The 144,179-nt window shown below is 36.9% G+C and overlaps 1 protein-coding gene and 1 non-coding gene across 7 annotated transcripts; one reads left to right on the plus strand and one right to left on the minus strand.

Annotated features, from left to right (window-relative positions):
- The first annotated feature begins 15,656 nt into the window (after positions 1-15,656).
- LOC131166097 (homogentisate phytyltransferase 1, chloroplastic) lies at positions 15,657-102,178 on the plus strand. Of its 6 annotated transcripts, none has more exons than XM_058124372.1 (14): positions 15,657-15,968; positions 16,044-16,156; positions 16,464-16,511; positions 21,394-21,668; positions 21,865-21,948; positions 22,055-22,129; positions 22,513-22,596; positions 34,925-35,014; positions 39,634-39,735; positions 60,540-60,635; positions 61,014-61,085; positions 61,183-61,278; positions 100,774-100,878; positions 101,820-102,178. In XM_058124372.1, exons 1-14 carry the CDS (start codon positions 15,916-15,918, stop codon positions 101,859-101,861), a joined length of 1,335 nt encoding a protein of 444 aa, XP_057980355.1. In that variant the 5' UTR covers positions 15,657-15,915; the 3' UTR covers positions 101,862-102,178. The 6 variants fall into 6 exon arrangements, with proteins under 6 accessions (XP_057980355.1, XP_057980358.1, XP_057980356.1 ...); XM_058124375.1 differs by having other exon boundaries at positions 16,064-16,156; XM_058124376.1 differs by having other exon boundaries at positions 15,929-15,968; positions 16,060-16,156.
- On the minus strand, positions 81,766-81,871 carry LOC131167230 (small nucleolar RNA R71). Its single transcript, XR_009140082.1, has one exon. It is a non-coding gene; the product is annotated as a small nucleolar RNA R71 (small nucleolar RNA).
- Positions 102,179-144,179: the final 42,001 nt, after the last annotated feature.

The raw sequence follows: 144,179 nt of genomic DNA on the forward strand, positions 1-144,179 counted from the left end.
TTGTTACCTGCAAAAAAGTTAACCTCAAATAAATCAATACGTTCTAAAGTACCAAACGAAACATGTACATACCGTCTTCCTTGTTTTAACAAGAAAGGATCTTTATTTATTATATTTTCCAGGAAAGTTACTTCTTTAAGAACCGGTCTTTGAGGCAAAGTTGTCAGAGTAGTTACCTTTGGTTCTTCAGAAGCATCAACATTAAAAATTTTACCTAGTTATTTGAAAATTAAACTCTCACCAGTCTGCTCACCCACTTTATCGGGTGTACCCATCACCTTACCACTGTGGGGATTTGCTTTAGCATTACGTTCCTTGACATTTAGTCCAGTACGGAATAATGATTCTACGACTGTCAATCTCTGAGGGTAAGGTACCATAGGTTGGTACTCCTTACTGGTCTCGCTCTCCACGTTAACTGACTTCTTCAATTCTGGGCTTGTTTCCTCTGATTTTTCTTTGACCTTATCTATCTCAGTTGTAACTTCAGGTGTCGAGACAACTGTTGGTCTGTCAATGAGTATCTTAGGTTAAGGAACTTCTTTTTCAATTTTCGAAGTAATAAAGGCCTCTACTGTCTTAAGAGAAACATTATGTATTTTTTGTTATTGGTGCTAGTTTTCTTGAAGATTAGGCTGAGATTCTACCGAAAATTCCCCTTTTTCTAAGATATTCAATTGCGTGCTCATCTCATTAATGGTGTCCCACAATTCATTTATGGCCCGAATGTACTGATTGTTAGTTGTGACTTGAATTTGCATTAACTGCTGAAAGGCATCCTCAAGAGACTTCTCCGGTAGAGTAGGTGCTGCATTAGATTGAAATCTTGAAGGTGCATAGTTTTGACAGATTTGTTGTGGCTAATACTAATGCTGAAGGCCAGCCTGACGATATGACGACTGATAAGGGGATGCATAGGACTGGGAATGTTGGTTCCAAAGTTGCTCTGTACTATTTTCCTTTTCCATCTCCATAGCCTCCACTCTTCTGGTGAGTTCAGCCAGACGTGTTTCAACACAAAAATCATCTTTCAGTTCATTCCACTCTCCACCATGTGTTGCTCTCAATGGTTGAGTTGCAATAGGTCTTTTGTCAATCCTAGTGTTCCACTGCTGAGCATAGTTAGCTAAATGATCCAGAAAATCCAATGCCTCATCAGGCTCCTCATCGAAGAAATATCCTGAACACATAGTATGAACGAACTGCTTCGATTTAGGAGTTAACACAATATAAAAATAATTGACCAAGCACCATGATTCAAATCCATGGTGAGGACACATGTTAACCAAACCTTTTAATCTCCCCCAACTTTCATGAAATGTCTCATCAATTCCTTGCATGAATCAACTAATTAAACCACATCTTAGCCTTGTCTTTTAATGAAAAAAAAAATAAATGCAATCTAATTGCCTGATTAGTAGCAGTCATATCTATGAATGTAACACATGCAAGCTCAAAATCAGTTAAATGCTGATACGGATTTTCACACTCCATCCCATAAAATTGAGGTATCATAGATATCATTCCAGAGTTAATGTTAAAGTTCTGTGCATTCTTTGGCAATATGATGCAAGATGGTTGTGTGGTTCATGTGGGCTGCAAAAAATCTATAAGCACGCGTGGTGCAGGTGTAGCCATATTTTCTTCAAAACTCAATTTTTTTTCCTTTTTTTTTCCTTTTTTTCTTTTTATTTTTTCATGAGAAAAATTAAAATAACAAGAAAAACACTAGTTTGAAATTAAAACAGACATTCCTCGGCAATGGCGCCAAAAACTTGACTCACTCGAAAAATAAGCAACTCGGAAGCTATCCCAAGTATAGGAGTTCTATCGTGTAATATTTAGACCAATGGCCAGATCGTCTCCTCAAGGAATGCATTTTAATTCCAAACTCGTATAATTCCAAAAGAAATTAAGAAAAGAAAAATTTACTGAACATATTTCAGATTCAGTTTCCAAGAATTTTTAAGGTGTTTGCAATAGAATTCAAATTCTAACTAAAAATTAAATATGCATGAAATAATTTAAATAAATACCTGATTTAATGTCAGAATAATGAAAGAACTAAACCTTGCAATCATTCAATTAAATAAAAATATTAACTTTAAATGTAAACCCAAACAAGAATACACTATAAATAAAAACATCAACTTTAATAGTAAAAATATCCAAAGAAAATAATTAAATCCCTATAAAAACTTTAAATAATAAGACAAATTGAAATTAACAATAATAATGTTAAAACAAGAATTTAAATGCAAGAGAGGGAGAGAGAGAGAGAGAGAGAGAGAGAGAGAGAGAGAGAGAGAGAGAGAGAGATTTAAACAGAAATTTATCTAGTAAAAAGAAAATTTTTGAATTAAACAAACTATTTTTAAACAAAAATTAATCCAAATTTTGAATAAATTAAAAATTTAACAATAAAATTAATTTTAAAAAAATTAAGTTCAAAGAAAGATAGAGATGAGAGAGTAAGGGAGAAGAGAGAAGAGAGAAGAGAGAGAGAGATAGCGGAAAATCTAGGAGAGGCCGAGAGTCTTTTGCTGTCCTACGCGCCACCGCCTTCCGCTACTCCCTTTTCCCCCATAAGCCCTCCTCCTCCATAAAATATCCTATTCCCCCTCTAATATTTTTCCCTAACCGTGTCTCCTCTTGAGATAGGTGCATAGGCCTTTTTTTTCGTGGCCCAAGACTTTTTTGCCTTAAGCACTACACACGGCCCAACGCAGCAATTTCACTTTCAAACCCAATTTTGACCTAGTAAACGTTTGAATTAGTAAAAGGCTATTTCACAATGAATTGTAGATATCTTATTACGCTTTCCAATGCCACTTGAATCATACCAATTTGAAGTCAGATGAAAGAGTTATGATTAAAATACCGAAATATGTTTAGGCTGTCTCCTAGCGAATTTCGGACTTCAATTGTTGCCCACTTTTCATTGCATGACACGGATTCATGTGCATGAAGCCCACGTAGTCTTCTAACATGGCACTCGGTTCTCTTTTATCTCTCCTTTAATTTCAAAAATTATCACATTGCATAGCACGAATTCTTCAATTTTTACACACGCACACGACTTCAAACAACTGCGTGCATGGCTCGTCATTTGCAGGCATGTGGCTCACGATCCGGTCTTCGATATTTGTCTTTATGCACATGACCTTGATTTGAACTCTAGCTCACGTACACGCACGTACATTTTTTATCTTGGGTTTAATGTCTAAAAATTATCTTGCAATAAAAAGTTACCAAAAATTCGTAAATTATCGAGTAATGATCCAAATATTGTATTTCGAGCTTAATGTTAAATTATTGAACATAATTAATCATTTAGTTAAAAATATTATCGTCAATGCATGATTTAAAACACCTAATTACGCAATTTAGATGCTATTTGTTGTTTTGCTTCTGGACTTGGCCCTTTGAACTTTTGTAACATCCTATTAAACTAATATATTCTTCTTGCATTCTTCCAAAAAAAAAAAGAAAAACATTATTACCAGTGTTAAAGCTTGATATACATTGTTGATCCACAACCTAACAACTTAAACTTTTAGGTAAAGTGGTAATCTAACATGGTATTAGAGCTCTGGTTACTAGGAGGTCCTGGGTTCTAATCTGAAAACTAAGGTGTAGTCCTAAGAGGGGGGGGGGTGAATTGGATTTAAAAATTTCTTTTACTTCTTTTTAATGTATTCTTGACTTCTTATTGGTTTACCAAATACACAACCAATACTTAATAATATCCAATCCACAACCATATACCAAAAAAGTATTTAAACAATTAAGTAATCAATCAATCAACCAAACCAATCAATTTTTCAATCAACCACAATATCCAATCAAGATAGTTATTTTCTTTGCAGCCCTACGTATACGAATTTGTAAGTCACCAATCAATTTTTCAATCAACCACAATATCCAATCAAGATAGTTATTTTCTTTGCAGCCCTACGTATACGAATTTGTAAGTCTTGTAAAGAATGTAATTTGTTTCTCAATTTAGCTTTTAACAAAACATTCACACTCTTCTCAAAATTCAGAATTCAAATAAACTCTTAGTAAATTTATCTTTGGGTGTTTAACAGAGTAACGTACTCCCTTATGATTTCCGTAAAGTATGTTTTAACCAACGTACTCCCTTTCGGTTTCCACAATTCCAAATTAAAATTAGACTTTAAGTTTACTTGATTTCCAAATATACGTACTATATATGATTTAGGAATTTAAATTATCCACGCAATTTATATGTGCTGAAAATAAAGAGTAAGGGAAAGAGAGAGTGAAACCGGGATTTTTACGAGGTTCGACTTATACTTAGCCTATGTCCACGCCTTTGGCAGACCACCAAAGGATTCACTAAAATCAGTTCCTTTGCCGGGTGAAAGAACGTTGTTTACACACTCCTTCAGTATGCTAGAGTTCGCCTCTCCAAACGATGTACCCTCGTTTGGTCACTCCTTCAATTAGGTTAGAGCCCGCCTCTCTAAGCAATGTTCCCTTGCTTAGCCAATGATCCAAATAACCTTGAACCATCAATATCTACAAGATATAAATCAAATAGATGTGTACAAAGAATGCTCACACAAAGAATTGATTAGTACAAGTTAAATCTATATACTTCAATCAATTAAATTCACAATATGGAAATATGAAGCTCAAGAAGATATCACCGTAAGCCTTCTTTCTATGTTGAAAGAGTTAAGAGTAGGCTCATAATTTTCTTGATAAATTTACAGCAAATCTCAGTAATGAAACTTGGAAATTGATTACACAAGAGAGCTTTGAGAGAATTGGGAGATTTGAGAGCAAGAAAGCTTGTTTGATGTATTTTCTTTGTGTGATTAATCCTTAGCCCTTAAGGGGTTATTTATAGATGATAAATCAACTCTATTTCGTGTTCCCCAAGTGGCTTGGAGTGTGTCCTAAGTTTATAGAAATTTTGGAGCACAAGAAATATAAGTTTGAATTTAAAAATTTTAAAAAATATGTCTGTTAACAGTGTTCAAACGTCTGAACTTTCGAGTTCAGTCGTTTGAGGTGGTTTGCCTTTTTAGAAAACCTTCAGCAAAATCTTCAGAAGACTGAACTTAATCTTCAGTCAACTGAAGATATTCTTTAGACATCTGAAGTTACAGTTCAGTCGTCTGAACTGGCTCTGTCTACTATTCAGTCATTTGAAGTTCCGCCGTGAATAATGTTCAGTTTGTTGACAACTTTGACCCTACTTTAGTATTTTGGTCATAACATTTTATGTACAACTCCAAGTTAGGCGTTCTTAGTGTCAAAAGAAATTTAAAAGAAAATACTACAACTTTCATGTTGAACACATTTTAAAATAAGGAGTTTTTGATAGAGAAAAATGCACCTCAATGTGAATATATAAAAAATGACAGCATTTGGAAAAACCTCTTTTTGGTGCTTTTCATTCCAAAAATAATTTTAACATTTTTGAAATATATTTTGACCCTTTAAAAATATTTTCCAAGTATTTTAAAAGGTATCTAGGTCCAAGAAGTTAACTTAAGAGTTTCATGTATCCATATTAAAATTATTTGAAATACTTACATAAAACTTCCTTAAGATTTCTTCAACTCTTGAAGTCTTCATGTATGTCCTTGCTTTGAGTCCATCTTTTCTTCAAGCTTTCAATGTACTTTAGGCTTTTATCAAGTTCACTTTAATATGCATGCTCTCATAATCTTCAAGTTTTATTTAAACCATTTTTAAATCCATGCTTTGACTCTTGTAAGTTTCATTTGATCCTTGTGAGCACTTTGACCTTGCTTTCACATTTGTGGTCCTTGTCAGTTCTTAAATATCACCACTCAACCAAAAATGATAAGTTCCACTTATTTGTTAGCATCGAAACAAGACTTTAAGTCTTGTAAGACCAATAATTTCTTCCTTTTTTTATGATGACAAATAAGGAGCAAAAATTTCATAGCCCTAAAAATGTTCGCCCTTTCAATAAGCATCACTTAACAATTTTTTCAATCTCAAGGTCATTTTCAAAAATATTTTCATGTATCATGCTCATATATCAAAATCACATTATTCAATATCAATATCAATCAACATCAAGTACTTCTATTCCTTTTTATATATATATCATGCTCATAAATTTTTAATATCATGCTCAATTTTTGCCTAAAATGTCTCCCCCTTTTGACATCAATAAAAAAGAGTAAGACTTTAAGTACTAAGGTTATGTGCAACCATAAAAAGTATAGTACTTTAAACTTTAGCATGCATAATAATTCATGATACCAATTATTTATTCCATGATTCCAATTTACTAATTAGGGAAAAAACATAACACAAACAACAAGTCATAATACTCTCCCTGAATTTAATACATTCAGATTTGATACCAATTATGCTTTTAAGTTTATTATCCATGCTTCATATATTGATTCATATCTTGTATGTTCTCATGAACACAATCATCAAATACCAATATCATGTTAACATCAATATCATAACATGCTCATGAGTTCAAGTATGCTTATCATTCTTAAATATCAATTTGTGATATCAATTGAACCTTTTAAATTTTGATACCAATTAAAATTTTTAAAATGTGATACCAAAAATACTTTATAGATACCAAAGCTAATATCACATCATGCATAGTTCATGGATATCAAAAATATCATTTATAGCTCATGGATATCAATACAAAGAGCAGCACAAGACAAATTTATCCACTCGATTCATTATTAGCATGCATGGTCAAAAGTTAATTTTATATCAACATTCATGCTCATACTTAATAATCTCATGCTCAAACTCCTTACTTCTTTTATCAAGATTTAGCTTCATAATCATGCTCAAGTTTGCAATATTTAAGTGTCATACATTATTAATGTGAGTCAAGTCATGATCATACATGTAGTATATATAGCAAATTAGCACAACATGTAATTCATTTTCATTTGCTTTGTAATATTGCTCAAGTTGTCTTCAAGTATCTCTCATTCTTAAAATGTTTCTTATGAAAATATTCATGTAATATGCTTGATTTTTGCTTTCATATGAATTTTCTTTCCAAATTTTAAAACTCTCTATTTTAAGCTTGTATGAATCATCCTATGATTTTGGCCAACAATGTTATTTGTGTTTTTATTTGTTCTAATAAATTCTTTGAGATTTTTAAGGCCTTTTATCTACATACCCATACTTTCTTGGGTCCATAAGGTTTCATAAGACTTGATTTTTCTTTTATTCTTCATACTTGTTTAATTATTACATCATTTCTCTTTAATGGACATTCAAACTTTATATGACCTTTTTTCTTGCATGGATAGCATATGGTGTTAGTGTAGGCATTAGAAGATGTGCTAGCATAATCTTTGGATGCTTTTGAAAAACCCATGTAAAGATTATTTTTCTTTTTATTCTCAATTCCATTAAAACCAATGCCTTCTTTTGTTTAAGGTCATCCTTTGTGAGCCTATCATTTTGTCAAAGTTTTTCTTTCCTTTTGTGAAGTTGTAAATGATTTTTTCTTTTATCTTCAATTTGATTTTTGAGATTATTTATCTTAATAACCTTCTTGTTATCAATCTTCTTTAGTGATTTCTCTAATTCTTGAGATAATTTTCTTATTTTATCCTCTAATTCAGAAATATATATGTCTTTCTTATATTTCATAGAGGATAGGGATCGAAGGTCTTTTATCATCTTTTCATTCTTGCTTTCTAATTTCTTAATTTTTAATTCTTTTTCTTTTTCAGCAAGATTTTAAGCTTCTAATTCTTTTATTGCAACTTCATACTTATTTTCTATTTTCTTAAGTTTCGAATCTTTTTCATTTTCAGCAATCTTTCTTGATTCTAGCTCTTTCATCATTCAATCGATCTTGTTTTTCAATGATGTGTTTTGTTTACTTACTTTGATTAGCATCTTATGTACTTTGAATAAATCATTTTGTAATTCATCATAAAATGGCATACACTCTTCATTGGATTCATTTGAACAATCACTACAAGAATTATTTAGGGATTTGGATGAGGAACTTTCCTCATTGTCCCAAGCCATAAAGCAAGAATAAGCAACCTCTTGGTTACTTGATTCATATTCCGAACTACTTGTACTCATATTGTCCCAAGTAGTGGTTTTCATGGCCTTTCTATTTTTCTTTTTAGACTCTTTCTTTAGTAGTGGACATTCAAATTTTATATGTCCAACTTTGTTACAATTATAACATGTGGGGGTTTTATTTTTAGATTTCTTTTTGCTGATTTCTTCTTCTTCTTCTGATTCGGAGTCTTGGTTTCTTCTTTTGAATTTGTTTTTCCTTCTAATGATTTTTGTAAGTTTCTTAGATATGAAGGTTAGTTCATCTTCATCCATTTCTTCTTCGCTATTAGAGTTTTTCTTTTAAGGCTTCAAAGGCTATTGATTCTTGGGCTTTGGTTTTTCCACTCCTTTCATTTATTGTCATTTCGTATGTGAGTAGAGAACCTATTAGCTCATTTAAGGAGGTGTTTTTCAAGTTTCTTCCTTCCATTATGGCAGTGGCTTTTGGTTCCCATATAGGTGGCAGCCTCTAAGAATTTTACTTATCATCTCATAGGTAGTGTAGGTTTTTCCTAAGGCATTTAGGGAATTTATTATGTGAGTGAATCTAGTATACATGTTAGCTATAGATTCATCTGAGTTCATCTTAAAAGCTTCATATTTGCTTGTAAGCATATCAATCCTATTATCCCTAACATCTACAGTGCTTTCATAAGTGACTTCTAACTTGTCCCATATTTCCTTAGCCGATTTGCAAGTCATTACTCTATTAAATTCATTAGCATCTAAAGTACAATACAAAGCATTCATAGCACTAGAATTATCTTGCAGCATCTTATGATCTAAGTCTGTCATATCATTTTTCTCTTTAGGAACTTGTTTTCCATCTACTAGTTTAAGGGAAATTAGGTTGTCATCTGTGACAACCTCCTAAGCTTTCCAATTCATAGTTTGAAGATAGATTTGCATTTATTTTTTCCAAAAAAGTGTAGTTATGTCCACAAAAGATAGGAGGCCTAGTTGAAGATTGTCCCTCTCCAAAGGGAGCTATGCCTATGTGAGCCATTAAGATCCTTTTATAACTACTAATTAAGATTTGCTATAACCTAACTCTGATACCAATTGAAAACTAAGGTGTAGTCTAGGAGGGGGTACATTGGATTTAAAAATTTCTTTTACTTCTTTTTAATGTATTCTTGACTTCTTGTTGGCTTACCAAATACACAACCAATACTTAAAATAATATCCAATCCACAATCATATACCAATAAAGTATTTAAACAATTAAGTAATCAATCAATTAACCAAACCAATCAATTTTTCAATCAACCACAATATCCAATCAAGATGTTTATTTTGTTTGCAGCCCTACGTATACGAATTTGTAAGTCTTGTAGAGAATGTAATTTGTTTCTCAATTTAACATTCAACAAAACATTCACACTCTTCTCAAAATTCAGAATTCAAATAAACTCTTAGTAAATTTGTTTTTGGGTGTTTAACCAAGTAACGTACTCTCTTATGATTTTCGCAAAGTATGGTTTAATCAACGTACTCCCTTTGGTTTCCACAATCCCAAATCAAAATTAGACTTTAAGTTTACTTGATTTCCAAATATACGTAGTAAATATGATTTTGGAATTTAAATCATCCACGCAATTCATATGTGCTGAAAATAAAAAGTAAGGGAAAGAGAGAGTGAGACCAGGATTTTTACGAGGTTCGGCTTATACCCAGCCTACGTCATCGCCTTTGGCAAACCACTAAAGGATTCACTAAAATCAGTTCCTTTGCCGGGTGAAAGAACGTTGTTTACACACTCCTTCAGTATGCTAGAGTTCGCCTCTCCAAACGATGTACCCTCGTTTGGTCACTCCTTCAATTAGGTTAGAGCCCGCCTCTCTAAGCAATGTTCCCTTGCTTAGCCAATGATCCAAATAACCTTGAACCATCAATATCTACAAGATATAAATCAAATAGATGTGTACAAAGAATGCTCACACAAAGAATTGATTAGTACAAGTTAAATCTATATACTTCAATCAATTAAATTCACAATATGGAAATATGAAGCTCAAGAAGATATCACCGTAAGCCTTCTTTCTATGTTGAAAGAGTTAAAAGTAGGCTCATAATTTTCTTGATAAATTTACAGCAAATCTCAGTAATGAAACTTGGAAATTGATTGCACAAGAGAGCTTTGAGAGAATTGGGAGATTTGAGAGTAAGAAAGCTTGTTTGCTGTATTTTCTTAGTGTGATTAATCCTTAGCCTTGGGGGGTTATTTATAGATGATAAATCAACTCTATTTCATGTTCCTCAAGTGGCTTGGAGTGTGTCCCAAGTTTATAGAAAGTTTGGAGCACAAGATATATAAGTTTGATTTTAAAATTTTTTTTAAAAATATGTCCGTTAACAGTGTTCAGATGTCTGAACTTTCGGGTTCAATCGTTTGAGGTGGTTCTGCCTTTTTAGAAAACCTTCAGCAAAATCTTCAGAAGACTGAACTTAATCTTCAGCCGACTGAAGATATTCTTCATACGTCTGAAGTTACACTTCAGTTGTTTGAGCTGGCTCTGTCTGCTGTTCAGTCATCTGAAGTTTCGCCGTGAATAGTGTTCAGTTTGCTGACAACTTTGACCCTGCTTCAGTATTTTGGTCATAACTTTTTCTGTACAACTCTAAATTAGGTGTTCTTGGTGTCAAAATAAAGGTAAGAGAAAATCTTACGATTTCATGTTAAACACATTTTAAAATAAGGAGTTTTTGATATATAAAAATGCACCTCAATGCGGATATATAAAAAATGATAGCATTTGGAAAAACCTCTTTTTGGTGTTTTTCATTCCAAAAATAATTTTAACTTTTTTGACATATAGTTTGACCTTTAAAAATATTTTTCAAGTATTTTAAAAGGTATCTAGGTCCAAGAAGTTAATCTAAGAGTTTCATGTATCCATATTGAAATTATTTAAAGTACTTACATAAAACTTCCTTAAGATTTCTTCAATTCTTGAAGTCTTCATGTATGTCCTTGCTTTGAGTCCATCTTTTCTTCAAGCTTTCAATGTACTTTAGGCTTTTATCAAGTTCACTTTAATATGCATGCTCTCATAATCTTCAAGCTTTGTTTAAATCATCTTTAAATCCATGCTTTGACTCTTGTAAGCTTCATTTGATCCTTGTGAACGCTTTGACGTTACTTTCACATATGTAATCCTTGTGAGTTCTGAAATATCACCACTCAACCAAAAATGTTAAGTTTCACTTGTTCGTTAGCATCAAAATAAGATTTTAAGCCTTGTAAGGCCAATAATCTTGTCGCCTAGCTTTATTACGTGACATTATTTATCATTTGTTTATCTCTCCGCGTGCTATTGAGCTGCACGTGCGGGGTAGTGTTAAAGCTTGATATACATTATTGACCCGCAACCTAACAACTTAAGTTTTTCGGTAAAGTGATAATCTAACAACCAATAATAAACTCAATTTAAAAATATCGACATAATTCAAATAAAACACCAATTAAATTGATGCGACTTTATATTTCAACAAATCTAGAAGAAATTCGTTAAGCTTTAAAGATTTATGACTCAATGAATATCACATTGAAACTACAAATGAAGGTAGTAAAGAATTCCTTTATATTATTCTTATTGTTTCTGGAAAGAAACAAATTTTAGAACAACTGTCAGCTTTATCTTCTAAATTGTATTATATAAGGATTAAAACAGTCAAATCATATAATGTTTTTGCACCAGAAATGCAATGACCCAAAGTTATTTATACTTTGGCATGATCGTCTTGGACATCTTGGAGATGTAATGATGTGAAGAATCATTGAAAATTCACATGGTCATCCACTAAAGAATTAGAAGATTCTTTTATCAAATGATTTCATGTGTACTGCTTGTTCTCAAGGGAAATTAATTGCCAAACAAATCTATTTCAAAGATAAATCTTGAATCTCCCTATTTCTTATAAAGAATTCATGATGATATATGCAGACCGATACATCCACCATCTAGATATTTCATAGTTTTAATTGATGCATCTACTGGATGGTCGCATATTTCTCTACTTTCAACTCGTAATATTGCATTTTCTAGACTTCTTTCTTAATTGATTAGATTACGAGCTCATTTTCCAGCTTATCCTATTAAATCAATTTGTTTGAATAATGCTGGTAAATTTACATCTCAAACTTTTGATGACTATTGCATGTCATTTGGAATAAATGTTGAACATTCCGTTACTCATACCTATACACAAAATGGTTTAGTTGAATCTTTTATTAAAAGATTTCCACTCATTGTTAGACTTATGATTATGAGAACCAAATTACCTTTATCTGTTTGGGGACATGCTATTCTTCATGATGCATGTTTAGTTCGTATAAGACTAACTTCTTACAATAATTTTTCACTCATGCAATTAGTTTCTAGACAACAACCTGATATTTCTTATTTAAGAACTTTTGGTTGTGCAGCATATGTTCCTATTAACCCTCCTCAAAGATTTAAAATGGGTCTTCAATGTAAACTTAGTACCTATGTTGGTTTTGATTCCCTTTTTATTTTATATAAATTGAACCTTTAACAGGTGATTTGTTTAAAGCATGATTTCAAGATTGTTATTTTAATGAAACAGTGTTCCTTCCATTAGGGAAAGCAAAATTAGTGTCAAAAGCATAACATGAAATCACACGGAATGCCATGATTTTATCTCATTTATATTCTTGTACAAATCAAAGTGAACTTGAAGTTCAAAAGATTATACATGTGCAAGGGATGACAAATAAATTACCAAATTCTTTTGCGAATACCAAGGTCATATTAAAATCTCATATACTTGCTACAAATATTCCAGCACGTATTGATATCCTTGAAGGATAACAATCGACTAATGAACCTAAACCGAAAGTTAAGCATGGAAGGTCTATTGGTGCAAAATATAAAACTCCCAAAATGAGAAAATTGTATTATGTAAACACTCCTCAAGAGGTTACAAAGGTTGATAATCCATTCGACATTCACAAACCTGTTTTTCCTGAAAATGAAATCCATATTATGGAACCTCCTAAAAAGGAACCTCTTGAAGATAAATTTCCTTAAGATGAATCTCCTGAAGAGAAAACACCTGAAGAGACATCCCTTGAAAAGGGACAGGTACCTAGAAATAATAATGAGATCTCAATTCATTATACATGAGAAATGTGGGCTAGAAATAAAGTTGTTGTTAACAACAAATTTGCATATGCAATAGCTGCTAACATTACCAAAAGTAATGAAGATCCTGAACCTAAATTTGTTAATGAATGTTGATATAGAAGTGATTGACCAGAATGGAAAGACACTATCACATCATTAAACTCTCTATCAAATAGAGAAGTTTTTGAACCTGTAGTCCAAACAACAGAAGAACCCGTTGGATACGAATGGGTATTTGTGTGCAGGTGAAATGAAAATAATGAAATTACTCAATATAAAGCAAGGTTTGTGGCACAAGGTTTCTTGTAGAAACTTGGAATAATTATAAGGAGACATGTTCTTCCGTAATGGATGGAATCACTTTCATATACTTAATTGGGTTAGCAATCGCTGAACAACTAAGCATGTCTCATATGGACGTAGTAACAATATACCTATATGGATCGTTGGATAGTGAAATTTATATGAAAATCTCTGAAGGATTTAAATTCTTGAAGCAAAACCCAAAAAATTTATATTCAAATAAACTTCAACGTTCTTTATATGGATTAAAGCAATTTGTATGCATGTGGTACAATCAATTAAGTGAGTACCTTATGAAAGAAGGATTCATAAATGATCTAATTTGTCCATGCATTTTTATTAAAAGATCAAAATCTGAATTTTCTATAATTACTGTTTATGTTGATGATTTGAATTTAGTTGAAATTCCTAAAGAGTTCACTAAAGCTGCTAATTATTTAATGGCAGAATTTGAGATGAAATATTTAGAAAAGACAAAATATTATCTTGGCCTATAGATTGAACATGTAAATGACGAAATTCTTGTTCACCAATCTAAATATACCGAAAAGGTATTAAGATAATTCTATATGGACAAAGTTCATCCTTTGGGATCTCCAAAGATGGTGTAATCACTTGGTGTTAAGAAGGATCCATTTCGACCTCATGTTGAGAGAGAGGAATTACTTGGTCCTGAAATACCATATTTTAGTGCTATGACTCTCTAATGTATCTGGCTAATTGTATAAGACTCGACATTGTATTTGCTATAAATCTACTAGTAAGATATAGTTCTGCTCCTACTCGACGACATTAAAATAGAATTAAGCACATTCCACGCTTTTTAAGATACATATGATTTGGGTCTATTTTACTCATTTGATTCCAAATCTCAACTAGTAGGATATGTAGATGCTGAATATCAATCAGATCCTCACAATGCTAAATCTCAAACTAGATATGTATTTCTTTACGGAAAAATTGTTATATCTTGGAAATTAATATAGCAGACGATTACAATAACATCCTCAAATCATTATGAAATACTAGCTATCCATGAAACTAGTAGATAAATGATTTCTCATATTCAAGCAAATTGTGGTCTTTAATCAATCGAGGATATTCCAATAGTTTTATATGAAGATAATGTTGCATGTATAGCTCAACTAAGAGGAGGATACAAAAAGGGTGACAGAACAACGCATATCTCTTCAAAGTTCTTCTATATACATGAACTCCAGAAGAATGGTGATATAGATGTTCAGCAGATTCGATCAAGTGATAATCTAACAGATTTGTTCACCAAAACTTTTCTTACTACAATATTCAAGAAATTTGTTTATCTCATCGGAATGAGACATCTTAAAATCTTAACAGAAGAAGTTAATATAAGGGTGACATCCAAAGGGAAGTGTTACAAAAAATATGAATGTCACCCCATCTTCCACCCTTTTGTTTTTCATCTCAATAAATGCTTACCTATCCTTATTGCCCTATATAAGGGCACCCTCCCATTCTCATTTGGAACACACATATTTGTATGCTTGTATACACACAGTGCATGCTTGTATACACACTTGCATGCTTGAAGTAAATAAGATATATAGAAAGAGGAAGAGAGATAAGGAAAAGAGAGATATCTTATTCAAGGTCGGAGATATTTTGTACAAGGCCGGTTCCAAATCATCTTATAATTCCTCTCAAAATAGTGAAATTTTTGATCCCATCTGCCAATGGAATAGGTATAGTTAAATCACGTAAATTTTTGTTTCATCTCTATTTATTGTCTTGCATCTTTTATTACAAATAAAACCAATTACAAAATATTTTTACTACTTTTTAATTGTCATGTCCAATAAATTTTTATTGTAAAATAAATTATGAAAGTATAACAATTAAGTAATATAATTGTAATAATTCTTATTTTTATTATATAATTTTTTTTAATATGTATTATTTTGCAATTTTATTGTTTTAATCGTACTTTTATAAGGTTGTCCGATTTAAAAAAAAAATAAAAAATTTTTATTAAAATTTTATAATTATTTTAAATTTATAAATATTAATCAAACATGTTGTTGATTTGATTTTTAAATGATTCCTTATTTATTTATTTATTTTGCGAAGGAACCAACACAGGGGTGTATTAACGAGGGGCGGACGTGAGTTCCCGGCGGAGGAAATTTCTATCTCCCCATCCAAACACCATCCCACAGATATTCCCCAACTCGTCCCGTGGCTTCGTACGGCCGACGGGCGAGCTGGTGAGGCCAAGCTTGAAAGAAAATTTTGGAAAATTGTTGGGTGGGTCCTCAAACCCCACGTCAACGGCTTCACCAAACCCGCATGGTGGCGTCCCACCAGTGAGGTGACTGTAAATGGCGGACAATGACAAATGCTCTCTCTGTACGTAGAGAGAGAGACGGAGAGAAAAAGTAGAGTTTCTGGGTGAGTTCAGAGTGAGCAAGAAGTTTTATTTATTTATTTGTATTTTAGATATCTTTAGCTTATGAATTGAGATAGCGTTGTGTTGCTGAAGAAAGACATGGGTTCTGCGTGTGCGTGGCTTGGGTGGTTTCCCAGAACCTCTTCGCTCTCGTTTCCTGTTGCTGCCGAGTTGCCTACATTCGCAAGTGGTATGAGCTTCGACTCGTTTGAATTATATGCTTTATTCCCGTGACAGAAATTTTGAGTTTTGGTAGTTTTAAATCCACACATTACTCTTTCACACTACTTTTGTGCTTAGTTGTTTAATTGGTTGTTTCACTTGAGTATTTTTTCTAGAAGAATTTTTCTTGTGCTGGAAATTTTGGATTTTTTTGGGCATTTGACTGAATCAACTTAGCTGAACTGAAATGTGTCATCCATATACTCAGATTTGTACATTTGCATTTATTCTTGGCGCATGCGGTGTGATGCTTTCAATTTTTGTTTGTTTGATAGGTGGGAATGCTAGGAAAAGTGACAGTTTCAAAAAGGGTCGTTTTTTAAGTGAGAACGAACTCTTTCACATCCTCATACGAGTATCTCATTTATTAACTTTTTTTTTTTTTTTTTATATTTACTTTTGCTAAAAACTCAATCCAATATGGCCTAAATTTTAGTTTAATTGCAGGATAATATTATGCTTTACTGTTTGTTTAATTATTTGTTTATTTTTGAAGAAGTATTTATTTGTTTAATATTTGTAGATAGTATACTGCAAAAGTGCTGCATTGTTTTATTTTATGTTTTCTATTTTTATTTTTATTTTATTTTTTTTGAGACATTTGAGCTATAGATTAGTTGTGCATTACATGGACCTGATTAAGAATTTTCGTATGCTGCCGGAACAATATCCTCTTCTGATTTCTTTTTCAAATGTTGTACAACAGTGTTTTTGATGTCAATATATTGAAAGTTAAATAAAATTTAAGTAATCACATTCTTGACATGGATATATTCAAGGTAGAATTTGTTGTTAGCTTTATGGATGCATTGGAAAAGTTTTTGAGGTTGATTTGTCAAATTTTTTCTTTTTTAACTAAGAAAAGAATAAAATTAATGATATAAGAAGGGAATATTCAAGTCAGAGGATAAGAAGTCCTCCTGAAAAGAAAAACAGAAGCACAAAGCGAAGGAACAAAATCATGACAAAAAAGCCTGTCAGTCCTGATGGAAGTTCAACAAACATGTTTTAAAAAACTGCAAGCTTTGTGCATTCAAAGGGAAGCCATAAATCTAATCCTATCCCAAAGGACCTTGTTTCTAGTGAAGCTATGGGCATTTCTTTCCAACCATAATCCCCACAGCACATCCAAGAGTAGCTGGAATTGCTGAGCAGATTAAAGGGCTTCCTGGTATTATTGTTGAAGATATTTTTCAAAGGACGGATCTTCCTCAGAATTTTATTCTTTCTCCTCAGATTGGAATCAAATCAGGGTATCCTATCCTGAGGACCCTTGGTGGTCTGCAGTCAAATATTCCAAGGCATGGGTTCATTTTTTGGCCAGACATGAATAACAGACTTGCTACTTTGGATAGAATTTCTGGCCGTGGGAAACGACAAGTTGAACATGCTGACTCTGCAATCATGAAGATGATAGTAGAGACCATCAACTTTTTGAATGCTTATTTTCTAAAGAAGTATATTCTGAAATTTTTAGTTCCTTTTGCTTCATTAAAAACTCCTCCAGCTGGGAAGGGGAGTTGCAGTGGCTTACTAACCTAGGGAATGGAAGTAAAGCTGACAAAGCAAAACTTATCTGAGCTGCTGTAGTATACCATATATAAAAAGCCAGAAATAGCTGCTTATTCAAGAATGAACTGGTTACAATTAAGGCTACTATTCAGAGAGTGATGGTATGGAATTAGTATTGGTGGTTAGCACAGGTTGTACTAGTTGTGAAGTTTGTTTTGCTGTTTGCTGTTTTGCTTCTGGGCTTGGCCCTTTGAACTTTTGTAACATCCTATTAAGCTAATATATTCTTCTTGCATTATTCCAAAAAAAAAAAAAAAAACATTATTACCAATAATAAACTCAATTTAAAAAATTCAACATAATTCAAATAAAACACCAATTAAATTGATTATTTTCCATAATTCCACTTCTTGAACAATATTACTGCAACAAATATTATGTATTTAGATTTAATATTTCAAAACATAATTTTCTCTGAAACCACCAAGCCTCAATTGTGAAAACCTACCACACTATGAAGTGCACAACCCCAAGAAGACAATGGTATACGTTTCTTGTGATTTGGGCAACCTTGGGCATTCTCGAATTGAGTTTGAAATTGGAGTGTGGAGCGTATGAACTTTCTCTATTTGTTCTCCCTGCAAAGGTCTCAGAACCCTTTTTGTTTCCTCGTTTTCTTTCTTTCTCTAGTTAAGGTTAACTTTAGCTTAAACTTTTACAATAGATCTAAGGTCCATCGAGAACCTTCTCCAAGGCATGAATCCATACATCATTTTTGCTTAATTTAAAAACTTAATACATTTACAAGTTAAAACATAATAATATACCCTTAATACCATTTTATCCTATCATTTGTCAAATTAACTTTTTGTCATGTGATTACACAGTTTCCTTTTTCACAGTATAAAACATTGGCCTCCTAAATGGGCCCCACCAAATATTAAAATTTTATGATCTTAAATTTTAGAGTTTTAAAGGTTAAAATTTTTTAAATCAAAAGAATTTCTCCTTTTATTTCAGGGTCAAGATGTTAACTTTCCAACTATAATAATAGACAAAATAGAAATATTCATGCAAATTTAAATTATTTAAGCATTTTATTTCTTAAAAAAATTGTTTAACTTTACTCATTTTTATTGAACACTAAAAATTTCACAGATAAACGGGCAAGCATTTATCAACAAATTAGTGATTATCCTATCTAAATAATTAATTATGCTATTCAATATAATATGACAGTATTATCCTGTAAAATAAATAAACGATATATAACACAATTTAAAGCTTATGAATAATGAACTTGGGCCTAGCATCACAAGCCCATGTGTCATGGAGAAAGAAATTGAAACCATTAAAATGGATAACTTTTTCTGAATTGACCCAGTTTGCTTACCACTTTATTTAGGTTCCATGACCATTCTATTCTAGTCTACACTCCAATTCCTCTGCCCACTTTTACTTTCCCACCATACATGTTGCAATCAAAGAATGTTGCTTGGGTTCCTACTCCTTTCAGGTTTGAAAACATGTGGTTGGATAATGATTCCTTTCAGCCCTTAGTAACTCTTGGAATGAGGATGTGGAGCAGGGGTGGGTGGAGCAGGGGTGGGAAGGTTTTAGATTCATGAAAAAATCGAAGAGGTTAAAAGAGAAGTTGAAAGATTGGAATAGGGAGGTGTTAAGAGATTTAAGGTTTATAAAGGCTAGTATTTTAGCCTTTTAGGAGAGTTAGCTAAGTTAGATAGGAAGGAAGAAGATAGTATTCTCTTAGGGGTGGAAGAGATGAGAAGAGTACCTTTGAAGAATGAATTTGAGGAGGTGCTTATCAAAGAAATGAGGAGTTTGAGGCAGAAGATGAATTTTAAATGGATCAGAGATGGTGATTGTAATTCTAGATCTTTTCACAAGATAGCTAATGGAAAATGAGGAAGAATTTGATTTGGGAGTTGGAAGTGGATAAGGGGGTCATTATCTCCGATTAGAGTCAAATTGCTTATGAAATCATTAAGTTTTATTCTGATTTGTACTATGAGGAGGATGATGGTTGACTAATTAGATTGGGACCCTTTGCTTGGTGTGGTGGTGGTTTGGTTGGAGAGACCTTTTGAGGAAGAGGAAGTGAGGGCCTCAGTTTTTGGGATGGAGAGGGATAAAGCTCCAATACTTGATGATTTATGGCTTTCTTTCAAGATTGTTGGGAGGTTGTTAAGGTTGATTTGCTTAAGGTTTTTAATAAGGGTTTTGGGAATGGTGTTTTAAGCAAGAGTATCAATTCCATCAAAATATTGATAGACCTATTAGTTTAGTTTCTAGCAATGTTTTAAAAGATGAATGCATAAGGTGAGGTGTAAGCCTTAAGCGTTGGAGCGTAAGGCTTCTGAGAATTTGTTTTTATGATAAAAAATATGTAAATAAATTCTATATATTTTTAAAATAAGAAAAATATAAGAAAATCACAAATATAATGTAAAAAAGAAAAATTATATATACTTTGCAAATTACTTGTTAGGCATCCAATAATCCCTAACTTAAATACATGACATAAATCACAACAAGAGATAGCTATGCTATTACAAAGTTCAAACTATTTTCATGATCTAAGATACAACTCTCAATTATTTTGGGAAGGTTGAGGTTCAAGAGTTTTAGAAATCAACTCATACTATGACATTCCTGATATACAAACATGTAGTTAAAATATTCTAACCAGTTCTAACTTGAGAATCACGTGCCTAAAATGCGTAAGCCTAAACAAAGAAGGGGAAAAAGGCGTGCCTTTTAAAAAAATGCGTAAGCCTCATCATGTAACGCGTTAGCCTTTTTGGACTTGCACAATTTCCCAACCCTCTTGGATGTATCTTGGATGTAGCAACTTCAATGAAGCTTTGGGTAGTGTGCTCGCAAGTTGTTAATTTATTGTTAGAGGGTCTCTGTGTTAATTAGAAGCTCGTGCCTTTTAAACTGACTTTTCAATTAATTTATTGTAAAAGTATGCAGTCTCATATTTGTATCACGTTATTCATGTCAAATCAGCTAATTTCTTTGTCTTCATAATCAGCTTTTTTGTACTCAACCATGAGGTGATTCTGCTTTCCAAATTTGCAATCCAATTTGAAGAGTTTTGCTATTTTGTGTGTAAACACGCAGAGAAAGTACACAAATCAAATTGCCATATTTTTTTCCAAACTAAATCATGATAATTATGTAAAACAGTTTAACAAACCTAACTCTTTACCATGTGTGAGACTTCAAGAGTAACTTTCACTTGATGAAGTTGTTTCACAGCTTGTGTGTTGTAAACATCCATGCTTGTGTTGACTTTATCCTGTAGTTTTATTTTTACTTTTATTATCATTATTTTTTATAAATTATGTATCTTTAACCATTGAATACTGTTTAAGTTAACCAGTAACGAATACATTTATCATCAACTTCAGTAAGTTTGATTTATCTTTTCTATTATGAGCAACATGTGATTTCTTGATCGGATAGTCTGCTCGTGTGTTTTCTGATGCTTGGACGTGCATTTATCAACATGAGATGTATGGATTGCTCTTTATCTTCCACTGTATTGTGTTTAAGCTTGTACTGCAAATAATTTTTTTCTTCACTGTAAAATATATATATTTTCTTAGTCTTCCATGGCAATAATTATTGTCATTGCAACCTCTGGACTGGTTGGTTCTCATGCAGCAATCCAGGTTTCAAGTGGAGAAGAGTGGAACAGCATAGAAAGATGCCGTGTTGTTGGGTTTCAGCAGCATCTTATAAAGCATCATACTGGAAGTATTCGGAAACAATCTGCAATCTACAAGAGACAATATAGAAAGTATCTGGTGAATGCAGCTTCTGGACATCCTGTTGAATCGGACCCTGAAGCTTTTAATCAGAATAAAACTTGGGTATCTGTGAAAAATGCCTTGGATGCTTTCTACAGGTTTTCGCGACCTCACACAGTTATAGGAACAGTTAAGTCAGAATTTTATAACATAAATCCTACTAAAGTTTTGCATTCATTGTGCATATTTACCACCTTGCAGAAGTGGATTTTTTGAATGAATGGGATGTACTTGATTTAAAAAAAAAAAAAAAAAAAAAAATACTCTATAGGTTTTCAATATCTAGAGAAATTTAATAAGGGTTCTGTTAATTTTTTCTAAACAGGCACTGAGCGTAATCTCGGTTTCTCTTCTTGCTGTCGAGAAGTTGTCAGATTTTTCTTTATTATTTTTCACTGGTGTCTGGGAGGTAAGGCCGAGTATTTTAATTAAATTGAACATTATTTTTGGGCACATGTAATAAATATGGTTCTTGCAAAATTTAATATTTTTTACTATTTTATTTCTTTCTTCAGGCCCTGGTAGCTGCCCTTTTCATGAATATTTATATTGTTGGACTAAATCAGTTGTCTGACATAGAGATAGACAAGGTAGTTCATGTAAAAATCCTTTTTTATTTATAGATCTCTACAGATGCATTGCATTAGTTTGGATTCAGTAGGAAACTTAAACAGCTGGCTTTTAGAATTTAAGAGCTGTTCACTATTAGTACAAGGTACAAAGGGCACGAAACACAACCCAGGCGTGCATGCACAGGCCTTAATCACTATCTGAATTTATGTTAACATACATGATTCATGCCCTAGATTTGTTTCCAAATATGAAGTCAGATGGTTTGATCCAAATCCTTCCAGAATTATGTTCATCTCTTTTTGTGCACTTGCCTCAAACACTTTGTATATGTTACAGACTTTGATTCTCTGATTGTTATTGTAATGTCTGATTGCATATATTCATGTGTGTTTTATTTCAGGTTAACAAGCCTTACCTTCCGTTGGCATCAGGGGAATATTCTGTTGGCACTGGCATAATGATTGTTACATCCTTTTCCATTATGGTATTAGAATTTAGTAGTTATCTGTTATAGTTGAAATTAGTTTTTCACCAACGTCATTGTCTAACCCAGGTTTGGCATTGCATGAGGACAATGTGTATATTTTGTACTCTTCATTTTTGTTATTGTTTTGTTCACCATCAAGGAATGGATGCCTCTAGCAATTTTGCTAAGAATCCATTAAATCCTAGGCACGACTACTTTCTTATTGTGTGCAGTCATTTTCAATGCTTATGAATTCTTCATTGCTGCTGATTTTATTTTCTTAACATAAAGGTATGAAGCTAAAGAAACACATGCACCACTTTACCTTTGTGAGTTTTATTTTTTCAGGGGGAAGGTGGGGCGGCTTGTGAAAGGGGAGTACAGTCTGCATTGTGCGCAAGTAATGGGTGTTCTAGAGAGGGCCTAGAGAGAAGAACCAGGCAATCCCCAAGAAGCTTGAGTGTGAATGGTGGTAGGTGAAAGTTCTGTTGGTTGGAGGGATTCCCTGAGCAGGTAGGAGCCCAAAAATTATGGAGATTTCTTTGTGTGTGTGTGTGTGTGAGAGAGAGAGAGAGAGAGGCCTAGGGAGTAGAACCAGGCAATCCCCAAGAAGCTTGACCGTGAACGGTGGTTGGTGGGATTCCCTGAGCAGGTAGAAGTCCAAAAGTTATGGGATTTCTTTGTGTATGTGTGTGTGTGTGAGAGAGAGAGAGAGAGAGAGAGAGAGAGAGAGAGAGAGAGAGAGAGAGAGAGAGAGAGAGAGAGAGAATGCCACGTTATGTCTCAACCAATGAGTAGTTGATAAAATGTTGGCCCAATGGAGCAGCGACTGGGACACATTTTAGGGATGAGAGAGAAGAAAAAAGCAACACGTGAGAATGACATCTGGCAGACACTTTGGTAGACTGGGAAAAGTCTGAGGGGGTTGGTGATGTAGGACAAGAATTAAGACCTAGGGAAGATCCTTGCTAGAGGATAATCAAGAAGTATTGGGTCAAGGAATTGTGGGGTTTAGTAGGATTATGTGTATTTGGGGGTTGTTTGTAATATTTGTGTAATGTAAGGCTTTGTTTATAATGCATATAGTTTAGGGGCATGTGTGTAATTTGATGTCTTTAGGCTTTCTTATAAATAGTGTGTGAAAGCCATTTTGTAGACCGTTACTATTGAATTTGAATTGAGTTGTGAACATGGGAGTTCCCCCTGGTATCTCCTCTCTCCTCCTCTCTTCCATTTCTTTCTAATCCCCAATGGCTGCAGAACCTTGATGCTGCCCCTGCATCATTTGGTTTCAGAGCCCAATATCGGTCTCAATTTTGCCATTTCAGTCCCCTATTTTCCCCTCACTCTTCTTCTTCCTCTTTTCTTCTCCTTCCTTCTTATTTCCTTCTTCCTCCATCTCTGTGCTGCCTTCTCCATTCCTTCTCTTTCTCTGTTCTCTCTGCCGTCCGGCAGGTCCTTGCCTCTATTTTCTGCTGTCTTCAACGCACTGCTCTGCCTGCAGCAGTTTTATCCTCCTCTCTTCCCTTCTCCCTTCTTCGTTCTTCTTCTTCAGCTTCTTGTCTTCTCTTCTCTCTGATACTCTGCATTCTGAATTCTTTTAGTTTTTTCATCTTCCATTCTCTCTATTATTCACTCTCTCTCTCTGTTAGCCTCTCATCTCAGTCATCTTTGTTTTTAAATTTCATTATTAAAAAAAACCCCCAAAAGTTAGTTTCTGAACTTTTTTCTGAAATTCCAGTTGTGTCCCAATTTGTTCTAACACAACCTTCCAGCACCATCCTGCAACACCATCCATTCCATTGAAAACAGAAACCTCCGAAACTATTCCACTCAAAATTGCATCACCATTCCAGTCCTGTGGCCCCACGTGCCGGCCAAACATGCTCCAGACGCAGGCAGTTCGAAAACCCTAGCCTCCTTGCTTTTCATATCATTCCACCAACACCATTATACTCCCCATTCCTTGATCTCCCTTTGCTCCGAAAATCATTGCCATAAAGTTGCCGCAAGCAACTCACTCACTTCACGTGCTGGTGACGTGAATGAGAAAAGTTGCTAGAGTCCCTGCAACTGCCAGTTTTGCAAGAAATTGCCTGCAGCCACAATTTTTTGGGTTTCTCCACTATATTTTGATCTGCAGCATGGTATTTTGATCATGGACACAACATAATGCAATAAAGTGCAATAATTTGACATGAAACACTAGAAATTGAAGAATTATTGTACCATCAGCACTTTGGAGTGTGAATTTGTCACTGGCAGCAATAACAAATCAATTTGCATTGCTGTGTTTGTGAGTTTTCTTTGTGAATTTGTTTCATTTCAGCACAATGATCAATATAAAAAATAGAAGATAGTTTTTGAGAAATTGGGAGCAAAGCTAGTGAGCAAATTGTGTTTAAGGATTTTGGTGATATATTTTTGTAGTATATTTGATCAAATCCAGCAATATGGTGACAGCTTAGTGGAGAAATGAATGGCTTTTGTCATGCTCCGCCTGGTGATATATTTTTGTAGTATATTTGATTAAATCCAGCAATATGGTGACAGCTTAGTGGAGAAATGAATGGCTTTTGTCATGCTCCGCCTTTGAGCATAATATCAAGCCATTCCATGCCTTTCTTGAGTATGGGAAAAAAGTATGCAAATTCATTTTTGATGGAAGACGTCCTATGGATGCGATTTCTAGAAACAGAGTCATTTGTATGCAACTTCATCCAGAACCCCATTCAAAGTCTTATGACATATCTTCGATTGATAACAGTACCATTTATGTTTGTGAAAGAAGTTTGGTTCCTATCCAAATGGGTGATTATTTTGATCACGTTTGGTGTGATATCATACCCAAGAACATTGGCCATGTACTCTTTGGTTCTCCTTGGCTGGATGATTTGGGTGTGACTCAAGGACTTGAGAACACATATGCCTTCCACTATAATGGAAACAAAATCATTTTCAAGCCTGCTCTACTAACCAACTAGGACAAAGAATCTACGATTATTGATTATGTCAAAGTTACTCAACTTGAAGAGACCACCAGCAACACAATGAATATGTTTGAAGACGTCCACAGTCCTTCAAACATTCCTATTGTAGAGTTTTTCGTCCCGATGAGTTCATTGATGCTAATTATCAAGTCAAGTCTATGGTGCTGCCAATGGAACATGGTTTCTTGTCACATTCAAGCCCTGGATTTCAAAGAGTACAAGTTTGCTTCTTACTTTTGATCCTCCAACATTTCAAAATTTGAGGTCAAATTTTTTCTAATTGGGGGAGAGTTGATGCAACACAAGAAGCAAGACCTTGGGAAGATCCTTGCTAGAGAGTAATTAAGAAGAGTTGGGTCAAGGGATTGTTGAGTTTAGTTAATAGTTTATTACGTGTGGTTAGTATTAATTATAGGATTATGTGTAATTGGGAGTTGTTTGTAATATTTGTGCAAAGTGGGGGTGTGTTTGTAATTTATATAGTGTTTGGGGTATGTGTGTAATTTTATGTGTTTAGGCTTGTTGTAGAATGGAGAGGAGAGAAGAAGAGAAGGAGAGAAGAGAAGAGAAGAAGAGAAAAAGAGAGGAAAGAACTGAGCCATAGTTTTCATGGTTTATGTACATCTCCAGGTCTTCCCTAATATATATTATTAATAATAATAAAGTCTAAAGAACAAAAACACCCCCATTAACACAATCTAATTATTAAAATAGCATATTCTCTTCTTAAACTCCCCCCAAGATGGAGGTGTATAAATATCATCTAACTCGAGTTTGTAACAAATATTGGACAAGATGGGCTTAAATAAAGGCTTCATAAAATGTCGTCTAGAAAAATACATTTGATAGCACAAGGATTCAACTTATTAGTTCTTGGATTTAACTGATGGACAAATAACCAACTAAGCCTTATGTCATTTGATAAAGCCATCAGGAAGATTACGGTGTACACCCAACGACACCTAACCAACTCTTTAACCAGGAGGAATATCCGCCAAGTCCCATGTTGGAAATTTAAAATTCTCCCTAGGTTAAATCCTAATCACAAGTAGTATTTCACAACCTAGGGTCCGTCTATGCAAATACCAATCACCCAACAATTTAACACTGAGTAGGTGATATAACAGTTATAGCAAACTCAGTAGTTCCCAAGAAGATATGTATGCAGAAATTCAAACCAAATAAAACATTCACAATGATTTAAGTGCAAGCATACATATACCGAAAGTAAAGAGATAAGGGAAAGAGAAAGCGACATACGATATTTTATTGAGGTTCGGCTAATACTGCCTACGTCCTCGCCTCAAGCTCACAAGTGAGAGGATTCCACTAAATGCCCCCTAACGGGAGGAGCGGCACCAATTACAACCTCCCTCTCCTTACTGGGCAAGGGATCACAGGGCTGACCCCAACTTTTACAACAACATTTTAGAAATGTACAACTAATTTTCCTAATCAGGTCTAAACCATCCGGTGCTTTCTTAATCGGGTCTAAGCAATCTGGGACTCTTCATAGGGCGAGTCTCCCTATTCTGACCACACGTCGAGAATACAATAATCAATACAAATTTTTTGTACAATTTATGTGTTTCTCCAATAAGCAAATATGTACCAATACGCACAACAGAACCAATGCACTCATAGATGATAAGTATTTATGCTCAAGTGAGATTGGTCAAGTTATATATTAGCTCTCAATACTGCGTGTATATATGTATGTGCGAGAGAGTGATTTGATTCAATATAATATTATAATATATGAACAATGAAAGGAACGTTGAAACCCTAATAAGATATATCAACAAATATATTTTCAGTATTAAGCACAATAGAGATTAGGATCTAAGCTTGCTAAAACGTTTTATATTAAAAGCACAAGCAAGCTTTTGAATCTGGCAATGAGGATGCCAAGACTCAAAAGTAAATAAGAATTCTTCCCAAATGATATTTATCAATCCAATACAATGGGAATAACTTAGCTTACTCTCAAAAATCGATGTCAATCAATGCAAGTGAGAGTAGTAAGCTTTAAAAATGATGTATATATAAATGCACACAAGATATGACTGTTTATTCAACCTTCAAGTTGCAATGACTTTGCAAATGAAGATGAATAAAACAAATGCACTCTTTCTAAAAAATATGCAATCAAAAGAGTATAAGAAATAGTTTTAACAAAGAGCTTATGAAAATGTGGGAGTATGAGAGATTTTAGCACAAAAGGATTTTCAGAGAAAATTTGCTAATAAAAAATGCTAATCCCCTCTTTAATCAAGACAAATGAAGGGGTATTTATAGTATTTCTAAGAATTATAGCCATTGGGGACACAAAGGGAATTTTAGAAAAAGTTTAACCATGTTTAATAAAAAATTAACCCTTGTTAACCACGGTAAAAACCTGTCAACCCGAGAGGTTCGGTCGACCAAGGTCAGGGGCCGGTCGACCAACCAAGCAAAAGAACTGAAATTTTAGGCAAAGCTCGGTTGACCAATGAATGGGTCGGTTGACCAATCATGAGGCGATTTGAACCCTTCGTGGGTTCGGTCGACTAGGCAAAAAGGACGGTCGGGTACTTAATTGGTTCGGTCGACCATGGCGAATTATAACTAATACTTTGGTCGACTGGGGTAGGTGAACAATGTCCAACACAAGGTTCGGTCGACCAAGGAAGGTTAGTTCAAAACTGTGTCGGTCGACAAACACAAGTCAAACTTTTGACTTTTGGCTAGTTTGGTCGACCAAGGCTCTTATAACACAATAGGATGGTTGACTGAGGCACTTGAAAAGTCAAGGTAATGCCTCTTTCACCTAATAAGTTTTAATCCCTATCATTATAACACTTAGGCTTAAGGGATTCTTATGGTCATTCTATGGTCTTTTGAGCATTAATGCATGAGATGCAATTCTTACAGACTATAATTATTACAGACCCAAAATATAAAAACCAAATATGTCTTCTTCTCTTGCTCTTTAGTTTGTTGTGGAACACACCAAGTTGTATGCACTTTAAGTCCAGTCTTGGCTTCCATTTTCCCTTTTCATGTGTGTGATAGAAGATATAAACCTGTTTAAGAACTCGGCACACACATGGGATGCTTGTGCTTTTTTCAGCATCAAAATAGGGATCGGACTCAAAAAGCCAACATCCCACTTCCCTCAAGTGGTCAAGGCATCCATTTTTACATCCATTGCATGCTTCCACCTAGGGTTAGCAATTGTTTCAACATGCGAGGAGGGGATAGAAACTAAGGAAATAGGCAAGGCAAAGAACACATAGGATTAGAAAGGTGAAGAACTAAAACATAATGAGTGATAGGATAAGCAACAAAGGATTGTTGTGCACATGTTTGAGTACCTTTTCAGTGAGCAGTGGGAAAATCCAAGTCAAATTGGGATGGATCTCCAGGACCAAAAGTTGAAATTGCGATGGGTAGAGGAGGTGTCTGCATAGTGCATGGTAGCAGTGATGTCTGTGTCTGCTTGCCATTGTTCATAAACCTTCAATTTTTTCTCTAGATCAACAACGAATGGATTTGGAGGAGGGGTAGAAGATTTCTTGAGAGGGATAATGGTAGGAATAGGAGGATCAACACAAGGACTCGGGGGGGTGAGGGGCGCATAACTCATTGATGATATCAAAATAGATTCATCCAAGGAGGTCCAAACATTGGAAAAATAGTGTCCCCTAAAAAATGGTGACATCAGTCCTAACATATTTCCTACGGGCTACAAGTATGGGAATCATAACATATATATCTTTTCTGAGTTCTTGAGTACCCAATAATGACACATTTAACAACATGAGGAGGGAACTTCTTTTGACTAGTATGTGGAACATGAACAAAACATATGCACACAAAGACATAGGGCACGACGAAGAACATGGATGTTTTAGGGTACATGATGAAGAAAGGAATTTGTCCCCCTAGAACACTTGAGGGTATCCTATTGAGCAAAAATAGGCTGTAAGAAGAGTGTCGGTCCAAAAGTTTTTAGGAATATGCATATATAGGAGTGGAGACCTAGGATTGGCGTTATCCCGAGAGAGAGAGGGGGGGGGGGGGGAAGGTGAATTGGGTATTTAAAAACTTTATTGACTTTTTAACCGATTTCCAATCAATATCAATAGAAAACTTAAAGCATATATCACAATCACCACAAAATAGATATGAACATACACTTGTGGAAATTTAAAGAGAGTAGGAATAGAGAGAAAGACACCATGATTTACAAGGTTTGGCTATACCTGCTTACGTCCTTGCCTCAAGCAAACCACCTGAAGATTTCCACTATCTTGCTCCTTTAAATCAGGGCAGAGCTACCACTACAATCCCTTTTTATAGGCGGAGAAGCCTCTCCAAGCGATATACCCTCGCCTGGTACGGTTCAAACCTGTAATCCCTCCTTATAGGCGGAGATACCTCTCCAAGTGATATACCCTCACTTGGCACGGTTCAAAACCCGAACCGCAAAGAAATGAATGGAAATAAGTTTTTGTGTACAATGAATGCTCCGTCAAGAGCTGATTAGTACAATGAAAAACCTTTTCTAATGCATTCTCAAATGATTTGAAGATGAAGCTCAATAGAGTATGGAAATGATTTTCTCAAAATGACTTTTGAAATATCAAACGTAAGAGGGCTTTGATGTAATGAAAGTGAGTGTAAAATATGCTCAAAACTTTCAAGAGAACTTCAAAATATTTTCTCCAAAAGTATTTTCAAAAACAAGAGTAGGAGAAGTTTGAAAATGATCTGCAAAGTGAGTTTCAAAAATGCTCAAGAGTCAAAGAATGTTCAAATATGCTCTTAGGATGATCAACAACCTTTGTCCAAGTGTTTAAGCTTGATATTTATAGGCAAAGGCAAGATATGATTGTTGGGGCCTTAAAATATATTTAATTTTTTGAAAATATAGCCGTTTTCGGACCTTTATTGGCGAAACCCGAGAGGTTCAGTCGACTGAACAAAAGGCAATTTTCCATTTTAGCATGATTCGGTCGACTGACTCAATGATCCGATCGGCTGGATCATAAAATGATGAACTTCAGTCGACTGGACTAACATCTGGTCGACTGAATCTGGGGTTTCTGCTGCGGACACCCTTCAGTATTTCGGGTATAACTTTTTCTAGAAAACACGTTCTTGGTATCAAAAGAAAGCTAAGAGAAAATCCCACAACTTTCATGTTGAACATATTTGAAGATGAAAACTGATTGATTAAGAAAATTGCTCATCAATGCAATGGCAAGAACATGAAGGGAATTTTCTACTATGGACACCTTTCAGTATTTTGGGCATGACTTTTTCTAGAAAACTCCAAATGGGACATTCTTGGTATCACGAGAAAGCTAAGAGAAAATCGCTCAACTTTCATGTTGAACATATTTTTAGATGAAAACTAATTGATCAAGAAAATCGCTCATTAATGGGACGGTAGAAACATGAAGGGGATTTTGAAAATCTTGTTTTGGAGTTTTTCATTCCAAAAATGATTTTTATACTTGAAATAATTTTTGCACATTTGTAAAATGATTTTCAACACTTTGAAACAATTTTTGCACATCTCAAAATGATTTTCCATGAAATATAGAGTGCTTAAGGTCAGTCTAAGGTCATATGCGAGTCTCACATCAAATCAAAAATGATTATGCATGCACAATTGAAACCTAAATACATTACAACTGAAAAATACAAGTCTTCAAGCTTTGCTCTTTAGTATTCCATGGAATGTGCCAAGATATGTCTTTATTTGAGTGCTTCATGGCTTCCATTTTGCATTGGTCATTTGTGCTTTTTGAAACTTAAACCTGTTCATTTACTTAACGCACAAATGAGATGCTGTGATTTGTCATTATCAAAACGGGATAGGACTCAAAAAGTCAACAAGACTGTGCTATGTCAATTGGATGTCTATTTTTTCGTTTAGCTACTCCTTTTTGTTGAGGGGTATATAAATGATGTTTGATGAATAATCCCTTTGGTGAAGCAAAAAAACTGAAGCTCATTTTGAACAAAGTCAAGCACATTATCAGATTGTAAAATTTGAATACCGATGTCAAATTGAGTTTCTATTTCCTAGTAGAATTGAGTAAATACATTAAAAAATTCAGACCTATCTTTTAACAAATAGATCCACGCCATATACAAGAAAAATCATCCACAAAGGACACAAAATATTGATGACCAGTCAAATTCTTCACTTTGCATAGACCCCCAATATCTGAATGAATAAGGGGAAACAATGATTTACTATGAGATTTGACTCTAAATGGAAAAGGTGTCCTTATAAGCTTTCCCAAACTTGACACACAGAATACTCAAAACAAGAAACACACTTGAACATAGGAAAAGCTTGTTTTGTGTTTTTTTGAATGGATGCATTACCCAAACGAGACTGCCATTGATCAAGAGAAACATTATGAGGAGAAATTGAGGAAGTTGTATGACAGGAATTGGATCCATTGTGACTGCAATTGAAATACTATAGGTCATCCTTCTCAAACCCTCCACCAATTCTCTTCTTCATTTGGAGATCCTGTATAGCACAATGAGAAGGAAAGAAGGTCACAAAACAGTTATGAAACTTAGTTAATTAACTAACTGATAACAGGTTCGAGGGAAATTTAGGCACATATAACACTGATGAAAGAGGAATAGAAGGAATTATGAGAATATTGCCAAAACCAGAAACCAGTGTAATTGAACCATCAACAATAGTAACCCTAAGAGTGTAAAGTAGTGGGGTTCAAGGACTCAAACAAATTAGAACTACCTGTCATATGAGAGGAGGGACTAGAATCTATAACCCAAGGTGAGGAGTATGAGAGGCAAAAAGCCCAATTGTACCTGAATGGGCCACAGTAGCACTAGATGTAAAAGTCCTCTCGAGACATATTGGATGATATACTCAACTCCTCAGTGGAGTAGCTAGGTCGGTTTGAGGTGTCAACAATAGAATCGCCTATTGCTAGTGACTTACTGGCCCAAGCTGGTTTCCCAAGGTGATCCCAATGTCAATTAATGGCATGGTTTTTGTTGTCAGAATGTGTGTAAATGTGAGAATTGCAATGACGAACTCCTCGTTGTATTACACAACCATTGCCACAATCACAATCCAAACCTCATCCTTGCCCTCCAAAACTTTCCTTACTACAGTAAGAAGTTGACTTATCACAGGAAAGAGTTTGAGTCAGGCAGTACAAACTAACACAAACTGCGCTTTAAGAACTCCAAAAAAAAAAAAGAAAAAAGCAGAGCTTACACAGTTCAATCTCTCCAAAATCCAGAAAATCCAGAACTTCAATAGGCAGCTATGACTACAGAACTGAGCTTACAATATCCTAGAAGGAATTACTTAATCACCAAGAACAGTGCAGACCAGAGCAAAGCACTGCAGGCATTTAATAAACAACCAGGCAGCAGCTCCAGGGATGATGGCTGGCAGCAACTGGAAATGAATGCAGAGAAGAACAAGAAATAAATATTCAAACACCAATCAAAACCATCCAGCAATTGGTACAAGATTGCAAGCAATCAATCATGAACAGTCGTTGGTCAAACAGCATCATCAGCGACCCACAAACAAAGTGACAGAGGACTAGAGGCGGCGGTAGCATACGAGAAACAGAGTATAACTGAGTTCATCAGCAATCACCATGAAAATACACAGTTTGCTGCCAAGGATTGTGCACAACCTAACCCATAGGGAGGGTGTCCTTAAGCAACTCTCAAACCAACCGGAAATTCAGATTTCAGGACTGATTATGGGAGGATAATGATAAGAAACGAAAAACCGAGTTTCAAAACCATTTCAGATAAATCAGATTTGAAGGAGATCAATGCTCTGATACCATGTTGTAAATTTAGAGATGGAGGAGAGAAGAGAAGAGAAGAGGAGAGGAGAAGAAGAGAAAAAGAGAGGAAAGAACTGTGCGGCAGTTTCCTGGAGTCTTCGTGCAGCTCCAGGTCTGCCCTCTTATATATTATTGAAAATAATGAAGTCTCATGAACAAAAAATAACCCCGGTAACACAAATTATTAAAATGACATATTCCCTTCTAAAAGTGAGGTCTGAAGGTTCTTTTGTTGTTGGTTTTTTGAAAAATACACTGGATATTGTCGAACAAAAACTGGTTGTGACGTCAGACTTCTTTCCGGCGAGGCTGTGTTATTTTGGCAATTACTGGAGTTTTTCCAGGCCTATTGCAATGTGCACGACCCTCCTATGGTGGCAGACATGCATAGGATTATGTGGTTTTGGACTTGGTTTGGCGGTTGCTGGGGTACTTAGGGTTTAGGTTTTATGAGCCTGTTCTGGTACCATGTTGAGAATGTCTGGTAAATTGGAAAATCTAAAAAACAAGGAATAGGTGTCCCTCTATTTAAAATGTGTGCTATGTGCACCGCAATTACCATCATAACTTTACTAGTTCGCGCTTACCCACAAGTAATGCAGCAATAATGCTAAATAATTGAAGTAACCAGTAACAGTTTTCATTGTTCAAACTCAAAGAACATTACTAAAATAATTAAAAATAGAAAGTAAAAGTATGAAGAATGAACACAGATAAGTTGATCCCCTTATTAAATACATAATAAAATTAAAATACTGCAAAACAGTGATTTAAAAGAAAGAATAATAGTAGCAATTAAATGCTTTTTACTTGTAAATAAGTTCCTCATCATGTTAAAAGTAAACTATATAATTTAGTGATTCAAAATTGGGGTTCTTGTGAGGCATACTCATCAAGAAGCTTACAAGGGGCCTGCTTTTGGGATGAGCTGTATTGTGTATGTCTTAGTTACAAAAGCGCTCACCTTCTGAGAATTAGGTATTTCTAGCCAAGGCTTGATGTGTTTTGGGTATGACTTTCCTGGAGGTGAGGCTCAAGGTGAGCCTGGGTGGTGCATTTGGAAACATTGTAGATGTAAGAGGGCTTGGTTGTTTCTTATCCTTGATCTACCCCTCCATTGAATATTATTCTAGGTTTTAGGAAACTATTGCAGTCCTAATCTGATGGGTACATCTTTCTATTCACATTCGATTCATCATTTTTCTAATCTTGAAGAAAAAAAAAGAAAGAAATGTTGCCATCTTGATCTGTCTAAGGAATATCCTGTCTTGTTTATATGCATGTCCCCTTAAAATGCCATCCTAAGAAAATTTTGATCCACCCAAATTTGATTGTTTATGTCTTGTTATTTGTTCAATTGATACTTGTCAAGTCCATTATTTGTGAGAATACTAAACTCTTTTTCCAATTCAGTCTGTTAGGATTTCCCTAACGATTTAGAAACTTTATAAATTCTTGTTGATTAATATATTTCTTATTATCTTTTTTCTTTCTTTACAGAGCTTTTGGCTAAGCTCGGTTGTTGGTTCATGGCCATTATTCTGGGCACTTTTCATCAGTTTTGTACTTGGAACGGCATATTCAATCAACGTAAGTTGCTTCAACTAGCAGATTCCCGCACCCCCCCCCTCCCCATATAAAAAAAAAAAAAAAACTAGATGAGAGAAGGCTATATTGTCTACATATATTTGAGTAATTAATATATAACAATGATTGACTTCCTGCCTGGCATTTTACCAATTTTCTATCTTTTACCTATCCAATGACAAGGACAACAAAGGACAAAGCTGAAGTCTTATCATTTTGTCTGTTTTAGTAACTATTTTCTCTACTACATGGAAATTGTTTTAGATTATTATTTGTTAGTGAGGGTACTGTTGAAGTATTGGGTAAAACGGAAGGCCTAGTCATAATCATAGGTTTGCCCCTCTGTTTATAATACATGTCAAGTACATTTCGGTGACCATAATACCCTTACTAACTCACATTGTCGAACATAACACTAGCACATACTAATACTGCTAAATGACTTAAATAACCATCAACACTTCACCTCAAGTTGGAGCATAGATATCATATGCTCCTAGCTTGTTACAAATGCATTTAACATGATCACCTGCCAGGTCTTTAGGGAATAAATCCGCAAGTCGCAAATTAGACTTCACACAAGTGGTTGTAATGAGCTTCTACCCAAGTTTTTCTTGAACAAAGTGGCAATGAACTTCAATATATTTTGTCTACTCATGGAAAATCGAGTTAGATGCAATATGAATAGCTGCTTGGTCACATCAACTCCATGGACCAAGAATGTGGAAAACCCAGTTCTTCCAACATGTTCTCCAACCAAACAAGTTCTCATATAGTGTGAGCCATGGCCATATGCCTTGACTCAACTCTTGACTTGGCCACTGCAATTTGTTTCTTACTCTTCTAGGAAACCAAATTACCACTAACAAATATATATTACATGGTTGTAGATCTTTGTTGGAAGGTGACCCAACCCAGTCTGCATATGTATAGACCTTATCTTCATATAAGAGACCCCCCCCTGGTGCACCTTTGAGAGATCTCAAGATGCAAATTAATGCATCCCACTGACTTGTACTCAGAGAATCAAGAAACTGAATTACAACACTTGCTGTGAAAGATATGTCTAGTTGAGTGACTCTGAAAATTCAGCTTTCCAACAAGTCTTTGGCACCATCCTTGGGTCTTTGGTTGTGCATTTGGTGTACTTGTTAGTACAAGTTTTTTCCTTGTGTGGTACTCAAGAACTCAGAAAGGATATAGATGTTATGATCCCAACACTTGCAGAAAATATGTTAATGCAAAATGTTAGGGCCTGTTTAGTTGTGGAAAACATTTTTCATTTTCCATTTTAATTTTCCAAAAAATTATAAAAAATTAGCTAATTTTTCATTTTTACAATATTTGTATGAAATAAATGAATCAGAATACAAATTTTCGGCACTATTTTCTTGTGGAAATAGTTTTATTTTCCGTTTCTAATTTTTCAAATAATTACCAAAATGCCACCTTGTTTCCCAATTTTCCAAATTTATATAGAAAAGTTGAAAAATATCTTTTTTTATTATTTTCTAGATTTATAACTCTTGCTTTGCGTGTGGAAGCATCAAACATGAAATTCAAATCTTGAACTTAATTTGTGTTGATTATGCATGGAGTTTCTTCTAAATCCTCATGCCCCAAAATCCATGATGCAAATATTACCTTTTGCAATATTTGGAAAATTAAAAAAACAAGTTGTCTTTTTTTGTAATCATTTTAAAATCTAGAAATAAAAAAGTGAAGATTGTTTTGCTCATTTAAATGAACTCTTTATCTTCTTCCTTTTTAATACGAATCTTAAAAAACAAAAAAAAATAAGTTAAAATTTTTATTAGTTTTTGGAAAACTAGCAAATGGAAAATGGAAAATGGAAAATGTTTTCCACAACTAGATGGGCCATTAACCTTTTTTAAAGGGACAACTTATTTCATTTGTGCTGGATCCTCCTTGGATGAAAATATTTTGAGTCCATTAACGTTATGGTCCTTTTTTGAGTGTTGATCATCCATTCCTACCCTAATGACTTTTCGCTCCCTGACCAAGAGAAACAATTGAGGGTTCTTTGAACCACAAAAAGTAGGTAGAGACATAACTACCACTATGCAACTACCTTTCTTGCCCTTTATTGTTTCGAACATCCGTCCCAATGTGAGTTGGATTTGCCAATTGCTCACAGGAAAGTCCTTAATTGTTTATCCTATTGCTCATTATCTTTCAATTCATTACCTTCTTAGTCTTATCATTATTTTGCCTTTGACTATTTCTTCTGTTTCTATCCTTTCCTCACATGTTGAGGCACTTCTAACCTTTGGTAGAAGCATGTAATGTATATTGGATATGGAAATGATGTATTGACCACTCAAGAGACATTAGATTTGGCGAGTATATTGAATGACTTTACGCTCGATTGATTGGCAAGGTTGTATACAAAGATATGGTATATTATTTTGAGACATTCTTTCTGCTACTTGACTAAATCTTGTTCATGCATAGATTTCGTTGGAGTTAATTTTGATTGGCCTATATATGAGTTCAATGTGAAGAATGCCTTCTTGTATGGAGATTTGTTGGAAGAGGTATACATGGGGCAGTGGAGGGTGGGACCATAAAACTACAGTTGAGGCGACTGGTCCTTCTCTTCACAAGGCTTGACATCTTAAGAGTTGCAGTTCATATACGACATGAAGTGAGTTCTCACTTGGTGAGACTTGGTCTAGATGTGGAATTAGAGGTCTTGTCAGGAGAGGGAGCTTTTAGAAAGAAGAAGATACACGACTTGGAAGCCAAGCCCCAACAGTCTCTATTCCCTTCAAAATCGTCGACTTGATGGAATAACCTGGCCGAAGTCAGTGTTGTGTTCAACTCCGTGGATTGGCTGGTTGGAAGGATTGCTTTCTACCGCCCCTTCTCTCTCTTCTCTTAGCAAAGTAGGCTCAAGTCAAACTTTTCTCTTGCGATTGAAGGAGAATAAGTAGAGGCTGTTTCGGCCCTTGGATGGAGTAAAGGGAGAAGGAAGAAATACTCGAGAAAGATGACATGCGGCTAGTTCCAACTCTTAGTCCCATAGTCTTTCAACTTAGCCGGACTTCCTTTTCTTATATTCATAAGATTTTTGGCTTTGACCAATTCAAGGGTCATATGAGATGGAGTTGGTTAAAAAAGGGGGAGAGAGGAGAGCCTTGGGGTACACTCACTTCTGCATTTTTTTTAGGTTCTTGAGATACTCAATCGCTTTGGGAGGAAATAGAATGTGAATGGCGGTTTTCAGATGAGGGAATCACTCTTCTTTAAATAAAAATAGGCTAGAATGCTTCTTCGCTTACGTCCCTTCACCGAGATCAGAGACCTCATAGGGTACGGCTTACGGGCTTAGACTCTCTAAGATATCAATCACTTTTCTAAAGAAAGTAGGAAAAATCATAAGAGAAGCAAGGTCCACCGAAGGTTGGGAAGGAGTACGCCCGGTTCACCATGTTCTACCACTGCAGAGCACAATCATAGTCCATCTGTTTTCAGGTTGTCTGACATAAAACATCTTCCAGAACAAGTCATGTTCCCAATCTTGTCACAATCTTCCCTTTCTCTCTTCTCCATATCTTCATAGAAGTTCATTGATATCTTCTTTTTATAAAGCAAATCGACTTTGATTCTTGAATAATCCACATCACTTCTGCTTCCATTGTAACAAAATATTCCCTTTTTTTTGTGGAAAAGGCCCATATCAATAATTATGATTTTGCATATGCACAATTCCTCAATATCTTGCTCATTCACAAGAAAATATTTTCTTAGTGTGCCGGTAAAAAGAAAAAAAAATTCTTTTTTGGAGAGTGACACTATTTTACCTCAATAATTTTGATTGGCCACTATATGAGTTCAATGTGAAGAATGCCTTCTTGTATGGAGATTTGTTGGAAGAGGTATACATGGGGCAGGAAGCCTCTTGGCATGTTGCTCAGGAGGAGGATAGTAAGGTATGTAGGTCGCATGAAGCCATTTGTGGCCTTAGGGAGTCTTCTTGAGCCTGGTTTCTCAAATTTAGTATGATGTCTTTGCATTTGTTTTTAGCCAGTGCTACCCTAATCATTTGATTGATGTCTGCAAAAGCTACGTGATACTTCTAGTAGTTTATGTTATCATTCTGATTGCATTGAATAGAGCGACATTGTAAACGTCACATGTACTACATTTTTTTTAGCGATGAAGAGGGGGGGGGGGGGGCAGTGTCATTTCAGAAAACTTGAGGGGTTTTGAGTGAATTTTATCCTATTATTTATTATGGAGGCTTTCTTACAAACACACAGACACAGACACAGACACACACACAAGAAGGGTTCAAATGACATGTTGCAAAATAAGTAGTTTTCACTTTTTGTAGGTGTGCATGAGACCGTAAGGAGGGGATCTCCACTATTGTTTTGAATGATCATATCACATATTGCTTACCTGTCATTTCAATCAAAGTTGAAATCTTGTGAATGGCCTAAAAAATCTTGAAAAAAAGATCTGATTTTGACCACTTTGATTGGGTCTCATTGGTCTTGATGTATTGGAAAATTAATATGATTGTTCAATGTCATTATAGATTTTTTGGGTTGCTTTTATAATGTTATAATCTTTGTATCTTTATATTATTTCAGCTGCCATTGTTGAGATGGAAGAGATTTGCTTTAGTTGCAGCAATGTGCATCCTAGCTGTGCGGGCAGTGATTGTCCAAGTTGCATTTTATTTGCATGTTCAGGTTTGGATTTTGTTTTTATCTCTTTATCTCTCTGTTTATGTCTCTCTCTCTCTCTCTGTTTACATTCAAGATGAACTTTGCAATTCCTTTTTTTTCTCATGTGATAAACCATTCACAGATTTAATTAAATGCTTTTATTTCCCTTTAGATCACAGTTCCTTCGTTACGAGTGATGGGCATTTATTTTCCATCAGATCTTAGTGCTTTTGTTATGAGTTATGTGCATACTCATTTTGACAAATAACTTGAAATAAATGAATTGTTATTTGGGTTTCACTACAGGAACAGTACCCTATATTTGTTCATCTAATGTGTACACTCTCATGTGCTCACACACATGCAGATGCATGTATGTTTAAATGTTAGAAATGAGCTTGTTATTTTAGAAATTAGGTGTTGTATAGAGGAATTTATGTCCTTTATATCTTTTTATTCCCATGGATATCCTATTTTTTGGATCAAATTGTCCTCACTATATTGGCCAGTTGGACATTGATGCCCCTGTAATATACTATTATTTTTATAGCTATGAACTAGTATAATAACAAGAAGAGGGATCGATAAAAAATGAAAGTTTTATTATCACTTTTCCCCCTCTTGATAAGCAAAGAGAGATTTCATTGAAAGGGTACCAAGGGGGTGCCACTCATGTACGGACAAGAAAAAAGATAAAAAAAAAAAAATGGATCAACAGTGTGACTGTATTTAAGATACCAAAATTAAATGTCTGTCCAGAAGTTCTGCCCACTGAACCAGCTTGAAAGAGTTGTTAGCCATCTATCCTCGAGTATTGTGGGAGCAGTAGATGTTCCTTCAAAAGCTCAAGTATTTCTCTCTCCACGCAATTCAGAAAATGATAAAGAGGAATAAAAACAAGCTTTTTTCCTTTCTATATTTTTAGAAATACTCTTTGAAGCCTAGAACTCCTTTCCCACAGATTCAGCAGTGACCCAGCACTGTCCCAAAAGAGCAGTGGCCAGATTCCAACAAATTCTGATCTAGGGGTAGTGGAGCAGTAAGTGTTCCACAGTTTCAGTATCTTCTTTGCTAAGAAAGCATCTATTGAGTATTGACCAAGGTGAAACCCCTTATCTGAAGGTTTATGAGTGAGAAACTTCCTCAAAAAGTTTCCTCCTAAGAAAAGGAAGCTATTTTAGTGGGTGCAAAAGTTTTCCAACATGGATGAGAGTGAAGAAATATTCCCACCCTTTTTTGATTGACTTCCAACAACTTACCCATAGGACTGCCTGGGCTCATTGGATGTCCACCCATTGTGTTCGATGCCCAACTTTAAAAGCAATAATCTTTCTCCAAAGTAACTCCTTGGTCATGAATCTCCTCATACATTTGCCAAGGAGGGCGCTGTCAACGGACACAGAGATTTGAGACCCAGTCCCTTCTTGGAATTGGTTGCTGAACAACATCCCATGTAACCAAATGGTACATAAAGTCCTCCTCTGTATTACCCCAAAGAAATCTGGTCCGCATGTCTTCCATTCTTTCGGCCATAGAAAAAAGGAATAGGGAAGAGGGAATTAAACTGGGATGGAGAGAGTGCTTTTAATGAGGGTGAATCTACCATCTTTAGAGAGGTAATTATGCTTCCAACCAGCCAAATATTTTTCAAAATATTCAACAATAAGTTCCCAAATCCTTTTCCTTTTTAACTTTGCTCCAAGTAGGATCAAGGTAGTTCAGAGGAAAAGTCTTGGGTGTTGAGAATTCCACTTGTGAGCTTGTCCCACATTGGAAAATTAGAGTGGATGATGGGTGCTTATAGACATGGTTGGGCCCAAGACCCAATAGGCTTAAGCTTTTGGGTCAAGTTTGTGTTCACCCATGTGTATCAAGCCCGCTCATGGGCTCCTTTGGTCCTAACAAGTGATATCAGAGTCGATGGTTCGTAACTTTGGGTGAGCAACATAGTAAAAGTCTCGACACATGAAGTTAATTCTCCTGACATGCTAACAGTTGGAGGATCAAGTGTGTGATCGAGGCCAATAAGGATCATCTAGCTTGAGGATGGATCCGAATAGGATCAAGACGTGGGAGGTAGGATTGGTTCGGAGGCACGTGGAATGCAATCCGAGGCATGTAAGGCGCCAGTGGTAAGGCCCACTTGAACAGCTGTTGGGGAATTGGACTTACTCCCATAAGGGAGATGGTTTCCGTTCAAGGGGGAGCGGTTGGAACTCACAAGTGAGGGGGAGATTGTTGAGAATTCCACTTGTGAGCTTGTCCCACATTGAAAAATTAGAGTGGATGATGGGTGTTTATAGACCTGGTTGGGCCCAAGACCTAATAGGCTTAAGCTTTTGGGTCAAGTTGGTGTTCACCCATGTGTACCAAGCCCGCCCATGGGCTCCTCCAGTCCTAACATTGGGTGCAACCCATGATACCAACCAAGAAATTGCCTTCATTCATATTAAAGAAATTCATCACAGAAAGAAAGAAAGTACAATCAGGAGAGGAGAAATCTCCTTAGAAAAATCTGGTAATCCTCAGGAAAACTAGAAAAGAAAGAAACACAAAAATAAAAAATGGCAAAAAAAAACTCAAGACGCCCTAAGAAGGGACTGCCAATCACGCTGGACATCTGAAAAACACATTCCCTTGAAATTTCCATTGCTCAAAGAAGCCATAAAAAGAATCTTTTCCCACACTGACCAATATGGTAACTTCTTCCCTGAAAATATACGCAGATTACGTTCCTTTCACAAGCCCCAAAATAGTGCAATTAAAGCACAATTTCATAATGCAATTCCTTCCTTCTTCCTCCCAAACCCCAGAAAAGAAATAGCCAAGATCCACTGTTCTAGGACAAACCTAGCTTTCTTCAAAGTGATTTAATAACTTGTTCCAAGCCTTCCATGCAAAATTGCAGTGAAAGAAAAGATGTGAAACAGGAAGGAGAGCCTTTAAAGGTCCCCTCATCTGCAACAAGTCATTAGTATTTATCCTATTAAGCACAACCAACCAAAGAAACACTTTAATTTAGGGGGAATTTTGACCTTCCATATAACCTTGTAGAGTGTAAAGGAGAAATTTGTCCCAATCAAGAATTCAAAGAAAGATTTACCAGAATAATAACTCCTGAAGAATCCAAAAACCAATATCGACTATCATTTTGGAAGACCCCCTATAATTATTCAACATAACCAACAACGAAGATAATAGTTTCCCTATCATTCAAGGCTCTCTTGAAGTGAAAATCCCATGAAGGTAAATGATTGCCAAGTCTAAACTAAATGAAGAAATGGGATTTTGCCCTAAGCTCAAGCGAAAAAGACGAGGAAAAGAGGTGGATAGAACAACATTCCTCATCCATAGGTCTTTTCAAAAACGGATATTACAGCCCTTACCCAAACCCAAAACAAATTTCGTATGGGGAATAAAGAGAGGGAAAATCTGAGATATAGCTTTACACGGACTTTCTGAAGGGCATTTAAAACCCAAATTAGTATCCCATCCATTCCCATCTAGTCCAAATTTACTATTGATTACTTTATGCCACAATGAAGAAACCTCTAGCGGAAACAGCCAGAGCCATTTATTAGCCAAAAGAGTCGTGTTCCTAGACACCAAATTTCCAAGACCCAAACCACCCTCCCTCTTAGTCCTACAAACCACCTCCCAACTCACCAAATGATCCCTAGAACCCGCCTCTCTTGACTAAAGAAAATCTGTCATAATTCTTTCAATCCTACTAGCTACTCCCTTTGGAATTTTAAAAATAGAAAGAAATTACGATGAAATATTTGATCCTTATTCAAATGAATAGCACTTTTACCATCACAATGAACTATAGTCTTCTCACAACAAGATGTGAGCTCGCCAATCAAACCTCTTAACCATATAGCTTCCTTGACTGCCTTTGTTAATTTGATGTATTTTTCCTCGATAGTGGATAACATAACAACATGTTGTAGGCTTGCCTCCAATGTTCTTTATTTGGATTAGCCATGTACTTGCTTACAACATTAACCACATGTGATATGTCTGGACGGGCACAAATCATAGCGGATGTTAGACTTGCAATTGCATTAGAATAAGGAACATGTGACATGTAATCACTTTCTTTGTCTAATTATGAAAACAAAACAAATAAAAAGTTCAAAACGAGAAGGAAGTTGAGTGCTAACTGGTTTGACATTTGTCATGCTAGAATGCTCCAGAACTTTCTCAACATATTTGTTTTGTGTCAAATACAACAATCCTTTCTTTTGATTCCTATGAATTTCCATGCCAAGAATCTTCTTGGCTGCTCCAAAAATTTTCATTTCAAATTCCTTGGCAAGTTGGGGTTTTAACTTGTTGATCTCAGGTTTGTCTTTAGAAGCAATAATCATATAATCAACATTAACAACATTTAAATAAAATAAGATTTCATATGAGGAAAACCTGTCATTGTTGGGACACATATGAAACAAGCATGCTGAATCCATCACCCAATGATTTTTATAGCATGCATCATTGGTTGTGGAAAGCACAAATTCAGAACCTTCGAATTTGTTATCGAAAACATTAGCTTTGGCTTCTTTCTTAGGCTTTCTTTAATTTTTGGCCTTGTTTATTCTCTTTAATCTTGTTTTTCAACTTGTAATAGTCATTCTTAATTTTCCCTTTCTATCGATTGAGTCTCTTGTCAAGGGTGATTCTGTCATTGACCCTTCTAGTGTGCCTTGCCACTTGACTAGGGAGTTGAGTACATCATCCACCTGTTCAGAGAGGAGTATGACAATCTTGTTTTCATGGTTCAACAACTCCAAACTTAGTCTTCTGCATTTGCTAAGTACAGGTGTACAACAGGGTTTCTTGTCTCGTCATCCTCTCCCACAATCATGGATCCTATTGCCTCTTTCTGTATGTTATAAGTAGTTATAATTTATTTTAGTCCTTCAAACCTTATAATTTACACAAGCATACACTAATTGATAATTGGATTACCCTGGTTTCTCGCTATTGCTATATTCTTTTTCTTGTATTCCTCTTTCATCTATATTGCATGTGCCTGAAGTTTCCTTGAACTTCTTATTATTAGTCAATTTAACTAGACCTCATAAGTCGTAATTGTTCCGTAACCTTCTTCTTTCTCATTGTCTTATTTAGGACCTATAGATGTGGTAGACGATTGGCCGAGGGTTGGAGAAGGATTTGTACTATATGAGGGACAGGAGATTCCATCATCTTGTTTGGTAGTATATTCCATGGGCCTTTTACCTAAGGCTACAACTTTGGTTGTTAGCCTATTTGAAGCACCAGTAATAGTCTCCAAAGCGTTTTCTATGTATTGTACCCCTACCGGATAACAACTCCACCTTTGCAGACAATTCAACATTGGTCACCATGATGCAAAATTATATGATGCAAATTGCAAAGCTCATTTTCAATTATTTAAGAACAATCTTCAAGTCACCTTTAATCTTGAGTATCACGCAGAAATGAAACAAATTCACTAGAAAAACTCACAAATGCAGCAATAAAACCTGATTTTTGACGCTGGCAGTGACAATTTCAGGGTTTTGTGGCAAATTATTGTGCTTGCTTGCAAAGTATCCACAACAAAATATCTCCTTGCAGGTCAAAATATTGTGGAGAAAATCCAAAATCTCATGGCTGAAGCAATTTTTTTGTGAGACTGGAAATTGCAGAAAAGGAAGTTTACCAGTTGCAGGTTGCTGGCGCGTGTGCCGCCAGCAAGGGACCTTCAGCGATGAAACTCCAGGCGAGGGTAGATTAGGGAGTGAGGATTGCAGTGATGGCTGTCGTGTGATGAGAAAGATCAGGAAGTTAGAGTTTTGAAGGGCCGTCGGCTGGGAAGTATTTTTCCAGCGTGTGGGAGTCCTCCAATGGTCGGATGGAGAAGAAACTTCAGGGTCCTAGGGTTTCGAGGGGTTCTGTTTTTGTTGTTGTGGGTGATGTTGTAAAATCTAGGATAGAAATTAGGATTTTGAAAAATGGGACCACTGGAATTTTCGAATTTGTTTGGAAACTACAAAACTGCATTTTCGTTTTTTTTTTTTTTAAAACTGAAAAGAAGAATCAGGGAGAGAATGATGGAAGGGAAACAGAGAGAAGAAGACAAGAAGGAAGAATGAAGAAGAAAAGAACAAGAAGATGGAAGATTGGAGGAATTGCTGGACAGAGACTTCTGCGAGTAGAGGAAACAGCAACTGAATTCAGAAATCAGAGAGTTGAGAGAACTATGGGAGAGAATTAAGAGAAGAAGAAGAAGAGAAGAAGAATAGGGCAGAATGCTGCTGGGCAGCAGGGGATTGTGGAGATCAGAACAGAGAAGAAAGAGGAAGAAGAGAAGGAAGGAGAAGAGAAGAGACCAGTGAGGGAGAATGGGTGGACTGAAATGGAAGAATGGACATTGTAGTTGGGCTCTGATACCAAAGGATGCAGGAGCAGCATCAAGGTTCTGCAGCAGTGGAGAAATTAGAAGAGAAGAGGAAGGGAGGAGAGAGGAGAAACAAGGTGGGAAACCCACATTCACTTCAATTCAAATTCATCAACAACTAACTGCATCATTGCTTTCACACACTATTTATAAGAAAGCCTCTAAATGCATGAAATTACACACATGCCCCTAAAACAACATTGCATTACAACATACCCCTAAAATACACAATTACTACAAACAAGCCCCCAACATACATAATCCTAAGACAAGCAAACTACACATACTTAAACAACTAACTAACTAAGAACATTGGGTTTTGTACCCAATAAACCATTCACCCTTTTCTTTGACATAGGCCTCTTAATTGGGTCGAAATGATCCATCCAAACACCTGCTTCTTGTTCTCCATTTGTTGGTAGATCAAGTTCCTGTCATGCATCTTCAATTTCTACTTGTTATTGGTTACTGGTTATGTGGTATTATTTTCTACTTTAATAAATAAGAGTTGGTGACGTTATTATGGTCAATGTCTACTTGTCATATATTATAAGTAAAGGGTAGAGAGGGAGATTTATCATTGTGATTAGGTCTTCCAAATTATGCAACACTTTAACATGGTATCGGAGCATGGCCTTGAGACCAAAACCCTAATTATCGCAACCACCACCAACTTGAGCCCTAAACCCTAAATCCTATGCATTTTTTTACCAGAGTAGGAGAATTTCTAGTAGCACCGCACAGGCCTGAAATGGCCCATCATAAGCTAGAAGACACAATAGTCACCGGAAAGTTCCTAGGCAACACTTCAGGTTCATGAACACCAAGATCCCTTGAGATCTTAAAAAGCCAGCACCATAGCCACCTACAAACACTGTAAAACTTCCCAGAGCCCCTAAAAAATTCACTGATTCCAACCAGTCTTGAACAATCTTAATTCTGTTTCTGTTTTGCATTTGATTTAAGGCATTTGGATAAAAGCAATCTTGAACCTGTCGTTTCTGGCATCAATGTGATAGACAGAGATGAGTGTCGTTGTTTCCAGAAATAAGGGCAGAGGTGGTGGCATGGAGGTGATCCCTTCTGCCATTGACTCCGGTGAACCAAGGCACCCTAGAACTCGTTTCCTGCAAATCTACAACCTGTAGTTTTCGACATCAGTAAGGCAGATAGAGGGACGAACTCCATTTTGGCAGCAGTGAGGGTAGAGTCGATGGTATGGAGGCAGTCTTTCATCGCTCCTGCCATTGGATAAATTGGTTTGGTCGTTCAAGATCACCAGCGGCGAAGGACCAAGTGTGGGGGTATGGGTCTGCACAAGGAAATCAATTTTGTGGTCTTCAATGATTGGAGTGTGCAGGAAAAGTGCATGTAGATGCACATAGCTGACACCTTGTGTGTATATAGATATACTGTTAACATGGTTCGAAATCGCGGTAGCGGGTAACATCGTGTAACGGTCGCGGGTGTCGCGGGACGCGGGTGTTACGTAACGGGAAGTGGGCGTAACGGCTGTGAATATTTTTCACGCATGTACAACCATGCCAAAATCGAAAAATAAGCTTGAAATCCATTAATGCATGATTTTTAATGAATTTTGACAACCTTCATTCAACCTACAAATGCTTTTTAATAGGCATTATGATTTTTATATTAATTTGAGTGCGCTGCTTACAAAAAAAGGCATATTTTTTAAAAGTTTGCATTAGTTTAATGGGTAAAAAAGATGTAGAAATGTAATTAAAATGAAGAATCAATTGATTAAAGACATAAAGTTACTTAAAATGAGTCAATAGACCCAATAATTTATATTACAATACAATAATTTATATTACAATTTACAATTTAAAAAAATAAATATGAAATTGTAAATCTTATAATTTAATTATTTAAATGGTAGTGTACTTGAGTCACTTGAGACTTGACTAATTGTGTAGAAATTAGGATTTATTATAAATTTTAGATCTAATATTAAATTATTAATAGTCAAGGTATTTAAAAAAATAATTATGTAGAATATTAATTAATAATTTTTTACTAAATCTGTACTCTAACTCTCTATCTTTATAAATTTTATGTTTTAATAATTTTATACTAATTTTTTTATTTTAATTAATAAATTCTACTTATATAATCATTTATAAATTTGCATACTAATTAAATAATAAATATAAACTGAAATTATAAAATAAACTAAATTATTAATTTAGAATAAATTGGTAATTTACAATTACATTAACCAATGAAGTAGAAGAACTGAACAAACATGCCCACTCCCGAGTCCTGAGTCCCCACTGAAGTTGCGAGAGAGCTGCAACCTGCAAGCCCCCAAAATTTGGGGGAATCGAAGGCTTCAAAACTTATTTTTGGAGCTGCGACTGCTAGCCTGCGAATGGAGGCGACCTGCAGAGCACAGCTCCTTCAAGCGACAAATCGAAGATTGGAAGCTGATTTTTGGGTTCTTACACTGGACAAAGGAGATGAACTGACGAAGAGGGAAAAGTCGAAACACCTTCAAGGGAAAAATCAAACACCTTCAAGACGAACTGCCAGTCTGCTGACCTGCGATGGCTGCGAACTGCGAAGAACATCTTCAAGGCAAAAATCGAAGCTGATTTTGGGGATTTTGAAGCTTCAGATCCGTAGATTGAAGCTGTACGAAAGAGGCGAAGAGTGAAAGAGGGAACAGCACAACAAATTGAAGCTTCGAAGCTGCTTTCGTTTCTTTGGAGGCTTCAAATGAGGAGATCTAAGCTAGATGATGGAGAGAGACACACAAAAGGTATGCAGTAGGGTAAGGGGCTGTCGGCTGTAATGTGTCGTAACAGACGTTACGGGTCGTAACGTTAGTGTAACGGCCGTTATGGGCCATTACGGTTCTGTAACGGCCGTTATGCACGTGAATTTTCTGCTCACCACTAATGCGGGCTGTAACGGAATCGGAGAGATGATTTTCCGTTACGTAATGGCCGTTACGCTACGTAACAGCCGTTATTTAATACCATGACTGTTAATGGTTATTTTGGTCATTTAGCATTATTAGTATGTGCTAGAGTTATGATAATAAGTGTAAGTTAGGGTATTATGGTCGTTGGTATTGACATATATTATAAATAGAGGGAGAGACCTATCATTTAGGTTAGGTCATTCAATTCACCAAATACCTCAAGATGGTATCAGAGCAAGATCCCACCTAAACCGTAAGCCTCATAGCCACCACCAAAACCAAACCGTAAACCTCAAACCCACCACCAAAATCAAACCCTAAACCTCAAACCTGTTGATGTAGAACATCATATGCTCAACCAAAGACCAGAAAACAGTCAAGGAGTTGCCAGAAAAGCTCAGTCATCGTCAGAAAAAAGGTGGACACTGCTGTCCTTTCAGGAATCAGGAACTCAAAGAAACTCTCCATATTTTTCTAAACTGACCACATAATCCTCCACAGAACTTTTTGATCTAACTGTCTGCCAAATTTCACTGTCAAAGGGCCCCCTGCATGCCACCACGTGCCGGCTGGCAGCAGCAACTTTGACTCCATGCACTGGCATGGAGAGTGTTCTGAGCATGTTTTTTACTAACTTTTTCTACAATGCCCCATACATCATAATATCAAATTGTTTGTCTAGTATTTTGTTATAAAATTCAATTTTTTTTATTGTTCAATCGGAGCACTTTTTAATGGTTTTTTGGCACTGTTAGAGCTGTGTGCTGGTTTCCTGAGGCTGTGTGTAAGCATCTTGGTGCTGTGGAAGCCTTCTGCTGGTTTTGTTGTGACTCGTACATGGGTGGCCACCTTGTTTGTGGTTGTTCCAATTCCAGTTGTTTGCTACCATTAGGGCTGTGTTTTGGTTTCGTGGGGCTGTTCTAAGCTTCTTGGTGCTATGGTAGCCTTATGCTGGTTTATTTGTGACTCGTTTGTTGTGGTCTCCTTGTTTGTGGTTGCTCCGATTGTTGTAGCTAATAATCTTGTTATCATTGGTCTAAGTTTGTGAGTCATGGGATGGAATCCCGAAATCCTAAAAGGATGTTTTGCTTGTTAGTCACTTGTTTGAGTGAACCATGTACTCCAAGAAGAGGAGGAGTATTCAAGGTTTCTGCAGCGTCAATAATCTCAACAAGCATCTTATCACATTGCATCTTTTGCTCAAAAATGTAATCCTATAGTTTGTATGTCATCTAGTATCTCTCCTACCAGTCCTTGGGTTATTGACTCTAGGTGCAACCAACTTCTTTTCTACCGTCTAGTATCCTAAAAATCTACCTCAAGTTACTCTGGCTTATGGGTCCACTACTACAATTAAGGGGATAGGAAAAATGAATCCTACTCCCTTCATCTTTCTTTCTATCGTTTTGCACATTCCTAAACCTCCTTTGAATTTCATGTCAGTTAGGAAGCTTATAAACTCACTAAATTGTTTTGTAACTTTATTTCTTGATTATGTGGTTATTCAAGATTTGAAGATGAGGAAGAAAATTGCCATAGGACGTGAGGCTCATGGACTTTACTATTTTGAATCACTCTCTTCTCCCATTTCTTGCGGAGCCATTGTTACACCACATCAATTACATTTTTGCGTTGGTCATCCGTCCTTGGGACAAGTTGAAACAACTAGTTCCTACCTTGAGTTCGACATCTAATCTTAAGTGTGAGTCTTGTCAGTTGGGAAAACAAAATCATGTCCCCTTTGCTTCTTGGTCAACGAACAAGCAGTCAGTCCTTTCATGCTAGTGCATTTTGAAATTTGGGGCCCTATCGCCTTAGTCGTGTCCCATTGAAGTTGGGTTTCAATACTTTGTTACATTTGTTGATGACTACTCTAGGATGACTTGGTTGTATTTTTAATGAAAGATTGTTTTGAGTTTATTTTTTTGCCTTTTGTTTTCAAATAAATACTTAGTTTGAAATGCTAGTCAAAATACTTTGTAGTGATGATGCAAAGGAGTACTTCAGTGCCCAATTCCTTATCTATATGACTAATTTTGGTGTTATCCATTAGTCATCTTGTGATCACACTACGTAACAAAATGGAGTTGCTAAGCAGAAAAACAGACATATTTTTGAAGTCGGTCAAACCTTGTTGTATATCAAATGAATGTCCCCAATGTTTTTTCGAGTGATACTGTACTCACTGATTGCTCTCTCATTAATAAAATGCCATCCTCTGTTCTTCGTGATAAAATCCCATTCTCAGTTATCTTCCGTAAGGCTCCTTTGTTCTTCCTTCCTCCTTGTGTATTCAATTGTGTGTATTTTGTCCATTAGTTAACTCGAGGAATGGATAAGTTGGATCCTCATGCTATCAAATGTATTTTTCTAGGCTATTCCTATACTCAAAAGGGATATTGATGTTATAGCTCAACTTTACATCGATTCTTTGTCTCTAGTTATGCCACCTTTTTTGTGTCTACACTATAATATTTTGATTCCTTGAGTTTTCTTGACCTTGCTGAGTCCTTTCCTCTGCCTTGCCTTTAAGATCCTAACCTATTATCTATGCTCAATTCCTACTTCTTCATCTAGTTTAAATCCTCATTGCTTGGATCATCCCAATTTGTAGGCATACACATGGCGACTCAAGGGAGAAGAGCATGGTTTTAAATCGTGGTCATGGGTGTTGCAAGACGTGGGAGAAGCAAATGTTATGTAACGCGAAGCGGTTGTAGCAACCATGAATTTTTTTTAATGCATGCACAATGTCATGGTCCGACTATTTTCACACCCTTGTGAAGGGCCGTGCGGCGCTAGTTAAAGCACTCTTGCTTAACTAGTTAGCCTATTGTTTACCAACATTCATCCACGGAACACTTTCATTAGCATTCATTCAAATAGTAGCGGAAACAGTAATCATTTCATGAAAGTTGTGGCAAGCAAGCAGTAAACATTGAAGCAAACGTAATTCATTAACATCACCTCCGTTGACATTGTGTGCTTAGCGAGGGAAGCAAGTAGGCTAAACACGTTGACAAAAGCTAGTGAGCTTTACAATGACTAATGAATACTCTCCCTCCCCTAAAGAGCTTTCTAGGCCATTCCCACTCTAACACTAGGAAACATCAAAGTGACCGAGGAGTCACACTGCCATATTTGGCATACAAATAAACTACTAGCAGAAAATAACCCTGCACTAGTATTTACGTGATGGAAACGCATCCCAAGTACACGAGACAAGCAGTCATAGGAAAGCATAATGCCCTGAACAAGCTTAGCTAGTGACATTCTACCCCACTTATGTGGTCAATGTCTTCGTAGACTTTGGCGGTAGGTACACTTCAACTTTGTCCACGAATGGTCATATCTTCCGCTGAAATCCAGCTGATTTCTTTGTCATTAAGGCATTTCCACTTCACTAGGAACTTCTGCTACTTCTTCCTTGAGGATATGAACTTTTGGGCTGCAAGGATCTCTTCAACTTCATGTCTATCATGTGGCATTGTCTTCAACTCTGCTCTGTTTGACTGACTTCTGCTCAGATCGTCGGTGTCAGTGTTGAACGGCTTGAGGCAGCGGACATGAAACACATGATGCACTTTCGTTCGGTTGAAGTGCTGCGGTCTTCTTCTCCCCTGATTTGCCCACTTCTTCATCTGCTTAGAAGCTTTCTTCAGATAGACTCGGGCAAACTCTGCATTCTCTCTCCATTCTTTGGTGAAGATGTACGCTTTGAGACTCTTTCGTCTGTACGACTTGCCCACTGTGTAAGGTAACAACGGCTGCTGGCCTTTAACAAGCTCAAAAGGGCTCTTGTTGGTTGTTGAGCTCCTTTGGGCGTTGCCACAAAACAGAGCCACATCAGGTAGTTGCACGCCATTCTTTTGGTTGTCGTTGAAAAAATGGCGTAAGTATTCTTCATCTGTCCGTCTGTTTGTCGGTGATAACTCGAAGAGATGTCAATATGTGACCTGGATATCCCGAAAATTTTGTCAAGAAGTTGTCAGTGAACATTAAGTCTCGGTCACAAATAATAACTTGGGGAACACCCCAATGTTTTTCAACAGTCACAAAGAACAATTGTGTCGTCTCCTTTGCCGAACAGTACTTTGGTGCGGCCATGAAAGTACCATACTTCTTCCGCTCCCCCTTGTCTTGTTGGCAAGTGAGACAAGTTCTGGTATCATCAACCACATCATCCCGCGTGTGCGGCCAACAATACCTCCCCAGTAGTCCTGTCATTGGATTCATTCTCCGCGAATACCCCTCAACGAACTTCCTGTAATATCTAGTAAGACCAAGAAAGGAATGCAACTCCATCACTGTCGTGGGGATCTTCCGTTCTTGAATTATCCTTACCTTCTCCATATCCCTCCGAATACGACCTTGTTTAACCACATGACCAAGGAATTTGTTGCTCCACTGAGCGAAAGAGAACTTCCCTTTCTTCACATACAGACTTTTTCCCCTCAGCTTGTCGAACACCTTCCGTAGATGCTCTTCATGTTTCCTCTGAAACAGCACTGATGCTCCCAACGGTGCTTTGGAAGGGCAAACACATCCCGCTTCCAATTTATCAAGTTGTTTCCCCAACTCTACTATATCTGAAGGCGCCATTCGACATGACACTTTAGCAGGTGGTTTAAGTCCTGGCAACAACTCGATCTTATGCTCCACAGTCCGTCGTGAAGGCAAATTGTGAGGTAGCTTATCTGGCTTCACCTCCTTGTACTCATCCAACATAGCTTGGATGGTCGTAGGCACCAGTTCTTGGCCTACTTCTTTGTCTATCACCACTGTGGCTAGACGTGTCTGCTCACCCTGATCCAATTTCTCATTGAGTTGTATGGCTAAACGGGACTTCCCAATGTCTCCTTTCATCGCAACGACTTGCACCATGCACGAGTGATCTCCTATCAGACACAGAGAACCAGTCAAAGGCATTAGCACTGCCCTCGTCTCCCTTAGGAATTCCATTCCTAAAATGATTGGAAAGTCATCCAATGGCACCGCTGTGAAATTCGCATGACCTTCCCATTGTCCAAGCTTTACAGTCACTTGTTTGGCTACTCCTAGAGTAGGCTAGGCTATAGAATTAACTGCTTTCATGCATCTTGTATCCTTCTCTAAGGATATGTTGAGTCTCCATGCTTCCAACTGTGAAACAAAATTATGAGTAGCCCTCATATCCACCATAGCGCGGGTACTCTTCCCATTTATCCTCAAGTGCACAAACATTAACCCTTTTGCTCGTGTAACTTTCGGTGCTTTTGCTTGCTTTTCCAATGCGCTTACCAGTTGCATTGAACCTACCCTCGGGGCATTATCCTCTTCCTCCTCGCTTTCCACCACTTTTCCCGAAGTGGAAGCTTGTAAGGCATTGAGTAATCCCTTGTGGTGACACTCACTCACTCTATGAGATCCACCACACAAGTAGCTCAAAATTTTACTCTTCTCCTTTCCATTGGGTGTGTTGAACCCTTGAGACGACGAAACTTCCTTTGAGGTTGATGATTTAGAGTCGGCTCCCCCACTCTTGGGTTTGCCTTTCTTGAAAGACTTTCCACTGTTTTCCTCTCTGCCAAACCGTTTGGATGAAGTGGTATCATCACCAGCGTAGTCAGTCAAGTGTTTCGCAACAGCTTGTGCAGTGGATAAGTCTTGAACTCTTTGCCTATGAAGTTCAGTTCTTGCCCATGGTTTCATCCCCTCTTGAAAATAGAACAACTTGTCATTCTCCAACAAATCTCGAATATCCAACATCAAGCAGAAATTTATTTCACATATTCCCTGATTGACCCCGTATGCTTGAGATCTCTCAGCTTTCTCCTTGCATTATACTCAACATTCTCAGGAAAGAATTGGCCTTGAGCTCTCTCTTCAAGTCTGCCCAACTATTGATTACACAACTTCCATTTTCAATTTCTTTGTACTTGGTACGCCACTGCAGTTTGGCGTCACCAACCAAGTATATGGTCGTAGTATCCACTTTTGCCTATTCTGAGGTCATCCTCACAGCGCGAAAGTACTGCTCCACATCAAACAAGAAGTTCTCTAAATACTTGGCACCACGGGCACCCCCATACATCCCGGGTTCTGGTATCTTGATCTTGCTAACTCCCAGAGTGTTGGAGTTCCTCATAGCAAGAACCATCAGATTCACCTTTGCATCCAGATTAGCCATCCGGGCCTGCAAAGTTTCCACAGTATGGTGAAAGTCCTATGACATTTCATTTTTCAAACTTGCTTGATGCTGGTGTGATCCCATCACTTCATCAACAAGTCCCCTCAGTTGGGCAATCCCGTTGGCCATATTGTTGGTTGTTTCTTCAACCTGTGTTTTTAGCGCGCTGATCCTCTCAGCATTGTTTGGTGCCATGGTCACTCACCAAAGCTTTCCAAATCCCACAACGAAGGTAACTGAATTCTCGTAGAAAACTAAGCCTTGGATCTGATACCTAGTGTCACGGTCTGACTATTTTCACACTTTTGTGAAGGGCTGTGCGGTGCTAGTTAAAGCACTCTTGCTTAACTAGTCAGCCTATCATTTACCAACATTCATCCACGAAACACTTTCATTAGCGTTCATTCAAATAGCAGCAGAAACAGTAATCAATTCATGAAAGTTGTGGCAAGCAAGCAGTAAACATTGAAGCAAACGTAATTCATTAACAACACCTCCGTTGACATTGTGTGCTTAGCGAGGGAGGCAAGCAGGCTAAACACGTTAACAAAAGCTAGTGAGTTTTACAATGACTGATGAACACTCACCCTCCCCTAAAGAGCTTTCTAGGCCATTCCCACGTTGGCACTAGGAAACATCAAAGTGACTGAGGAGTCATACTGCCATATTTGGCATATAAATAAACTACAAGCAGAAAATAACCCTACACTAGTATTTACGTGATGGAAACCCATCCCAAGTACACAAGACAAGTGGTCACAGGCAAGCATAATGCCCTGAACAAGCTTAGCTTGTGACACACAACCATGTCAAAATTGAAGAATAATGATGGAATCCTTTAAAACATGATTTTTAATGATTTTTGACAGATTTATTCAACATACAAAGACTCTTTAACTAGAAACATGATTTTTATATTAATTTTAGTGCATTGTTTACATAAAAGGTCATATTTATTTATTCATTTTAATAATATTCACTTCTTTAATGACTAAAAAAATTAGAAATGTAATTGAAATTGACAACCAATTAATTAGAGACATAAATGAGTTTATATATATGCACATGACTAATCAATATCAATATAATATTGCAATACAGGTAGGTAATTTAGGTCCATTAAGCAAATTTATACTAAATAGATAGTAGTCTTCCTACATTGTAATCATTGTATTTAATGGTTACATAAATTTTGTATATTTTAGCAAATTTAATTTTAAAATTTTTAATATTCAAAATAACAATAACTAAGCATAGCAATTTGGGCCATTAAGGATTATGAAATTTAGGCCCATTATGCAAATTAATCAGTTAAGCTATAAGCAATATTAATCATAGTAAAATAGCAATTAAGCATCAATTATTAAGAATTTAAGTTATTTAAAAAATAAAAATATGAATAACTAAGTTAACGAAGTAAATTTTAAAACTTAGTTGACTAGAATTCTATATTGATTGTCTTAAAAACATAATTGTCTGAAATAAATGAAAATTAATATTTGGCATTAAGCTTCAGATTTCAGTTCCTTAACTTTCTTAAGTTGAAAAAAGAAAAAGGAGGGGGTGTTAGGTTAAATAAACAATACATGGTTGAAGTGGGAGGGGGGGGGGGGGGGGGTAAATAAATTATGCATGTTGGCAGTGAACACTGGAAAAACCCACAAACTAATGAAGAAAAGCAGCAGTACTTGCAACATTAAAAAATGGAGGATTTCAGCCATCTCTTCAAACCTACTTTGGACACACCCAAATCCAAGCTTCCAGCTTGATTTCCTACTCAGAACTATTTAATTTGCTTTCACAAAAAAACAAATTTCCTCCCAAATGGATAAAATTTCTGACAAAAGGAAGGGGAAGCATGCACTCTACCTTTGGAGTTCGGGTTTCCAAAATTTCAAGTACAAACATCTATTTATTTTTGCAGATGTAGAGCACTAGATCTTAGCAGGACAGGACGTGCTTGGGGGAAGGGAGAAATGTAGCAAAAGGCAGACAAATTGGGAAGAAATGAGGTATTTTCTAGCATAAAGGCTATTGGAAGGTGCATCTGGTGAATGGTGCATAATGGTCCATTACAGCTCATAACCGAAGTGTGATGCTTGTCATGGAAGTGTAACAGCTGTTGCAACTGTGAATTTTCTCCACACCGTAATAGCAGTCTGAAACGGTACCAGCACCTTAATTTTTCATTACGTAAAGGCTGTTATTTAAAACCATGGAGGAGAGTCTCCTCAAGCTTCTACTTCTGCACCTCTAGTTCCCTCGCAAGATGATCCTATTCCCCTTAATGTTGACCCTCATATAGCTGTTTGAAAAGGTAAACGCACTTGTTCCCAACATCCATTCTATAATTTTTCTTGTTATGATTTGTCGTCACCCTTGTTTTACTGTTTTATTAGCACTCTATCTCCTGTTATTCTTCCAAAATCTATTTCTGAAGCTCTATCCATTTTTGGATGGAGGACTGCAATGGTTGAAGAGATGCATGCACTCCGTTATAATGATACTTGGGCTTTGGTACCTCTTCCTCCTAATAATTTTGTGGTTGGTTGTCGTAGGATGTACCGTGTGGAAGTCAATCCTGATCAAGGTTGTTAGAATCAGGATTCTAAGTTGGATCGTTGGAGGGGTCTGCAGGATCAAATCTTAGAATCAGATCGAGAATTGTAAGATTCTACTTTCAATGTAAAATAAATATTAAAAAATTATATATTTGGGACTATATGACAAGTCTTAAGACTAAAAAACTTGGTTAGTAACTTAGTAAGTATAAGAAGTTAAAAATACAATAAAAAGTTCAAACAGTAAAAAGAAGGAAGAGAAGAAGAGCAAGAAAAGGAGAAGAAGAAGGAGAAAAACAGTGCTTACTATTGAGTCTTTTCAAGAAACAAAAAATTTGTTTCAAAGCATACCTCTGCAGCTCTGCTTGGCCAGCTGGCTTGGCTCTTTTCTTGGCTGCTGCTGATCAAACAAGAACTCTGTTGCAAAGGACTGATGTGTTCTTGTTGAACACCAAAGAAAGAAGAGGACTGAGGACTGAGTTTTTGTCGAACCCCAGGAAATCTGGTTGTTGAACACCCAAGAACTGTTGATCAAACAGAAACACCGCTAGCTGCTGCTGATCAAACACCAGTCACCAGATGGAGGGCTCTATGGTTGTCGAACAGGAGAGAAATTCAGGTGCTGGTTGCTGAATTTCAATGAGCAGGTGTCGAACTCCAGGGAAGTCAGGTGCAGATTCTGCTGATACTGTTCACTGAAGGGAGGCTGGGAGCCATGTTGCCCCAGTTTTAGAAGACATTGGACCAAACATAAACCTTTTGGGGTTTTTGGGCCAATAAAAACATGTATTGGGCCACATTTTTGAAGCCCAAAAAGGGAAAAAATCTCAATCGAGGTAACAGAGTAGGATCTGTACGATTCTACTTACGATTCTGATTTTATGATTTTACCGATTCTTTTACGATTCTACCACGATTCTACTTGATTCCTGATTGTTGTTGTGACCTAGATCATTTGGTTGAATTGGATTGTAGAATCGTACGATCCTACGATCCTGATTGCGATTTTAATAACCATAGTCCTGATGATTATATGGCTCGTTTGGATTTTTCAAACAAATTCTCTCTGCTAGGTAAACATGCCTAAGTGCATTTGTTCACCTCCTTAGCCACTACTTGTCATTGTGTGAAGGATGCTTTCTTACTTGGTGATCTTCTAAAGGAGGTCTATATGGATCAACCACTAGGTTTGTTGCTTAAGGGGAGTCATGCTCAGTATCTCAGCTCAAGAAATCATTATATGGTTTCAAACAATCTCTTAGAGCATGGTTTGGTTGATTTAGTGCTATAGTACTTGAGTTTGGCCTTCGATGGTGTGCAGTAGATCACTCAATATTTTATCATCATACTCTATCCGATAGGATTTCTTTTATTGTATATGTGGATGGTTTTGTGATTACTGGTGATAGTGATCAAGGCATCTAGGACCTAAAGCTTGTCCTACAAACTAAGTTTCAGACTGAGTACTTGGGACCATTGAAGTACATCTTTGGTTTAGAAGTATTGAGATCTCGTATAGGTCCCGTCTTGTCATCGAGGAAGTATGTTCTTGATTTTTTAGGTGAGATTGGTCTGTTGAGATCCAAACCTGTTGATAACCATGGATCCCAACAATAAGTTAGTTCTAGATATGGGTGATTTGTTGCCTAACCCAGGTCGATATCAGAGATTTGTTGGGAAGTTGAATTATCTCACAGGCACTGGATTGGATATCTTTTGCAACAAGTGTTGTCGGTCAATTTATTGATTTTCTAAGAACAAGCCACTGGGATCGGTAACTTGCATCTTAAGATATCCCAAAGGTGCATCTAGCAGAGGTATCTTATATTAGGATTAGGATCAAACACATTTAGTGATATACAGATGTGGACTGGGTCGGGAAAAGTTTAGACAGAAGATCCACAATCGGGTACTATATCTTTGTTGGTGGTTATTTGTTTTTTTGGAAGAGTGAGAAACAAATTGTGGTGGCTAGTTTAAGTGTTGTGTCTAAGTATAGGGCCATGGTTCACACTACACGTGAACTTGTTTGGTTGAAGAACATGTTGGAAGAATTGAGTTTTCTAGATTCTCAGTCTATGAAGTTGATGTGTGATAATCGAGCTGCTATTCATATTGCCTCCAAACCGGTCTTCCATGAGTGGACAAAGCACAGTGAGGTTGATTGCCACTTTGTTGAGGAGAAACTTGTGTTGTGTAGAAGCTCATCATAAACACTCATGTGAAGTCTGATTTGGAGCTTGCTGATTTATTCACAAAGCCTTAGGAAATGCTTGAGTTAAATTCATTTGTGACAAGCTAGGAAAGTATATGATATATATACTACATCTTGATGAAGAGAATTGTTATTTTGGTCATTTAGCATTATTCGTATGTGCTAGGGTTATGTTATTATGGTCATTGGTATGTAATTGACATATATTATAAATAGAGGGAGGGACCTATCATTTAGGGTTGGGTCTTTCAATTCACCCAATACTTCAAGATATGCATAGGGTGGGAAGGATTGGAGGTGTCCAAAAATTGGAGTGCCTATTTGTTAGTATTGATTGATGGTGTAGTTAGGCAACCAAAAACATAATAAACTGCGCTCTGCTCATGAGTTATTTGGCATGTGAGCATGTTTGTGTTTTACATTGCAAGACTACCAAATTAAGAGAGTTTTCTTATATAGCTTTGATTCACCTTATACTGTTTTAGCACTAATTTTTTAAATGTTTTCAGACTTATGTGTACAGGAGACCCATTGTCTTTCCAAGGCCTCTGTTCTTTGCAACTGCATTCATGAGCTTCTTCTCAGTTGTTATTGCATTGTTTAAGGTAATAGCTCTTAATTTTTTTTAAAAGAATGTTCACAGTGGTGAGCAGGTAAATAGTAATTCACAAGAATGGGGGGCTCAAAATTAGTGGACGCCAGAATTTAGTGCTCTTAGAAGTAATTTTTTATGTGAAAAGGCAATATGCGCTAATGACATCCCTTGGTTATGAATCTGAGGGTATTATGTGGAGCTGTAAACAACCTTAGGAAAGTTGCCCGACATGCTTCCGTGTCGTGTGAAGTATGATGTTTATTCTTTATTTATATGAAGAGAAAGCAGACTATTTTGAGCTAATGTGCACTATTTATGCTTGTTTGGTTGTCTATATTTTAGACTTAATTTTTTTATTCACTTTTAACTTTTCATGAATTGTACACAGGATATACCTGATATTGATGGAGATAGAATATTTGGTATCCAATCTTTTACAGTAAGATTGGGTCAAAAGCGAGTAAGTTATCATTTAAAATTTCTTAAATTCATGTTATCTTGCAGCCTATCGAGTGGTATTTTTATTTGTTTGGTTGTGCAAAATCTTTATTGGGCAGGTATTTTGGGTTTGTATTTTGCTGCTTGAATTAGCTTATGGTGTTGCCATTTTAGTTGGAGTGACATCTTCCTGCCTTTGGAGCAAATTCATCACGGTAATGTGATCAGCTTCTTTATCCATGTAAAAATCTTCTGCTTTAGAATTGTTGTAGTTAAAATCATATCTAAAGCTGAGAAAGCTTACATCCATACTTTGAAACAAAAAAGGATAGCAGTTTTGAATTTGTATTGCATAATTCAGATTCCTTTGCTTACTGGTAATTTTCTATGCAATAAAGGAAGAACCATAGGGGAGAGAGAGAAGAGAGTTTGTAATTACTTGGATGTGCTACTCTATTCTCACTATATACATTAGTAACTGTAAGGGACATGGAACCACAAAAACAGCCCTCTTTTGAATTGGTGATCATGATTTTGAACCTGTTTTTTACATGACCCCAGTTAACTGAGACAGGGGATCCATTGTAAACAACTTTGTGCTGCACAAGTTGTAACATATTTCCTCAAAGCATAAAAATCTACCATGTCCAGCTATAAATGTTGTGGTTGGGGAGGTGGCTGCAGGAAGAGAAACCAGAAAAGTGACTTTACATATATTTATTATTTATAACTGCTTGTAATATTAACAAATACCCATAGCACCCTTATGAAACAGCCTCTCTGCGTAAAAGCTGGGGTAAGGTTGCCTACACTGTGACAACCCTCCCCCCTACCCTTGCAAATTAGGGAGGCTTGGCCTGGGGATGCCCTTTTATCCTTTTTACCCTTATGAATAAGCTGCAGGATTAGAACTCTATAGTGATAGAACCCTGTAATATTGTATGTGCCCCCCTCAAGTTGAAAACCGTTAGATTGCCACTTCACCTGAAAGCTTAAGCTGTTAGGTTGTGGGCAAACAATGTATAGCAGGCCTTAAAGTTCCCCTGCATGTGCAGCACAGTAACATGTGGAGATATAAACTAACAATAAACAACACCAATTATAGAGTAAAATAATTCTTATCGGACAAACAGTAACTGTGGGCAAGAAGACTAGAACTGAGGATTTCCTGGCAACCTGCTCTAATACCATGTTAGAATACCACTTGTGAAGGATAGAGTGGAGGATGGGTGCTTATGTACATGGTTGGGCCTAAGGCCTAATGGCTTAAGATTTTGGGTCAAAGTTGGTGCTTACCCATGTATATCAAACTGGGACAAAGACTCCCTAGTCCTAACAAGTGGTATCAAACCAGGTTGCCAGGAGGTCCTGCATTCTAGTTTTTTGCCCTGCATTTATTATTTGCTTTTCAAGAATTATCTTATTCTCTATAATTGATGGTGTTTATCATTTGTTTATATTTCCATGTGCTGTCAAGCTGTACGTGTGGGGAAGTGTTAAGGCCTGTGTTGGAAAGTTTCCAAATTTAGCCAGTCAACTCTCCTTGATTATAGGAGAAATTTTTGTACTTATGTAAATATTCTTAGGAGATATTCTAGGAGATTTGTTAGCAATTGTCATTCTTTCCTTTTGTTATTTTTTCCTTTATTATTTTTTTTCCTTTTAGATTATCCTTGTAGTCTATAAGACATTCAGATTGTAACTTATTTTAAAAAATTACTATTTCAATTCTTCTCCACTTCTAGATGGTATCAAAGCCTGGTTTTCTTTTCCTTTGAGCAGTCATAGCCTCTAGAACCTAGGCCTTATTGCCTTCACCCTGTTCAGCCTCCATTATGTTTGAAATTTTCGAAACTTCCACCATGGCCAGACCTGAACCTGTGGTCAACACCAAAACTGAAACCAAAGTAGCCCACACTAAACCCTATTTAGTCCAAATCACAAATATTCGTCTCAATGAAGCAAACTTCTTGAGATGGTCTCAGTCAATTCGAATATATTCGTGGGACAGGTAAGATTGGTTACCTTATTGGTGAAACCAAGGCCCCTGACAGAGCAGACCCATCATATGCTATATGGGATGCTGAAAATTCCATGATTATAGCTTGGCTTATTAATGCCATGGATGAAGATATTAGTGCTAATTACATGTGCTATCCTACTACAGAAGAACTCTAGGATAATGTTAGTCAGATGTATTCTGACCTTGGAAATTATTCTCAGATTTATGAATTGTAGCAAAAAATTGGTAAGACCCAACAAGGGGAAGACAATGTGACTAAGTATTTTAATGTCCTTAAGGGACTGTGGTAGGACTTGGATCTATTCAATGACTATGAATGGAAGAGCCTTGATGATTGCAACTACAACAAGAAGATGGTGGAAAATGCAAGAATTTTTAAATTCTTGGCTGGACTCAATGATGAGTTTGATGAGGTCAGAGGGAGGATTCTTGGTAGACAACCTTCGCCACCAATTGGAGAGGTATTTTTTGAAGTGAGACGTGAAGATTGTCGTTGGAATGCTATGCTAAATAAAACAGGGGCCGATGGAACAGTGGAGAACTCAGCTTTGGTTGTTGCTAATCCTACTATTTTGGCTGTTGCTAATGCCTTTGTACAATGGTTATATCCCAATCAAAAATCTCGAGTATGGTGGGACTTGTAATAAGCCACGCCATACTTGAGAAACCTGCTAGAAACTACATGGAAAACCAGCAAATTGGAGGAGAAGCAAACCTGGACCTGGAAACAACCAAGTGATTCCTAGAGCAAATGAAGCCCAGGCCAATGTCCTAAGTTTAGAGTAGATGGATCAACTTCTTCAACTGCTGAAATCCAATCCGATATCTGGTACTTCTATTGGTTCCTTGGCCCAAACAGGTAACATGCTGAGTGCCTATTCCAGTTCTTTAGCCTTTGCACCATGGATTCTTGATTTAGGTGCATCTGACCATATGACTAGTATATCTCAATTGTTTCAATTTTATTATCTTTGTCTGGGGTAATAAAAAGGTTAGGATTGCAAATAGGAGTCTTTCATCCATTGCAAGAGCAGGTTCAATTAGAATTTCTGGGAAAATAAAATTAAAATCTGTCCTTCATGTTCCTAAACTTACTTGCAATCTTCTGCTTGTTAGTAGATTATCTCGTGATTCTAATTGTCGTATCATATTCTTTGATTCTCATTGTGAATTTCAGGACCAAAACTTAGGGGCGATGATTGAGAGTGCTAGGATGATCGATGGCCTTTATTATTTTGATGATACCCTAGTTAGCAATAAACAAGCTTAGGGCTTGAGTGGTAGTACTAGTTCAATCCCTGTGCGTGATCAAATAATGCTTTGGCATCTTAAATTAGGGCATCCTAGTTTTTCTTATTTAAAATATTTGTTGCCTAGTTTGTTTAAAAATTTGGATTGTACTTCTCTTCATTGTGACGTTTGTCATTTATCAAAAAGTCATCGAGTTCCTTATAATTCAAAAGGCACCTTTTTATTTGATTCATAGTGATGTTTGGGGTTCCTCTAAGGTTACTACCTTATCCCGGAAAAAATGGTTTGTGACTTTTATAGATGATCATACTTAGATTTGTTGGTGTGATGAATGGAAAATATGAAGTTGAAATATTATTCAAGAATTTTTATAATATGATTGAAAATCAAATTCACATAAAAATAAGCATACTTCGTACGGATAATGGTATAGAATATTTTAACCAAGTTTTGGGAAATTTTTTGAAAGGAGGAGGGATTCAACATTAATCCACATGTTGTGACACCCCAAAACAAAATGGCATCGCTGAAAGAAAAAATCGTCATTTACTTGAGGTTCCATGGGCTATAATGTTTTCTATGCATATTCCAAAATATTTGTTGGGGGATGCTATTCTAACTGCTTGTTACCTTATTAATAGAATGCCTATCCGTGTGCTGCAGTATATCACTCCTTTGGCATGCCTAAAAAAAATCCTTTCCTGATAATAGGATAATTTTTGTTCTGCCTCTAAAAGTATTTGGATGCACTGTTTTTGTTCATATTCTAGCTCATCTTAGATCTAAGCTTGATCCTAGGGGTGAAAAATGTGTGTTTCTTGGATATGCTCCCATTAAGAGAGGGTACAAATATTTGAATCCAAAAACAAAAAAATTCACATCATAGTTATATAGTATGGATTTCATTTTTGTTGAAAATTAGTCTTACTTTAACCAAACTTATCTTTAGGGGGAGAAAGAGAGTAGTGAAGGTTAGTTTTGGCAAACTTCTATACCAATGCGTAATGTTTTCCTTGACATTGACTTCCCTCTACAAAACATTCAAGGAACTGAAATTTTAAATAGTTAAAAAAATGGAAATCCCAATCTGTCTGTACAAAGCATTAGGGAATCACAAAAAGGGGGAGAATTGCTATAGAATAATCCCTCTTCTAAACTTCGTGTTTATATGTAGGAAAGTTTCAAATCTGTTTAGTCAACTTTCCTATTTTTCTAAGAGAATCTCGACTATAAATGTGTGAATATCCTAGAATATTTAGTTTCCTTAGAAGTTAGCGTCTTCTGTTCTTTCCTTCTATTCTCTTGCTGTACATCTATTTAATAGACCTGTACCTATGTTACAATTAATGAGAATTATTTCCACAAGAAGCTATCTCATTCTAGATGGTATCAGAGCTAGGTCCAGCTCTTGGCCTTGTGTAAACCCTAGTTCCCTTGGCAGCTCCAATTTGACCCTAATCTCTATACGGTTTTCTTTTTTGTTCAACTCTACCCTAATCTCTTCATGGTGATGGCATGGCTTGTGAATGCTATGGATGAAGAGATTAGTGCTAATCACATGTGCTATTCTATTGCAAAGGAACTCTGAGACAATGTGAGTCAGATGTACTCTGACCTTGGGAATTACTCTCAGATTTATGAACTGCAGCAAAAGATCAACAATACTTATCAAGGAGATGGCAGTGTAACAAGGTATGTCAATGTTCTTAAGGGCCTATGGCAAGATCTGGATTTATTCAATGATTATGAATGGAAAAATCTTACTGATTGCAATCACAGTAAGAAGATGGTGGAGAATGCAAGAATTTTTAAATTCTTGGCTGGACTTAATGATGAGTTTGATGAAGTAAGGGGAAGAATCCTAGGGAGGCAGCCTCTACCCCCACCCGGGGAAGTATTTTCTGAAGTATGATGAGAAGATTGTCGAAGGAGTGTGATGATGAAGAAAAAGGAGGATGAGACTGGAAAATTCTACTCTACTTGCTGCCAATAATCTTGCTCCTCATGTTGCTGGTAACACAAATTTGGCTATTGCCAATATTTCTGCACAGCGACCTTACTCTAATCAAAGGAGGTTGGAAGATAAGCCTCGAGTATGGTGTAACTATTGCAATAAGCCACGCCACACTTGAGAAAATTGCTGGAAACTCCATATAAAGCCAGCAAACTGGAAGAGCAACAAATCTGGATCCTCTGGTAGCAATCATGCAGTTCCTAAAGCCAATGAAGCTAATTTCCTAAGTGCTGAGCAGGTGGATCATCTTCTTCAACTGCTGAAATCTACTTCTGTCTCTGGTTTTCCTACTGGTTCATTGGCCCAAATAGGTGATAACTCTAGTGCCTACCCTTGTTTCTTAAATCTTGCACCATGGATTATTGATTCTAGTGAATTTGATTACATGACCAGTACCTCACAATTGTTTCAAACTTATTCTCCTTGTTCTGGTAATAAAAATTAGAATTGCAAATGGAAGTTTTTCATCCATTGCTGGAACAGGTTCTGACCAAATCTCTGAAAAAATAGAATTCAAATCTCTCCTTCACGTCCTTAAACTTGCTTGTAACCTGCTATCTGTTAGTAAACTCTCACGAGATTCTAATTGTTGTGTCATTTTTTTTTATTCCCATTGTGAATTTTCGGACCAACTCTCGCGGAGGATGATTGGCAGTGCTAGGATGATTGATGGACTCTACTACTTCAATGAGACTTTATTCTACAATAAACAAGCTCAGGGTTTGAGTAGTAGTATTAGTTCTGTTTCTGTACGTGAAAAAATAATGCTATGGCATCTTAGACTAGGTTATCCTAGTTTTCTCTATTTAATACATTTGTTTCCTAGCTTATTTAAAAAACTGGATTGCAATTCTCTTCATTGTGATGTTTGCCACATATCCAAAAGTCACCGAAGCACTTATCAATCAAAAGCTTATCATTCTTCCAAACCTTTTTATTTAATTTATAGTGATATTTGGGGTCCCTCAAAAATCAATACTACTTTTGGTAAGAAATGGTTTTTTACGTTTATTGATGATCATACACGTTTGTGTTGGGTGTACTTATTGAGTGACAAATCTGAGGTTGAAAAAATGTTTCAAGATTTTAATAATATGGTTGAAACCCAGTTCCAAACGAAAATCAGTATCCTTAGAACTGATAATGGTACTGAATATTTTAACAAATGTTTAGGAACGTTTCTTTCAACAAAGGGTATTCAACATCAATCTACTTGTCGTGACACCCTACAACAAAATGGCATTGCTGAGAGAAAAAATCGCCATTTGTTAGAGGTTGCACAGTACCAAATGTTTTCAATGCAAGTTCCTAAATATCTATGGGGTGATGCTATTTTAACTGCATGTTATCTCATTAATTGAATGCCTACTCGAGTGCTAAAATACATCACTCACATAGATTGCCAAAAAAAACTGTTTCCTACATGTCAGATAACATCAGACCTACCACTAAAAGTGTTTGGATGCACTATTTTTGTTCATATACGTACCAATCTTTGATCCAAGCTTGATCCTAGGGTAGAAAGAAAGGAATTTTTGTTTCCCAACGCAAGTATGTGCTTGATTTACTTGGAGAAATAGGTCTGCTAGGGTGCAAAGTAGCAGAAACACCTATAGAGCCAAACATAAAACTCCAACCAGCTAAGGTTGAAGAAGTGATCAACAGAGAGCAATACCAAAGATTGGTAGGGAAACTCCTTTATCTCTCTTATACACATCCTGACATAGCCTTTGCAACAAGCGTGGTAGGTCAATTTATGCACTCACCAGGACCTGAGCATTTTGATGTTGTGTATAGGATTCTAAGGTGCCTAAAAGGGATTCTAGGTAAAGGTTTATTATTTGGAGGACATGGGAATTTACATGTTGAAGTATATTCTGATACAGATTGGGCTAGAAGTATCACTGATAGAAGATCAACTTCTGGCTATTGCACCTTTGTTGGAGGAAACCTAATAACATGGCGCAACAAGAAACAAAATGTGGTGGCAAGGAGTAGTGCAAAGGCAAAATTTAGGGTTGTTGCTTATGGAATTTGTGAAGCACTATGGATCAAAAGGTTGCTGGAAGAATTAAAGGTTACTAATTCACTACCAATGAAACTGTATTGTGACAATAAAGCTGCAATAGCTATCACTCACAATCTAGTTTTTCATGATAGAACTAAACATTTGGAGGTAAACAAATATTTTATCAAGGAGAAATCTATGTAATCTGTCTGCCATATATCTCGACAACTGAGCAAGTAGTAGACATACTAACAAAGGGACTACCGAAGAAATAGTTTGAAAACTTCATTAGCAAATTGGCCATGGAAGATATCTTCAAGCCAGCTTGAGGGGGAGTGTTGGAAAGTTTCAAATCTATTTAGTAAACTTTCTTATTTTTCTAAGAGAATCTCGGCTATAAATGTGTGAATATCCTAGAATATTTAGTTTCCTTAGAAGTTCGCATCTTTGGTTCTTTCTTTCTATTCTTCTGTTGTACATCTATTTATACAGACCTGTACCTATGTTACGATTAATGAGAATTATTTCCACAAGAAGCTATCTCATTCTAGATTATGCTAGAGGCAAGTATCGTTCTAATACGAAGGATCATCTCACAATTTCAGAGCAGAATCAATCATCACTTCCAAAAACTGGTCATTTGGAAATCCTAGGTAATCCTTCTACTACACTTCTAGTTAATCAATCTACTGACCTTGATGTACCTATAGTCGTTAGGAAAGGAGTTAGAACTTGTACCACACACATCATTGCCAAATATTTATCATACCATAGACTCTCTCATAATCATATGGCCTTTACATCCTACATTTCTCACCTATTTGTTCCAAGGACCATTTAGGAAGCTATGGATCATCTGGATTGTAAGTTAGCAGTTCTTGAAGAGATGAATGCACCATGGAACAACAGTACTTAGGAAATTGTTGATTTACCAAAGGGAAAGAAAACTGTAGGTAGCAGGTGGGTGTTTACAGTTAAATGCAAGGCTGATGGCAATATAGAGAGATATAAGGCGAGACTTGTTGCAAAAGGGTTTACACAACATATGGAATTGACTATCAAGAAACTTTTGCTCCAGTGGTTAAGATAAACTCAATCTGAGTGTTACTCTCCTTAGTTGTACATTCAAACTAGCCCTTATACCAGTTGAATGTAAAGAATGCTTTTTTAAATGGAGATCCAGAGGATGAAGTGTTTATGGAATTACCACAAGATTTTGAGGTAATCTTGGCAAAGATAAGGTATGTAAATTGAAAAAATCATTGTATGGGCTCAAGCAATCTCCGAGAGCTTGGTTTGAGCACTTTGGGTAGGCTATAAAGGGTCATGGTTACAACTAAGGTCAAGCTGATCACGCCATGTTCTATAAGCACTCAAGTGAAAGGAAGGTTGCTATTCTAATTGTCTATGTTGACGATATTATTTTGACATGTAATGATAGTAAGGAACTTGAGAAATTAAAATAGATGCTGCTAATGAATTTGAGATTAAAGACTTGTGACTTGAATTATTTTCTCGGCATGGAATTTGCAAGGTCAAGAAAAGGTATTTTTGTTTCACAAAGAAAATATGTGCTTGACTTGTTTGGAGAAACAGGTTTACTGAGTGTAAAGTAGCTGAGACACCTATAGAGCCTAATCTTAAACTGCAACCTGCCAAGCTTGAAGAAGTAACCAATAGAGACCAGTACCAAAGATTGGTTGGAAGGCTACTTTATCTATCACATACACGTCCTGACATAGCTTTTTCCGTCAGTATGCTAAGCCAATTCATGTACTCATTGGGGCCTGACCACTTTGATGCATTTTATAGAATCCTAAGACATTTAAAGGGAACTCCAGGAAAAGGTCTATTGTTTGAAGACCATAGACATCTACAAATTGCGGTATACACTGATGCAGGTTGGGCTGGGAGTATAACGGATAGAAGATCAACTTTTGGTTATTGTGCCTTTGTTGGTGGAAATTTGGTTACATGGAGAAGCAAAAAACAAAATGTGGTAGCTAGGAGTAGTGTAGAAGCAAAATTTAGAGCAGTTGCTCATGGAATTTGTGAAGTGTTGTGGATTAAAAATTATTGGAAGAATTGAAAGTCACTAATCCACTACCGATGAGACTGTATTGCGATAACCAATTTGCTATAGCCATTGCTTACAATCCAGTGCTTCATGATAGAACTAAATATGTTGAGGTCGACAAGAATTTTATAAAGGAGAAGTTGGACAATGGACTATTTGCTTACCCTATATTTCTACTATTGAACAAGTAGCATATGTACTTACAAAAAGGACTACCAAAGAAGCAATTGTAAAATTTGATCAGCAAGCTGGCTATGGAAGACATCTTCAAACCAGCTTGAGGGGGAGTGTTGGAAATTTCCAAATTTATCCACTCAGCTCTCCTTGATTATAGGAGAAATTTTTGTACTTGCGTAAATATTCTTAGGAGATATTCTAGGATATATTCTTAGCAGATATTCTAGGAGATTTGTAGCAATTGTCATTCTTTCCTTTTGTCATTCTTTCCTTTATTATTCTTTCCTTTTAGATTATCCTTGTAGTCTATAAGACATTCAGATTGTACCTTATTTTAAAAAATAAGAAATACTATTTCAATTCTTCTCCACTTCTAGAGCTTGATATGCATTGTTGGGCCACGAATAACAGCTTAAGTTTTTAGGTAAAGAGGTAATCTAATATGGTTAAAGCCAATGGTTCAAATCGGGGTCAAGTGTTCATGCAAGTGTTCTTGTGGATGTTGATCCTATTGAAGAGGAATGATGGATCTTGTGGATTCTAATCCCATAAATGAGTGGTTGAGTAATGGCTCCTAGTTGGTTACATGACATTGAGTGATGAATATTGGCTTCTGTTCAAGGGCTAGTGGTTGGAACTCACAAGTGTGGGAGAGATTGTTGAGAATTTCACTTTTGAGTTTGTCCCACATCTGACAAATAGAGTGGAGGATAAGTGTTTGATATACATGGACGAGCATAAACTTTGACCCAAAAGCTTAAGCGGTTAGGTCTTGGGCCTAACCATCTATATAAGCAGCCATCCTCCACCTTTTTTCCTAATATGGGACAAACTTACATGTGGGGTTCTCAACAATCTCTCCTCACTTGTGAGTCCAATGATTCCCCCTTGAACGGAAGCCGATCTTCATCGCTCAATGTCATGCAACCAACTAGGAGCCATTACTCAACAACTCATCTATGGGATTAGCATCCATAGGATCCATCGCTCCTCTTTTACAGGATCAAGATCTACAGAAACACATACATGAGCACTTGAGTGCAATTCAAACCATTGGCTCTAATACCATGTTAGATAACTACCTTACCTATAAGCTTAAGCTGTTAGGTTGTGGCCAACAATGTATATCTGGCCCTAACAAAAACGAATCTGCAAGAGGAGAACCCACAAAAGAGATTCACCAACTCCACATATATTTATTATTTATAATTGCTTGTAATATGCCTAAATACCCCCAACACCCTCACGAGTAATATATTAAAATATACTTGTTCTCTCCCTTAAGTTGGATCATATAAACATGCCTAGCTTCTTACTTGAATACTCCACTTGACCTTCTCTCAAGGCTTTGTAAATAACTTATCACCTTGATCTTGTCATAAAATAAGAAATAAAAAACCAATCAGTCATTTTCATGAATGAAATAAGAGTCCAATTCCCCCCCCCCCCTTTTCACGAATCCTGCATTTGAACTGATATGAAGAGCCGCTGATTGTTCCATAATAAAGGCTTGGGCAAATAGACCGAATCCATACTATAATACATTTAACAATCAAATCATCTCACAAGTTGTTTGGCCATTACTTGATATTTTGAAAGTATGGGGTAGAGACCCCATAGTATCTAAAATATCCAAAATAATCCGAACTTAATTAAAATCCCTAAGCTATCTAGATTTCAACAATTAAAAAAAAATCCCTTATTTCCAAAACTTCAAGTAGGATATGATAGCCTAGAATTATCTAGGTTTAATTGTAGGCTAATCATTGGAAAGCTTCACGTCATCTAGACTAATGTTCACATGTGACAACATTGACATTAACACATAGGAGCTCTTGAAGAAGCACCAACTGATCTAGTGAAATCACTTACAAGCATCATAGAAGGTTCCAATGTCGTTTAATAAAGTGACAAGTTCTTTAATAAAGAAACCTATTTCATTTGATCCAAGTACAAGAATGATGGGAGAAGTTTCATTAGATATGGTTAAGGGATATGTTCCGCGCCGGGGGGGGGGGGGGGGAGCATGTGATGAAAGGGAAATCATTTAGGTATTCCTGACAACAGGTACAATAATTGAAGAATTTTCAACAAATTTTGAAGCAAACAATTCTATCAAATTATTTGTTAGGTGCTAATGTGGTTGAAGAATTGAGTCATTAACAAGCATTTTAATCTTTGCAATTGACAACTTATCTTTAAGTTTAGTGCAAGTATCAACAGCTTTGTTTGGTGACATGACTCTATACTTGTGTGTTTTCATTCTTACTCTTCAATTGGTAAGCTTGTGAATTCACAATAGGTCTATACTTTAGTGTGTTCCTTATTTGATGTATGGCAAATATTAGAACTCAAAAATAAAGAAGAATAAGAAGAAGAGACAATAGGTAGCACCAAGTCTCGATTGCAGTACGTAACACCAAGTCTCCATTGCCTTATTGTTGTTCTCCCACAACACACCTAAGTAGGTCACCAAGATTACAATTCACAACCTTAGTCTGACCATCAGCTTGACGAACAAGATAAATGGAAGAATTATTACTTGTTGACCCTTAAAAGGACTTACCTGAATAAACACTTAAAAGGACTCTTATGTGTGGCCCATTCATAGAATTATTATAAGCGAACTCAATAGTAGGTAGCATTAAATCTTGAGGACTTACCTGAATAAACACTTAAAAGGACTCTTATGTGTGGTCCATTCATAGAATTATTATAAGCGAACTCAATAGTAGGTAGAGCTAAATCTTGATTACCCTTTTTTTTCTTCCACAACACACCTAAGTAGGTCACGAAGATTAAAATTCACAACCTTAGTCTGACCATCGTTTGAGGATGGCAAGTGGAAGAAAATAGTGAGTCCTATGCATTTTCCAAAGTGTCTCACAAAACTTGAAAGGACTCTTACATGTGGACCCGTTCATAGAATTATTATTAGCGAAGTCAACAATAGGTAGCACCAAGACTTGATTGCCTTGTTTTTCTCCCACAACACCTACGTAGTTTAGCAAGATTACAATTCACAACCTTAGTTTGACCATTAGTTTGAGGATGGCAAGTGGAAGAAAACAGCAAGTCCCATGCATTTTCCAAAGTGTCTTCCAAAAGTAGTTACAAAACTTGATATCCCTATCAAACACCATGGAGCTTGGCAGCCTATGCAATTTGAGGACCTCCCTAAAGAACAATTTAGTTACATGAGATGCATCAAAAGTCTTATTACATTGAATAAAATGTGCCATCTAGGAGAATCTATCAACAACAATGAATATGGAATCATGTCCCCAGGCAGTTTCGGGGAGTTCAAGAACAAAATCCATGCTTAGGTCCCTCCAAGGTATGTGTGGCAGTGGCGGAGGGATATAAAGGCCAGTGTTAGTCTCTTGGATTTGGCTAACTGACAGTTGTGACATTGTGATACTACCTTGGGAGATATTCCTATTCGAGGAAGGCCAATAAAACCTATCCTCAACTAAGGCAATGGTTTTATCCCTCCCTAGGTGACTAGCTAACCCTCAGGCATGCAATCCCTAAACTAAAAATCTCTAAAAGAACTGGGAATGCATAAATGTAGTACTGATAAATAGGTATCCCTCATGGATAGTGAAATCTACAAAATATCTATGATGGTCCTCATTCATCCTCTTGAAAGATAATCAAAATATTAGGACAAGTGGAGTACTTGTCCTTCAGATGGTTAAACCCAATGACCTCGACTCTCAAGATGTGGAGAATAATTGCTACCCTACTAAGGCCATCGACCACTTTATTCTCAACATTAGAATGATGCTTTAGAACAAAGGTGCACTTGTTGAGATACTCTACCGAACTAGCATGCTTCGCACTCAACTTCTTCTTTGAGCTTAGGTATATGAAAGCAAGGTGGTCGGAAAAGAGTGCAAACACTTAGGGTAATAAGTAGTATCTCATGGAGGCTTCTCATTACAATATAAAAATCTATATCATATGTCCTATATTTCTGTCTAGTATCTAAGTGTTCTTCAATGAAAAATGCTATAGGTGTCTCTCTTGACACAAAACCACACCTAAAGGTATTGTAAAGACATCACAGGCCACCTCAAATACTCTATTAAAGTCCTGATGCCCAAGTACATGTGCTTTAGTTATCTTTTGTTTAACCTCTCTAAAAGCTCTAGCAGCTGAAGGGGTCCAATGAAACTCTCTTTCTTTATACTGGTGCCAAAATGCCCTATAAATAGCCTATAGAAAGTAGCGAGGCCATGAAAACTACATACCTCAGTAATAGTCCTAGGCTCAGGCCACTCTGTAATGGCTCTAACCTTTTCTAGATAAGTGGTTATTCCCTTCGCAGAAATCACAAAACCAAGAAAGAGCACATCAGATTGTAAGAAGCTACACTTGTTGAGGTTAGCAAACAACTTTGCTTTCCTCAAGGTGACAAAGATTTCATGAAGATATATCAAGTGCTCCTCACTATTTATGTTCTAGACTAGTATCATTGAAGTAGACCACTAGGAACTTTCCTATGAATGGCTATAGAACATGTTTCATAACCCTTATAGAAGTGTTGGTGGCATTGGAGAGTCCACAGGGCATGGCCAACCACTCAAATAAAGCATCCTAGGTCTTAAAGCCATTTTCCACTCATCTCTTGGTCTAATTCTAATTTGGTGATAGCAACAGCTCAGGTCAATCTTGGAGTACGAACTAAAGCTTGCTAGCATGTCAAGCATATCCTCAAGTCTAGGGATAGGGAGCTTATACTCGATGATTTTGTTGATGGCACTACTATCCACACACATCCTCCAAGACCCATCCTTTTTAGAGTTAAAAAGAGCTGGTATTGCACGAGGACTAAGGCTATGTCTCACAAAGCCCTTCTCAAGGAGTTCTTCTAGTTGCCTACTCAATTCAGCACACTTTTTAGGGTTTGTCCTATATTGTAGCAAGTTATGTAATTGTGAACCTAGAATGAGATCTATGGGTATGCTGAAAGTCTTGCAAAGGTGGTAGCTTACCGGGTAACTCACTGGACGCTCCGTAATAGGACTTTACTAGCTACTCTCCTACCTCAGGTGGGTACTCACATGAAAACTCTTTGTAGAAATCCCTACAGTTTAGGAATTGTGTGATCTCTATAATTGAGGAATGATTCTTGACTGTCTTATTTTAAGGCATGTACAAAAGGGGTGCAGGTCAATAGGGATTTCTGTGATTCTTGTATGTTCTTTTTTCTAGGATTTTATTTCCTTAACTTAGCTACTAGTTACATGTTATATAGTAGATCATATTGTACAGTTTTTAAAATTAGTATACAAATAGTATTCTTATAGTTTCAACATGGTATCAGAGTTGGTTTTTCCCTAAACCAAGCTAACTATGGGGGACGACTCCATCAACAGTCGAAGTCAACAACCTTAGAGACTCAGACGAGTTGAACCAATGCCATCATTAGTTCGAATGGACTATATGGCTCTTCTGTCCAACTATTGGCAGAAAAAATCAACGGGAAGAATTTCGGAGAATGGGCCCAGACCATGAAACTCGCAGTCGACGGAAAAGGAAAGCTTGGGTATCTTACTGGCGACTCAAAGAAACCTGATTCAACGAATGCTGTGGCACTCTAGCAAGGGAGATCGAAGAATTCCTTGATTACCTCATGGCTTATCAACTCCATGAAGCCAATTATTGGGAAAACATATATGTTCTTGCCCACAGCAAAAGAGGTGTGGGATGCAGTCCGAGAAACCTACTCTGATGAGGAGAATGCTTCCCAAGTCTTTGAAATTAAGACATGCCTATGGCAGATGAAACAAGGCGAGAGGGAGGTGACAGACTATTACATGGAGATGCTGGCACTATGACAAGAATTGGATTTAAGCAGCGAAGAAGAATGGCATTGTACTGAGGATAGTGCGTTGTTCAAGAAGAGATTGGAAAAGGAGAGAGTTTTTGAGTTCCTTGCAGGCCTTAATCGAGATTTAGATGATGTACGAGGGTGGATTCTCAGCCGCAGATCTCTACCATCCACTCGAGAAGTGTTTGTTGAAGTGAGGCGTGAAGAGGCAAGGCGTAAAGTCATGTTGAAGGAAGCTACAGTCATGGTACCAAAGGGCTTAGCATTTGTATCCTTTGGGACCTACACTGGGCCAAATACCAAGCAACCAAAAGGCCGCCTCTGGTGTGAACATTGCCGAAAGCTTGGCCATTCCAAGGATAATTGTTGGGAGATTCATGGCAAGCCAGCTGATTGGAAACCACGGAAAAGCACCAAAACCAGAGGCTATCAAATTTGTTCTGAGACTCAACCTGAGAAGCAACAAGTGGCGAGCAACCATTCTGATAGTGGCAACAGTAGCACCTCTAGCCATGACCAACTACAGAAAATCATGGAGATGCTATTTGCTCTCCAAGCCTCGGGTCCATCACCAAAAAATCCCCGATCTAGTAATTTGGCACACAGAGGTAATTTCTCACAAGCCCTATACACCTTTTGCAACCATACAGCTTGGATTATAGATTCTAGAGCCTTTGACCATATGACAGACTCTTATCGTCTTTTCTTATCATATACCCCATGTGCTGGTAATCTAAGAGTCAAAATTGCTAACGGATCTCTTGCTCCAATTGCCGGCAAAGGGAGTATTCGGATTTCTGACTCGATTACTTTAGAGTCTGTTCTTCATGTTCCAAAATTATCTTGTAATCTTTTGTCTGTCAATCAACTCACTAAACACTCCAATTGTTATGCTAAATTTATTTCATCCCATTGTGTTTTTTAGGACCTGTCATTGCGGACGACAATTGGCAGTGCTAAGGAGTATGAGGGAATCTACTACTTCGAGGAAGCCAAAATGAGTGATCAGTGTCAAAGTGTTATTTGTAATTCTATCTCTATCCCTAAGAATAGTGACCTAATGTTATGACATTCTTGGTTGGATCACCCCAATTTTCAGTACATGTGTCATTTATTTCCTTCGCTATGTTTTAAATAAGATGTGTCTTGATGTTCTATGTGAAGTGTGTGAACTTGCAAAACACCGAAGAACTTCATTCCCAAAATCCAAATACAAACCCACAAAACCTTTCACAATCATTCATAGTGATGTATGGGGACCTTCTTGGATTTCTAATCGCACTCACACAAAATGGTTTGTCACATTCATTGATGATCACACTCGTACTTGTTGGGTCTACTTGTTAAAAGATAAGTATGAAGTACGTTCGGTGTTTATTAACTTTTATGCCATAGTCCAAACACAATTTCACCCCAAGATTCAAATCTTGCATATTGACAATGGCATGGAATATTTCAACCACACCTTGGGTCTCTTCCTTCAAGAAAAAGGGATAATTCATCAAAGCTCATGTGTTGACACCCCTCAACAAAATGGGGTTGCCGAACGCAAAAATAGACAATTTCTTGAGGTAGCACGAGCTTTAATGCTCACTACCCACATGCCTACAATGTTTTGGGGTGATGCTATTCTAACACTCACTTACCTTATCAATATAATGCTCAGTCGTGTTCTGTCCTATGCTACACCCCTTGACACTCTTCTCGAATTTTTCCTTACCTTTCGGCTGGACTCCAATCTCCCACTTCGTTTATTTAGCCGCACTGCCTTTGTGCATGTCCATCCTCACCAGCACACCAAGCTGGATCCTTGAGCCACAAAGTGTGTCTTCCTTGGGTATTCTCCATCCCAAAAAGGTTACAAGTGCTATGACCCTATTTCTCATAGTCTCTTTATTAGTCTTGATGTCACCTTTTTCGAGACCACTCCATTCTATCCCAAGTCTTCTATTCAGTGGGAGAATGTGAGCGAATCTCAGACTCGAAATAATTCCAATGTTGACATGTTTTTCCTAGGCTTTCCTCTCACCAATCTACCATCCTCCTCCACTTCCTTGCCAGGCACAGAAGGAAACTTAAACTCAATGGGAGAGATAGAACAACAGAATAACAAGGAGACACTAGTCTACTAACAAAATCTGAAGCCAAGTGGTAATGAAAAAGTAATACCCGAAGCACCAAGAGAGTCAGAATTGGTGGCAGCTCCGAGTTACCAATAGCCTAACCAAGAACCTCCCAACAACTCGGAACATGTAATAGAACCTACTCCTAATAAATATGATGATATTGATTTGCCCATTGCCCTCTAAAAACATCCTCATTCATGTACCCTTCATCCAATTGAAAAATTTGTGTCCTATAATACCTTGTCTATGGGATACCGTGCCTTTACTTCTAACCTTGACAGGGTCAATCCAAAGAACATTAAGGAGGCACTTGAAATTCAAGAATGGAGAGAGGCTGTAATGGAGGAGATAAAGGCATTGGAAAAGAATGGAACATGGGAGGTTATAAATTTGCCACGAGGAAAGAGACCAGTAGGCTGCAAATGGGTATTCAATATAAAATACTGAGGAGATGGGATAATTGAAAGATACATGGCCCGGTTGGTTGCAAAAGGATTTACTCAGACCTATGGCATCGGTTACATAGAAACATTTGCACTTGTGGCAAACTTGAACACTATTCCAGGGCTCCTATCCCTAGCAGCCAATCTAAACTGGCCACTGATGAGTCCCTAAAATGCACTATTTTAGGCCCTCATTTACCTTTTTTTTTTTTGTCTTCTTTTATTGTGTAAATACTCTTTGTTATCATAGTTCGGAGTTATAAAAGGTTTTTTCATGTTTCAGGAAAAATAGGTTAAAATTGAGGAGTTAAGTAATACGAGAAGCCAAGGGAGTGTTTGGGATACTTAAAGCTCAAGTCAGATGCTTAACCAAGCCCCTAGAGCCTCAAATCATCAAAGGAAAGAAGACTCTGCTTGACTATGTGGTGCAACTAGCAACACAATAGGCGACCAGGTCACAAGCTGGAGACTCCAAGGTTCAGACTGAAAGTGGATTGCTGCAAGGTTCGACCAAGTGTTCAACTTAGTGACCTCAAGGGGTGACCAAGTCGAGAACCTGAAGCCTACTGAGTTATAGATACTGAGAGTCTTGGCCTAATGCTCGACTAGGAAGACGTTGAGGGGCGACTAGGTCGAGTTCCTAAAGCTAAACTGAATTTGAGATCCTGCAAGTCTCGACCAGTAGCTCGACCAGTAGGACCCATTGGCGCGACCAAGTTGAAGATACTGAAGTTCAAATTCCTGATTTCTCGTGAGACTCGACCAAAGTGTGACTAGGGGAAGACAGTGTGCGACTTGATCAATAGCGACGATCTTCTGCGCGAGATTTTATGCTGAACTTTCCTATTCTGAATTTCAAACCTTGTAAACATTATTGGGTATAAAACTAAGTTGTTTATATGCTTAGGGTTCCTCTTTGGCCTCTTTTGGATTAGTGACAGACCTAGAAAACCATTGAGAACCAAGTAGAGTAGATTTACTGCTTTTGATTTAAATTCTTGTTCTAGTTCATACTTGGATTTGTGAAGGCCCGTGACAACCTTCTCATTCCTTGTGTTGCCAAGTAGATTAGGGTTTTTAGTTGTATGCTTGATTGTTAGTGACAGACTATTGAGTTTGCAATTGAAACCATCTTTACATGCTTTCCTTTACTGCTTTCCTTTATTGCTTTCCTTTACATGTTTTCCTTTACTGATTTCATTTCAATACTATGCAAGTTTACATCTTTGAGAATGATGATAACCTAGGGGATAAGATAGCATAGTTAGGGATTCAGTCACCTATACGGATTAGGCTATAGTTCATGTACAGGGTGAGTTCGTGATCATTGAGATAGAGTATACCTTGGTTCCCGATCGTGCTCCGGATGATTGTTGCACCTTCGCTACTCTATGCCTTCAAATGGTTCACTTAGCTGTTAGCCTAAGAAGGATAGTTGACCGGATATAACTTACGCCAAACGACAGTCTAGGCGTGATTTATGATCTTAAATCTGCTTTATAGGAGTAATGATAATATAGAATTTACATGCTTTCAGTAGGTTGTTAGAAAACCCTATCAAAATCTCTCATTTTTACCCTTTTACACGAAGTTATAGTAAACTAGGCTAGAAATGGTAAATAACTGGACTTGAGTCCCTGGGGATCGATACCTGACTTACTCACTATTCTACTGAACTTGGGAGTAGTTAGGTTTATAAATTTTATTTTTGGTAGTTGAAGACCCAAACCTTGGCGAGACAAAGCCTACCAAATTTTGGCGCTGTTGCCGGGGACTAGGTCACGGTTATAAGCCAATTTTCAGTTTAGAGTGTTAGTGCTTTGTTTTCCTTTGTTTTCTTTTATTTTTATTTTTGATTGATACTCTGAAATCTTGAGTGTGTGTTGCATGTGTATATGCTGAGTTTGCGTTCTTTGGATCCCGAGTTAGTTTCCATAGACCTCGAGATTGAGAGATCCAATAGGTCCCTTAGGAAATCCACCTCTAATCCCGAGTTTGCTGAGTTGTCTGAACCTAAAATCATGGCTGGATGTAATCTGGTTCCCGCTATTCAAATCCCGGAACCCCAAGTTCCCCACCAACCTGTGGTGGCGGAGCAACCACTTCAGTCCCTTAGAGACTACTTCACACCCAACACATACATTTTGCCGTCTTGCATCCGGTTCCCCATTGCCGAGGCGGCTCAATTTGAGATTAAGACTTCCGTCATCTTGATGCTTCCCAATTTTTATAGGAATTCAAATGAAAATCAGTACAAGCATCTAGATGAATTCCTTGAAATTTGTTCCACCATCCGAATACATAATTTCGGTGATGATGCCCTCCGCTTAAGGCTTTTCCCGTTCTCTCTAAAGGACAAGGCCAAATATTGGCTCACTTCCTTAGAGCCGAATTCGGTGACGACCAACTAGGTCACCATGCAACATGAGTTCTTGAAAAAGTACTTCCTAACTGGGAAGACTAACCAGCTAAGGAGAGCAATCACTAGTTTCTCATAATTGGATGGGGAACTATTTTTCGAGACATGAGAGCGCTTTTGGGACCTCTTGCGCAAATGCCCAGATCATCAAGTCCCTAGGTGGCAATTGGTTTAGACCTTCTATGAAGGATTAGCTTTTCCCGTTCTTTCTAAAGGACAAGGCCAAATATTGGCTCACTTCCTTAGAGCCGAACTCGGTGACCAACTGGGCTACCATACAACATGAGTTCTTGAAAAAGTACGTCCTAATTGGGAAGACTTAACCAGTTAAGGAGAGCAATCACTAGTTTCTCATAATTGGATGGGGAACTATTTTTCGAGACATGAGAGCGATTTAGGGACCTCTTGCACAAATGCCCACATCACCAAGTCCCTAGGTGGCAATTGGTTCAGACCTTCTATGAAGGATTAGCTGAGCGAGACCGGTCCATGGTAGATGCATCTTGTGGAGATGCTTTCCTCACCAAGCATGAGAATGAGGCTTGGGCTCTCTTTGAGAACCTAGCCGAAAATTCTTAGTAGCATGTTGTTGCTACTTGTAGCCCATCTGAACCCTCCTCTTCCAAATCTAAGGCGGTTTATGAGTTAGCCACCGGTCATGACCTTGCGCCCACACTGCACACCATAGTTGAAAAGCTAGATCAGTTCTTGTCCTTAGGACAACAACTGCAACCTGTGGTGTGTGCTGAGCTATGTGCCATTTGTTCTGATCCTTCACACACATGCTACAATTGCTCCCATGCGCCTCCCCCACTTGAGTTTGTGCAGGAGGAAGTTAAAACTACCCATAATTGGTACAGTAGGCTAGCTAATGAACCATATTCAAACACGTACGATCCTGGGTGGAACAAGCATCCTAATTTCTCTTGGAGGCCATAAGCTCTGGATTTTCAAGCACAAAGACCTTAGGTATCACCCAATGCTCCACCTCCTTGCCCGTATCAAAATTCTCAAAATCCTTCCATTTCTACCCCTAGACCTTTATCTTATTAGCAACCATCTCCTCAGCCCAAATATGTTTCTTTTCAGGAGACGGTGCTGAAAGCCCTCAAGGGCATTGAGGTTGATTGCCAAGTTTATCGGCAGTTACTTCACTCACTCCCAATCGATTGCCAAGTTAGAAGCCACCATGGGGCAACTAGCTACCTCTTTGAGTAGGAGAGATGAGGGTAAATTGCCGAGCCAGCCTCTAGTGAACCCTAAGGGCCAATGTGAGGTTGAATGCAAGCCGGCTGCTGGACCTTCGTTCTACAATGAGCAAGTCTAGGCTGTAACCATTCGTCGGAGTGGTCGGGAGGTAAATAATAGGGTTGGGGAGACGTTAGACCAAGAAAAGGGTAGGGAGAAGACGAGGGAAGAAACCAATGATGAACCATGTGATTCTCCTTCGCCTAATCTGGTAGCTGATACCGAAACACCTACTCTTTCCAAGGATAGAACACTTCCCCATTATGTTCTTGCAGCTCCTTACCCTGCAGCTCTTCATGCACCCTTTAAATCTAAGGAGGAGGCCACCACTGAGTCCATCATGGACACATTTTGACAAGTTAAGGTCAATATTCCTCTCTTAGATGCTATCAAGCAAGTGCTTGCGTATGTCAAGTTCCTTAAGGACTTGTGCACGCAGGAGCGAAAGTCGAGGGTGCATATGAACAAACAAGTTAGGTTGGTCAAGAATGTGAGCTCAATTCTATTAGGTCACCTTCCTCCTAATCTAAAAGATCCTGGAGCTCCAACCATCTCATGTGTTATTGGCGATTACACGATTGATAGGGCTCTTTTAGATTTAGGGGCGAGTGTGAACCTTCTTTCGTATTCGGTCTTTAAGAAATTCAACTTAGGAGAGCGGAAGCCCACCCTGGTCACCTTGAGTTTTGCCGATCGGTCAGTAAAACTAAAAAAGCCTTGAGGTGTGATAGAAGACGTCTTAATCAAGGTCGAGGAGTTCTACTATCCTGTTGACTTCATTTTCTTGGATATGGAACGTTCAGACCCAACCAAGGATCCAATCCTTGTTTTATTAGGACGACCATTCATAGCCACGGCTAACGCCTGCATTCAATGTAGGACTGGGATTATGGACGTGTTCTTCGGCAACATGCAGCTTCGACTGAATGTATTCTACGCTTCCCAACATCCACCCGATGACGTAAAAACTTTGGACGTTGACATGATAGGTGACTGTGTTGAGGAAGCGGCTCCCTCGATTCTATGGAGGGACCCTCCAGAGGATATACTTCAGCTTGAGAACCCCTCTATAACTGGCCTGGAGGACCTGTATGAGCAGATTCTTGCCATTCATTATTTGACCTTTAGTTTAAAGGGACAGCTGTGGGTAAGTGAGACTTGGTTTAATAAGAAAATGATGGAAGAAACCTCTCTTTTCGAACCAGGGTGAGTTTGATATGCGCTTTCATCGCGTCTGGCTAAAGATAGTAAACTTAGCGCTTCTGGGAGGCAATTTGAATAATTCTCTTCTTCTTTTTAGGTCCTTAGGTTGTATAGTGTAGTGCAGTTGCGTCTGGCTGAAGACGGTAAACTTATCCCTTCCGAGAGGCAATTCGGGTATTTTTCTTCTCCTCTTGAGTCCTTAGGGTATACATAGTAGTGTAAATAGGGTTTATAGTCATTAGGATAGGTTTTAGGTAGTTTGGGGTGCGACTAGGGCACAACTAGAACGCACAGGTGCGACCTCGTCAATGTCCTAAAAGTATTTTGAGCTACTAAAGTATCGAGAAGTTCGACCAGGGGCGCGACCATCACTTCTTTGGTGCGACCTGGTCGAGTCTTTGAACTTGTCTAAATTACCAAGAGGTTCGACCATGTGCGCGACCTCGACCATATGCGTGACCAGCACTGAGCTGAGTGTGACCTAGTTGGGAGTCAGTGTTCCTGTTTACGCAAGGGATGCGACCAGCATTAGAGCTGGTGCGACTTGGTCAGGAATGTTTAAAGTCACGTTTAAAACCCTTTTCCCGCAAAACTCGAAGCCATTGTCTCTCACCTACTTCGCACTTCCTTCGTCGCACCCTCCTTCGACCTAGTCGCCTGAGTTTCCTGCATCTCTTCCGCGCCTCCGGAGTCTGGCACCTTCCGGCAACTCATCCTAGCTCCAATGAGCCCCACTTTGCACAAATTTACAGTTCGGAGCTTTAGGGTTTCGACAATTTCTCTTCTCTCCATCCCTTTTCATCTCCATTTGTTATTCCTTGAAGATGCCTCCCCGCTTAGTGTCTCGGGCTACTTTGCAGCAAACCCACTCACCACGATCTGCTGCCAAGCGGTAGAGGGTCTAGAACCAGACAAGGGGCGCATCTTCCTCCAGGGGGCTAGTTGCTTTATGTGCACCGGATTTGATTTCGCAAGAGATGGGGGCACCAAGAGTGACCCTTGAAGATGTGCAGTTGCCCCTGGTGTGTTTGGATGTGCCACCCACTCCAAAGCAGATCCCGAATGTTGCCCCAGGGCTTCCGGGGGTCATGTTTCCCTAGCCGTTGCCATTTCGTATGTTCAGGCCAACTATGCCATTTGATGCTGCCATGAGACCTCCAGTAGACATGCCTGACCAGCTGGTGCCACTTTGAATCCTTCGGCCGCGCAAGCCACCTTCCCCTCTTACTCCTAACCTGCGTCGTAGTCTGGAAGAAATGGCATGGGTCCGCGATGCTGCTTGAGCAGAGGAACTCTTGTCTTTCTCTGATTTGGATTCAGATTCAAATTAGGACTAGCTCTTGGGATTCATTGATTTGCTCTTTGCATATGTATTGTGCTTAGGCACACTTTTGTTGTTTCTTTTCTTTTAGTTGTATTTCTTTTTTTCTGTACCACCATGTTTTTGGAACAGTTGTACATGTGCTTTGACAGTCTATATACATTGTACTGCCGTTGTTATCAATGAATACTACATGGTGCTTTTGACTTGTCTTTTGAGCTTCAGTGTATTATCGCGTGCATGCTATTTTTGGATTTTATGGATATTATGCATACTTACGCAGGCACACTGATTGATTTAATAGCACCAATTAGTGTTTCCTTCCTTTTCTCTCCAAGTTTTTTTTTTTCCACACTTTAGTAAGGACACTGAAGTTTTAAGTTGGGGGTAGGGGGTAGGAAAACACTACACGGCACTTGTTGGGCACAATAATGACACTTTTTCAAAAAAAATTCAGTAAACATTACTTGTTTCATGCCATGCTAACACTTTTTCATACCTTTTACATACTTCTATATCACCTACTTGTTACATGAGTAGGCTTGTTATTTATATGACTTTGTTATGCTCCCTAGCGAAGTAGTGAGTTACTTGTGTGCGGAGTTTCACATACTATAGCCAATATATTACTCTTTCATGCTATGAGGGTTTACTAATGGTTCATTCGTTTTAATATTGTTGTGGAAGTTCTTGTATTCACATGGTACTTCACAAGGCTAGGATGCACATTCACATGATTTGTAGCACTTAGGGTTTCTTGAGAGCACTAAGAGAACAATTGTGGCGACTATGACACCTTGTGAGGTACTGTTGGGCCTTTTGTTTATTTCTTGTGTTTTGACGTCAAACTCTGAGTTTACGGAACTCAACTTTACTTTTCTAGGTTTTCTTAGCCTGCTAGTCTCGGTTCTTGCATTTCCTAACCTAGAGGTGATGTGTAGTGGAGAGATATAAACCTAAGTCTTGTAGCCTACTCAAGATGTGAAAATTGAGCCACCCCTAGAGATAGACCTATTTCATGAACTCTTTTTCGAGCTTAATTTCCCATCGGTGGTATGAAGATGACATAAAAGTTGTGAAAATTGTCCTAGCTGATCATGAAAGAAAAATGCATAAAAGAATGAGCAGAAGATGAAAAGAAATGAAAAACATATAGAATACTTGCTCCAAAAATAAAAGGGTCAAGCTAGGGACACAACACACATGATTCTACAGGTATGAAGCTTCTTCAGTTGTCCGATACTTATGATGTATTCACGCCTGGTTTATGAATAGGTCAATTTAGGGTGGTCTTGGTTAGATGTGGCGAGTAGGTGAGAAGGTGTTAGGGTGAAGGAATCGACACCTCATTGATAGGTTGGATTTCATTCTTTTGAGACTAGCTCACTCTATGCTTAGCGTTAGTTTTTCAAAATATCTGGGATGTTTGATCATGACATTCTTTCTCACATATGAGAGTGAACCTATCTTTTTGAGTGATTTTGAGAGGATGCCAATGAGGTTGAGTCAAGACAACCGTTCTGTAGGTGTCCAAGGGTAACCTGAGTGTAACGAATCTTGCACTTTACACATGCCTTGTGATGTGTGGCCTATCTATGCTTGAATTTACATGATGATATTAACTCTGAATTGCAATTGCTGGTTGATTCTCTGTGAGTTATGCCTTTCATGATGGCTGTACACTGTTGAGACTTGCATAAGTAATTTGTTGCGGAGTTGTGTGTATAATGAAGTTATGTATGGAGGAGTTTGCATGTAATTAGGTTATATACCTGTATATGAAATGACATAATTGTGTTGCATATTACCTTATTTCATGTTCAGTGATATCGGTGTTTGTGGGTACCGCCCTAGAAACCCTCACGAGACTACAACTCATCCATTAGAATCAACCTAGGGGTTTAAAGTCTTGTTGCATACAGTAAATGCAATTGTGTTTCCCACGAAAGAGGAGGTAGATAAGATTTTCTTAGTTTGCTTAATTTTTGCTTTGCTCGAGGACTAGCAAAGTGTAAGTTGGGGGTTGTGACAAGTCCCTAAAACCTTTGTTTTGTCTTCTTTTATTGTGTAAATACCCTTTGTTATCATAGTTCGGAGTTATGTAAGGTTTGTTCGTGTTTCAGGAAAAATAGGTTAAAACCGAGGAGTCAAGTAATACGAGAATCCAAGGGAGTATTTGGGATATTTAAAGTTCAAATCAGATGCTCAACCAAGCCCCTAGAGCCTCAACTCATCAAAAGAAAGAAGACTTTGCTCGACCATGTGGTGCGACCAGCAACACAAGGGGCGACCAGGTCACAAGCTACAGACTCCAAGCTTCAAACTAAAAGTGGGTTGTTGCAAGGTTCGACCAAGTGACCTCCAAGGGGCGACCAAGTCGAGAACCTGAAGCCTTCTGAGTCAGAGATACTAAGAGTCTCGACCTAGTGCGACCAGGAAGATCTTGAGGGGCGACTAGGTTGAGTTCTTGAAGCTGAACTGAAGTTGAGATCCTACAAGTTTGACTAGCAGCTTGACTAGCAGGACCCATTGGCGCGACCAAGTCGAAGATACTGAAGTTCAAATTCCTGATTTCCTGCAAGACTCGACCAAGGCGCGACTAGGGGAAGATAAGGTGCGACTTGGTCGACAGCGACAATCTTCTGCGCGAGATTTTATGCTGAACTTTCCTATTTTGAATTTCAAACCTTGTAAACCCTATTGGGTATAAAACTAAGTTCCGTCTATGTGCTTAGGGTTCCACTTTGGCCTCTTTTGGGTTAGTGATAGACTAGAAAGCCATTGTGGACCAAGTAGAGTAGATTTATTGCTATTGATTTAAATTCTTGTACTGGTTCATACTTGGATTCGTGAAGGCCTGTGACAACCTTCTCATTCCTTGTGTTGCCAAGTAGATTAGGGTTTTTAGTTGTATGCTTGATTGTTAGTGACAGACTATTGAGTTTGCAATTGAAACCATCTTTACATGTTTTTCTTTACTATTTTCCTTTACATGTTTTCCTTTACTGCTTTTATTTCAATACCATGCAAGTTTACATCTTTGAGAATGATGATAACCTAGGGGATTGGATAGCCTAGTTAGCGATTCAGTCACCTATACGGATTAGGCTACGGTTCATGTACGGGGTGAATTCGTGATCTTTGAGATAGAGTATACCCTAGTTCCCAATCGTGCTCCAGACGATTGGTGCACCTTCACTACTCTATGCCCTTGAATGATTCACTTAGCTCTTAGCCTAAGACAGAGTTGACCGGACATAACTTGCGCCAAACGACAGTCTAGGCGTGATTCATGATCTTAGATCTGTTTTATAGGAGTAATGATAATATAAAATTTACATGCTTTTAGTAGGTTGTTAGAAATCCCCATCAAAATCTCTCCTTTTTACCTTTTTACACAAAGTTATAGTAAACTGGGCTGGAAATGGTAAATAACTGCACTTGAGTCCCTGAGGATCGACACCCAACTTACTCACTGTTCTATTGAACTTGGGAGTAGTTAGGTTTATAAATTTTATTTTTGATTGAGGACCCAATCCTCGGCGAGACAAAGTCTACCAGCCACTTCAACAACTCGACATAAAAAATGCATTCCTAAATGGTGAGTTGGAAGAAGAATTGCACATTACATTACCCCTTGGATTTAGTAAAAAGGGCGAGGGAAACTAAGTTTGTAAACTAAGAAAGTCCTTATATGGACTCAAACAATCTCCTAGGGCATGGTTTGATAGATTTACAATGGTGATAAAAGGAGAGAGATACTGCCAAGGACAGTCTGACCATACTATGTTTTTTGAACTAAAAAATTGGGAAGAAGACTATTCTAATTGTGTATGTCAATGACATTATCCTCACTGGAGATGACATTAAGGAAATGGGAAGATTGAGGAATGTTCTAGCCACAGAATTCGAAGTGAAGGATTTGGGGCAAATGCGATACTTTCTAGGGATGGAGGTAGTTAGATCAAAGAAGGGAATTAGTGTTTGACAACAAGAATACACCCTTGATCTCCTAACCGAAACAAGCATGCTAGGTTGCAAACTAAGCAACACACCTATTGAAGCTGGAAAAAGAACAGAAGATGTTAGGAAGCCAGTAGATAGGGAGAAATATCAAAGATTAGTCGGAAAACTAATCTACGTGTCACATACCAGGCTAGACATAGCTTTCGAAGTGTAGCAAGTCAGCATATGCAATCTCCAAAAGAAGCACACCAGGAAGCAGTCTTTAGGATCCTAAGATATCTAAAGGGATCTCTAGGGAAAGGCTTATTGTTCAAGCGAAGTTAACAAAAGGAAGTGGCAATATTCACTGATGCTGATTGGGTTGGCTCTACAGAGGATAGAAGATCCACGACTGGATATTGCACCTTTGTATGGGGAAATCTGGTCACTTGGAGAAGCAAGAAACAAAATGTTGTAGCAAAGAGCAGTGCAGAGGCTGAATTCAGAGTTGTTGCTCAGGGAATATGTGAAGGATTATGGCTGCGAAGGCTATTGGAAGAACTACATGCTGAGTTAGAGTTACCTATCAAGCTGTACTGTGATAATAAGGCAGCTATCAGTATCTCTCTCAACCCTGTCTAGCATTATAGAACCAAACATGTGGAAGTTGACAGACACTTCATTAAAGAAAAGGTGGAAGAAGGATCTATTTGCTTGACATATGTCCCTACTAAGGAGCATATTGCAGACACATTCACCAAGGGACTACCTCGGCAACTCTTTGAGGATTTCATTGGCAAGTTGGATATGATCAACATCTATGATCCAACTTGAGGGAGAGTGTAGAAATCCCTACATTTTAGAAGTCATGCGTGATCTCTATAATTAAGGAATGATTCTTGATTGTCTTATTTTAGGCATGTACAGAAGGGGTGCTGGTCAATAGGGATTTCCGTGATTCTTGTATATTCCTTTATTCTAGGATTTTATTTCCTATAGTAGCTGCTGGTTACATGTTATATAGTATAGCATATTGTACAGTTTTTAAATTAATATACGAAATAGTATTCTTACAGTTTCAACACTCTCCATCCTCATAAGGGACTTCTCAAGTGATGACTATTAAAATGCACCCTTTTTCTAAGCTTTGTTGCTCAAAAGCCCTATGGTCAAGCAAGTGAATGCGTCTTTGAAGTTGGACTTGAAGGGCTATCTTTTTCCTTAGCTTAGGATCCTTGGGAGTGGCCTTGGTAGAGGTCAAGATGATATTCTTATCTTTGTGCCTCAAAAAATATGTGTTTTCCCTACCATGATTGGTTACATAATGATTAAAAAACCATAGCTTCCTTGAAGGACGTGGGCCACATCCATTGGGAGTACATAACAATAGACCTTATCCTTATAATCTCCCATTTGGATGGCTACAAGACACCTTGCGGCAATTGGTAGATTTGTCATGTTTATCCAATTCACGTTAAAAGGATAAGGGTGTGGCTCTCCCTTTAGGTTCAATTTTTCTAGAGTAGCCTTTAAGATCACATTCATGCTACTACCCCCATCAATAACAAACTTACATGCCCCATCTCCAGAACAAATGAAAGTGTGGAAAATAGTGGTCCGCTTCCACTTTTCACTATCCATGGTAGTGGATAAGACATACCTAACCACACTAACATGGCAGTTATCCTCCTCAAAATCATCAAAATGCTCACCCTTATCTCCCAAATACTCAACAACATCAATGATCTGATCCTCACAATCAGGTAGATCATCAGTTTTGTGCTCTAAAGCTGCTCGTTGGGGACAATGGGCAGCAATATGACCTCTAGCACAGCACCGATGACATTGTACAAATGAGTTACTAGCCTGAGGAATAGTAGGTCCACTAGAGCGAACAACATAATATGGCTTTATTTGTTTTGCAGAATTCTCAGTGGTAGACCGAGGGATGGAGACCTAGACTAAAAGGAAAGCATTTGGAATGATGAGATTCACTTAACTAAGAAGAAGAACAAAGTGAGTTCTTGAGGTACTTTTTCGATGGCAAGAGCTTTCTAATAAGCTGCCTCTAAAGCTTCCGGTGAGAACAATTCAGCCTCTCACCTAAAATCTTCCTTAAGACTATTCACAAACCTAGTGATAGTGTGAGGTGTGACCTCAGCAATATCTTTCCTAAGCACCAACTCCTTAATTGATCAATATAGATTGGGTACAGTAGTCGTCTATCTATGGTTCAAAAGCTCTTAGAACAACTGGCTCTTAAAGGAAGGAGGGACTTTTCTTTCAATTGTAGACTTGTCGCTTCCCATTGGGTAATAGGAGGTTCACCTAATGGTTCCTGGGTTTGCACAGTTTGATAATACTTCTTTACTGGTCCTACAAGTTTCATCTTCGCAAAATAAATTTTATGTTCACCCCGTATACGGTACTAGTCAAAGAAATCTTCCATTGCCGCTGCCCAGTCTAAAATGGAGCTTTGGTGTAATTTGTAATTTCCCATCATAGGTACACGCATCTACCTTGACCCTTTTTGAAGCATCTCCATTGTCCTCACAATTTTTCCTAGGGGAATGTGGAGCATGCCTAGGGTTAGGTTGATACCCTATATCATTGAACTTCTCAAAGTTACCTTCTTCAACCCTAGACTTTGGATTGACCTGAAGCTAAAGGGGCTGAGCTGGTCTACCAGTCTGTTTTGGAGCTTGATTCATATTGTTAATAGCTAAAGGAACTCTTAGAATAGGAAGAATACCCTGGGCTGACCCTATTGAATATGTTGATTCATTAGGTTACCTAAATGATTTCTGTCTCATCTACAACAGGGCATTTACCTAACAACTTCACGACTTGGGGAAATTGTTGTGCAAGGTGCTCAACTTTTGGGTCCATTAACTCTTGAAGAGTTCTAATAGGACTTACAAGGACTGGGTATCATTTTGTGCGAGTTCAGTTATTCAATGTCTTTGTTGGTAATCATTGGTAATGCAATATGGTGCAATGATATGATGAGGAAGACTAAACTTGACTACAAGTGATATGAGTCCTAAAATTACTATAGTGCATGCACATGAAGCTATCAAGCATAATGCATATGAATTGACATGGTCTCACATGACATGGCAACAAGGAATGAACTAGGTATGGGTATGAATGAGGATCCAAACAGTGAATAAACTAGGGGAATTTACAAGACGGAGTATATTTTTTTTTTCTTTAAATGGTAATAAGACACTTGGAATTATGCAGTTCCCTAATTATGTAAATGTTAGTCAAGAACATTGTGAGAATTTGGTTACATCACCAAAGATTGTGAGGACAAATTGACTTGACCATCAAATTCTCAAGGTAAGTCGAGCAATTCCTCAACTCCCTATTCTCACATCCCTGAGAAACAACCTTTGTACAGTAGCTGATCTCAATCTGAGTGCTGGCAGGCTTTCAAACTCAGAAATTTGCTCTGACAGTCCTAGATTAAACTGAAATAATCCTTAAAAATGTGAACCATGCTTGATAATTTAATTTTCACTCAGAAAGCTTCAAAATATTAAGAGAAAATCCATATTCTCGCAGCTGGAAGTAATATCTTGTGAGTCTGGGCAATACAGGAGAAGTTTAGCCACTTCCTCATGTACATGACCGGTGCGTGGGGTGCATGAGCTGGCGAGCTGGGCAAAGCTGAGCTCATGGCAGATCTAGGGCTGGCGAGCCAATTGGTTGTGGCGGTCTGTCAAAATTACTCTGTCAAGACTGGAGTTTTAGAGGGTTGGCTGTTGGATAACCTTGTGGTGGCACATGTGGTCACACCCGTTGTTGAGTGGAGGTAAAATTGCTAGGGAGGGGTTTCCGTGGTGTCTGTCTATGAAGGTGAAGGAGGTGTTGTGAATTTCTGTCTTGAAATTATGGTGGGTTTTGAAATCAAGGGCACAACTAATTCTCTGGAAATTTGCATATGAACAATCTTTCAATTGCCTGCAATTGGAAGGGCTGCATGGTGATTGTGGTTTGATCTAAATACTGATTTGATGCAGGAAAAATATTGGAACTTGAAAATAGAGAGAGAATTGAGAGAATTAGGGAGGGCAACAACAGTGCTGGAGAAGCCCAACTAAACACAACTACAAAATATTAAAGGAAGTCACTAAATGATAGAAAGAGATCCTATTACAAACACTATTTCCTAAACCTTCTTAAACCTATGCCTAAAGTATGTGTGCCGAATGGTCTGCCTATAGGATGTCAATGGTCCTCCATCATCATTCTTACCCTTTGGTATGGGAAAAAAAAAATCATTGCCTTCATTCTTGCATCAATTCTTAATTCTGTGTCCTTCACTCTTATCCTTACGAACCCATCCTATACTGTTTTTTTCTATTGCAAGAAGAAAAATGTAGGCCATTTTGACCCATTTGGTTCTCAAGTAACTAAGTCTTAGCAAGTTGACATAGTGAATTATTATGATTGGTATGGATTTTCTGACCAATCCATCCACTCTGCTAAATCAAGCTAAATCAACATTAGCTGGCAAAAGAATATTGGCTAAAGATTGACGGGGATAAAGTATTTTGGAGAACCACGTATTACTAGTTGGTCTTTAACGAAATCCTGTCTTGAAGGAGAAGCATATCCCTTTTTATTGGAGACAATTAGTAGACAAACTTAAAACAATTGACTTCTAGCATTATCAGGTTTTTTTGCAAAGTTTAATGATATCATTTTTAAGGCACAAACACACAATTTGGATGTTAGTGCAGAAGTTGTCACTGTGATCTAGAAAAAGGGTTAAAACAAGAAATTAAGAATTAAATTCTTGGACAAAACACAGAGACTCCTCACTTTACCTGTGGTTTATCACATGGCTTTGGAATCCAAGAGATTCCTTTGATTTTTCAATGAAAATAATATTTCCTTCTGAGACTTTCATTAGCCAAGAGGAACTTTTATATTCTTTCTACTTGTAGAGAACACCTCATTCTCCTCTGTTTTGAATTTCATTTACTTATTTTCTTCTTTAATGAAAGAAAAAAACTGATGTAATATGGAATGTTACATGAAAATGTAATGTACACAACAGCTAATGTGATTCAAATAGGAGAGATGCGTTCAGGTTTGAACTTAAGCCCTCTCTGGCTTTTGTTTAGTACTGAGCAAGTTTTGACCCTGCTATCCCCCAATATTTTCTTGCTATTTAGATGATTTTCTTAATTTTCTCATGGATAAAAGGAACCAATGAAAACATGGGAATAAATTTGTTTGATTGTCGCACACCATGTTCTAACATCCCAGTGATCAAGAAAGAATCAGCTGCTGTCATTTTATGTGTTATTATATTCATGGCATGGAAGTGCAGAAATATGCCTCTTGTCGATGACTGAGCTAAATAATGCTTAACAATTAGATGGGCTGTCAATGTATTTACATGGCTTTGGCTTTTGTAACCTATTACATGGCTTTAAAGATTGTGGCACACCATGTTCCAACATCCAAGTGATCAAGAAATTGTTGTAGCTAGAGTCAGGAGACATAGCTGGAGCCTGAGTTGGAAACGTGGTTTGCATTTATCTCCATTTATCTTGATAAAAGTAACTTTCCATTTTTAATTTATTGTATTAAATTTGTAATTGATTCCAAAGCCCTATAAATAGAGAGCTGTGGAGTTAAGAGATGTATAAGAGAGGTACAGAGAGGAGAGAGAAGAAAGAGAGGAGGAAGAGAGTGAGAGGAAGAAGAGAGTTGTATTTTTTTGGTGGTTTTAGTGAATTTGTGGTGTGCTCTGTGGACGTAGGTCGATATTGACCGAACCACGTTAAATTTATGGTGTCATATTTTTCTGGTTGCTTACAGGCTCCTAACAAGTGGTATCAGAGCCTGGTTGGAGCAGAAAGCCAGATCAGAGTCGTGGACCAAAAACAGAGCTCTATTTAGTGGCTCGAAACTGAGTTTTGAGGCCACCATCACCTCACCGAGACGAAGCCTACCATGCAAGCCGGTGTTCGAAAGGATCTCAAACCAAGCTACACATGCCCTCACGTGCATTGTCAGAGCAGGATGCCTCGCCACGGGCCGATCACACGCTGGTGGCCTGCTACTCACCCGCCACACCCGCGTCGACGCATCTTCCTCGCCCGGTCCGCCTCAACTCTACCCGGAAACCCGACTTCGACTCGGAGGTCCGAACCGGCGACTCACTCAGACCAAATCAACCCGAGACCTAGATCCGATTCGCCGCCTTAGAACCTGGCCACGTCAGTGGCGCTGAGTCAGCCACCACATCAATAGGTGAACCCCTAATGCCACGTCAGCAGGTGGACCCCACTACCATGTCAGCGTGCCACGTCAACATAGTTGACTAGTTTGATCAGGTTTGATCTTAACTTTGAATGAGTTTTTCAGAGTTATTTTACGTTCGTTTTTCGAACAACTTGAACCATTTCAAAGGTTTTCGACCGTTTCGGATCCAACCGTGCTATCCATTTGAGCTAATTCCATCTTTAGGTCAGTGAATCGAGATGTCGAACGAAAAGAACTCAAAAATCGAAATGTTCAATGACAACAATTTTGTTTTCTGGAAGATGCAGATAAGAAAATTATTTGTTTGGGAAGGAATTGCACTTACCATTGAAGGGTAAGCCAGCATCTATGAACGAGGACGAGTGGGAGTTGGTTGATCATAAAGCTCTTGGAGCCATTAGAATGACGCTGTCAAAGTCTGTAGCATTCAATATCAAACATATATCATCCACCAAGTTTCTGATGGATGTGCTCTCTAATATGTATGAGTAGCATTCAGCTGCAAACAAGGTACATCTCATGAAAAGACTATTTACTATGAGCATGTCTGCAGGTGAAATTTTCAGCAGGCATTTGAATAATTTCAACGAATTGTCGGATCAACTCGCCTTAGTCAGGATAACATTTGGTAATGAGATTCGTGCCCTATTAATTCTCAGTCAGTTGCCCAAAAGTTGGAATGGTGTTGTTACTGCCATCAGTAGCTCCGCAGGAAAATCAAAGCTTATATATGATGAGGTCGTTAGCATGATTTTGACGAAGGAAATCAGAATGCAGTCAAACCATTGACTCCACTTCGAGTTCAGCCTTGAACATGGAAAGTAGAGGCAGAGGAAACAGGTATGGACGATCAGACAACCGCGGCAGATCTAAGCCCAAGCGATCTAAATTCAGAAATCTCAGAGGTTCTCAGGACACAGGTTCCCGGAGCACAAAAATTATTGAGTGTTGGAACTGTGGAAAAATTGGTCATTACAAGAACCAGTGTAGAAAGAAAAAAGAATACGAGACGAGGGCAAAGACAAAAGCGAATGTTGCTTCAGAAAATGATGATTTGTTGATCTGTTCTTTCGAGAGCAAAAATGAGTCTTGAGTGTTAGACTCTGGAGCTTCATTCCATGCCACTTGCAGTAGAAATTGCTTAGAGGAGTATACATCAGGTGATTTCGGTAAAGTATATTTGGACAATGATCAACCTTGCGACATTGCCAGTAAGGGGACAGTGAAGATCAAAATGAATGGGTCAGTATGAAAACTAAGAGATGTCAGGTATATTCTAGACCCGAGGAAGAATTTGATCTCAGTCGGTCAATTGGCAAACGAAGGATATAACACCTTTCATTGGTGATGAATGGAAGATTTCGAAGGGTGCATTGACAATTGCTCGAGGTAAGAAAAGTGGTACTCTTTATGTAACTCTTGATGCATGCGTGTCTATTATAGTTGCTACAAGAAATGATGATAGCAACTTATGGCATCAACGACTTGGACACCTGAGTGAGAAGGGACTCAGGGTGATGCATTCAAAGGGTAAGTTGAGCGATTTACAGTCGGTGAAGATTGACACATGTGAGGATTGCATATTTGGGAAATAGAAGAGAGTCAGTTTCCAGACAAACATCAATACCCCAAAGAAGGAGAGACTTGAGCTAGTCCATTCAAATGTATGGGAACCAACAACTGTTTCATCCACAGGTGGAAAGTATTATTTCGTCACATTTATCGATGATCATTCACGGAAGGTATGGGTTTACTTCCTGAAGTATAAATCTAATGTTTTTGATGCTTTTAAAATTTGGAAAGCGATGGTAGAAAACGAAACTGGTTTGAAAATCAAAAAGCTGAGAACAGATAACGGTGGTGAGTATGTTGACACCGAGTTCAAGAAATTTTGCTATGAGCATGGTATTAAGATGGAAAGAATTGTGCCAGGTACGCCTTAACACAACGGCGTAGCCAAGTAGATGAATAGAACGTTGACAGAAAAAGCCAGAAGCATGCGTATGCAGTCAGGCTTGCCAAAGATGTTTTGAGCAGAAGCAGTCAACACAGCAGCTTATTTGATTAACAAGAGTCCATCAATACCATTGGACTATAATCTACCTGAAGAAGTTTGGGGTAACAAAGAGGTAAGACTTTCACATTTGAAAGTTTTTGGTTGTGTTGCATATGTACATATCAATGATCATGTCAGGAATAAGCTAGATCCGAAATCCCGGAAAGGCACTTTCATCGATTATGGTGGAGATGAATATGGGTATCGCATTTGGGATGACGAAAACAAAAAGGTGATAAGAAGCAGAGATGTGATTTTTGATGAAAAGGTGATGTACAAAGATAGACACACAACAGAATCTACAAAGTCTGAAACAACCTTTGTAGATGTGGATGATGTTTTAGAAGGTGTAAGGACATGTCAGCAGAACACCGAGAATCCTCAGCAGAATACCGAGATTCATCAGGAAGAGGAACATGTGGAGCAGATTGTTGCACCACCACCTCCTACTCTAGCACCAGAGCTTAGGAGATCTTCTCGACAACACGTACCAAACGGGAGGTATGTAAACCATTTACTTCTTATAGATGGAGGAGAACCTGAATGCTATGTTGAAGCATGTCAAGCAGGAGATTTGAGCAAGTGAGAGCTTGCAATGAAAGACGAGATGAAGTCTCTTAACTCCAACAAAACATGGGAACTAGTTAAGTTGCCTAATGGTAAAAAGGCTCTTCACAACAAATGGGTGTACAGGATCAAAGAAGAGCATGATGGATCCAAGAGGTATAAAGCTCGGTTAGTAGTAAAAGGTTTCGAACAAAAGGAAGGGATTGACTACACTGATATTTTTGCACCAGTTGTGAAGCTAACAACCATCAGATCTGTTTTGAGTATTGTTGCCTCAGAGGGTTTACATCTTGAGCAGTTAGACGTGAAGACGACATTTCTTCACAGTGATTTTGATGAGGAAATTTACATGCAACAGCCAGAAGGTTTCTCAGTAAAAGGTAAAGAAAATCTTTATGCAAATTGAAAAAGAGTTTGTATGGTCTCAAACAAGCTCGTAGACAGTGGTACAAGAAATTTGACAGCTGTATGCAGAGGAACAATTTTCAGAAGTGCAATGCCAATCACTGCTGCTACTTCAGAAAATATCGTGCTAGCTATATTATTCTACTGTTATATGTTTATGATATGCTAGTCACAGGATCAGATATAGAAGAGATCAGAAATTTGAAGCAGCAATTGTCAGAGGAATTTGATATGAAAGACTTGGGTTTTGCAAAACAGATTCTTGGGATGCGAATCTCTAGAGATAAACAACAAGGAACGTTGCAGTTATCTCAGTCAGAGTACATCAGCTGTGTTTTACAGAGGTTCAACATGAGCAACGCCAAGGCTATAAATACACAATTGGCAGGTCACTTCCATCTCTCAAAGGATTAGTCTCCCTAGACAGATGAAAAAAAAGACTTCATGGCTAAGGTTCCATATGCCTCAACCATTAGAAGTCTAATGTATGCTATGGTTGGTACTAGATTGGATATTGGCCAAGCAGTGGGAGCTGTCAGAAGATATATGTCAAATCCAGGGAAGACACACTGGGAAGTAGTGAAGTGGATTTTGAGATATTTTTCGTGGCACTATTGATAAGTGCCTATGTTTCGGCAAAAGCGATTTAAAAATTCAAGGATTTGTAGATGCTGATTTTGCAGTTGAAATTGATCATCGTAAAAGCACCACTGGGTATATATTCACTGTTGGCACAACAGCTGTTAGTTGGATGTCACAGATACAAAAATTGTTGTTTTATCCACTACAAAAGCTAAATATGTAGCAGTGACAGAAGCTAGTAAAGAGATGATTTGATTTTAGGGTTTGTTAATGGAGTTTGGATTAAAATAGGAGAGGAATGTTTTGTATAGTGACAGTTAGAGTGCAATACATCTGGCAAAGAACTTCGCACTTTATTCCAGAACTAAGCATATTGGATTGCGTTATCACTTCGTTAGATCTCTGATAGAGGACGGTGTGTTGATACTTGAAAAAATCCAAGGTAGCAAAAATCCAGCAGATATGTTAACTAAGATGGTGACTACAGAGAAGCTGAAATTGTGTTCAACTTCAGTTGGTCTTCATGCCTGAAGACATATTTTGAGCACATCATTTATTCATGATACTGATTGAGGAGGCGTCTTCGTCTCCAAGTGAGAGATTGTGCCAGGAGACATAGCTGGAGCCTGAGTTGGAAACGCAGTTTGCATTTATCTCCATTTATCTTGATTTTATCTTGATAAAAGTAACTTCCTATTTGTAATTTATTGTATTAAATTTGTAATTGATTCCAAAGTCGTATAAATAGGGAGCTGTGGAGTTGAGAGCTGTACAAGAGAGGTATAGAGAGCAGAGAAAAGAAAGAGAGGAGGAAGAGAGTGAGAGGAAGAAGAGAGTTGTATTTTTCTAGCGGTTTTAGTGAATTTATGGTGTGCTCCGTGGACGTAGGTTGATCTTGACCGAACCATGTTAAATTTCTGGTGTCATATTCTTCTGGTTGCTCACAGGGTCCTAACAGAAAAAATCAGCTACTGTCATTTTATGTGTTATTATATTCTTGGCATGGAAGTGCAGAAATGTGCCTCTTGTTGATGACTCCGAGCTAATTAATGCTTAACAATTAGATGGGCTGTCATTAACCTATTTACATGGCTTTGGCTGTTGTAACCTATTACATGGCTCTAAAAGTACAAGCTTGTAGTAAATGATTCTATGATGCGCATCACATATGGACCCCAAATCTAGAGCTTTCATACAACGTTAATGCACCTCTTGGCCTCGAATGCTTGGGCTGTTGAGGAATGAGTCAGAACCAGATATCAAGCTAATGACTCTAGGTATTAGGGTGAGCATCAGAAACCTGCCTAATGCTTGAAAAAATATCTGTAACCTGCTATTGCTATTATTATTATTTTGATATTCAGTAATTGTTCCTCTGATTTGTTTCTTGCTATTAGTGGTCTTCCTTATAAAAAAGGAAACGTTCAAGCAGTTAGGAAGACTGGATGGGAAAAAAATGGTGAAAAACTACTTTTACATTTTGATTTAATAATAAAAAATTGACTGCTACCATAGATTTCCTTATTTAACATTGAATTATAGGGTAGTTTGTCCAGTTAGCTTGTAGTGATTAGTTAAAGAGACTGCTTACACAGATTTTGATTATTATTATTGACATTGATTTCCACGGTAGTGTGTCCAATTTTCTTGAAGAATTTTCTTGCTAATATTTAAGCTTTTGACAGTGATTTGTGACGTGCTCTCTTTGCATGATTTAGGTTTTGGGTCATGCTATTTTGGCTTCAATTCTATGGAACAGAGCCAAGTCCATTGATTTGAAGAGTAAAGCTGCAATAACATCCTGTTACATGTTCATTTGGAAGGTAACATGTTACCTGATACTACTGTATTAATTTTATTAGTATTACTAACATTGAATAATTTAGCACAAGTTTGAGCAATATATTAACAATGTTATTGAAATACTTATAGGGTTGATTGTCCAGTGGGCCTACTTGAACCTTCCATTACATGACCCATTTCTGGCAAAAATCTTTTGGGTTTTGAAATAAGAAACCATTAGAACCCCTGCAAGAAAGGGGGAAAAAAAACTAAAAACTAGGACAAACATTTAGGTCCTGTTAGTTGTGGAAAACAGCTTCATTTTATTTCTCTTTTAAGATATTTACAAAGATGCTACTTCGTTTTCACATTTATGTGATTTATAAGGAGAACTTATACAAATGCTAAAAAACTAGAAAAAAAATATGTAAACATTTTGTAATTTTTTCAAAAACTGAAAATAAAAAATGAATTGCAGAACTAAAAGGCCTCTAGCCTCTTTTGTAGAAAGGAATTCATTTCAGAATATAATTTTATATGATGAAAACTCATAAAAGTTAAGTATAATTTTTCCATAAAAAAGAAGACATAATAATGCTGTGAAATAAATACATACATTTATACACAATATGATCTGCATTATAAGCAATATCTTTTGTGCATTTTGTAGTTTAGGTTTCTTGACTTGTTTCAAACTTTGATGCTGGGTGCCATAAAGATCAAAGCTGCCTAGTTACTAACTTTTTCACCCATCATCAAAACCATCTCTATTTAGTTGCAGTTAAAATTGTTCAATTTGATTTCAATTTTGGCGAATGTTTGGGATTTCCATCTCCATTTGACATCCTTACTGCTGGGGTTTGTACTGTATTGGCACTACTTTTTGTTTTATGTTCCCATGGTCTAGTTTTTGTGTTGTGTTTCCCCCACTTTTTTAAAAAATAATTTTCACTTCTTTAACACATCTCCATTCCTCTTGCAGCTTTTTTATGCTGAGTATCTACTCATACCACTTGTAAGGTAAAAATGTTGTTATGGGATTACCACTTGGCTGATGTCTCCTTTGCTCCAAGATACAAATAAGAGACTACAATATGTGTTACATGGGATCTTTGGGTTGCTTGTTTAAGTGAACAAAGGTATTAAGACATGGAGAAACAAAATCAAAAGCCCCATGCTATTTTGTTAGTACTGTTGATCTTAATCAATCATCACAATAATTTGGATAGTTTAAATTGGTTACATAAGTTGGACTGGGTTGTAACAAACTGGTGGCACAATTTGGTAAAAAATGGGAGTGGCAGAGATTTTAAAAATTAATGGAGACTTGACTTGATTAAATTTATCTTCATTGGTTAATGATTAAGAATTTGTTGAATAAGTTACATAAAATAGGAATATAAGTAAACTGGATGGAGATGCTATGTTTGTTGAGGGTTGTTGGTTGTGGTAAGCAGTCTTTGTTTCCACTAATATTTTATAAAAATATTGGAAAAAAGTAAAATAAAGTGATTTTTTTGTAATTATTTAAAAACATAGAAATAAAAAGTACTAGTTTTTTTTCAAAACTATATAGGCGCCAAGTATCATGTGGTTGCAAAGTCCAATTGTTGGAAGAAAAAATGCTATTGAAGTAATTATGCAGTGTGAGCGGGGCCATTTTTGTCTCATATCTTTTTTTATTATTACTGTGTAAGAGGTAGACTTGGAGCTATATGTATGCACAGGAAATTGCCACTTCACTTTTTCTCCTTTTTTCTCTTCTCCTCCATCTCTTTACAACATAGTATTAGAGCTTCGATCTCCTTTAAATTTGATTTACCTGAGTTGATTTTGGACACTGTGGTTTTCATTTTTGTCCCTTAAGTTTTCCTAATTCATTCTCAAATACGTTTTTTTTTTTTGGGTGAGAATCAGTTATGGAAATCCTTGGTTGGATGCGTGTGTTCGTGGCAGTTTGCTAATAGGAAACCAATTGCACTCTATTTTAATATACTATGGTTGTTGTAATGATGTTCCATTGACTGGTTGTGGCATAATGATGTTTTTTGATGAAGCATTTGTGATTGATTGCCTGCAATCTTGTAATAGATATAGGTTGGTTTCAATCTATACTCGATGAATGTTCTTGCCTACACTTGTTTCTAGTTGCTACTGGTTGTAATGCTAATAGTTGCTGCAAGGTTGTTTCATTAAATTCTTGTTGTGTTTTGTCACGATTTGCCCTATTCTGTTGGTCAAGTGATTCCTCCTAGAATATTGTCTATGGTCATAGTTACATCTTAAACTTCTGGACCTTTTATGGTAATGTTGTTTTGTGCTAGTGTGTGCTGCCTGGTTGGGCATTATCGTTGTGTTGTTTTCCTCGCAATGATGTGTGTTGATTGAGGGTACTGGGGCTAGTTTTGGGTGCCTCTACACTTCTGCTGATACTATTTACATATTAAGTTATACAATTGGCTACTTTTAGTGGTCTCAAGCAGTGCATGTGTAATAAAGCAAAAGGGAAGTTCAAGTATCTATAGCATTCCTTTACATCTCCAAACTCTTAAGGATTATGAAGATTGGATGAAAGATAATGAAAAAAAATAGGCATTTACTTGACATAGCAAGATCTTTAATTTTTTATATGCATAATGTTCTTAAAACTTTTTGGGCTAATGCTGTTCTTACATTTTTTTTTTTGGCTTAATGGATGCTTTCTAGTGTAGGGGCACAAATTCCCCCTGTCGTATAAATATTATTGTTCTTTGTTGTCTTTTATCTTTGGCTGCACATGTTCTATTTATATTTTACATATTGGCTAGGACAATTTCTCTTCTTGTTTTGTTAAATGTGTCTTTGTTGGGTACTCGAGAACGTAGAAATGATGTAGATGTTATAATCCCCACATAAAAAAAAAAAAAAAACAGTTGGTGTGAGTGCCAAATCTCACCCACCCCCCCCCCCCCCCCCCCTGCCTCAATTTTTTTCTTGGTCAACTCATTTCTCAAGTGTTAGGTCCTCGGATGAATATATTTGAAGTTTATCAATGATTTCTAGTTCTCCCATGTGTTGGTCCTCCCTTTTTTTTTTTTTTTTTTAGTAAATGAGGGCGGCACCTCTTAAATTTTATTAGAAAATCCTTCACTTATGGCGGAGGAAAATCGTGGTTACGATTTTGAGACTTTGGGACAACAAAAGCAAATTTCAAGACCCTAAAACTGACTTAATCAACATAAACCAAACTAAAAAACCAAACACCGGCAACTAAAAAAACTAAACACCAGCAGCTAAAAAAACTAAGAAACTAAACCACTAAAAGAGTAATAACACAAAACATTATGAGCGCAAAGAAGGAAAACCCAACAAGTCTAATCGAATCATTCCCCTAACTTGCTGAGGAAGATCATCTTGGCAACTATATGATCGAGAAACACTAGATTCACCCTGTTTGGCAAAGAAATTTGCACTTTTATTCGTCTCCTTGTAAACATGTTTCAGTTTGAACTGTATGCCTTTTAATGCTAGCATAAGTTCTCCCCACAAATATCATAAGTTCAAAATCGAGCACTTCCTAAAATTTATCCACTGAACCAACAAAGTAGAGTCACATGCAATCTCCACTTGATGAAATCCGAGATTTTTGCACAGATTAATCCCTAAAATAATCACCTTCAATTCAGCCATGTTATTTGTTCCATAACCCAATAATAAGGAAAAAACTGCTTTAAATAAACCTTTTTCATCTCTTATCACGCCTCCACCACCACAATTATCTGGGTTACCTCTACACCTCCCATCCACATTCAATTTAACCCAACCTATCCCAGGTTTACACCATCTGACTACACAAGGAAGACGAACCCTTACATTTTTTACTTGAATATCTAAAGCACGAAGGACTGCAATATCTGTGCAAGAAGCAGGTGCACATTTGTATAACTTATCTGAAATGGATCTCAGCCAATATTTTATATCTAGGCACACAATTCTCACCGAATCATGAATTGATTCCATCATGGTTCTACATCGACGAGTCCAGAGTCTCCAGATGATAAGACTAGGTATAAGACCTACCAAAATGCCTTACTGTGAGGCCCGTTTTGCACAACTAAATCAGACATTAATTCTGCCTTTCCAAGTACTCGTTGCCATACAACTAACATCCAACGCCACTGCTGCTTTTTTCCATATCTCCTGAGCAAAAAATCCGGTGCAAAACACATGGTCTAGAGATTTAATTTTGGCATTTGAACAACAATCACATCAAGAGGCCATCTGGACACCTACTTCTTTAATACGAGTATCAACCGGAAGACAAGCAAACCAAGATTTTCATATACAAATTGACACCCTTTTTGGCAACATAGGATGCCAGATCCATTTTACAACTGAGAATTTCTTTTTATGCTTCCTTATAATTTCCCCTTGAATTACTTCTTGAATGACAAGAAGTAAGACTAAACATGAATACCATGATCAGTTGTCTATTTTGCACTGTTTCATCTTCTGGTTCTAGTGATCCACCTTGGCATGATTTAGATTTGCTAATTCCTCATTGGAACGCTATCCCAAAATGTTTTAGCCATCCTTAGTTGCTTATCTTATTACTCTTTATGTTTATCTATAAAGTGTTGGTTTTTTTTTTCCTTTTTTTTTTTTTTTTGCAAATTTTAAGATTTGTTGATGACAAAAAAAAAAAAAAAAAAGGAGAAAAATTTTGGTTTTCAGGTGTGACGACAATACAGTTGTTTGATTTGAAGAATTAAGAATTGAGTTTTTTGTTGTAAGTCTCTGCAAATACATCAAGAGATAAATTAAAGAAAATTATTTTTAGATACATCTTTAAATGCTTTCCGACTGTTTCATTTTAAATGCATCAATAGATGCAAGCTCTTGTAGATTCATCATTGGGTGCAACCTCTCTTGGACTCGTCATTATATGCACTCTAGCTCTGAGATGCACTATTAGATATAAAATGTGTGCATAAATAATTAGATGCTCTATTAGCTTATGGAAAGCTTAACTAGCATTAAATTTTCATAATTTCATGCATTTCTATTCTATCTTTTTGAACAAAAAAATTATTCTAGTAACAAGGCATAATTCAAATTGAATCTCAAAATATTGTTTAAGAATACCTTTGCTTGTTATTATAAATATGTTGATTATTTTTAATGGTTGACGAAAATTATTACATAAGTATTAGCTCTTCCCCATAACTCGTTAAGAGCTTTGAATTTTATATTAAATTTGTATTAGACCTAAATTAACTTTCTTGAAACTAAACTTGGTAAAATTATCCGTGCCCTTTTGCTATGACCATAGATATTCTCCATACTAAATTTATTTGTGTTTGTAAGAGAATTTGAATCTGGTAGTTGGTTGTCTAAATTGTCACCTTCATGCAATGAAGAGTTGAAACAAAACACTTATAAGACAATAAAATTGTGGAAATTGTTCCTCAAAGAAGTTCTTGAGTGTGATATTCTTCTGTATCTGCTATCCGAAAACCCTTCTCACTATAACAAAAACTACTTTTAACAACATTTGAAAAATGTTGTTTTATTTTTTTGCAACATACACAAATGTTTTATTCTATGATATTATAAACGGTACCAATTTTTTATAGCACGTTGAATGTTGCTATGAATATTGTATAAATTTATGGTACAGTATTGTGGAATCATCTTGGTTACCAATTACATGTAAACAAATTAATTATGGCATGTTGAAAGTGTTATGAAAACCTTTTTGGTATCATTGTAAAGTACCAATTTTTTAATGACTACTATAATTAATTTCTTCATTCCTCTAGTCCAAGATTATACTGAAATTAACTTCCAAACTTTGTTTTGTAAGAAAATTTTCATAAATATGTTGCAGCCAAAGATCTTCAATTATCATGAACCTCACATCAATAACCTTTATGCGGAAAAATAAATAACTCATAAATTATGAATTTTACATACTAGAATCGGTCATATTAAACCTATTGAGAAGAACACCCGGAGAATCCGAAGAAATCGTTTCTCTCACTTTTTCTCTTTCTCTTTCCTTCACTAGATTTATGAGATCTCCTGATGATTAGAGAAGTAGAGGCAGAAAGAGGACAATTCCTTTCTTCCTATCTTTTCTTTGCAGCTAATATCACCATGTAACTAACCCCTTAGAGCTTATGAGCTTAACTTTTCCTTTATCTTCTTTAGCTCTATTATGGGGAGTAGTTATAAGGGCATGCTATACATCAAGTTAAGCTCTAAGGGTAGAAAAAGAGAGTTAAAGAAGATAAAGGAAAAATTACATATATATATATATATATATATATATATTTATTTATTTATGTATAGAAACCTCTTCAAACTTCCACCATTAATTTCTTCTATTAAATAAACTAACTCTTTAGTTAACCCATACAATCATTAATTCATATTCTTATCATATGAGACCCATGCCCTACATGTGGGACACATATCATTCATGTGGGACATATCCTTTGAGATATAAATCCTACATTCTCCTACTTGGCCCATATGAATGATATTAATATGGATGAATAAATAACCACAATGTGCACAAAACATTAGCTTATTTATACTTTTCAATGAGATTACCATAATATCATAATTAAGCAACCTATTAGTGCGAGTCATGGCTGTAAATATCATTAAAGCGACATCTTTCCTTCCATGTACCACAATACTAATAAAACACTCAACTATGATCCATAATAGAAAGTTACCATACTGACCCTGTAATGTCTTTGTCAAAGACCATTTCTATTTAACAGTAAACCATCTCCATAATCACGTGATTTATGGTAAACGGAAATAATGTTTAGAAACACTTTTATTGATATCATTATACATGTTATAGAACAAAACATAAAGATCCACTATCATACATCAAGGATTACAACAAAGACTCATGTGATTAGCATGTTCTTTAAATGTCTTTGGTGTCGATCCTTTTGTTAAAAGATCTGCTATCATGAGCTTAGTCCTTATATGTTCTATAAACACTGTCTGTTTCTGAACTTCTTCCTTAATAGCCAAATACTTGAGCTCCATATGCTTAGCGCCATTAGAGTATTTGTCGTTTTTGGAGAAAAAGACTTGTTGCGGAATTATCACAATAAATTCTCAGCGACCTGACTATACTGTTGACAATCCCAAGTCTGGAGATAAAATTCTGCAGCCACAAAGCCTGAATTGTGGCCTCAAAGCGCCACAAATTCAGCTTACCTAGTAGATGCTACTATGATAGTTTGTTTGACGCTTTTCCACGATATTGCTCCTCCATCTAACAAGAACAAATAGCCATACGTTGATTTACGACTATCAACGCATCTAGCAAAATCTGAGTCGGAGTAGCTAACCACCTCCAATTGATATGTTGTCCTATATGTGAGCATACAGTGTTTGGTTCCTTTTAAGTACCTCAAGACTTTCTTTGTAGCTTTCCAATGCTCCATTCTGGGATTACTTTGATACCTCCCGAGCATCCCAACTGCAAAACTAATATCTGGTCTCGTACAAGTTCGCACATACATCAAACTCCCAACAACAGATGCAAAATGAATATTTTCCATACTTTTATTTTCGAATTCATTCTGTGGACAATCTTTTACATTGAACTTGTCCCATTTACAAATAGGAGCAGGAGTTGGTTTACAATCATTCATATGAATCTTTCTAGAACTTTATTAATATATCCTTTCTGAGATAATCCTAACAGTCCAAGTGATCAGTCTCGGAATATTTCAATTCCAATCACATAAGTTGCCTCACCCATATCTTTCATTTCAACGTTCATAGAAAGAAATCTCTTGGTATCATTAATAAGCCAAGACCATTATTGGCAAGTAAAATATCATCAACATATAGAATCAAAAAGATAAACTTGCTCTCACTGACCTTTAGATATATACATCGATCAACAGTGTTTTCTTTAAAACCAAAGGTCGTGATGGTATCATGAAACTTAAAATACCATTGCCTGGAAGCTTGTTTAAGTCTATATATTGATTTCTTTAATTTGCAAACCATGTGTTCCTTTCCTTTAATCATTAAACCTTCAGAAATATCCATATATACCTCTTCATCTAAATTCCCATTTAGAAAGGCAGTTTTCACATCCATTTGGTGCAACTCTAAATTAAAATGAGCCACCAAAGCCATTATGATTCTAAGAGAGTCCTTTTTAGACACAGGAGAAAACATCTCTTTATAATCAACACCTTCCCTCCGAGTGAAACCCTTTGTTACAAGTCTAGCTTTATATCGTTCAATGTTGCCATTACAGTCGTGTTTGGTCTTAATGACCCATTTACACCCAACTGTTTTAAACCCATTAGGCAAATCAACGATGTCCCAAACTTTATTCTGTTCCATAGATTTCAACTCATCATTTATGGCATTGATCCACTATTCAGAATCATAACTTTTAATAGCTTGTGAAAATGTAATCGTATCCTTACTAGTTCCTAAATAATAATCAGCCTCTTGCAGATATACTAAATAATTATTAGAAATGGCTGGTTTCCTTACTTTTTGAGATTTCCTTAATGTTATTTCTTGTGATTGTTCTTGAATTGGCTCGATGGTGACATTTTCATTATGAAGTGATACATCATTAGATTGTTGTTCAGTGTTATCATGTCTTTCAACAACTAAAGGAACAACAATGTTTGTTAAAGGTCTAGATATCGGTATAGGAACCTGAATTTATTTAATGACCACATTTCGTGATATATCACTCCCACTGATTTCACCATTTTCAAGGAACTTTGCATTACCGAATTCAACTATTCTGATACTATGATTAAGATAGTAAAACCTATACCCCTTAGACTTTTCTGGGTATCCAATAAAATACCCACTCACAGTCCTTGAATCTAATTTCTTTTCATTTGGATTATAAACTCTAATCTCTATTGGACAAACCCCAAACATGAAAGTGCCTTAAAGTCGATTTTCTTCCCATCCATAGTTCAAAAAGAGTTTTCTGAACTGCCTTTCTAAGAACCCGATGTAGCACATACGCTGCTATTTTAAAGGCTTCCATCCATAATGAAATGGGTACTAAGGAATTACTCAACATACTCCTAACTACTTCTATAAGAGTACGATTCAGCCTTTCAGCCACACCATTCTATTGAGGCGTATTAGGCATTGTGTATTGTACACAAATACCATGCTGTTCTAAGAATTTAGCAAATGGTCTTGGACATTGTTTTATGCCATCATACCTACCATAATACTCACCACCTCTGTCAAATCTAATGATTTTCACTTTCCTACCTAATTGTCGCTCCAGTTCAGTTCATATGCCTTTAAAGCATCTATTGCTTGATACTTTTCATGCAACAAATACATATAGCCATACCGTGAAAAATCATCAATAAAGGTGATAAAAAACTTTTCTCCACCTAAAGATGGTGAGTCAAAAGGCCTACATACATCAGTATGAACAATTTCCAGTATATCATTACTTCTTGTGGCTCCTTTCTTTGTATGTTTAGTTTACTTTCTTTTAATGCAATTAATACATACATTGAAATCAGTAAAATCAAGGTTCGTGAGAGCCCCATCCTTTACCAATTTCTCCATTCTTTCCCTGGATATATGACCCAATCTTTTATGCCACAAGAAAGAGGAATTCTCATTTATTCTACTACGATTAGTTCCAATATTATGATGCAAAATGAGGAGTGTTTCAGCAAACTTTTCATTAAGATTAAATTTATACAATCCCTCATACAAAATACTAGAGCCTATACATAAGTCACCTTTTATAAGACGGAAACCTTTATGTTTAAAATACAAACCATAGCCGTCATTATCTAATATGGACATGGAAATTAAGTTTCTAGATATATTTGGAACATACAAAGTATCAAACAGGTCTAAACAATGACTTGATTCAAGATACAACCGAACAGTTCCAACACCCATAACAGGCACTTGATTTCCATTCCCTAAGACTATCATGTGTTCATTTTCCTTTACGCTCTGGATCGTAAGGTATCCCTGCATCAAATTGGAAACATTAACAGTAGAATCAAAGTCAATCCACCAAATGTTAGAAGGAACTTGTGTCATGTTTGATTTGAAACATGCATAAGCTAAAAGCTTACTTTCTTTTCGAACCATGCTTTACGTTTCGGGCAACTTTTCTTTAAATGCCCATAACCACGACAAAAGTAATACTTGGGACCATAATGTTCCTTCTTGCGAGCCTCACCACCATACGAAGTACTCACCACCTTCAATGGATCTCTCTTTAAACCTTTCTTTGTTTTCTTTCCTTTACTTCCAACTACGTGACTCATGACATTTACTGAATGTTGTCCCTATTGTTTGAGTCTTGCCTCTTCTTGAACTAACATGCTTGCCAATTCATTCACAATTCATTTTTCTTTAATTATGTTATAGTGAATCTGAAAAGGTCCGTACCGACGAAGCAAAGAGTTCAAAATAAACTGAATAAGGAAGCTTTCATTAACATTCATTCCCAAAGTATTAAGTCTAACAGTTAGATTAGTCATTTCTAGGATATGTTCATTCATTCCTTTGCTGTCATCAAATTTCATTGTGGTCAATTCAGCCATCAACCTTCCTATAAGAGACTTATCAGCTGAACGAAATCTATCCTCCATTGCCTTAAGATATTCCTTTGCGTTATCTAGTTGAGGGAGTGTTGATTTAATATTATTCGCTATACAAATTCGCATAAACATCATACTTAATCTGTTCGACCTTTCCCATGACTTATACAAAGCTCGCTGTTCTGAACTACTGGTTTAGTAATAGCAGTCGATTTATCCATTCGCGGAGCTAAGTCCAGATCCAGAACACCAAGGTGAAATTGAATCTGCTCATTCCAATCAGAGAAATTTGTCCCATTGAAGATCGGAACAGAAGAAGCCAGCGAATGCAATGAAACAGGAATAGACACTGCAATAACACAAAATGCTCACTACATTAATGCTTTGAGTTTAGAACATTTCATTAGTAAATTGCGTTCAATCTTTGGATCAACTTATGCAATATACCAATCCTTACACTTACTGGCAATTTTCATTCATCCAGGCATAATTGATAACCTTTATAAAGTATGATTGGTTTGTCACCTTTGGGCAGGCATCACAATCTCGCTATCATTCTTCAATTATCCTGATTAAATCAATGATTATTTGAAAGTTGGTGCACCTTTGGGCCAACCATAATATTCAAATAACCATTATGTTATTATTTTTTGCCAGATTATATTTCAATCAACGTTTACAACTTTTCTCAGCAAGATCACTTTGGTGACAACATGCTAACCATAATAGAAACATTGATTGATTCCTTATTCAACAAAATTTATCCATAATTTATAGCAGATAATCAATTTCCCAATATAAGAATTTTACTAACTTACTTTCATGTAAAATTCTCTAACTTATGAATGCATAACATGTGAGTGTTCCATTACTAATCAAGTTACAATAAAATTATTTGCATGCATATCATTCAGCAGTCCTACTTTAATATCACTATACCGGGAAAACCATCAACGGTCCACATGTAAGAAAATTTTCAAACCAACAAAAATCCTATAAATCCATCAAGTATCACATATATTTTCAGTTTGATTCCAGTAAACAATATACCCACAAATTTTACCCATAAAACCATTATAAGATCGAACAAAATAACCATAAGCGATCTTTATATGAAAGAAGTTCATGATAATTCCAACATGACTCTGATACCACGTGTAAGAAAATTTTCATAAATATACTGCAGCTAAGGATCTTCAATTACATGAACTTCACATCAATAACCTTTATGCGGAAAAATAAATAATTCATAAATTATGAACTTTACATACCAGAATCAGCCATATTGAACTTATCGAGAAGAACACCCGGAGAATCCGAAGAAATTGTTTCTCCCACTTTTCCTCTTTCTCCTTCCTTCCTTCACCAAATCTATGGGATCTCTTAACGATTATAGAAGTAGAGGCAGAGAGAGGACAATTCCTTTCTTCCTATCTTTTCTTTGCAGCTAACACCACCATGTAGCCAATCCCTTAGAGCTTATGAGCTTAACTTTTCCTTTCACTTCTTTAGCTCTCTTTTCCTACCCTTAGAGTTTAGCTTGATGTATAGCATGCCCCTATAGCTACTCCCTATAATAATAGCTAATATATATTTTATATATATATATATATAGATATAGATATATATATATATATTTATGTATAGGAATTTCTTCAAACTTTTACCATTAATTTCTCATACTAAATAAGCTAACCCTTTAGTTACTCATACAACCATTAATTCATATCCTTATCATATGGGACACATACCTTACATGTGGGACCCATATCATTCATGTGGGACATATCCTTTGGGATATAAATCCTACATGTTTCTCTCAAATTGATTTAATTTCTCTTGCATGGCTAATACCCATGAATCATCATTGATTACATCATTTATGTTCTTAGGAACCTCTTGAGATAGGAATGCACAATGATCACACAAGTTCTTTAGTGAAGACCTAGTGGACACCACTCGTGACGGTTCATCAATTATATGGTCCTTGGGGTGGTTCTTCACAAATTTCCATTCCTTAGGAAATCTAGGTTGTTGTAGAGAGTCATTATTAGATGGTTCTTTGGTTTCAATGCTCTCATCTTTGGTTTCATGAATTGCTAAGTCTTCTAAACTTTTTCTTATATCTAGATCATCAACATCAACATTTGTAGTTTTAGAAGAAAACGAATTAGCTTCGTCAAATATTACGTGAATAGATTCTACAACAGATAATGTTATTTTGTTGTAGACTCTAAATGCTTTGCTTTTTATAACATATCTTAGAAAAATTCCTTCATTTGATTTAGAATCAAATTTTCCTAAGCCCCCTTTATAATTTAAGACAAAACATTTACATCCAAATACATGGAAATATGAAATATTTGGTCTTTTTCCTTTCCAAAGCTTGTAGGGGGTTTTATCCAGGTTGGCCCTAATAGAGACTTTGTTCATTACATAATAGGCGGTGTTCATCGCTTCAGTCCAAAAGTATTTAGTAGGTTATGCTCATTAATCATTGTCCTAGCCATTTCTTGTAGTGATCCATTCTTTCTCTTAACAACTCCCTTTTGTTGAGGTATTCGTGGTGCTGAAAAGTTGTGAGAAATTCCATTTTCATCACAGTAATTTTTAACATCTTTAATTTTACACTCTATCTCTATCCCTTCTTATGTGTAAAATACCATACCCTTTTTTAATTTTGAAGTTTCTTACATAGGTTGATGAGCATCTTACACACCTCATCCTTGGAGGATAAGAATATCACCCAAGTGAACCTAGAGTAATCATCAACTATGACGAAAGTGTATTGCTTTCCTCCCAGGCTTGGTGTTTTGGTGGGACCAAATAAATCTAGATGAATTAATTTCAATGGCCTTCTAGTGGAGATTAATTGCTTCTTTTTAAAGGTTGTCTTGATTTGCTTCCCAAGTTGGCGAGCATCATAGACTTTGTCTTTTGTGAACTTTGTGTTGCATAAACCCTTCACTAAGTTCTTTCTAGCTAATTTGGATAATAGGTTCATGCTAGCGTGGTCTTGGGTTCCCAAATAGGTGGAAGTCCTCTAAGAATTTTCCTAATCATTTCATAAGTTGGGTAGGTCTTCCTAAGTGCCTTTAGGGTGTTTATAATGTGGGTGAACCTTGTATACATTCTTGATATGGATTCTTTGGGGTTCATCCTAAAGACTTCATAATCATTTGTGAGCATGTCTATTCGGCTATCCCTAACATCTATGGTTCCCTCATATGTTACTTCTAGCTTATCCCAAATTTATTTGGTAGTCTTACAGCTCATTATCCTATTAGACTCATTTGCATCTAACGCACAATATAGGGGATTCATAGTGTTTCATATCAGCCCCAATCATGTCATTTTCTTCCATAGGGATTTCCTTATTGTCAATAGTCTTAGAAGCATCATAGTTTCCTTGTGTTACAACTTTCTAGACCTTCCAATCCATTGTTTGTAAGAATATCCTCATTCTTTGTTTCTAGAAGGTGTAGTTTATACCGCAGAAGATTGGGGGTCTGGTGGAGGATTGTCCTTCACCGAATGGGGATACACCTAGGTTTGTAATTTCGATCTTTGTGAAACTACCTATTAGGATTTGCTGCAACCTAGGCTCGGATATCAATTGAAAGTGACGGTGTAGTCCCAAGAGGGGGGTGAATTGGGTATTTTAAATTTATTGTGCAGAAGCTTGATTTATTTTAACACCCTCTTATTATGTTCCCTTCAACTAATCTCAATTACCACAAACAATTAATCAGCGAACGGTTATACCAATTTGAATTATCCTATATATATGTATATATATATATATATATGTAATTAAAACACAAAACTCGACAGATTTTAAATAGATAACAAGATAGATATATATCAATTTTGTGTTTAAGGAATGAATGTCTCAATATCGACAACATTTAATTAACAACTGAAAATTGAATTATCCAAAGCATTCACAAATCGATCTAAACATTCAAAGTAACCTCAACTCAATCTCAGCATTCAACAAATTTCCCAATCAATATTAAACCATACACAATAGTTAATAATCAAGTTATAATTGTAGAAAATTAAAGAGATTAGGGAAAGATGATGAACACACAAATTTTTTACAAGGTTCGGCAGCTTGCCTACGTCCTTGCCTTAGGCAACTCATGAGAATTTTCCTTACTCTCTTTGTTCAATGGGTGGAGTTCCCTCTCTCCATTGGTAGGTGGAGACCCCTCTCTGGTAAGAATGCCCCTCTTGCTAGGCAATGATTCTATTCTCGAATCATCAATTTACAATTAGCAACAGCAGTTTTGCGTACAAGTAAAATACTCTCTGAATGGAGTGAATTTGTACAATATAAATACACTATGTTCCTCTCAATAGAAAGATGCAATGAATCTCAGAAGATTTAAGGGTTTTCTGGACTGAGATAAATGAAAAAGAAGAGTAGAAAACTAGAGATTGATTTGTAGACAAGAGCAACAGCGCATAGCAGCTTTTGCAATAAGATTTGTGTGCAATTTGAATGATTAAGGTTGCCTTAATGCGATTAGGGTTGTCCTTAAATACTTGGTTTTGAAATCAGACCATTTCCCCTAACTTGGAAACAAAATTTGCTCAAAACGGTAAGAAATCGCGTTGTTTAAAAGTTAGCCGCAATACTTCGGTCCAAGCCTAAGCCTCAGTCACCCGAACCATTAAGAAATTGGGATTTCAAAACAAATAGTAGCACTTCGGTCGCTTGAGCCATAGACTTTGGTCACCTGTGCCTATTTGGTCGTTTGGACTATCAATTCGGTCGCCTGAACCTACACTGTCTGGATTTATTCAATGGTAGTACCAGTTCAGTCGCCCGACCCTTGAGTTCGTTCGCCCAAACTACTGATTCCAGACCAATTAGTTCAGTTTGTTATGTAATTCAACCTTGTTTATTTTTCAAAACTCATTTACAATCTTTTTGAAACATATTTCAACATTTAAAAGACTTTTTCCGAGTTTTAGAAATGGCTCTCTAAGTCCAATTATGTCCTAAGAGCTTCATACACAATCTTAATATTAGAGAGATACTTACATGAGATTCCTAAAACAATACATATAAAACTACACATTGAGTCCTCATGTTCTTGAAGCTTTATCTTTATCCAAGCTTGAGCCAATCTTCATTTATCTTCAGTTCCTCATGGATTTTAAGTTTTAAGTATAATCCATTTGTGCTTGTAAAGTCTAATACATGTAAATGTACTTGAAGCACAATTAGAAACCTTAGTTTGTAATCATCAAAACAGAGATGAAACCTTGTTAGGCCAACAATCTCTCTCTTTTTTATGATGACAAATAAGGAACAAAATAAGGTAGCCTTGAAAAGGCTCCCCCTCACAATAAGCATTATTCTTAAGCAAATAAAAGTTTAGTGTTCTCCCCTTTAGGAAAATATGAATACAAGTATACAATCAACACAATTTCAATTTGCTTTCAGTTCATGTATTCAGGTCAAGTTCATTTCCAATACAGTACACAAACATAATTTCATTATGTTGTTCAATACAATATAGATATTATGCATTATTCTCCCCCTTGCATTATTCTCCTCTTTTTATATGTTGTTCAATATAGTATAGATATTTTGCAATATATTCTCCACCTTTTGACATCAGTAAAAAGGATATGCAGGAACATATCATATCATATAGAAATATGTCAAACATCCAGATGCAATTCTCAAGTGTGGTTTCAATACATATACAACATGCATTTCACAAGTATGGTCTCAGACCATATTCAACATATAGTTCACAAATGTCTCATTATCCAATATTCATCAAGCAGTGCACAAGGATTTAACCTGTCAATATTCAGCATGCAATTCTTAAGATAAATATTGCTCAACTACAAAGATTTCAAATATCATAAATAGCAATATCAGCATCCATCTCATGATAAAGTTGTTCTTCGAAAATAAAAATAATCAAAATATTACAACCATAAATTCAAATTGTTCCAAAGAAACATGTTTAAGCATCCATAGCCAATAACAACTATCATCAACCAACTCTAATCATCCTCAGCAGCATTGTCACTAGATGAGCTTCCTTCCTCCCCGTCATCGTCTTTCTCTTCATTGGAACTCGCTACAATGGGAGCTTTCCCTTGGAATGAGGAACCACTACCCGTGTTGCTTACTATGTGCATGAGTTGCTGATCAAAGGAATTGAAGCTTTGCTGGAGTGTGGTATACTTAGCTTCAATATTTGCACAAATTGCAGTATACTATGCATCCATATCCCATCAGTATGCAGAAAACCAAGCAGGATATTCATTAGCAACACTGGATTAGGCAGCTGATGCTTCTTGTGTAGGTTCATTTCCCGCTTCCACTTGAACATTGACATTACTTCTTGTATGTGGACAGTGTTTAGGAATCCAACCAAGTATGCCGCCATCATCATATCCCATGAGCTGAATAGTGGTCGATGTGAAGTAATTTGAGGTTTTTCTTTTCACAAACAGAGTTGTGGTGCAAGCTAGATGCAAGTGCTCAAATCTTAGGTTTAAAATTCCTTCATATGGGAGTATGATCCTTCTAGTCTCCTCTTTGGTTATCATCCACTTTAATATCAAGGAAGGAAGATTTAAATGCTTGCCCTTATAACTACCCCACATAACGAAACAATCTAAGTAAGAGATATGGTCTCTAGAGCCACTCTTGGGTAGAATGTTATAAGTGATGAACATGTGTATAATCTTCGCCTCTAGAGTGAATTCCCTATATGAAGGCGGGTGACCATATTGGATTGTTAGATTGGTTAAAATCAATGGCAAGAATTCTTGAGTGGGGGAGGGCAGTAAATGCATGTTCCACAATCCAAGTCTGTTCATGATTTGGACATTCAAAAATCCCAAACTCAATGAAACTTTTCCATTATAGTTTGCCGGGTTAGGGCAATGACTTTGTCCATTATCTGAATTGTATATATATATATATATATATATATATATATATATATATATATATATATATATATATATATCTCACATTGCTGTCCTAAATTTGCATAAAATAACCAGACAAGGTTTGGGTAAACCCCTTTGGGCTGATAGGTAACAAACTTATCCCAACCTAATAGGGCAAACTTTCTAAGAACATTGGGAAAATTAGTTTCCATGAATGATAAATCTAACACCTTACCAAGAATAGGTTCTAGAGTATGAAGGTGCTTGTTGTAGAATTTTCGTGCTCCCAGAGTCAAAAGCCATTTTGTGATTTGCTCTGAGTCATCTTGGCCTGAAGACGTGTTCTTATTGGCCATTTGCTTTGTTTTTGGCATGATTTCAACGGTGAAAATTGAGAAAAAAAAAACTCAGAAAGCCGAAGGAAAATGGCAAGATTCAAGCTTTGATTGGAGGTTTTGGAGCAAAATCTGGTGGGAGAGGGCTCAAAGATGAATGGACAAGGCTTCAAATGAGAGAAAAGAAGAGTTTGAGTAGCTGGTGTTCTGAAAACTTAGGGCTTTTCATGAAAAAAAAAACATATTTATATCTTCGAAGTTCGGTCGCCCAGACATTTCGTTCAGTCTCTCGAACTACTATTGGAAATTAGAATTTCGAACATAGTAAGCGTTTGGTTGTCTGATCCATAACCTCGGTTGCTTGAAGTTTTGAAATTTTGAACTACTTAAGATTTTGTCCTTAAACACTTAAATTAATAAACACTTTCATATTTAACTATTTCTAGAGGATGCAATAAGCCTAATTCAAGTCTTATTGAAATGAAACGATCCTCTTGAAGAGGTTTCATGAATATATCAATCCATTGTTCATCTGTGCTTACAAATTCATGAATAATATCCTCCTTTTGCACATGATCTGTAAGGAAATAATGTCTTATGTCAATATGCTTAGTCCTAAAGTGAGATATTGGATTTTTGGATATGTTTATGACACAAGTGTTATCACACTTTATAGGCACAACCTTATAATCCAAATTAAAATCTAAGTTGTTGCTTCATATACAAAGCTTATGCACAACAACTACCTGCTGCAACATACTCAACCTCAGCAGTAGATAATGCTATTGAATTCAATTTCTTGGAAAACCAAGATACCAGAGATCGCCCCTAAGAAGTGGCATGTACCACTTATACTCCCACGGAAATTCTCTACAACTTAGCCGAAGTAGAATTTTAGTTGGAGAAGCTTAGGCACCATCCCAAAATCAAGGTAAGTAGGTTGTTTGAGGACTTTGTAGTTATCATGCTTTTCTGAATCGAGATTTTGTATTAGATGTTGATATACTGGTATTTGGGATGATTGAACTAGGGTGTTGTGATTTCAGGGTTTGGGTTTCCAAACACCGCAGACATGGGCTAAGGATCCCAACGGGTGTTATCTCAAGAACCCAAGTAAAATGATAAATAGTTTATAGTTTAGAAATGTGAGTTTATAATTATTCTGGATATTTAATTGATTGACAGGGGGAAATATATATATATATATATATATATATATATATATGTGTGTGTGTGTGTGTGTGTGTGTGTGTGTGTGTGTGTAATTTTAGGGCATTGAAATTACAAACACTACAAGCGTGAAACAGGGAAATAATAAACAATTCTCAGAAAGTTTGGTAAGGAAAATATGTTATGCCAGTTAAATTAGAAATTTTACCACTAAAGCATAGTCTTTGAATATGAGTTACAGAGTATGGTTTTTGAATAAACTAGAGCATGGGAATTACACAGTATTATAGATGATATTTATTGAGTTTTATTTAATTTGTGTGGCATGAGAAATACTGGAATATTAAAGAATTTAATACAGATCTATAGAATTATGGTTATATAGTTTTCACTGAATAACGATATATAGCATATACAGTTTTATATATAGAACTAAGATATACAGTATTTTATAGAACCATGATTATATAGTATTTAATAGAACCATGATTATACAAAGTTTTACAGAACCATGATATACAGAGCATAGAACCATGACATACAGAAATACATATTATATAGATTTACACTTAATACAACGTCACGGTAAATATAGAGAATTACAACATCATGGTAAATACAGTTTATACAGAATAATGGTAAAACATATAGATGTTATATAGAAATAGTATTATATAGTATCAGAATCTGATGGAACAGAGCAGTTGACATAGCACGGTACCATAGCTATACAGTATAGATAGTGCAACCATACATCTCAGATATAGTATGGTATTGCCGATTGTGCCACAGGTAGAGTAGAGGGCTCCCTGGTGTCTAGACTAGATGGAGTGGGCCTTTCGTGTTATAGGCATATACAGACATATGCATACAGTTAGACTAGCTCTGGTAGGCCAATTAGTGTTTAGTCCTGCCTACCGGCCACACAACCCTGTCATGAGGGGTTAAATCATGACATACAGTCATCTAGGGAAATTTTCAGAATCATGTACATATGCAGTATACATAGAAAACAAAGTTTATCTATTATAGTTAGAAGTATAATTGGATAGATAATTCAGAAAATTTTCATATTTTAAATGACATAGGTGTAGGTTATTATACAGATACTTTTACATGATATCTTATTTACAGTTTTAATTAAAGGATATGTTGCGAATAAACCATATGCCACACACTGGTAATAACATGTTTCTCCTTACTGAGAGGTGTCTCACCCTAGCATTATGAACATTTCAGGTAACCTAGGGAGATGTGCAGGGCTGGCTCAGAGATAGAGGAGGTGGCCAAGTCGGCATAGTTTTAGGGTGAGTCTTGGACTGAGTAGTAGAGCCCTCAGTGTTTTGGGATTTTTTGGGAATGATTCTTATGTGTGTATATATATGTGTATGGAGGATCTGTAGTACTCTAGTATTGTGTATTTTGGGATATGGTTTGGTTATATATGTTTTCCGTTGCATAGATATTATAAAGAGAAGGCATAGGATACCACAACACGCGCTCTAGGCCGTGATCATAACAGATATCTATATACAAGGTATCGAAGTTACGATATATTGTTTGACAACATTAATATAAAAAAAAATGGTTAGAAATTTTGGGTTGTTACAATTTGGTATCAAAGCGTAGGTTGTTAGGTTCTGTAGACTATAGAGTACAGCGGAAAATAATACCAGAGTATAGGAATAGATTAGGAGTTTGGTGAGTCAATGTTGGAGAAATTAAGATGAGTATTTAAGGTTTTGTTCCGTGATTAAGGAACAGGATTTTCATTGTGATTTTTGTGTCTTTCTTGGGGTGACGATTTCTAGAAAGGCATAGTAAACTATTGTCAAGTTGTGTTTCTCGATTGCTGAATTGAATCTTAAGTTGAGTAGAAGGATGATAGGTTAGTTGAGGATATGAGATTTCAGTTAGATAAATATGTCAATTATATTATGTAGACAGGGTCCTCATACTATGTTTAACTTCTTTTCAGGATGGACCCTAGAGGTAGCAGTGCTCACGCAATGGTGATGATGGTGCAGGCCCCTCTGGTGCGGGTGGTGGTGATCTAGACGCTTTTCTACGTAGTGTAGCTAAGCAGGTTATGACTAAGATTGCGCAGAGCTCTATAAAGCAGGGAGGCCTATCGACAGATGAGGGCTGTACTATTGAGAAGTTTACTAAAATGAATCCTCCAGCGTTCTCAGGAGGAGCCGATCCTGCAGTGGCTGAAAACTAGATGCAGGAGATCGAGAAAATACTGACGATGCTCTACTATACAGATGAACAAAGGGTCTTCTATGCTACCTATAAATTGACAGGTGAGGCCGAGAGATGGTGGACAACTACGAGATTATTAGAGGAGTAGAGACGTGTACTAGTGGCTATGACCTAGTGCTGATTTAAAGAAATCTTCTTTGATCGTTATTTTCCTGCCACCGTCAGAGAGGCCAAGGTAGCATAATTTCTGAAATTGACTTAGGGAAATCTCACGGTCCAGCAGTATGCGGCAAAGTTCATTAAGCTTTCACGCTTTGCCCCCTACATCATCCTAGATGAGGTGAAAAAGGCGAGGATGTTTGAGAAGGGCTTGAGGCAGGATATCTACAAGCAGGCGGCAGTCTTAAAAGTTCAGGATTTCTCTGGGGATGACATATCTATAAACCCATGTAAGATAGAAGTGGTGGTGAATTGGGTGAGACCAGGGAATGTTTCGGAGGTCAGAAGTTTCGTAGGTCTGGCAGGATACTATCTGCATTTTGTGGACAAATTTTCTAGATTATCAGGTCCATTAACACGATTCACGAGGAAAAATGTAAAGTTCGAATAGACTAATGACTGTAAGCAGAGCTTCTAGGAGTTGAAGTCGTGGTTGTCACTGCACCGGTATTATCTATTCCATCAAGAGAGGATGAATTTGTTATATACAGTGACACATTATTAAGGGGACTCGGGTGTGTGGAGATACAACACGGGAGAGTTATTGCATACGCTTCTCGGCAGCTTAAAGAGTATGAAAAGAACCACCCGGTACATGATTTAGAGTGAGCTGCAATGGTGTATGTTTTAAAGATCTGGAGACACTATCTCTATGGTGGGAGATGTGAGATCTTCACTGATCATAAAAGTTTGAAGTATTTCTTTACCCAGAAAGAAGTCAATATGAGGTAGAGAAAATGACTAGAGCTCATTAAAGATTATGATTGCACTATTAGCTACCACCCAAGGAAAGCAAATGTGGTGGCTGATGCTTTGAGCCGAAAATCAGTGGAAGCAGCATCGTCAACAATGGAGATTCAACATCTAGTTCAAATAGACCTAGAGAGGCTCGGTATGGAGTTAGTAGAGGGTGATCACCAGACATTTATTGTCAACTTAGTGTTACAGTCTACTTTACAAGAAAAGATTAAAGTTTCTTAGAGGAATGGCACAGAATTGATAGAGTTCATGGATAAAGTGTAGGACAGACAAGGAGAGGAGTTTACAATTTCAGATGATGGAGCCTTGAGATTCCGTACCAGGCTGTGCGTTCTTGCAAATGCTGGGATTAAGAAGGCTATTCTAGGGAGGCTCACATTCCTGAATGGAAGTGGGACAATATATCAATGGACTTCGTCATAGGATTACCGCCAGTGCTACATGGACAGAATGTCATTTGGGTGATTTTAGACCGGCTGACGAAGACTGCTCACTTCCTTCCTATTAAAGTTAGCTATTCTATGAACCGACTGACAGAGTTATACATACAGGAGATACTTCGGTCTCATGGTATGCCGGTATCCATAGTTTCAGACTGTGACCCATGATTTACATCACGATTTTAGAGGAGCTTGCAGGAAGCTTTGGGGTCTCAATTAGCATTCAACACGACATTTCATCCTCAAACTGATGGGCAGACAGAAAGGATGATCCAGATACTTGAGGATATGCTACGAGCATGTATGCTGGATTTTGGGGGTAGTTGGACCCAGTATATGTCGCTGGTTGAGTTCTCGTAATAACAGCTACCAGGCCAGCATTGGGATGACACCTTACGAGACACTATATGGTAGGAGGTATCGTTCTCCACTATACTGGGATAAAATGGGTGAAAGGCGAATTCTGGGACCAGAGTTTGTGCAACAAGCATATGATAAAGTCTGACTTATTAAAGACTGTATTAGTGTAGCTTAGAGTCGGTAAAAAAGCTATGTAGATACTCGTCGCTGGAAATTGGAGTTTGATGTGGGAGATCAAGTATTTTTGAAAGTAGCACCGCTGAGAGGAGTTATAAGGTTTGGGAAGAAGGGTAAGCTGAGCCCTAGGTTTATTGGCCCATTCGAGATACTTGAGAGAATGGGTTCATTCACCTATAGGCTAGCTTTACCACCAAATCTATCCATGATTCATGACGTATTTCATGTTTCCATGCTGAGAAAATACATCTCAGATCCCTCCCACGTGATCATTTACGAAGAGATAGAGCTTAGAGGTATTTTGGCATATGAGGAAACGCTAGTGTAGATTCTAAATAGAAAAGAACAAGAGTTGTGTACCAAGAATATACCATTAGTGAAAGTCCTATTGATTAAATCACGCAGTGGAAGATACCTCATGGGAGCTAGAGAAGGAGATATGACAGAAATACCCACATCTGTTCAGTGGGGATCAATATTAGACAAAGAAGAAACAACAATAGTTCAGATAAGGTAAGTTTTGTTTTGAAATCGTTGATATAGTACAAAGTAATTGATGTATAAGTTGTATTTTAGGATAGGTAGTGTTTTGGTTATGAGAGAATTTTATTTTATGTGTGTATATTTGTAATCTTCCAAAACCTTAATTGTAACCACGGTATTCTTCCACCATAAGTGAGGGTAATTAATAAAATATGTAGCGAGTTTTTCCTCAGAGGATGGTGTATAGCAATGATAGCAAATTTCGAGGAAGAAATTTTATAAGGAGGGGAGAATGTAGAGACCCAAAAAATTATAATAATTAAATAATAAAGAGAACGAAAAATTAAAAGGGGATAAAGACAGGTTCGTCGACGAACGCCCTAGTTTTGTCGATGAGCTCCCATGTAGTGTTTGTTGACGAGTTTCAATGTTTCATCGACGAAGAGAAACCGAGGGGGTATTTCAGATTCATTGGTTCGTCGACAAGCTTTTCACCTTCGTCGACAAACTCCCTTCTTCGCTTCATCGAAGAGTCCACGTGTCTCGTCGACGAAGCGACGTGGACACCTACCTATATATGGCCGAAAATTGCATTTTCAGTGAGAGATTTATTTTTCTATCTGTTTCCTTCTCTAAAATTTGGTTCTCTCCCTTTCTTTCTAAGATTCTGGTCCCATCCGGTTCGACAATCAGAAGTTACCACGATGATCCTAGGGAGATTTTCTACAACTTAGCCAAAGCAAAATTTTAGTTCGAGAAGTTTAGGCACCGTCCCAAAATTAGGGTAAGTAGGTTGTTTTAGGACTTTGTAGTTATTAGGCTTTTTCTGAACTGAGATTTTGTATTAGATGTTGATATACTGGTATTTGGGATGATTAAACTAGGGTGTTGTGATTTCAGGTAAATCTATATAATTTGTATTTCTGCATGTCATGGTTCTATGCTCTGTATATCATGGTTCTGTAAAACTTTGTATAATCATGGTTTTGTAAAATACTATATAATCATGGTTCTGTAAAATAATGTATAATCATGGTTCTGTAAAATACTATATATCGTAGTTTTGTATATAAAACTGTATATGTTGTATATCGTTATTCTGTGAAAACTATATAACCATAATTCTATAGGTCTATATTAAATTCTGTAATATTCCAGTATTTCTCATGCCACATAAATTAAATAAAACTCAATAAATGTCATCTGTAATACTGTGTAATTCTCATGCTCTAGTTTATTCAAAAACCATACTCTGTAACTCGTATTCAAATACTATGCTTTACTAGTAAAATTTCTAATTTAACTGGCATAACATATTTCTCTTACCGGACTTTCTGAGAATTGTTTATTATTTCCCTGTTTCACGCTTGCACCGTTCGTAATTTCAACGCCCTGAAATTACACACACACACACACACACACACACACACACACACATATATATATATATATATATATATATATATATATATGACAAATTTTGATAAGTCATTTCTGTATATTTCTCCTACAACTCTTCATAATTTTGAAATCCACATCCCAACGAGGCTCCTTGACAACGTCTTGAAGTGTGAGTCTTCTAGCTCAGAGGCTTTTCCTTCATCATTTTTTTTTTTTGCCCCATTGAATAGACTTCCAAAACCAACTAATGGCTCCAAGTCCTTTGTACTGACAAAACTATTTCCTATGTCACTTACATAAAATGCAAGCAAAAATAGGCAAAATTTGGCACAAGGTGATGATCTAAGGAGGATAGGATGAGATGAGATTGAAAGACATTCTTATTTCATTTAATTTCAAAATAATTTAAATGAAAAGCATGGATGCATTCCTCTTGTTATCACCCTTAGGTGATCAAACACATCATTTTTGTATTACGTGCACTCACTTCTGAAGTTGAATACCAATCAATCCTTCAACTCGATGGCATTTGCGATATTTCAACTGTGATTGGGTAACGAGTTCCCATGATTCTAACATTTCACATAGAATATAGAGATTGTTTTTTTTTTTTTTTTTTTGCTCAATGATGGAACCCTAAATCTTTAACATTGCCACCTCGGCACACCAGTTTTATAGAAAATTGGGATGTGATTACCGACTTATTAGAGATGACTATGCATGCATGGTTATGAAATTGAGCATGAGATGCATGATTATGTTGTGCAATGGGTGTTTATGTATAAGTGTAACTAGTGTAAACATACATATAAACAGGGATATGAACATGCATGCAGCCTATCATGCATGACTATGCGTGAAATTATGCATGAATGCATGAATGCAATGTAACATAAATAACTACTATGTCAGAATTCAGGAAAAATCTCTATCGACTAAGGAAAGGTTTCATGATTAAACTGACCATTAATGACTACTAATTCAATTCAATTACTCCCTCAACCATTCCTTTCCTTGATGATGGTCCATGTTCCTTAGATCCTACGAAGGATCAGGTTTTGATCTGGGTTTGGGATTAATTCGGGCGAGTCAACCCATTGGGTTGGTTCAACGCAAGCTTGTGGACTTTGATATGCACTTGGACCTCTGGTGTTTTAAAATATGGGCTTCTAGTTATTTTCTAATGGGTCGAGGCCCGATTTTAAAGAGAGTTGGGCTTGAATTGTTTTAAAAATGTTGGCTTGAATTTTTAAGTAATAGGGCCGAAGCCCTCTTTTGAAATATAGGTTTGGCCCTTTTTGAAAATCAGGCCTGGGTTGGATTTTTTGTTTAGAAAAAGGTCGGGCCTAGATTTGTTTTAAAAAGAGTTGGGTCTAAGTTATTTGAAAAGGATTGGACCGACCCATCTTTTAAAATGCTTAGACCAAGTGTTTCATTTTTTTTGAAAGGATGGGTCATGGTCTCATTATTGGGCTTTTTCAGAATGATAGCTAAGTAGTATGTATGTCTAAAATGGATGCAAGATATATAACACAACACAAAACATATATACAACAGACATGGATTAAGTCACATGGAGAAGGATGAGGATCCTATCCCAACCCAAGTTAAATACACCTATTTTATAGGGTTTCTTCATGACTCTATCCTAGTTAGGGAAAACTATAGACAAGTATGTGTGGGTAGGCTCTAACCCCTATTGATAAAAAGGTTCCCAATCTAACCTCCATCCTCGCCCAAAAGGGGTTTGGACAAAGTTCAAACTAAGTGGAGTGGTTCGCGAGTCCCATCAAGCTCTACCACGAAGGGACTAACACTATTACACTCCTATCTAATCCTAGCAGGGAAAGCCCGGGTATAGAGCGTGTGAAAGTGTGTGAATTTATAAGCTTAGTCTAATCCCTCTATCCCCCACATTTATTCACATGTTATTTTAAATATATATGGAAACAAATATTTACAATTTAGTCAACTATATCCAAGTATCTGTTCAAACCTACATACAATCAAATCTTCAAAGCTATACAAGCAGATATAGAAACAAACTGATCTTCACATGCTTATTCAAACAAGGGTGGAAATAATTATTCACAACCAATGAGAGATATTTACATGCTTATTTAAAAAAATATTCATAATTAATGAAATATATTCACATGCTTTATTCAAACAAACAAGGAAACAAACATTCTCATTAAATCAGGGATATTTTCAAATATGAGAACTAAATATTCGCATTAAATCTAGAATATATATTTACAAGTATAGTAGCAAATATTCACATTAAATCAAGGATATTCATAAATATGGGGACTAAATATTCACATTAATCAAGGATATCTACATCTGTGGGAACTAAATATTCACATTAATCACGGATATCTATATAAATGGGAACTAAATATTCACATTAATTAAGGATATCTACCTATATGGGAACTAAATATTCTCATTAATCAAGGATATCTACCTATATGGAAACTAAATATTCACATTAATCAAGGATATCTACCCATATGGGAACTAAATATTCTCATTAATCGAGGATATCTATATATATTAGAACTAAATATTCACATTAATCAAGGATATCTACCTATATGGGAACTAAATATTCACATTAATCACAGATATCTACCTATATGGGAACTAAATATTCACATTAATCATGGATATCTACATATATGAAAACTAAATACTCACATTAATTAAGGATCTCTACCTATATGGGAACTAAATATTCTCATTAATCAAGGATACCTACATATATGGGAACTAAATATTCACATTAATCAAGGATATCTACATATATGGGAACTAAGTATTCTAATTAATTAAGGATATCTTCATATATGGGGACATTACTCAAGGATATTTACGAATATTAATTCAAAGATGTTTACAATTATGGAAACATATGTCTTCACTAAATCAAACATGTTATAACTTTCACAAACCACTTTATTCAAATATGGTAGTATTTATTTAACAAAATAAAGTGGAGTAATTAAAATAATTAATAAATTTAAATTGAGATAATTCCTAATTAATCATTGGCTCGACTCTCAAACGTCCCCAGCGGAGTCACCAAGCTGTCGCGACGTCCCGGAGCGTGTGTGCCCCGGGGTGGCGATGGGCGCGACGGTGGCGAGAGAGACTCTCAGGCGTGGTTGTGGCTATGTATTGCGTTGGCGAGGCAGAGAGAATGAGGGAGAGGGAGAGATAGAGCTCAGCTGGGTGCGGCAGAGAATGAGGGAGAGGGAGAGATGGAGCTCTGTTGGGTGCGGCAGAGAGACTTAGGAGAGAATGAGAGGGAGAGGGGTTGTGCCGCCGTGAGGTTGTGGTGTGGCTAGTGGTGGCTGGGAATGAGAAAAATAGGGAGAGTAGGGAGCTGGAGAATGGGCATGTGTGCAAGGTATGCTCCCTGTCAGCCGTGCGTTGGGAAAAAGAGGGTGAGGGAGAGGATAGAAGAGTTGTCTGCGTGCCCCTCCTTTTTTTATTATTATTTTTATTTATTTTATTTTCATTTTATTGGCAATCATAAAGCCCAAAATAAAAATAAATACTTGATCTAAAAAAAATTATGGGACTCAAAATGTGCTAGAATCTGCTAACACGGCTCTTTTCAGCTGTCTTACATTTACATGGTTGCATTAACATACACAAGCAATATAGTTCACTTCATATTTTATTCTTAATGCTTTCCTTTCTTAGCCTGCATCTCATACATTTAACATATATTTGCACAAAACTTACATGTACTCATGTCACACATAATTTAACAGTAAAATTCATACATATTTTTTGTAAAATAAGCCAACCCACATTTAACGTTTATAAGCTGAAAATACTTTTCATTTCTTACATAATTCCCCAAAAAATACATTTCACTTTCATGAGTTTATTTTCACATATACATAGCTATATAAGCAATCCTAGGTTTAGAAAACATAATTTACATGGTTGGCATTTTTAATAATCCACACCAAAACATATACATAAATATAACATAATTTATTACCTTTAATTTCATAAAATTTGATTTAATATACAATTTCCCCTTACTTGACTTCTGAACTACGCCGACAAGATCCTCAAACCTCGTGGTGGTTTCGGATCATCAAACCGGGTAATAAAAGTATAGTTGCACATATAGCCACAGTAAAACATACATAATAGATGCACTAGCAGATATAATGATAGATTAAGAAACAAATGCAATAATAGACACATTGTTACTTGTAACATGGATGTAAAGGTAAGCACATATACAAATATGCTAATAGATGAAGTTAGTTAAAGCATATACATTTATATTAATAGATGAAATGTTAGACAAGATGGCAGAATCAGATACATTCCCTATTTTTTAGTGAATTGAGTAATTCATATCATTATTATTTTTGAAATTAATAAAAATTCTTGATTAACTATTGATTTGGAACTGTCATTACAATTTCAAATTGAGTGAGTTGTCAATTCAAGTTAGGAATTTAAAATTTTGAAATAGATTCAAATCTCATTTTAAATCTAAGAAGAAAATTCTATGCTATTAGAATCATTTGGAAGATTATTTGTTGTGTGTGGTGTGACTCTTATACTTTGGATTTCATAAACAAAGAAGAAAGAAAAACATGAAGCGGAAGCACAGTAGGGGCTCGTCGACGAGTGCCCTGTGATCGTCAACGAGGAGACAGCAAGGACTCATCGACGAGTGTCCTGTGCTTGTCGACAAGAAGATCCTGAGAGGCCCAAAATTTTAGAGTTTCTGAGATACTGAGAGCAGAAAAATAGGATTGTCGATGAGTGGAATGATTCGTCGACGAGTGTTCTTCTTAGTCTCGTTGATGAATCCCTTATTCTCGTCGATGAAAATTTTTGGGTTGCGAGCAGTTTTTTGAATTTTGAATTTGAATGTTGGGGTGGTTGGGTAAACGGAGGGAAACCTTTGAGAGAACAATATGTCATTCTAGTCATGTATTGAGATGTGTGTGATCATTTGAGAAGTATGTTGTGTACTTTGTAATTTCCATAGTGAAATTTGTGTGTCATTACTTTTGTGGATCTAGGCTTTGCCGAGCCATGTAAATCTTGTTGTTGTTCTTGTTCTGGTTGTGTTTCATTTACTTGTTGTATTTATTTTGCGTGCATCTTAATTTTTCGATCCATATCAAAACAAATTGGTATCAGAGCGATTGTTGTTATGGCATCGGGATTGTCTTCTGCAAGATTTGACATCGTCAAATTTGATGGAACCGAGAACTTTGGTTTATGGCAGAGGAGAGTGAAGGACATCCTTGTGCAACAAGGAATAGCTAAGGCTCTACTTGATACTCAACCGGAAGGAATGGATGAGGCAACATGGGTAGATTTGAAAGCAAAGGCCGTCTCTATAATACGCTCGTGTTTGGCTGACGAAGTACTTTATCGGGTGATGGAGGAGGATTCTCCAGCGGCTATATAGCAAATGCTAGAGAACCAGTACATGTCCAAATCTCTTAATAATAAACTTTTTCTTAAGCAACATTTGTATTGACTTAAGATGGTTGAAGGATCAAACTTAGATCAACACATTAATGCTTTCAATTAATTTTTTTGTGATTTGATGAGAGTTGATGTTAAGTTTGATGAGAATGAAAAACCTATGAAAATATTGTGACCACTCTTATGTGGGGAAAAGAAACTCTTGATTTAAAAGAGGTAACAAGTGCTTTACTAAATTTTCATCAAAGATTGAAAATATGTGATGAAGGAGAAGGAGTTGTGATAAAGGGTAATAACGAGTGAGGCAAGGGAAAATCCAAACATGGATCAAATTAGAAATCCTGAAGTCAATCCAAGAAGAAGAAAGAAATCTAGTGTTATAAATGTGGTAAAAAAAGGCCTGTGAAACCAGAGTGTCTAGATTGGAAGAAGGGAAATTCTGAGAAACATGAGGGTACTTCAAAATCTGTGAATGTTGTTCAAGAAAGAGGTTCAGTGTGTAGTAATGGTGATGTTCTATCAGTTTCAGTGGGGCCAGATAATCTAATGGACTCTTGGATACTTAACTCGGCATGTTCTTATCACATGACTCCAAACCAAGAGTGGTTTAGCACTTATAGGTTAGTGAATTTTGGATCAGTTCTTATGGGTAATGATGTTTCTTGCAAGATCATTGGCATAGAAAATATAAAGATAAAAATGTTTGATGGTGTTGTAAGAACGTTGTGTAGTGTAATACATATACTAGAGTTGAGGAAGAGTTTGATATCACTTGGTACTTTGGATTGTAAAGGCTTTAATTACAAGTTCAAAGGTAGAATTCTAATGGTATGGAAAGGTAATCTGACTGCAATGAAAGGATAGAAACTGGATGGGAATTTATACACATTGCAGGGAACTACCGTTGTAGGTGGAGCTACAGCCATAGATGCTGAATCAGATGAAACCGTCTTGTGACATATGCGCCTTGGGCATATGGGGGAACATGGCATGAAAAAACTATATAAGAGGAAACTTTTGAAGGGCTTGAAATCATGTCAACTGAAATTTTGCAGGATTTGTGTTCTTGGAAAATAAAACAGGGCAAAGTTTAGATCAGCTAAACACAAGACAAAGGGTATTCTTGATTATGTGCATTCAGATGTTTGGGGTCTGGTTAGAGTTGCATCAAAGGGTGGACGTATGTATTATATGAGTTTCATTGATGATTACTCACAGAAGGTCTGGGTTTACTTCATGCGTCACAAATTAGATACGTTTGCCAAATTTAAGATTTGGAAGACTAAAGTGGAAAACCTGACAGAGAGGAGAATCAAATGCTTAAGGTCGAATAATGGGACCAAGTATGTTGATTCTCAATTTATGGAGTTTGAGCGGAGTAGGGCATCAAGAGACACTTTGCAGTTCGCTGGACACCTCAACAACATGGTGTGGCAGAACGGATGAACCGTACTCTTAATGAAAGGGTCCGGTGTCTTAGATTAAATGCAGGGCTAATGAAGAACTTCTAGGTCGAGGCAGTGAGTATGGCTTGTTTTTTGATAAATTGATCACTAAGGGCGTCATTAGAGGGTAGAGTGGCAGAAGAGGTTTGGACGGGAAATGCAGTAGACTACTTCAGATTGAAGGTATTCGGGTGTACAACCTATGTTCACGTATCTAGTGAAGAGAGGTCTAAGCTTGACCCAAAGTCTCGCTGTTGCATCTTTTTGGGATATCCAAAGGGTATGAAGGGGTACAAGCTATGTGACCCAATGGCAAACAAGGTGGTGATCAGTAGGAATGTAGTCTTTGATGAGAACGCTATGGTGAAGCGTACTTAAGAGTATGATGAATAGAAACATGAGCTAGAAAGCTGGGGCAGTGATGAACATGTTGTGCAGGTGGAGTTGGAAACTCAAGGCAACGGAAATGATTTTGGTCCTACAGTTGCAAGGAGCTCTAACTCGAGAAACCAACAAGTTGACGATATTCCTATACAGAAATCCAGACGCACTATTAGGCCTCCACCACGGTATGGATTTGAAGAGTTAGTATCTTATGCTTTCTTTACTAGTTGAACTGATCTAACTACATTTCAAGAGGTAGTGCATGACCAAGAGAAAGATAGGTGGATAAGTGCGATGATTGAGGAGATGGAATCACTATATAAGAACCAAACTTGGGATTTGGTGGAGTTTCCAGATGGGAAAAGACCGATAGGTTGCAAATGGGTATATAAGAAGAATGAAGCAATTTCAAAAAGGAAGGAGATAAGTTCAAGGCATGATTGGTTGCAAAAGGATACTCACAGAAAAAAAGGGATAGATTATGATGAGATCTTTTCTCCAATGGTCCGAGATACTTCTATTAGAATTATGTTGGGGTTGGTAGCCTATTATGATCTTCATTTGGAACAAATGGACGTGAAGATGACGTTTCTTCATTGTGACTTGGAGGAACAAATCTATATGGTACAGCCGGAGGGATTCATTGAACCAAAAAAAGAAAAAAAATTTTGTAAGTTGAAGAAATCTCTTTATAGGGTGAAACAGTCTCCGAGTCAATGGTATAAATGGTTTGATTCTTACATGATTAAGATTGACTACAAAAGGTGTGAGTATGACTGCTGCATATATGTGAACAAGCTTGAGGGTGGTTCTCTTATTTTCTTGTTATTGTACATCGATGACATATTAATAGCTGCAAAGGATTTAATTGAGGTGAATCAGTTAAAGGACCCGTTGTGTAAGGAATTTTACATGAATTGGATCTTGGCTCAACCAAGAAAATACTTGGGATGGAGATTCACCATGACAAGAACTGCAGGGAGGTTTGGTTATCTCAAGGCGGTTATGTACAAAAGGTGTTGGAGAGGTTTAGCATAGCTGATGCAAGACCGGTGTGTACACCTATGGTGAATCATTTCAAGCTATCTACTACAAATTGCCCAAGTACGGATGAAGAAATCCAGGATATCTCAAAGGTCCCCTATGCTAGTGCTGTGGGGAGTTTGATGTATGTCATGGTGTGTATGAGGCCAGATTTGGCTCATGCGGTGAGCGTGGTAAGTAAGTTTCTTTCTAATCCAGTAAGGCAGCATTGGGAAGCCTTCAAATGGATACTTAGACACTTATGGGGTACATTGGGATATGACATAATGTTCGGCAAACAATAGGGTTGTGCTTCAGTTGTGGGGTTTGTTGATGCTGATTATGCAGGAGATATGGATGATAGAAGATCTACAATAGGAAATGTGTTTACTCTCGTAGGAGGACCGGTGTGTTGGAGATCCATGGTTTAGTCTTTGGTAGCATTATCCACGACTGAGGCGGAATATATGGTAGTTTCCGAAACTGCAAAGGAAACCTTATGGCTTACTGGTTTAGTCAGAGAGTTGGGGTTACAACAAGATGGAGTGGTGTTGTATTGTGATAGTCAAAGTGTCATTTACTTGGCGAAGAATCAGATATACCATGTTAGAACCAAACATATTGATGTGACGTTCCACAAGGTTTGGGAATTGATTGCTTCAGGTGAGCTTGTGTTGGAGAAAGTTCACACGTCTGAAAATGCTGCCGATATTCTGACGAAATCAGTAACTTTTAAGAAGTTCAAGCATTGCTTGGACTTACTCCATGTCTCCAAGTGATAGAAGGGAAACATACCCAACCAAGCATTTCAAATTCAAGGTGGAGTAGTTAGATATGTTTTTCAGGATTCTCCTAAGGGGGGTATAATCCCCAAAGTGGAGATTGTTGTTTGTGGTAAGGCTCTTATACTTTGAATTTCATAAACAAAGAAGAAAAAAAAAAACATTAAGGGGCAGCACAACAGGGGCTCGTCGACGAGTGCCCTGTGATCGTCGACGAGGAGACAGCAAGGACTCATCGACGAGTGTCCTGTGCTCATCAACAAGAAGATTCCAAGAGGCCCAAAAGTTCAGAGTTTCTGAGATATCAAAAGCTGAAAAATGCAATCGTCGACGAGTGGAATGATTCGTCAATGAGTGTTCTTCTTGGTATCGTTGACGAATCCCCTATTCTCGTTGACGAGAAGTTTTGGGCTGTGAGCAATTTTTTGAATTTTGAATTTGAATGTTGGGGTGGCTGGGTAAACGTAGGGAAACCTCCGAGAAAGTGTTATATATGTCATTCTGGGCATGTATTGAGATGTGTGTGATCATTTGAGAAGTGTATTGTATACTTTGTAATTTCCATAGTGAAATTTGTGTACCATTACTTCCGTGGATGTAGGCTTTGTCGAACCACGTAAATCTTGTTGTTGTTGTTGTTCTAGTTTTGTTTTATTTACTTATTGTATTTATTCCGCTGTGCATCTTAATTTTTCAATCCATATCACAACATTATTCAAATGGAAAATTGAACTTTAGGAATTAAATGTTCTTCAATAGTCATTGTGTGCTATCAATCTTGGATCGTGCTTGCAACAAAGGTACATGATAAGAAGGGCCTGATCAAGAGAGAAGATTGATTGAAAATACAAACATCTGGGAAGTGTATATCTCTTATTATATTTTAAAATCTAGAATGCACTCATTGTAATTATGGCTCCATTTTGTAGAAATGATGAAATAACATACTGAGTTGAGTGGAAGAGATTTCTTTGCTGAGTATAGGAAGTGTATCTCCAAAGTGAATAAGTTTAGGGTGCAATAGCACAAATTCTTGATAGTGTGTGAAAGGGGTGAGCAAGTTACATCAAGGGGTGCTTATTCAATGAGAGTGATGTTAGAATTGGTGTATTCCCAAGAGAGGGGGTGAATTGGGTATTTAAAATTTCTTCCTAGGTATGTTCAAATAAGTAGCAGTGATACTAAACCTAGGGTCTATCTATATACTCATAAACCCAAATTCGCAGATAAATGAAATGTGCGAAACTTAAATCATGCGCAACATTCCCACAATAACATAAATGTGCAGGAATATAAATTGCGGAAATATAAACAGACACACAATATGTTTTCAGGGTTCAGCCAACTGTGCCTACGTCCCCGCCTCTAGCTTACAAGTTCGAAAATTCCACTAATGCTCACTTAACTGGTGGAGCGGCGCACCGGTTACAGCCAGGTCAATACCTCAACCTACACCGTACTAGGATGGTGCACCTAGCTTTCCTAACCGGGTCTAAGCCAATCTAAGATTATTCAACAGCGCAAGTCTCCCTCTTCAGGCACACGCCCGAAATACAAAGAATGTAAAATTTATGTACATGGAAATGCTTCTTACACAAGCAGGTATGTACCACTATTCACAATATCACAAATCAATGCACACCAAACATGTAAGAACAATAAGCTCAATGGTGTATATGTGCAATCTACACTCAATACAATAATGATCTCAACTATGCACAAGAGTGTATCAACAAGATTTTCTTTGAAACTTTGTATAACAATATATCTTAATATCAACTTAGGGTTTCAAAGAAGTTAGCAAGAGTAATCAAACAATCTCAAAAATATTTTCTGAAAATACTTAGCACAAGAGATGTTTGAAAAAGCTTGTAAAAATATTTTTGCATCACAAAATAAAAGCCTTAGGTGTCTTACAATATGAATGCAAAGACCCACAAGCCTCAAAGTTTCCCACACACCAGATTTATTAAGTTAAACTAGTGGAAAACTTTAGCTCAACTCTCAATCCAAAAATCACACAACAAAGAATATAAAGAGAGTTTCAAGCCAATGGAAATGAAGTATAATTCCTCAAGGTACTCTCACAAGGTTTGGATTAGAAAAAGGGAAGTAGTGTGAGAGTGTATAGGCTTTGCGCTTGAGAAATAGGCTTGGAAAAAATTAGAGGATTTTTTATTTAATCAATGTGTTAATCACCCTCTAATTGAGCAAATGAGCTCATATATATAGACATAGAGGAAAATACAGTCGTTGAGGACACAAGGGGTATTTTTGAAAAATATTAATCATGTTTAATAAAAAATAACTTGGTTTAACTACGGTAAAAAATTGGCCAACCCGAGAGGTTCGGTCGACCGAACTTGACGTTCGTTGACCGAGTGTCCTAATTCGGTCGACCATGGAAAAATTGAACTGTAAGTATGGTCAACCATCTTGAGGGTTTCAAGGCGATTTTCCAAATCCACGCGGTTCGGTCAACCGAGTCAATTTGAACTATGAAGTTCGATCGACCAAACGGTTGGCATTTCCCACGTGGGGGTTCGGTCGACCAAGGCGTTGCCCATATAATCTTGGTCGGTTGACCGAGCGGTCAACTTGTTGACCTAGGGAGGTTCATTCGACCAACGCTTGCCTATATACTTTTGGTCGGTCGACCGAGAGGTCAACCTGTTGACCTGGTGGGGTTCAGTCGACTGAAGATCTTAGTGTAACTGCATTCAGTCGACTGGACATGCCATCCTTGGGCATTTCGGTCTTTTTCCCTTTATTAAATTGCCCCTATTCATATGATGATTGATTTTAAGATTATGGGGAACTTTTCATACGATAATTTTGGTGACCTAAAGTCATCTATGGCCTTAAGCATTAAGTCCAAAAAAAATCCTACGTCGGTCGACCGAAGGTGATCCCAATGGTTCTGTGGTTCCCTATGGTCAAACTATGGTCATTGAGCTTATATTTCCTATCATGCATGCAATGCATTAATTATTACAGACCATAATTAATATTACAGACCCTGAAAAATATGAAATATAAATTACAAAATAAACACTTTAGGTCTTCAATTTCTTTTAAGTCCATGCGCGCACCCATATGAAACTTCCATTTGATCCTGCACACAAACTCATCAACCATTAAATACCAAAGTATTTGTCATAATCAAAATGGAATATGTCCTCTAAGGTCAACAAGTGATTTTCTCATGTAAAAAATGTTGAAGATATAGAAAAAAAGCTCAAGTTGGTTGACTTGTGGAATGGATTTAAGTTAAGAAGATTGAGTCATTATACATCTAGTGCCACTCTTACCTTGATTTCATTGTGTTTAAATTTACTATATAAAGTGATAGTGTGGGTGTGTTTAAATGATCTTACATGATTAAGTTAATATGTTGGTTGCTATTTGGATAATGCTTATGTGTTTCTATGAATTGAATCAAATTTTTCCACACAACTAATTTTTGAAATCATCCAATTCTCCCTCCTCTTAGGTGCTTATCAAGACCAACAATTAGTATCCAATCTAGGCTCGTATGCAATTTTTTTTATTGAACACTAAAGTAGATCTGGATTGCATCCATGACAAGTCATAGTCATGTTGAAGGACAGTCCACTAATCAACCACCTTTTTTTATGGGACTAACTATACTTTGCGAAAGGCTAGAATGAAACATATACATAATCTCTTGATGTGGCTATGTGGAAGAATATTTTGAAAGGTCCAATTATACTTTGCAAAGTAGTTGATTGTAAAACAATTCCAAAAAAAAAGCAAGGTTGATAAGAAACTAAATCATTTGCAAATATATCTATGTGTTGTATTGTGCTTTAACTCTAGATGAGTTTAATATAGTTTTAGCATGCAATTTAGAAAAATGACATATCTCACTTAATGGAAGATGTTGAAGATGATAAGGATGCCTTGTTCATACTAGCTTAGGAAGCAAAGCCGATCATTGATAAATTAGTGCCCTGTCTGAATCCATTAGAAGTTCTAATAGATGAATTTAATATAAATAGATCTAAAAGAAAGTTGAGGCATTCAAAATACACTTTGAAGAAGAGCAAACTCAGCAATCTTTTTTACATTCACAAGGCAAAATCATATTTTTGATTCATGAGCTTAATATGATTCATCCTGTGAAACATTCCTCCTAGTTTGGCTCAGTGATTCAAGTCGAACCAATTTAAAGGCTAGAGATTTTTTGCTTCCTTTCTTCTTTTGTAAGCTAGAATGTACCTTTAAAGTGGACTAAGGTCTGAGGTGTGGTGGCCCGAAATTCTTGATGGTGTCTCTAGAGGGCAAGAAATTTAGTTGTGTTGGCCTTACAAGGCTTAAAATCTTATTTTGATGATAACAAACAAAATGAACTTAACATATTTGGTTAACTGATGACAGTTCAGGACTTAACTATGAGAAAGCAAGGTCAAATGTCCACAAGGATCCATTGAAAGCTTATACTTCAAAGAAGGATGATCAAATGAAGCTTAAGACATGGATTCCAAGAGGTTCTATTGAAGTTTGAAGAATATGAGAGCATGGATATTAAAGAGAAAGCTCAAAGTATATTAAAACTCGAAGACAAAATGGAGCCAAAGCAAGCATGAAGACTTAAGTAGAATGTCAAAGTCTTATAAAGTTTTTATGTAAGTACTTCATGTTTAAATATCTTATAAAATACTTTAAAGCTCTTTAGGATGCAATTAAGACATAGAGACCAGTTTTTGAAAACTATGGAAAATGATTTTGAAAAGTCAAATTTGAGTTTTTCAAATAACAAGGGTTTAAAATCTTAAAAATATGAAAGTTTTTGAAAAAGATGAAGTGCTCAGCCAACTGACCTAAATAAGCTTTATTTGCTCAGCCGACTGACAAATCACAACGATTAATTAATCTATTCAACCGATTGACTAGATTGAAGTGTGTTCAGTCAGTCGACTGACAAAGGGTCTATCCAACCAACTGACAATTATTTTCTAAAATTTTCGGACAGATAGAATGGTTTCAGCTGACTATCTAGCCAACTCACCCTGTACAAAACTGACCCAGTCAACTAACTCAGCCAACTGACCCTACGGGAATTTAAATTTTGAATTTTAACGGGAAAGTTCTAAAAATTAGTTGTTCAAATCTAAATGTTATAAAAACTTGGTGGACACTCCAAGTAACTTGGGAAACAAGGAAACTCAGCTTAAAAAGTCTATAAATACTCCTTTAACCTAAGGAATCAAATTAAAAAAAGAAGAAGCATACAAATCAAGCAATCAAGCATTCTACTTTAAATCTCTCATAAAGCTTACTCTTGCTCAAATTCTTGCTGGGACAATTCTATTGATCAAAAGCCTACGGTTCTAATTTGAAACTGAGCTTTCTCAATTCCTAAAGAACCTGTAGTGAAATCTAATCTTGAACTTCATCTTATTTCACTTTGATATTTAAATTTTGAAGTGCATTGTATTTGAATTTGTACTAATCTGCTTTGTGTGAAAGCATTATTGTTCGCAGCTTTTGTTTCTTGTTTCTTAACGATTCCAAGTTGTTGGATCGTTGCCCAAGCATGGGGTATATCTTGGAGAAGCATAGCTTTAACCTACTTAAGGAGTGTTCAAAAGTGGGGTATTGATTGTAACGATTTTGTTCTGCCCGGAAAGGAACATGTATAGTGGAATCCTTAAGTGGTTTACCTAAGGTGAGGACATAGGCTTGGGATAAGCCAAACCTCGTAAAAAACGTGGTGTCTCTCTCTTTACCTTGCTCTCTTTATTTTTTCGCAGACCTGAAAAGATTAAATCATCTTCCGGATGAGGCACCTCTCAGTAAAGAAGAAATAATTTACAATAGTGTGTAACTGAAATGTTTAATATATAATTAAAATATCCATACAAACTCATTCATAATCCAATAGCAGCCATGATAATGCGTTCATAATCACACCATGGTCAACTTCTATGTCACCCAATCACATGCCCACATCTATGATTATTTTTACTGATAATTCTCAAGAATAAGGATGTTTACCCACTCATACAAGTAGATTTCCTCTGCCCTAATGCTAATACCAGGGCACTTACCTTTCTCAGTAAGCCCTTGAGTTATGTATCCACATAAAGTCTCCAAGAATAGGGAAGGTTACCCGCCCATACAAGTGGCTTCCCTCTGCTCTGGTATCCACAAATAATTACCAAAGTACTCACCTTCCTCACCAAGCCCTCGGGTGGAGTAATCTACTTTACCACAAATACTTAATTATTTAAAGTCACCCACAACCTATATTAATCATTTCACAAAGTTCCACATATAAACACATATCACAATCAATCCACACAGGATAATCCACACAGTCTTCAATCATACCCACATAGGGTCTAATCCACATTGTTGATTAGGTGTAATCCCAAGAAGGGGGTGAATTGGGTATTTAAAAATTCTTTGAAACTTGTTTACCACTTAATCCCTATTCTATATTTAACCAATCACTTATCAAGATCGTGTGAAGTTATTCAACAAACATACATGAAATACAAGTAATGAAATGTAGTGCATAAAGTAAAAAGAGTAAGGGAAGAGAAAATGCAAACACAGTTTGTACGAGGTTTAGCCAATCCCGCCTACGTCCTCACTTTGAGCAACCCACTCAAGGATTCCACTATAATCCCTACTCCTTAAATTGAGACGAAGCTTCCCTTACAATTTGCTGTTTACAAGAGATACAACTTCCTCCTAATCTGCTACTTATAAGAGATACAGCTCTCTCCTTAAACCCGGTTCACAACCCGAACCGTGATTACAATCAAATCTATAAAAACACTCAAAGTTGCTTTTAACAAAGCTAGTGAGTACAATTGAAATTCTCAATACATAATCATATGATAAAACTTGAAGCTCAGAATGTATGTAACGATATGATCATTATATGCAAGAGTATGATTCACTAACTCTCCCTTTTATCAAATCTCCCAAAAAATATTTATGTAAGTTAAAGCTTTGGAGAACTTAGGTTAAATCTTTGAATACATAAAAAAGCTTCAGAAATTGCAAAGATTTGAAGAGCACTTTGTCAAAACAATATTTCTCTCAAGTCTATATAGATAACCTTTAGACTTTTCAATCAAGTGGATTTTGGAATATTAAAATATCAAGTCTTTGAATGAAAAACTCACTTGAATCAAAAATATCTAATCAATAATAAAAACTTTTCTCAAGTGATAATATTATCAAAATTATTTTATATATATGCACACTCTAGATCAACCTCTTATCAAATATTCAAAAATGGATTTTGCAATGCCAAGCTCTTTGAAAAATGAACATCAACAAGTAGATTAGTATATATATATATATATGAAGAACTCTATACGACTAACTCTTAACAAGTAGTGTGATTTACCAAACCTCCATATCAAAAAGCTTGTACAATAATCACACGAAAACCTTTTGAGGATGAAAGTAGCCTTAGCTCAGATGTGTAGTGTAAGGTTTGAAACCCCAATCACAATCTCAGTAGTGTGATCTCCCAAGCTATGCTAATATGCTCAATCGTATTGCGAAGCTTTGATTTTCTTCTTCTAGTAGTTGAGTCTTATCGTTGTTCTTATTCTTGTTGATCTTAGCCTTAGCACTAGGGTTTAGATGTTCAATAATCTTGCCCTTAGAATAGATCTCAACCGTTAGATCAAGAAATATCTTGCGAGTTCTTTCATTAAAAAATAAATTTTTAAACTGTCCTGCAAGTTCAAACGACTAAGGTTAAAAGCCTAGCCAACTGAAGTTCCTTAGAGCTTCAAAAGAAATAACCTGGATATAGGGTCAAACGACTGAAGTTTGGGGTTCAGACGATTGAAGTATTGGATTCAGATGACTGAAGTCAGCATTCAGTCTTTTGAGGTGCTTCTGCCAGGTTCTGTGTTTCACTATTAATTCTTTAGGCAACTGAACTTAATCTTCGGTCTTCTAAAGAAATTCTTCAGACAACTGAGGTTAACTTCCGTCTTTTGAAGTGGCAACTTCAGGCGACTAACCATTGACTTCGGTCATCTGAAGTTCCTATTTCCTGAATTTTTTCTTTATAGTTTGAAAAACTATTTTGCTCTCTTTTTTGGCTCTTTTATAAAAATATTTTTCAGGGTTTTAAAAATATTTCTAAGTCCAAGAATGTCCCTAATGATGTACATGAAATGCATGAGTCCTAAGGTCATTCTAGATTATGATTTGAGCTTCAAATTAAATCATATGAAAATGTAAATACATGAGTTCTAAGTACCCATTCCCATGACGCTCTTGAACTTGGTGCTTGCATCTTCATTCTTATACTCTTTGAGTTTCATGGATCTTGCCAAGATATATAAGCTTTATTCTTTATGGCTTCCATGACTTGTTATCCTTCCGTGCATGCTTAATATAGTTCATGATCACAATCTCAATGCACAGATCAAATACCAAGTGATTTGTCATTATCAAAACCGGATTGGACTCATAGAGTCAACACACACAAAATGTAATTGTCCACTATTGACCCTCTAGGCCATACCCTGTTTTGATTATGACAAATACTCAGGTATTTAATGTCTGCCGAGTTGATGTGCAGGTTTATCATATGATGGCACTAGGAGACCCGAAGGAAAATGAAGACCCTGAAGACCCTAGTTATAATTTAATTGTTGTAATTTCTATTCGGGTCTGTAATATTTAATTGAGAAAAGGTTTGTAATAATCTGCATTTCATGTATGTAGGAACTATAAGCTCAAAGATCTTAGAATGACTCTAGGTCCCTACACCGGATTTTTTCGATGCACTCAAAAAGGCCTAAAATGACCCTAGGACACTCACTATTGCACATGTATGTATTAGTCATTAGAATAGGGTGTTTGTTGGATGAAACAAGACCGAAATGCACAAAATGCGCACCTTCGATCGACTAGAAATTCATGTTCATTTTGCCCTCGGTCGACCGAACCTGGTCCTAGTCAACTAGTTGACCACAGCCCGGTTGACCGAACTTCTGTAGTTCAATTAGCCCCGGTCAACCGAACCTCCTAAGAAGTCAGCATTTTGACCCCCTAGTTGACTGAGAACTTTTTGTATACCACCAACCTGGCCGACCGAGTTCCCACATGTGGGAACCCAACGATTTGGTCGATCAACCAGTC

This window comes from Malania oleifera, chromosome 10 (assembly GCF_029873635.1).
Source record: "Malania oleifera isolate guangnan ecotype guangnan chromosome 10, ASM2987363v1, whole genome shotgun sequence".
Taxonomy (NCBI): Eukaryota; Viridiplantae; Streptophyta; class Magnoliopsida; order Santalales; family Ximeniaceae; genus Malania; species Malania oleifera.

Coding starts and splice junctions, on each gene's coding strand:
- LOC131166097 (XM_058124372.1), top strand. CDS start 15,916: ATGCTCTCTCTGTACGTAGAGAGAGAGACGGAGAGAAAAAGTAGAGTT. Junction 16,512..21,393: donor CAAAAAGGGTCGTTTTTTAA/GTGAGAACGAAC, acceptor GTTCTCATGCAG/CAATCCAGGTTTCAAGTGGA. Junction 22,597..34,924: donor TTACATCCTTTTCCATTATG/GTATTAGAATTT, acceptor CTTTCTTTACAG/AGCTTTTGGCTAAGCTCGGT.